The sequence below is a fragment of the Pelodiscus sinensis genome, chromosome 19 (genome assembly GCF_049634645.1).
Source record: "Pelodiscus sinensis isolate JC-2024 chromosome 19, ASM4963464v1, whole genome shotgun sequence".
Lineage (NCBI taxonomy): Eukaryota > Metazoa > Chordata > Testudines > Trionychidae > Pelodiscus > Pelodiscus sinensis.
Genome location: NC_134729.1, coordinates 17,972,802 through 18,097,377, shown reverse-complemented (window position 1 = coordinate 18,097,377; position 124,576 = coordinate 17,972,802). Strand labels below are relative to the sequence as shown.

The window sequence follows — 124,576 nt, the reverse complement described above, 5'->3', positions numbered from 1 at the left end:
AGCGAGTTAAACATTAACTGTGCCCGCCGGCGGGCAGAGCCCTTGTGCCGCTAAGCTCCACCCTGCGGGGGGGGGGGTGCTCTCATGCCCCCCCCGACAGGCGCCCCCTGCTTTCTTGCCCGCCGGCCGGGACGGAGTGACTGCCAGCCAATAGACCGTCTGCCGCAGCTCTGTGCCTGCCAACACGGCCTGGGGGGCGCCAGCAGGATCCGAGCCCCTGATCTTCCGCAGCCCAGCACAGAGCTCTCCCAAGGGAGCGACTCCACGGCTGCACGGCAGTAGTAGGCTAGGGCAGCGGGAGGCCAGGAGCAGGGTGATGGCTGCTCTCCACGGGCTGGACTCGCCCGAGTCCCCGCCCTGCCAGCAGCTCCTGGTTTGCCTTGAAATCAAAGGGCCGAGGCCTGGGCGGGGGAGGCAGAAGGGGCCATGTCCTCCACGATCTAACCACTAGGGCCTCCCCCCCCCCACAACAGCACAAAGGGCCTTGCTGCACCCCACAGCAGCCAGAGACCAAATTCAGAGCAATGTTCAGAGAAAAGGGGGGATTGAATTGTAAGAAGTCCAGGGCCAATGAAACAGCCCGGGAGCAACCCAGGACAAGTAACTCGGATGAGCAAGGGGGGAGCTGATCACACCGGTCACAGGGTGTCGCGTTGCAGCAGCAGGCAGCAGCTGCCTCCCCCTGCAGTTCACACCCGGCCCATCCTGTGCTCCGAGCCTCTCTCCTTGCAAGGGGGGGGCAGCTCCCTACCCCCACTGGGGCCGGAGCCCGGACCAGCTCTCAGCAGCCGGGTGCTCACCCCAGGAGCCAGGGCCCCAGAGTCTGTGCCTGGCCCTTGCCCCAGGGCGCCAGTTATTGCTGAAGCAGAATAAAGGTGCTTCCTTGTCCCGTAGGAGTCAGCACCCCGGTGCCCACCGGCAGCAGGTCGGTGCCAGGGGCTGGGTGCAGTCCATCGCCTGCCCCACGGCCCCACGGCGCTCCCAGCCTCGCTGGGCAGAGGCGCCCTGCACAAGCCATCCTTTGGGTCCCAATTAGGGGCTACATAAGAAGGACATGTACCCAGCGCCTGCTGTCCATTGCTACTAGCCCGGGTGCTTTGGTCTGGATGGTCCAGCGCCCCCCCATTTCCTGGGGGAGCTCTAGGTTAGATATTAGGGAAAACTATTTCCCTAGGGCTGTGTCTACACTGGCGCCATCTTGCACAGAAGCGGCCGCACTTGCGCGAAAACTTGCTGCCTGTCTACACTGGCCGCGTGTTCTTGCACAAGTCAACTGACGTTCCAATGTGTGACATCAGGGCTTCGTGCGCCGGAACTTCTTGCTCCCGCTCAGGAATAAGCCCTTTGGCGCAACTGTTCTTGCGCAAGAGGCCAGTGTAGACAGGCAACGTGAATTTCTTGCGCAAGAAAGTCCTGTGGTTAAAATGGCCATCGGAGCTTTCTTGCGCAAGAGAGCGTCTCCACTGGCACGGATGCTCTTGCGCAAACGCACATGCCAGGGTAGACGCTGTCTTCTGGAAGCGTTTTTGCAGAAGAACTCTTCCGCTACAGAGTTTGCTACGTCTAGACAGGCATGATTTTCCGGAAATGCTTTTAACGGAAAAGTTTTCCGTTAAAAGCATTTTCGGAACAGAGCGTCTAGATTGGCAGGGACGCTTTTCCGCAAAAGCACTTTTTGTGGAAAAGCATCCGTGGCCAATCTAGATGCACTTTTGCGCAAAAAAGCCCCGATCGCCATTTTCGTGATTGGGGCTTTTTTGCGTAAAACAAATCTGAGCTGTCTACACTGGCCCTTTTGCGCAAAAGTTTTGCGGAAAAGGGACTTTTGCCTGAACGGGAGCAGCATAGTATTTCCGCAAGAAGCACTGATTTCGTACAGTAGGAAGTCAGTGATTTTGTGGAAATTCAAGCGGCCAGTGTAGACAGCTGGCAAGTTTTTCCGGAAAAGCGGCTGATTTTCCGGAAAAACTGGCCAGTTTAGACACAGCCTTTTTGCGTAAGAACGCGCCAGTGTAGACGTAGCCTAGGAGGGTGGGGAAGCACTTGGATGGGTTCCCTGTGATTGCTTTGCACTGCGCTAGCCCCGGGGTGTCCCAGTGCGGGAGCGGCACCCAAGTGCTGAACAGAAAATTCCAAGAAACTGCCCCATCTCCATCGCCCGTCCAGTCTACACCGGATTAGCTCAGCAGTGCCCACCCCCATGGGCAGGTTCCTCCGGCCCCTCCTGCCGAGCTACTGGGGAGAATCCAGCCCTGACAGGGAGCAGGGACAAGAGGAAGAGGGGGTCCCCCGAGAGTGCTGGCCCGGTGGGTTACCCAGAGCTGTCTGGATCCGGATCGCGCTGGGGTCGGGTGGGTTTCTTTGCTCGGGATCAAGCCCCGGGCCACGGGAGAGGACGAGGGAGGGGCCGAGGGTCTGTCAAGAGCAGCTGGGAGCTTGGTAGACACCCCGCTAAAGCCCTGCAGAGTTTGGACCCTGCACCATCTTGCAGGACTGGCCCGGCCAGGCCGGCTGAGCGAGCCCAGACGACATAGGAGCAGGTAGGGGGTTGTGTGCGGGGCCCCAGCTGGGTTTTCCCTGAGTCCACAGCCTCCCGTGTGTGGGCGCTGTGACGGCGCAGGGGGGCTGTCTGCTCTGTGACCCGGGGTTCCTCTGTGCTGGGATGTGCAATTCCCACCGACTCCCCCACATGTGGATTGGCCCAGAAACCTAGTCCCAGCCTGAGCAGATAACAAGGCTCTTCCCAGGGGGAGAGACAAAGGAAGGGAGCTGGAGACAGACACCTGGCTGGGGGGCAGGGCCTGGGAGCTGGGCAGTTTTGGGGCTGGGAAAACGTGAAGAGAGGAGACTCAGCTGAGTACTGAGGGACCCCTCCTCCAAGGGGTCTGAGGGTGCCCGGCCCTGACTCCTGTAACCACATCACGGCTGTGCTGTGCTGTATCCTGGAGAAGCAATAAACCCCCCTCTATTCTACTGGCTGGCGGAGTCTCAGCTTGCTGTGGATGGGGGTGCAGGATTGGTGGGTACCCGCCACAGGTGCCTACGCCCCCAAAGTCTCAAAGCAGAAACCATCATTGGGGGGCCGTGTGCCGCCTCCCGGTGGGCAGCTGAGGAGCGAGCGAGCGAAATGCCAGAAATCACAGCACCGCCCCCGCACTGCGTCGGCAATTGAGACCCCGGGCCGGGAGGGGCTGTCCTCGCTGCTTTTCAAAAGGGGGAAACTGAGGCACGGGGCAGGGAAGGGAGTTTTTGAAGGTCCCACGGACACCCAGCTCCGCCGGTGCCCCTCAGCCCCCTCTGCCTCTGTCGCGTGGGTCCTAGTTCATTTAGCCAGGGGGAGGCGGGGACGTGCCCAGCCCCCTGCCCTCAGAAGCAGCGGGGCACGTCCGGCTTGGCGCTGTCTCCCAGCAGAGCCGAGGTGGCAGGTTGATGGATGAGGCCGGGAGCTCGCAGGCTGGAGCCATAATGGGCCGGGGAAGTGCCGGGGCTCCGGGGCAGGCGGCAGAGGGTGATGGACGGGCCAGGCTGGGTGTGTGGGGGGGGGGCGGATTGCGACAGAACAGCTGCTGCCTCAGCCCTCGCTTAGCAGCCGAAGTTCATTTCACGCCTCACGGGGCGCGTGGCAGGAGCATTTGTCAGAGGCCACGGAAATAAAACAAACCCGGCCACGCTGAACGCCCCTCCCCCGCGGCCTCCGGGGGGGGCTTGGGCCTGGCTTAGAGGGGGAGGATCGGCCCCAGAACATCTCCTGGGGCCTCCAGCCTCCGGCACCTGCTCTAGCGTTAACCCCCCCCCCCCGGCTCAGGGGTTAATTTGGGGGGGTCGGTAGCTGAGCTGCCTGGGGGATTTTAGGTAGCGCTGGCAAGCGATTAAAAACATGAATCCCGACGAATCGCGCAATTAAACGAGAACAAGGATACAGTCCTGCCGACGGAAATATGTGGGGGGGTTTTCTACATTTACATCCCCCCCACCCTGCCCTAACCCAGTGCCCATGCCCTTCCCCAGAGCAAGGCCCCCCCGCAGTCCCCCGCTGTAACCCAGTGCACCCACCCCTCCCCCAAAGCCAGGCCCCCCTGGATCCCTCCTAACCCAGCGCACCCACCCCTCCCCCAGAGCCAGGCCCCCCCGGAGCCCCCCTAACCCAGCGCACCCACCCCTCCCCCAGAGCAAGGCCCCCCCGGCCCCCCGCTGTAACCCAGTGCACCCACCCCTCCCCCAGAGCCAGGCCCCCCCGGATCCCTCCTAACCCAGCACACCCACCCCTCCCCCAGAGCCAGGCCCCCCCGGACCCCCCCTAACCCAGCGCACCCACCCCTCCCCCAGAGCCAGGCCCCCCCGGCCCCCCGCTGTAACCCAGTGCACCCACCCCTCCCCCAGAGCAAGGCCCCCCCCGGCCCCCTGCTCTAACCCAGTGCACCCACCCCTCCCCCAGAGCAAGGCCCCCCCCGGCCCCCCGCTGTAACCCAGTGCACCCACCCCTCCCCCAGAGCCAGGCCCCCCCGACCCCCCGCTGTAACCCAGTGCACCCACCCCTCCCCCAGAGCAAGGCCCCCCCCGGCACCCCGCTCTAACCCAGTGCACCCACCCCTCCCACAGAGCCAGGCCCCCCCGCCCCCCCCCCCCCCGTGCTAACCCAGCGCGCCCACCCCTGTGCAATAGACACTCACTGGTGAGTTAGGTTATGTCTACACTACCGGGTTATTTCTAAATAAGTTATTCCAAAATAATAACTCCCCAAATAACTATTTATTCCTCTTGGGGGCATCTACATAGCACCCGAAACTCAAAATAACGTCGTAATTGGAGCAAATTGTGTATCTTATTTGGATTGTATTTCAAAATAGCTTCTTTTGAAATTTGGCACGTCTACACAGCGCTAAATTTTGAACTCACATGCTATTTTGAGAAGAAGAGTTACAGGGAGAGTCCCACGAGAAGAGGGCAGCAAAAGCCATTTGCGCCTGGGCAGAATCCAGCCCCGAGGTCTCCACGTGTCTTGTCCCTTTAGGTAACAAGAGGAGCAATTTCTAAAGCGAGGCCCTAGGTGGGCAGATACACTGTGGAATAGCACGCCTGTTATTCTGAAGAATATTTTGAAATAACGCACGCGGTTCAAAGAGGCGGGGTAGCTATTTCGGGATCCCCACCGTTTAGCCGTACTTCACAAGCAGGAGTTACTATTTCAAAATAACAGGCCTGGCAGTGTGGACACTTACCTTGTGATTTCGAAATAAGGGGAGTGACTTCGAAATAACTCCCCCGTGTAGACGCGATGAGCCAGCCTTTTGGCTTTCCTTCAGCTCTGTTGCTGCCTTCCTCTGCAGGGGCCAGTCGCAATGGGGGTGTCTTCTAATCCCCGAACCTAGGTACCCCCAAGACTGGACGCTTCGGAGATCACCAATCTCTCAGGACCAGGCTAAGACACTGACTCAGTAGCCAGAGAAAGAAGAAACCCGTGCATCTCAGAAACATTACAGCATTTGCCGCACCGCAGACCGAGGACGTGCAGACACAACTCCGGGCCAGACACTGGTCTCTTTATTTATTTATTTTCCCCTTTAAAAAATGGGATATTCCTAAGGAAAAGTCACAAAGGACCAGACCCCGTTGCCCACCCGCCACTCCTGCCGGGGTCTGACGTTTGGCTTCAGAGGAAAAGGGTTTCTTTGAAAGTTCCCTGGATTCTGCCATCAGAACCCACATACTGGAGTAAAGCCGGAGGCCAGGGCCTTGTGCTGCTGCGCAGCCCTTTGCACCAGTGCAAAGCGGGCGTGAAACGCCGCTACTCGTGACTGCGCCCTGGTGCAAACAATGGTGTCGAAGCCTCTCCTTTGCCAGACCTTTAACATTTCCTTGACAATGGGGACCAAGCATGCCCCCCCCCCTTGGTAAATCACAATGGAACGGTCTGTTGCGCCAGGCATCCTCCTCAAAGAACGTTCATCCAGAGGAGGCCTGTGATTGGCTGAGCATCCCCTGAGTGTCTTATTATTCAAATCAGAGCTGGGTTGAGACCATTCACAAAACCCAGAGAAGGGGGGTGAGCAGCAGGACAGAGAGAACAGCCTCTCAGGGCTACCCCCGTGATGTTGCCTTGTGTCAACGACCTCACCGGTGCTAGGATTCGGAATAAAAACGAGCCAGAGGGCGCCGGATCGCTGGGCGGTGTGGCCTGGAGGGGGAACTCGTCCACTGGGGCAGAACCAGCCCCCTTAGCCCTCAACCTCACCCCAGCCCCTCGGCCTTTGGGAGGGTCCACATGCAATCACGACCCGGAGTTTCCAATGCTACGAGGGGCCATGCGGACACCCCCGGGCCCTGCTGGAGAAGCCGCCCCCCAGCTTGGGCTGGCTGGAGTCCAGCATTATGGCTGGGGAGGTGGGGGGGGGGCAGGGAGGTTTTGACCCCTGTGATGGCTTTGTTCCCCCAGCATCTCCCCTAGAGCAGACGACAGGGGGGCACCCCTGGTCTGGTCCCTCTTGGGCCCCAGCCATCCTGGGCTTTGTGGATGGTGCTGAGATGCAGCTGACAGCCAGCCACTCACTGGGGGGGTGTCTCACACTTACCCCCATTTCCTGCATCCACCCCCTTTCCCCTTCCCATCGCCCCGCCAGGCACCCACCTCCCCTGCCCCCCAATCTCCCTGCCCAGCAGCCATTCCCGCCTGATCCTGCGGCTTCACGGGAAGACTGCGTAGTTCATTTAAGGTTTCCAGGGGAGAAGCCAGCCCCCTGCACCTACCACCCCTCTCCCAGCAGTGCTCTAGTGGGTCTGTTGGGGCAGGCAGCTCCGAGTTAAATCCCCCCCCCCCCGCAAAGTCAGGAGATTGCGCTGCATCCACCTGCTCCCGGCATTCACCCACCCTGTTCCTTCCACGATTCGCTGCTGGATTCAGACCCATCCTCGCACACGCCGGCTGCGTGGCACAGTGGCCCTGAGGCATTTGTCTTCGGGCCAGGCGGGACCAGCTGCGCCTGGCCTGTTCACAGTCTGTATCGGCTTCATGTGGCAGCCCAGGAACCTCCCAGCGGTTTAGCGTTATTCTCCCCACCATTTTACAGATGGGGAAACTGAGGCACGGAGTGGTGAAGTGACTAAGCTGAGGTCACCGAGTGGAAGAACCAGGGAGAGATTCCCCCGGAAGTCCTGACTCCTAGTCCCTGCCCTGCTCTCACTGGGAGACAACACCTCCTTCCAGCCCCTCTAGCTCTAACCATTATGCCTTCGTGCCTTTCCCAGAGCCAGAACTAGACCCCTTCCAACAGAACCCAGAATTCTGGTTCCCATATCCCCTTCCTCTTGCCGCTCCACCCCCCACGTCCTTGCCAAAGATCCCAGGAGTCCTGCTCTAACCATTAAACCACGCTGCTGCTGTACGGCCCATTGTCACGACCTAGGGTCCATGCAAGCTATGCCCATGCTGCGTGCAGCTGGGCTCCCTCGTCCTGAGGATCGGGGGCCGCTTTGGATCCCCCGCCCCTCGCCTCTCTCCACCCTGCGACGAAGGCAGTCATCCCTACTGGTCAGGCCCCGCCGGCAGCTCTCGCTTCACTCCAGCATGACGAACTCCAGGAGTCAAACTGTACAGGGCTTTCCAGAACAAAGCTACCAGGATCAGCCACACAATGGCCAGAGAATCACGGGCCCGGCACCCAGCGTCACCCGCTGTCCGATGAGCTGTGGGGCGCGGTGGAAGGAGACGTCCGCCGGCGGGCAGACGTGCAGGAGGAGCGCTCCGAGCCGCGGGAGACGGGCCAGGCCCGGGGGGTGCAGCTCTTGGCCAGCTCCTGATGCTGGCGGATGGCTTGGCGGAGGAGCCCCGGGAGGGTGTGCAGGCTGAGGCTCAGGGAGTCGATCTTGCTCTCCAGGGCGCTGAGGTGTTTCTCCAGGTCCTCGCTGCGCTCCTGCAGCTCGGAGATCATGTCGTACATGATGGTCTGGGTCTGGCGGAGAGATGGGGCAAGGCCGGACGCTGAGCACAGGGGCTCAGGCCCGACGCCGTCTCGACGGGGCCCCCGAGATCCCTCCCCCGGGTTCGGACACCGACCCAGGGGACAGGCCCTGACCCAGTGGAGAGCTGGAAATAGAACCTCACTGCCAGCGCCTCACTCTAACCACTAGACTCCGCTGCCCTCCCATCACCTGGGATAGAACCCAGAGATCCTGACACCTCCCCATCTGCGCTAAGACACCAGACCCTGTTTCCCTCCTATCACCGGTGGTAGAACCCAGGAGTCCTGAGTGGCGAGCTTGTGCTCTAACCACTACACCCTTCTCCCCTCCTGCAGCCGGGGGGGGGGAACCCAGACCTCGCGCCCCTCCCAGAGCTGGGAATAAAACCCAGGATGCCTGCCTAGCAGCCTCAGCCATGAGCCTCCGCTCCCCTCCCAGAACAAGGCAGAGACGCCATGAGTCCTGGCCCTCGGCCAGTGCTCTCACCACTAGGCCTCAGCCCCGCTGCACACACTGCGCTCCAGCCGGGCGTCCCCCAGCATCTCACCTTGGCCAAATCCACCAGGGTGTTGGCCTGGTCGTTCAGTTTCCGCTGCTCCATTTTCACACTCCTCAATCTAGAGCGAAAGAAGAGCCAAGGGTCAGTGGGCCCCGTCCCGCCGGGGGAGAACGGAGCCTGGGGCGGCCTCCCCAGCGCCATGCACAGCGTCCCGGAGCCCGGCGGGCGGGACCCAAGACACAGACATGCAGCAGTCAGATCGCAGGGTGGGCGGCCGATCCCCTCTCTCCTGGAGAACTAACCCCCTGGAACGGCCACGCCGCAGGAGCCGGCGAGCACTCCGGCGTTGTGGGCGCTTGGGAGCAAGGGGACCCCTGGGTGCCGGGCACCCAAATGGGGCACAGGAGGGCACCCACACGGCTGCCATAGAGAACCCCGACCATGCAGACAGTCCTGGGAACGGGCCCGGCAGTGATTTGGGGCGCAGAGATGGGGTTCTGGGGTCCCTTCAAAGCGGGGGCTGGAGGCAGGGGAATGAGTCTCACCCGCGATGTCACAGCTTAGAAGGGCTTTCACTGTGGGCGCGCCCCCCCTCCAATCCCCAGACTCCCCTGTTCTGCAGTGAGCTCCCGGGGTGGCCTTCTCTCCCCTGCCCTGATCCTGGGATGCCGGGCATTGCCCCAATTTACAGCTGGGGAAACTGAGGCATGGAGGGACACACCTGAGGCTGCACAGAGAAGCCAAAAAGATGGGGGCATCTCGCCCCCACCCCGGACCTTGCTCTTCTGCCCCTTGCTGTCCTGGGCCATTCTCATCTCCCCGTGTGCCGTAGTGGGGGGACCTTGCTGGTGGCTGGGCTTGGGCTGTGGGTGACCCCCACTGGCTGCTGCCTGTACCACGGCCCAGCCGAGTAGCTGATGGGACAGGGAGGTGCCTGTTCGACCAGCTACCCCCCAGGGAGAGGAACAAAGGAAGGTGGAATGTCGCCCCTGGCTGGGGGAAGGGACGGTCCTTAGTTTCTGTCTGGGATCATGGAGGAAGCAGCCTAGGCAACAGGCTGGGATTTAGGGGCCCAGGCTCCCCCATCTCAAGGGGGCTGAGGCATCCTAGGCCTGCCCTGTGACCAGTTACATCTGTGCTGTGCTGCATCCTGGAGAAGCAATAAACTCCCTCTGTTCTACTGGCTGGTGGAGTCTGTTCGTGCCATTCCGGGGGTGCAGGAGACGGGAAAACCCCAACGCGCCGTCACACCCTGCCCCTTACCCCTCCTCCGCCGCGCCCCGAGGGGTTCTAAGCAGCTCTAGATTCACAGAATTACAGGGCGGGAAGAGCCCTCCGGGGGCTGATCCAGCCCTGCCCCTGGGCTGGAGGACCCAGCCCTGCCTTTTCTAGAGTCCAGGAGCGCAGCGCGGCATGGAGCAACGGGGAGAGGTTTCCTGGCTCCAAGGGGCTCCGTTCCCAGCTCGCCCCTGGCTGGGAGGCTGCGGCTCCCGCTGGCGGAACCGCCCTGCCCACGTCCCCGAGCGCGGGAATCGGGCTCCCGCGCGGCGATCAGAGGGGGCCCGCGGCTCGGCCGGGCCGCTCTGCGCTAACGCAGGGCGCCTGGCTACGCGCCGCTGGGCCGACGAGGCCGCTGAGCCCAGGGCTGGCCCGTGCGGCAGTGATGTCCCGGCAGTTTTCGCCGCGGTAGCAAGATCGAAGCTGGTGCAGGAACCCCCACGCTGCCGCTCCCTCCGGCCACGCGCCCGCCAGCAGGAGAGACGCCCTAGGAAGCTGCTGAATGGAGCCACAAGGTGGGAGGTCGGCCCTGCGGATCCCCCTACCCCCGGGCAATGGATTCCCAGGCTAGACCGAGGTGGCTGCATTGCCCGAGTGCCCAGCAAAACCATGCACCACACCAGGCCGCATTCGAGAGACTGGCCGCTCGCGGAGGCAACTTACTTCTGGGCTCTGGAGGGGGCGGGGCGAGACAAAGACAAAACACAAGACGTTTTAATCACAGGACAGACAACACGCACTGGCCTGCCAGCCAGGGCCCGCCCCGCCCCCCCCCACGCCCCGCCAGCCCCTCACACACGGGCCCGGCCTGCTTGCACAGATCTGGAGAGTGATGCCATTTCACGCCTTGGTCCCCGGGTCTCCATCCAGGACAACCAGCGTTCCCTGTAAGCCGAGCGCTTGGGCAGCCGCCCAGGAGGGATTCAGGTGCGCCTCCCGCCAGCAGCATGTCTGCTGGTGGTGCACCTCTGCACCTGCCTCGGTGCACAGAGCAACATTTATTCCGCACATGGATGGAACCAATTAGAGGGAACACTAGTGTCAGGCCTTTCAAATTCCTCCTGTGCAGCAGGCTGAGGTCGGGGCTGCGCCGCGGGGCCCACGGGGACAGAGACTGCGAGAGAAGCAGAGGCTTCGAAAGGACAGAGCTGCACGTCCCGGGGTGGCGAGCGGAAACCAGAGCGTGTTGGTGAAATGAACCCGGCGGGGGAGGAGGGAGCAAAGGGAGCCCAGGAAAGGGACTGACGGGCGCATCGGAGCAGCCTGGGGGGCTGGAGATGAAAGGGTCCAGCCCTGGGAGGGAGGGAAGGGAGACGCTGCACCCCTTGTGAAACCGTCAGCGTCGCTGTTTCCAAGTCAATGCGGCTTAGCTGGGGGCCAGGTGACTCGAGGCCTCCCGGAGTTTGTCCAGCCACATGGGTGCTTTGGGGTTACCCTATGGGAAGGCCACAGGGTCACCCCCCTTTTCTAGTGCTCCAGGGCCTAGTGCAACATCCCCCTTGGTCTCTGGATTTCTCAGGCCAAACCGTGAGTCTGCCGACAGCTCAGAGGCTCAGTTACAATAACCACATGTGGCGGATGACGGCCCAGCTGGGGAAAGCAAGCCCCGCCCCTTCCGCAAGCCAAGCTCCGCCCAACCCCAGCCCAATTCTTCCTGTCCACCTGGGGGGGCCGTCCGGCTCCAGCCGTCCCAGCAGCCAGGGCACATAGGCAGTTTTGGGAAGGCAACGCCTCCCCTTGCCTGTATTACCCGCCGCCCGTGACGCGAAGGAGCTCACCGTGCACGCCATCGATGGTAATTGTTTAAAGGTGAGGCTTAGCCCCAATTTACAGCTGGGGAAACTGAGGCATGGAGGGACACACCTGAGGCTGCACAGACAATGGAACCCAGGAGTCCTGCCCCGGTACGAGGGTGCTCCCAGCATGTTTGAAGGGACACAGACCATCAAACGCTGGGGCTCCCTCCCCAGGCAGCTGCTGGCCCCGGTGCCTCGTCCGCGCCAGGCTCAGCCCCCACCTTCCAGCGGGCAGGGGGGGCGGCGAGCACCAGCACCGCAGCAGTGAGGTGCAGTGGTGGGAGGCCCCCCTCGATTCGGCCCCGCCGGCCCTGGCACGCCGAGGGGGCCCTGCGGTGGCGGGTGTGGGAGCTGCAGCGCGGCTCCGGTCTGGTCTCTAGCCCGCTCGCCCGGTTTGGCCCGACTGCCCCGCAGTCTGGCTCTGGCTCTGGCTGCTGCAGACTGGTACCAGCTGAAACGCCAGCTGGGCTTGGGCTTGGGGGGGCTGCTCCATCTACGTCAGGGCCGAGTGGCTGCGAAGTGCCCAAGAGTCCTACATTCTCGCACATGCATGCACACACAGACACACACGCACGCGCACACAGACACACACGCACACGCACACATATGCATGCACACACATGCACACTCATGCACATGTGCGCGCATACACGTGCAAACACATGCACACTCATGTACATGCGCGCACACACACACACGTGCACACACATGCACACTCATGCACACGCACGTGCACACACATGCACACACATGCACACTCATGCACACGCACGTGCACACACATGCACACACATGCACACTCATGCACATGCGTGCGCACACACACGTGCCCGCACACGAGTCTCCTTCACGTGCTGCTTAACAGTCCGTGTGGGGTGGATCAAACCCCAGGCCCCTCTTCCCTGAGCTAGCTCCTTGGTGCCAGGGCCTTGGTCCCTCCCTGCCAGACCCCCGGCCATCCCTCCCAGCCCCTCCCCTTTCCTTCAGCGCTGTGTTCCGAATAGGGAGGTAAAATCCCATGTAGCTGGTTAACCAGTTAAAGGGGGGGGCCTCCCTGTTCACAGCGGCCCCGCGGGGCTGAGGCAGCCCCCTGCCCATAGTGGGTTGAGGAGCTGCTCCTACACCAGCCCCTGCCAGTTATCCGGAGCCAGGAAGCCTCACCTGTTCTAGTTACTGGGTTAACCTCCCACTTCCCTGGTTCCAGGTACACCCAGAGCCCCTCCCCCATCGCTGGGAAGCATGGGGGGGGGGTTGTGGGTGGGTGCGGGGGAGGGCAAGTCCCGTGTCAGCCTGGGCCCAGTGTTTGGGCAGCCAGGCAGTGGGGGACCCTCTTCCGTGGGGCCCCTGGGCTCCCGGGGCCCGGCGTGGGATCCCTGCAGGCTGGTTTTCTACGTGCAGCTTCCTCTTCGCACGCACGGTCTGCTCCCCAGGCTCCGTGGGCGCCCCAGGAGGATGCCCCAGGTGGTGCCCCCAGAAGCTCCGTGGGTGCCCCAGGAGGATGGCCACCGGTGGGTGCCAAGAGAGCCGCTGGCAGCTCGGTTCTGCAATCGCCAGCCAAGGCAAAGAGGGCCCCTCCCGCTGGGCATCACGCTGGCATCTTTGCCCCGTGGAGCCCCTCCAGCAGGGGAAAACGCATCGGTGCCCGCTCTGTTCTGTGCGTGGCTGGCGGGATTTCAACGTCGGCCCACGGGGCCAGGCAGGGAGCGCACAGAACGGGAGCGCGTCAGGCCCCCGAGACAGCCCAGCGTGGAAGCACATGCTGCAGTGCGTTGATGAACAGGGGCTGGATGTGGGTGTGGCTGAAAGCTTGATTTGGCGCCGTGGCTGGGAGTCCACGGGCCCAGAGTGGACACATCTGGTCCCCCAAGGGGTAGTCTGCAGCGTGTCCATTCGGGTAATCATCTACGAGATTTCTAGGAAACCCAAAAGCTTGCAAATGAATCCTCAGCTTATTCTAAGTTGAATTCCCCTTGAGTCAAGAGAATTGGAGGGAGAGAGACACGTTTACAATCAAAAACCGAAATCCCACGGATGGCGCCTGGATTTGTTTTAAATGGAGCACATGGAAAACCAAGAAAGAAAATTGGTGGAAAACATTTCCAATTTGGTTTTCTCTCCCCTTTGCTTGGTCAGAAATCTCAACATTAGAAAAGCGTCAGTCCAGTCGGTTGGAAAAACAGGACGGGGAAAAGGGCCACGTGTAGAAATCCGTCGATGGTTGAAACGCTGGAAAACTGGAAATTTCAACCACCTTTGATCTCATTTTTGCCTCAAAGTTACGATGCCATTTTTAATCAAGCTGCAAGCGCAGGAGAAGTTTTTTTTGCTAGAATCTGAACCTTGCAACGACCTGCTAAGTTGGTTGAAAAAACGGAAATAAAGCAATTGGCGAAGGTTGTATGGTGTTGTTTTGGGTCCAAAACTTTCACTTTTGCTGGGAAAATTTTGGAATTTTGACCTGAAATTTGATGACATCAAACTCTGATATCGTGATTTTGGCCAAATATGAAATGTGGATGAACTTTGCTGGCCGTATTTGAAACGGTAAGAAAAAAGTCTCTCGTGCTCTCGCCACAATCTTTAAAAAACCCTCAACATGTCGACCTTTTCTGTCCAAATTTTGGAACGTTACAAAGGTCAGCTGGCTCGTTTTCACGCCTGCCCCGATTCATCTCCCCCCTTCCCTTTGCTCCCCCAGCCTCACCGCTGGAAACTCCGGAGGGGAACCAAATACGAAGCAGGTAAAGGTGTTAGACTTACTGATGGATGGCTTGGAGGAACTTACGCTGGTGTTTCCGAACTTTGGCATGGTCAATCTTCTTCACCAGCTTGGTGTATTTGTAGATGAGCCACGTTTCCCTGAGTACGTTGGCAGCAGCATTTTTCACCTGGGGAAACAGAAATAAATACGGTAATCACCGGTAGTGTCACGGAGCGAGGAACAATAAATACAGGCGTCACCGGTAGTGTCATGGAGCGGGGTACAATAAATACGGGAGTCACCGGTAGTGTCACGGAGCGGGGAACAATAAATACGGTAATCACCGGTAGTGTCACGGAGCGGGGGACAATAAATACGGTAGTCACCGGTAGTGTCACGGAGCGGGGGACAATAAATACGGGAGTCACCGGTAGTGTCACGGAGCGGGGGACAATAAATACGGGAGTCACCGGTAGTGTCACGGAGCGGGGGACAATAAATACGGGAGTCACCGGTAGTGTCACGGAGCGGGGAACAATAAATACGGTAATCACCGGTAGTGTCACGGAGCGGGGGACAATAAATACGGGAGTCACCGGTAGTGTCACGGAGCGGGGAACAATAAATACGGGAGTCACCGGTAGTGTCACGGAGCGGGGGACAATAAATACGGGAGTCACCGGTAGTGTCACGGAGCGGGGAACAATAAATACGGTAATCACCGGTAGTGTCACGGAGCGGGGGACAATAAATACGGGAGTCACCGGTAGTGTCACGGAGCGGGGGACAATAAATACGGGAGTCACCGGTAGTGTCACAGAGCGGGGGGGAGTCACCGGGCCCTGCACCCCGCATCCGCAACCGGCAAGTAGAACAGAAGGTTTATTCATCGACAGGGACACAGCATAGCTCAGACTTGTTACAGGAACCAGGAGCATTCAGTGCATTCCATCTTGGGGATAGCGGGGATCTATCTCTGACCGGCCCCCCAAGCCAACTAGACTCCCTTCTCCCTAAGCCAGCCAAAAATCTAACTCACACACCCAGCAACTGCCCCTTCCTTTGTTCAGATTCCCGGGCCCAAGGGGTTATCTGTGGTCACCTGGTCCTCAGGACTTGAGAGACTGAACATACTTGCACAGCGAGTTGTACCCAGCCTTCCCTTCCTCATCCGGATGGTGTTGCAGTGCCCAGGGAAACTGAGGCACGCCCCCCCCCCACACAAAGTTCCTGCAGAACTGCACAGGACAGTGGAATCACAAACAACACAACTCGGCTACCCCCTGCAGCTTCAGAGCATGAATATAGTCCCCGCTACATCACAGGCAGTCAAGTCAATTGGGCAAGGGTCATGTTTTGAGCCATCGGTAGGAAGAAGCCGCCCCGGGCAGAGAGAGCCTAGACACCACACCAGACCCACTTCAACCCCATCCCTGTTTCCCAGGGCTGAATTTCACCCCCTCCTCCCCCCCCCCCCAGAACAGGGCTGGAGTTGGTGGGGCGGAGGAGAGCCGGGCCAGTGGGGGAAGGAGCAGATGTAGGGGAGAAAGGGAGATTTCTTACCCGCTTTGATAACTGCGTGTCCATCATAAAATTGTGCACGTGTTTTTCAGCTTTGGTGAGCTCCAGCTTCCGGGCCACGACAGCCACAACCAGAGCTGTACAGCCAGCGCCCTGGGACGAAAACAAGAAGGGGTGAGGGTAAAGCAAAACTCCAGCTACCGGGAGAGGGGGGAGAGGACCAGTGGGGGCTAGAGCTAAGGAGAGGGGGTGCCAGCACCCCCACTGGACTTTCAGAAGGGCACAGCGTGGGGATCACCTGGGCACCTGGAACGTTTGCAGGGACCCCGGGAATGTGCTGGGGGAACCCACACTGTTCATGGCAGCCGGTAGTGAGAAACAGGGTCTTTCGCCTGTGCTCACATGTCTCATCTTGGTCTCTTTGTGGCTGGTCTTTCAGAGAGAGTAACAGCTTACTACAGCTGCCGGCTAAGGGAGTGGTGAGAAAAGCAGCCACACCGCCTGTCGGTGTTCCCTGCACGCTGGGCGCTCGTGTGGCCGCTCGAGAAATCCCAACACTGCCCCGCTGGTTAGCAGAGTGCCCACGGCTAGCTTTGTGTTTCTCCTGGTGGTGCACATCCACACATGCCTGGGTGCACATCACAACATTTATTCCGCACATTGGTGGGAAGCAGATCCGTCCATGGATGGACAAGATTCGAGGGACCACTGCCACCTGTCTGCAGAGCTGGTTTCCGCCTGGCGGACAGGGGGCTTACCATGATGCCCGTGAGTAGGCACACCCCCTTCCCGCAGTAGGTGTGCGGCACCATGTCGCCGTAGCCGATGGAGAGAAACGTGATTGAAATTAACCACATCGCCCCCAAGAAATTGCTGGTCACTTCCTGCTTGTCGTGATACCTGCCGAGGGGCAATGACATGGGTCAAGGGCTGTCCGGCCCCTTCTCTCCCTCCCGGCGCGGTCGCGGACGCACCCCCCGGCACGAGCATTTCAGAGTCACTCATCAGATCTTAATCCAACACGGGCCACCGCCGGGGGCTGTCACGGGGCTTGGCGGCAGGCCATGCGGGCGGGAGGCTGGCGGCGAAATCCCGGGCCTGAATCGCTGCACCGGGACAACAGGGCGACTCTTTATTTGGATTGGAGGTTTCCCAGGGCAGGGGCTGGGCACGGCTTTGGTCTGTGCGGTGCTAGCGCAACGGGGACTCCTTCTCCTAAATTGCAGCGAGGGAGGTTGAGGCTGGACATGAGGAAAAACTTCCTGCCTGTCAGGGGGGTGAAACCCTGGAATAAGTTGCCCAGGGGGGTTGTGGAGTCTCCATCGCTAGAGATAGTTAAGAGCAGGTTGGACAGACGCCTGGCAGGGATGGTCTAGACCAGGGGTCTCCAAACTACGGCCCGCGGGCCGAGGCCCTCTCATCCGGCCCGTGGAGACCTTTTTGTCTACGGAAAAAAAAATACGGAAATTTACGTGTATCCTGCCAAGATCAGCCGCCGCTTACGTGGACATTATGTTTTTACCGAATTAAAATAGAGGCACACAGTAGTGCGTTATGTTTTCCAACCGATCATTACATTGCAAAACCTTATTCGCTGCTTACTTTTTCTAAATCTAAAGCCAGAAATGTCTGCTATTTTGGCATCCAGGAAACAATTTCACCATTCACACTAATACAGGTGTTCATGTGTAGTGTATGAATGTGTTATTAAATAATAACTGAATAAAATAATATTAAATAAATAATTAAAAACAACATCCATGTTTTGATTGTTTTTTATTTGGACCTCAAGTGTGTACTCGGCCCCCGAACTGCTGTTTGATAGTTAATGCGGCCCTCGGGCTGAAAAGTTTGGAGACCCCTGGTCTAGACGGTGCTGGGTCCTGCCGGGAGGGCAGGGGACTGGACTCGATGACCCCTCGAGGTCTCTCCCTGCTCTCGTGTCCTACGATTCTACCCTGGCGGTAACAAACACGGCGAGTCAGAATAAAACCGGTGCAGAAGGGACCCATGATCTGCACTTGCTGAGACTTACAGCAGGGGTTTGCCCATTGCTCCGGCCGGAGAGCTGGCTCCAAGCTGCCCAGACTCCAGGCTGCCTGGGGTTTCCCGGGGGAGGCGGGTGTGGATCTAGGTTTCAAAACGGGCAACAATTCTCACAATTCTCCCCGTGGCTGCCGGGCCCCGGTCCCATGTCTCAGATTTCCCTGGTCTCTGCCGAGGGGGGATGGAATCTGCCTTAAAAACCGGAGATGATTCGAAAAGAGAAATGGCCCCAGCCCAGCCCTGCCCCTCAAGGCAGGCCAGGGGTTTTAGAGTGGCAGATGCGTTTGGCCAAGAAATTTCTGCTGGGATCTGAATGGGAGCTACGGGCCTTTCCTGCCTTCTGGAAGGTGAAGGTCCCTGCAGGCTGCGGTCCCGAGGCCACGGCACACTGGGCTGAAAGCAGCTGGTGAATTTGTCAGGCTCGCGGGGAGACATTCTCTCTGAGTGAGCATTTTCAGGGCAGTCGGTGTGAGTGTGACACACGACTGCCCTTGCACGCGTGCACACAGGCGCACACCCAGAGGCCCGCCTCTCCATCGCACCCACAGTCACGGCTAGGGATGGCTGCGCCCACATCCTTCCCGAAGGCTCTGTCTCCAGCACACGCACCCACGGCTCCACCCCCCGGGCCCGGCTCCACTGGAATTCCCTCTCCGGGCACGAGTCACTCCGATGCCTCAAGGCTCCCCCGGAGGCATGGGTCGGTGTGTGCGACAGCAAGCAGGCGCGCGTGCCACGTGCACACACGTGGGCGTGTTCATTCACATGCCCTCCCCTCCCCGTGTGACACACGTGGTCCACCCACGAAGGTCCCGCCTGGCCTTAGACTCTAGGAATTTAGAAGGTGGAGGCTTTGTGAAAATTTCCTGCCGGGCCTCTCCTGCCCGTGTGCTCTGGATGCTGATGGCAGGGGACAGGAGACCCCCTATGGAAATCAGTGGGGTTTTTGGCTGGCTAGCCCCAAGGCCAAAAGGCAGGGAAAGGGTCAATAGGAGAGCAAACCTCTGAGACAGGAGAGGCCAAACTCAAGGGCCGGAGTAAGGAAGCGGGTGTGTGTGTGGGGGGGGGGGGGTTGGTTCCCATCCTCCACGTGAACTGGACTTGCCTGGGTCAGATTGAATGGGGCCAAGCCCTGCCAGGCAGAGGGGGCCAGAGAAACAGCCCAGGGAGCCGGGCTGAAGTTACCAGAGCCTGGGGGGCCGGAGAAACAGCCCAGGGAGCCGGGCTGAAGTTACCAGAGCCCAGGGGGCCAGAGAAACAGCCTAGGGGGGCTGGAGGCTGAAGTTACCAGAGCCCAGGGGGCCGGAGAAACAGCCCAGGGAGCCGGGCTGAAGTTACCAGAGCCCAGGGGGCTGGAGAAACAGCCCAGGGAGCCAGGCTGAAGTTACCAGAGCCCAGGGAGCCGGAGAAACAGCCCAGGGAGCCAGGCTGAAGTTACCAGCGCCCGGGGGGCTGGAGAAACAGCCCAGGGAGCCGGGCTGAAGTTACCAGTGCCCGGGGGGCCGGAGAAACAGCCTAGGGGGGCTGGAGGTTGAGTTAGGCTGGGTCTGAGTGCAGCAAGCAACTGGGGAGAGCGAGGGGGGACCTTGGCGCAGGGAGACGCCACCAGCCAACGGGGTCGCCTCATCTCGAAAGAGATCTCTTGGCATTGGGCAAAGGTTCAGAAAAGGGCACCAAACACGAGGGCTACGTCTACATTGCACATTCTTGCGCAAGAAGATATGCAAATGAGACGTGCCTCATTTGCATACCTAATGAGCTGCCATTTTTGCGCAAGGGACCTTTGCGCAAGAGCCGTTCTGCCACTTATTTTCAGGGGGGGGTTGCGCAAGAAGGAGCCGTGTAGACAGCTCCTTCTTGCGCAAAAACCCCTTGCACAAAATGGCGGCTCATTAGGTATGCAAATGAGGCGCAGCGATATTCATTGCCATGCCGTATTTGCATATCTTCTTGCGCAAGACGCCTGTAGTGTAGATGTAGCCGATGAGGAGTTTGGAGCGGCTGCTCTATGAAGCGAGATGAAAAAGACGGGGACTTTTCAGCTTAGAAAAAAGGAGATTAAGGGGGGATAGAATCAAGGTCTATAAAATCATAGAGGTGCAGAGAAAGCGAATAAGGAAACATCCTTGACTTGTTCCTATCACACAAGAATGAGGGGTCACCCAATGAAATGACTCAGCAGCAGGGTTTAAAACAAACCAACGGATGTTTTTCTTCATGCAGCGCACAGTCAACCTGTGGAACTCCTCGCCGGAGGATGTGGTGAAGGCCAGGACTTGAACAGGGTTCAAAAAAGAGCTAGAGACATTCATGGAGGACAGGTCCATCAAAGACTGTCAGCCTCTGTTTGTCAGAAGGAAGGACATTAGGAAAAACTTCCTAACTGCCAGGGAATTAAACACTGGAATAAATTGCCTAGGGGGGTTGTGGAATCTCATTGGAGATAGTTAAGAGCAGGTTGGACAGACACCTGTCAGGGATAATCTAGATCACTGTTTCCCAATTTTATTTGGCCATGGAACCCCTAGAGTTGCCTTTAAAAAAAAAAGGCCCCTGCCGTGTTTCATTGACCAAAAAAAAAAAAAGCCCTCGCCATGGCTCTGTCTCTTTAACGAGGGTGGGGGGGTTCCGGCTCTTCATGGAACCCTTGCTTTCACTTCACGGATCCCCAGGGTGCCCCGGAGCACCAATCGGGAAACACTGATCTAGATCATGGGTTCCCAAACTGGGGGGGGCGTGAAGAAATTCCAGGGGGGGCACGAGGTGACCCAGCCTCCCCCCCCATCAAGTTTTGCTGCCTCGCTCAGTTCCTTTCTTTTTCCTCAACAAGTTTTGCTGCTTTATTTTTGGCAGAGGGGGGCGTGTGAAGGTTTTTTCAAAAATCAAGAAGGGGGGCGTGACGCCGAAAAGTTTGGGAACCACAGATCTAGATGGTGCTTGGTCCTGGTGTGCGGGCAGGAGACTGGACAGGACTGGATGACCTCTGGAGGACCCTCCTGTGCTAGGGTTCTAGGATTCTATTAATTAAACTTCGTTTGTGCCCCTTTATACCCCCAGCCAGGGATAAAGGAGCCTTGGTTCCAAGGAAACCCAATCTCCAAATTGCTCAGCTAAGATCAAGGCCAGAAGCCATGTGTGACGTAGTGGGGGGTAACTTGCTGGGGCTGTGGGCGACCTCTGCTGTCTGTAGCACGACCCAGCAGGGCAAGGGGTGAGTCATTATGCAAAGGGGGCTCCAAACCTGTCTGACCAGCTACCCCCCAGGGAGAGAAACAAAGGAAGGTGGGATGCCGCCCCTGGCTGGGGGGCAGGGCTGGAAGAGAGTTAGTTAGTTTCTGTCTGGGATCGTGGAGGAGACAGCCAAGGGAAGGGGGCTGGGATTTAGGGGCCCAGTCTCCCCCATCCCAAGGGGGGCTGAGGCATCCTAGGCCTACCTGGAACCAGATGACATCTGTGCTGGGCTGTATCCTGGAGAAGCAATAAACTCCCTCTGTTCCACTGGCTGGTGGAGTCTGTCTCTGCCACTACGGGGGTGCAGGAGACGGGAAAACCCCAACGCGCCGTCACATCATGTGGGGTTGAATTTCCCCGTAAAGCGTAGCAGATGGGAAAAGGCCTTTTCCTCCTCTCAGTAGACAGGATAATGCGGCTCTGCAGTTGAACCCCCCTCGGCCAAAATCACACTTGGCACCTGCCCCTTTCCCGTGCCGGTGAGTTGGACGGAGACTCTTGCTCACCACTGAGGAGTGACCCGTTGCCTTTGCTCTGCCAGCCCGCACTGCTGCCCCCGGGGGGGCTGACTTGTTGGATGAAGATAAATGGTGACAGCACATTCATGTACAGACCCTTCACAACCCCGGGGGGGACCACCCTGGGAACAGGGGAGCCCCCCCCCCCCGTGAGTGCAGAGTGAAACGAGCCATCCGGGTGTGAGGGGAAGCCCAGGCGTTACAAATCAACCCGACACGGAGGTGGCGTGTAAGTGAGATGCACACGCAGGACACAGCCACATGCCTTTCGTCAGGGACCTTTTCTTCCAGCATTTGCAGAGAGGAGAGAAAGCCACGCACGGTACAACCTCCTAGGGGCTTCGCCGTGACAGTTTACGGAGGGCTCTGAACCGGGGACAACAGAAATCGGCGGGGGCGGGGGAGCAAAACATCTGAAAGGTGGCATGAAGGCGAAGGAAAGAGCTTTGCCTGTTACCCGTGCCCTCTGCGAAGCTCAGCAGAGATTTCAAGTCTCCCACGGACCTGGAGGGATCAATGAAGAATAGCTCGGCCTGTCTGCATCTTTCCCCGAGGATCTCAAAGCACGTGAAAATTAATAGTCTTACAACCGCCCCAACAGATCGGCAATAGCCCGGTTTACAGCTAGGGAAACTGAGGCACACGGGGGGCAGCCTGGATCAAGGAAGGAGTTGATGGCCAAGCCGGGGACAGAACCCAAGAGCCCTCAAACGCTACTGAATCCAGACACACCAGCTGACGCCACACACCTGGGGGGCTCTGCCTCGCTAAGTTTGCAGTCAGGTACATCCCCGTGATATGAAAATCTCTGAGATCTCGAGAGATCAAAACTCTGAGATTCTTCCGGAGGGAAACGCCCCAAGACGGGGCCATTCCTGGTGGGACCCCCCCTTCTCCGCCCAGCCGGGAGCATCCCAGCAGCGCAAAAGGAAACATTTCAGAGCCCCCTTCAGGTCTGGAGAAAGGTCCCGAATTTTGGCCTCCCCTCACGCCAAGCCGGCCGGCAGAGGAGACCTCGCCGCAAGCCCTGGCGGATTTGCTTGAGTTTGGGCCAGCCGAGTGTTTCGTGAGTCACCTGGTCACAGCTCTGCCGGGGAGGTGCGAGAACACCCCCGCCCTGGGCCCACGTCTCAGCTGATTTCCTTCCGCCCGTCACCTGTGCTGGGGTGGAGGCCTTTGGGCCACGTCCATTCGGCCCAGGCTGGGCATGACATAGGAGATGGGGAGACTCGCTCCAGCACGAGACTTCTAGACGGGACTCAAGCCCTGTGCTTAGGGGCTTACGTGGGATGCAAGGGGTTTGTGGGCCTGGCCCAGGCTCCTGCGCTGGACTGAACGGCATCCTTAGGGAAATGAACGGCTTCTGAGAGCAACGGGAACTCCCAGGGTGGCTCTCTCCTGCCCAGTTGTGTCTGAACATCAAGGAGAGACCATTCCGGGGGCCGTGTTCTTATTAAACCAGCATCTAATGCGGGGAGGGGGAATAATTTTCACAGGGGCACCACTTACTGAATTTTGGTACTAGTCACGGCCTGGCTCCCCTCCTCCCAGAAAGGGCGTGGCCTATGTCAGAAGGGGCGTGGCCTATGGAACAAGGGGCGGGGCTGGGAACTAGTCTCCCTCCAGAGTTCTCTGGAGCCAGAGGCTTTGGAATAAAAACACAGCAAAGGGATCGTGGCTCCTGGCCGCCCTACTACCGCGTTGCCTGGCAGCTGCCCGAGGTTGCTGCTGCTATTTAAAGGGCTCAGAGCTCTGGCCCCTGACAGGGTGGCGCCCGTAGCCGGGAGCCATTTAAATAGGATCCTGCTGCCAGAGCTACCCTCTGGAAATTGGATGGCATGGGCAGCAGGATGTACATAGAAAGCAGCCAGATGCAATCCGGATCAGAGTGTCAGGTGGGCCGGAACTGGCCCCCGGGCCGCATCTGGCCCCTGATCTAATGAGTTAACACCAAATGCTTCTGTTTGAGTCGTCCGCCCGGCCATGAAACTCTGAGTGCAGAATTTCACAGAGAGAAAACCAAAAGAGTGAACCCCGGAAAAAAATGACCCAGGAGGTGGAAGAGGTGGACTGGGGTGGTAAAAACCCAGACCCAAATCACCGACACAGAGCAGTGTTGCAGATCTTGCCAGACTTGTCAGACACATGCAGGGGAGGAAACAAGGGGAGAAAGAGAGAGAGAGAGAGAGAGAGAGAGAGAGAGAGAGAGAGACCCAAACCCGTCAGAGATCAGATTCAAGCAATATGAGACTTGGAATTTAGGACTGCTGCGTTCCTCAGGCAGATCTTCCTACCCCACCCAGCTCCCTACCGTCAGACATGCCCCGGTCCTCCCCGGCCCCCCGGCTCATGCATTCGCTCTCCAAGGGGGGGTGCAGAAAGGGTCGAGGGAACCTTTGAAAGTTTGGCTTGGAACCGCGGTGGGGAGGGAAGCTGCGGGAATGAAGCGCTATGGGAAAAAGGCGGCTTGTCTCTTGGCGGAAAGGCGATGAGGTGGTGAAGCGTTATGGGTAAAAAAAACAGAATCTGGAGGTAGCAGGGGGATCCCCCTGAGGCGCCTGGATGGATGAGCGGATGCTGGAGAAGCTAGGATGGAGACACGGAGCTGTGAATCTCACCCCCCTCACCCCGCCCCTCTCTGGCTAACGTGGCGATGGGGGAGGGGAGCTAAGGGAAGACAGGGGGCTCTTGAAAAAGCAGCATCCCTGAGCCAAGCCCGGCCAGAGACAGCCGCGGGAGGAAGTCGACAGCAGAAGAGGGCCAGGTTTGCTAGGGGGGAAAAGTCAGGCCTGATCAAAACCTAGGTACCAATTCACTCCCACTTTACATCCCTGGGCACACCTGGGATTTAAGTGGTATCATCCCGTTGGATTTCTGTCTGCGTTAAGTGGGCCTGCTTTAGAACTCGGCTGGCACAGAAGGAAGACACCGGCTCATTCTCCCATTTTCTTTCTTGCTTGCTCCCTCCCTCTCTCCCTCTCTCCCTCTCTTTTTCTTTCTTTCTTTCTTTCTTTCTTTCTTTCTTTCTTTCTTTCTTTCTTTCTTTCTTTCTTTCTTTCTTTCTTTCTTTCTTTCTTTCTTTCTCAGGCTATGTCTAGACTGCAAGCCTCTTTCGAAAGAGAGCGTCTAGACTGCACGCGGAACTTTCGAAAGAGCAAGCCGCTTTTTTGAAAGAAAGCACCCAGTGAGTCTAGATGCTCTCTTTCGAAGAAGCCCTATTTACATTCAAGAACGCCTTCTTTCGAAAGAAGCACTTTCAAAAGAAGGCGTTCTTCCTCGTGAAATGAGGTTTACCGCCGTCGAAAGAAAAGCCGCGTTCTTTCGATTTAATTTCGAAAGAACGCGACTGCAGTCTAGACGCAGGTGAAGTTTTTTCGGAAAAAGGCTACTTTTCCCGAAAAAAACCCCGAGTCTGGACACAGCCTCAGAGTCTTCCTCCATCTCTGCCTTTCACTTGCTCGCTAGCACCATCTCCCCACTTGTGTGCAGGGACGGCTCCTGGGACTCTACGCGCATTTGACTTGCGCTGCTAATGGCGGAGACACGCCGAGCAGCAGACACACTGGGCGCCGAGCAAAAGGCCTTGGGTGACAATTGAGCCAAACCCTCACTGATTAAGAGCGAGGAGAAGCTGTTTCTTGCCCAGCCCCCGGAAGCGTCTTCATTCTCTTCCCGGTTTTATGGCTCCAGCCGTGGGTTGAGTCGTGCTTTATGGATCTATCCGCCTCAGCCCCATATCCAGATTGCTTGAGTGTTTGGTAATAAATCGGAGCCCCACGAACGGCTGCTTTATAGAAGCATTTTCACCTTTTTTTTTTTTTGGTTCCCTTTCAATGGCAGAGAGCGTGAGAACTCCCGGGTTCTATTCCTGGCATGGCCACTGGCTGCCTGTGCGGTCCCAGGCGAGTCTCCGCCTTGTTCCGTGCCTCAGTTTCCCCATCTGTCCAATGGGGGATTTGTTTCCCCGGGAAGGTTGTGAGGAGTCCCCCGTGAACAGCACTCGGAGATCCCCCAATGGAAGGCGCTAGAGGAAGGAACAGGAATGTTGTGTAGACATGGATTTTCCAGGCTGGGTGTCATCTGGGTTTATGCAGCCAGGGCTGGAGCCAAACTCAGCAACGATGTGTCCCAGGCACAGGACAGAGCTGATGCAAAGCCCAGAGGAGCTAGGGAAATACCAGCCTGGGAGGCCAAAAGGGCCAGGAGGTCCGGATCGGAGTTTGCTGTCCTGGCGAAGGCCTGTCGGGTCTGGAGTGAGGAGAGGGCAGGGTCCCTAACCCAGCAACTCCCGCACTGGAAAGCGGGGGCAGGGGGCCCTTTCTGGGTCAGGGGCCGCAGAAAAGTGAGAAGCAAAAAAAAAGTCACTGCCGTGGCCCTCGACTGAGAAGCAGAAAGACTTTTCCCCTCGCACACCAGAGCCTAAGGGGACCTGGGCTAGTCGATTTCATGGGACCCTCTAGGCTTTGCAGTGGGGCCAAAAGTGAGGGGTTCTGTGTGTGGGAGGGGGCTGCCTGGAAGCAGGTTTGAGGTGTGGGGTCCTGGAGGGAGGGTGCAGGAGAGGAAGGGGTGCAGGGGTGGGCTGGGGTGAGAGGTGGGGTGCAGGAGAGGAGGGGGTGCAGGGTCTCAGTGATGAAGGGGGATGCTTACCTGTTAGGGGCACAGGGCGCCAGTGCAGGCTCCCCAATGCTGGGGGGGGAGCCCTGAGCCTTAGGGGGCTGCATCCAGGCAAGCCGGGGGCCGGATCTGGCCCCGGGCCGTAGGTTCCCCACCTCTGTCCTGAGGGGTTAACAGACCCTCTCTTGGCCTGAGCGCTGCAGGGATGGGATGAGAGCTGAGAAAAGGCGGGTGAAGGTCGGGAAGGGGCAGGGCTGGATTCCTGGGGTGCAGCTGGAATGGGGGGGCAGAATGTCGGGGGGCCCCTGCCGCCCTCCACATGAAATGCAGCGGTTCCAAGTGACGTGACTCCAGCCTTCTTTCAAGGGTCACGGACCCCTGGCTGCACACTGGACACCCCCCCACCCCTCCCCGCCAGCGGCAGCGAATCTTAAATTCTTGGCAGGCACAAGGCTGGGATGCGGCAGGCGGCTGCCCGTGCAGGGGGGGTTTCTGCACGCGGAGACTCACAGTTTGTCCCTGTGAGCAGCAGAGCAATCAGAGAGGGAAAAGAAGAGCAGGTTAACGAGCCGTCCCGGGGCAGGGGACACAGGGCAGGCGGCAGAGGGAAGGAGAGAGGCGCACACACACACGCACCCCACACACCCCTCCAGCCTGCGCCCGGTGCGTCTGAAGGAGCACGCAGGGGTCCCGAGGCGGAGGCTCCCTTATAGGCCAGAGCCCAGGTCGTGCTCCTTGCCCGAGGGGATCAGCCCCAGTTAAAGACGAGGCAAAGGGCCAGATTCCTAGCAGGCATAAATCGGCCCCGCTCTGCTGGAGGCCGGGGGTCAGATCCCCGGCGGGTGTAAAGCCACCTTGCCTTGGAATCCTCGCTCCCAGCTTCGCTGATTTCACTCACCCCCTGGACCAAGGCTGGGGGGGCACTTGAGAGGACAAGACCCCCCCAAAGTGGGCTATTGGGGTAACCCCCCCCGAGGGCTCTCAGCCGGGGATGGATCCTCTGTTTGAGGGTGCTGCGGATCCCCCCAGTATCCAGCAGGGGCACCACCAGGCAGGGGCAAAGAGGCCTGTAGGAGAAGGGAGGTGAACGGGAACAGAGGGGGGAAGAGAAGAAAAGAAGCGGGGGAGGGTACAGGGGGGCAGGGAGGTGGCCCCAACCAGCTTTGGTGCTCTGGGGTTCCTCCCAGCGGAAAGCAATGCATGATGGGACGGCTGGGGGCCCCAGAAAGGGCCCCCGGGGAGGGCAAAGTAGCTCTCTGCCTGTCTCCCTAGCCGGTCGCCGCCTGTGGCCCCTGGCACGGAAGCACGGTCAAGCCAAAGCGTCCACAAGGCCACGGAAAATCATGAGCTGGACACCAAATGTGGGGTCTCGTTTGCCTTCGGACGCCCTGCGGAGCGCTGGGCCACGGGGGAACAGCTCAGCCTAAGGGGCAGCCCGGAGTCCCAGCGGCACACGCCTGCCATTAAAAATAGCTCCTTAGCGGCACCAGCTCCTTCTGGAGCCCTGAGCGTGGGAGAAAGAGCCCCGGAGACATGGGGCCTATATCCAGGGGAGGCCAGGCTAGAAGTCAGCTCCAAACACAGGGTCTTGCTGCACACGCTGTGCGCTCTCCCGGAGACATTACATTAGTTCTTTCTTTCACCGTGCTTGCCACGTGCCCGTGGCTGCCGCCAGGTCCCACGCGGCTCTGCCCCTAAACCCGGGGCACCCTCCGTGGCGTTCTATTCCGAAATGGCACAGAAAGGAAGAGCTAATCTCCGGGGTGACTCACGCCCTGCCCCCTCCCTGGCACGCATGCCCAAAGGCCCCTGCCCTTCCCGGCAGCTGTCCAGAGCCAATGAGCCATGTTCTCCCAGCAACCACAGTGACCCCCTAGGATTCTTAAAAGCACCCCGGCTCTTTTTCCAGTTCTGGTGTCAGGGGCTGTGGGCCTCAGAGATGCAGCCCCATTAAGATGCAGCGTCGGCTGCTTTAATTTTCCTACAGCTCAGTGGGCATCTGGGAGGAGAAGCCCAGACATAGGGGCTGAGCAGGATAAGGAAGGGCTGGTGTCATCTACACTTAGATTGGAAGATCTTAGCGGGAGGGACAATCTGTTCTGTGTCTGTACAGCGCCTGGCACGGGGGCCCTTGTAAGCTGGACACTCAGACAGCCACTCAGGAATGGTTTCAGTGCTGCCCGGCTGATTAGCAGAGTGCCCACCGTTAGGTTTTGTGTTTCTCTTGGTGGTGCACATTCAGACATGCCTGGGTGCATGTGAAAAAAATGATTCCGCACATGGATGGGGAAAAATCTGCACGGGGATGGAAAAGATTAGAGGGCGCCAGGGGCGTGATGGGGGCTGCTCGGGTGCTGCCTTTGTTCAAATAATAGATCCCGGAATGCCAGATCCGACGTAGTCACGCTCCCCCCCCCGCCCCCCACAATGGCTGGGCTTAGCAGAAGTACAGACGGGAAGGCGAAAGCGGTGGAAGCCACAGTAACTTAGGGGCTGCCAGCCTGTAATGACAAGACCATGCCCAGTGAATCGTCTGCAGGCCTTACGCTGGTCCAGCGGGCGCTTTGGCTCAGAAGGGGGTGGCTTTCCAAGCCAGGGAGCGGGGCGGGGGGCTTGCTCCTTGCTGGGGTTCCCAGCGGGGTGTTGTTCTCTACGGCAAAAGGCCCTTTCCCTCGGCTCGTGGGGCGACCTCCCATGCGCCAGTCCCTCGCTCCAGCCTAGAGAGCCCGGCCGGTCTCCCGCTGCACCGGCAGGCAGGCAATGCCCCGCCCCTCCAGGGGGCGGCGCCCGCCCCGCCCACCGCCGCCGCCCTCACCTCTCGCACACGCGGACCGTCCAGGCGGCGATGATCCAGGAGGAGATGCTGAAGACCAGCAGCACCGTGCCGGGGCAGATGGTCATGAGGGTCTTCATGATGAAGCGGGTGTTGAAGTTGATCTTGTTGAGGGCGCCGATGCTGCGGGAGGAGGCGTCGGTGAAGAGCTTGCTGTGCAGCAGCATGACCCGCCCGATCAGGTAGAGGCGCAGGAACATGGGGATGGAGAGGATGATGTCCACGTCGGCCTCGGCCACCGAGGGCGTGTAGGTGAAGGCCAGCCGGGCCGTCCAGGTGAAGAGGTACTGGCCCGGGATGGGGTGGACCGCACACACGAGCAGCTCCAGGGTGATGAAGAAGATCCGCTCGTAGGTCATGGCTATTCTCCAGTCGTCCGCCCCGTTGTCCACCATGAAGAGCTGGGCGGGGAGAGGGGTTAGCGGCGGGGAGGGAAAGGGGTCGAAAGGCCCAGCAGCACCTAACAAGGAGGTGGCCTGGGAGCCAGATCTGGCCCACGGACTGCATCTGGACCAGGAGTGGCAAACCCTTGGCCCTGCCACGGACCCAAGCACCAACTCCGCGCTCCCAGAGGCTGGGAACTGGCTGCCGGCTGCTTCTGGGGCGCAGCTTGGTCTGCGGGGCCAGGAGAGGCAGGAAGCGGCCTTAGCCCCCCCACTGCTCACTGGATCTCCCCGCAGCACCGAAGCCCAGTGTCCCCCCGTGGTTTAAAACCGCTGCGCTGGAGGAAGAGGGTTTGGTGTGAGCTCACGCAACGGGACTCCGAGCTGGTCCCTGTGTGATGTCACAAGGGGGTCCCTGTGTGATGTCACAAGGGGGTCCCTGTGTGATGTCACAAGGGGGGTCCCTGTGAGCCGGGGGGGCATGGGGAGGGCTGCTCACCTGGATTTCTCGGGCGTGATACATGATGACGAGGCCCATCAGGATCATGGTGGAAAGGCTGATAAGGCATTTCAGTGCAAATGAATACGACGACTCCTAAAAGGGAGACAGAGGAGCAGCGTGGGGCGGGCATTCCCATCAGCCCTGACCCAAGCCACACTGAGACCACCCCAGCAAGGAGCAACCCCCCTGCCCTGCCCCCTGGCTTGGAAAGACACCTCCTTCTGAGCCAAAGCACCCGCTGGACCAGCTTGTCATTACAGGCTGGCAGCCCATTCGACAGGCTCCCGCAAACCTTTACGGACAGGCAGGTGCAGATCAGCTAGGATCAACTTTGGGGCTGGGGAGGCCGGAACTGCACTTCCCATGGTGCAGGGGGCGGGGCCTGGCTGAAGGGGCGGAGTTGGGGGCGGGGCTGGGGGCTTGTCTCCCCCCGGCCCTGCCTTCACCCGCTGCCCCTGGCTAGGACTTGCTGTCTCCCGCGGCCTTGCGACCGGCTGGGATGCTACAGGACCCCCCCACTCTCAGGGGAGGCCGAGACTCGCTTTCACTTTCGAAAGAAGCTCTGTAAATTTGGCGAGCATTTGCATAGCTTCTTCCGATCGCTTTTTCGAAAGAGGTTTTTTCAAAACAGCAAGCCGTCTAGACCCTAAAAAAGCAAGCCGTCTAGACGCGGTTCTTTAAAAAAAAAAAAACACCTCTTTTTCGAAAACCACATCAACCTCCTTTTTTTGGGAAGAGCCCAGACTGAAAAAAACGCGTCCAGACTACTTTCACTTTCGAAAGACCCACTTCCGAAAAAGCAATCAGAAGATATGCAGATTCCCATGGAATTTGCATATCCTCTTTCCAAAAAACCCTGTAGTTAAGACATACCCTTTGAGGAAGAGGGGTTCTTTTGAAAAGGGTTTTTTTTTTTTTCAGAAGAACCGCGTCTAGACTGCCTTCTTTTTCGAAAGAACCTCTTTTGGGGGGACTGAGGGCAGAGCAGGCAGGACTCAGCTGGCTGCAGGGGAGGCTGACGTGGGGGCTGAGGGCCCAGGCGACTGGCCTGAGGGATCCTTTGCTGGGTTCAAAGCTCAATAAACCCTCCTGTTTGGTGCTGGCTCATAGTTGCTCTGGGCTGGAGAACAGGGGGGCGCTATTCCTCTGGGAGGGGAGACCCGGGGGGTCCAGAGGGAGGGGACCCCCGAAGGGGCTCACAGTGGAGGCAGGCGGCTGGAGGCCTGAGAGGTGCCGTCCCGGAGGCGGAGACCCCCCGGGTGAGAGCGGGCCCCCCCACAAGAGGGTCGCCGCACTGGCGTAGACCCCTGAGAAGAGGCTGTCTCTGCCGCTGGCGTGGAGGGGGCTCCCCGAGAAGGGGCTGCCACCCTGCAGAGGGGGGTCCCGCCCAGGAGCCGAGGGGCCAAGAGTGGGCACGACTGTCAGCGCAAAACGCCCATCAGCCTGAAACCTCACAGGGCAGGGCCCATTAATCCTCAGTGCCGCTCGGGGGCAGACCGCCATCCGTGGGGCCGGGGGGGCACCTCCATGGGATGCCCAGGGAAGAGGCGTGCATGCAAGAGATGGGTCCGTGCATGTATCCCCGCATCAGGGCACGCTCGCGTGCACAAGCGCACAGACTCTGGGACACGTGCACGCACGTTTACACGCCCCTAGAGGCACCCACCCTGCACTGTGACGCACCAGCGTGTGCACACACACACGCCGGCAGGGGGGCTCACACACGGTCCTTATCCCTTACGTGGAGTACATGTATGACACCTGCCTTAGGGATGTTAAAACGTGTGTAATTGGCTAACGGTGTAACTGCTGAACATTTCAGCCGTTATGGGGGTGCGGAACCTTTTCTGGATCGGGGGCTGCACAGCCACAAAAAAATCAGCCGGGGGTGCACACAGTGGAGCTATGTCTACGTTACGAGTTTTCCTGGCAAAAAATGTGCTAACGAGGGACTCATTTGCATGAGTCGCGATTGTGACGTAGTGGGGGTACCTGGCTGGTTTCTATGCTGCTGGCTCTGGGGTAACCCCCACTGGCTGCCGTGGGTACCACGACCCAGCAAAACAGGATGAGTCACTATGCAAACCAGTGGCCAGACACCCCCCATGGAGAGGAACAAAGGAAGGGGGAATGCTGCCTTGGCTGGGGGGCAGGGCTGGAAGAGAGTGAGATGTTGCGGGCTGGGAGCATGGAGGAGACAGCCTAGGGAAAGGGGCTGGAGTTTAGGGGCCCAGTCTCCCCCATCTCAAGGGGGCCTGAGGCATCCCAGCCCAGCTCTGTGACCAGATTCCATCTGTGCTGTGCTGTATCCTGGAGAGGCAATAAACGTCCTCTATTCCACCGGCTGGTGCAGTCTGTTTGTGCCATTTCGGGGTGCAGGAGACGGGGGACCCCCAACGCGCCGTCACAGCGATCTCCTTTGCATATTTTCTGCCACTCCGTTTTTGCACTAGGGGTTTTTGCGCAAAAACAAGCCGTGGGAACGTTTTCTTTTCTCGCACAAACCCCTTTTCCCGCAAGATTGGTATGGGGTATACCGATCTTGTGGGAAAAGGGGGTTTTGAGCAAAAAGAAATCGCCCACACAGCTTGTTTGGCTACGCCTAGACAACATCCCTCTGCCGGCAGAGGGATGTAAACGGGGCACTTTGAAAGTGCAAATGAAACGGGGATTTAAATATCCCGCGCTTCATTTGCATAATCACGTCACGGCGCTCTGAGGAGTACAGGATCTTTCGAAAAAGCCTGCCGTTTTTGAAAGAACCGTGTCTAGACCGGGGTTTTACTTTCGAAATGGCGCTTGTTCGAAAGAGCGCCATGATGCGATGGGATATTTAAATCCCTGCTTCACTTGCACTTTCAAAGTGCCTCATTTACATCCCTCGGCTGGCAGAGGGATGTCGTCTAGATGTTTGCACAAAACCCCTAGCACAAAAACGGATTGGCAGAAAATATGCAAATGAGATCACGACTCATGCAAATGAGTCCTTCATTAGCGTATTTTTTACAGAGAAAACTCGTAACGTTTTGGGAGCTGGCCTGGGAGCTGTGTGGGTCACCCATAAGCTCATGCTCATCAATCCCCCGTTTAAACAGCAACTCTCTTCGGGTGTGTCTACCCTTGCACCCTCTTTCGAGAGAGGGATGCAAATGAAGACATCCGAAATTGCAAAGGAAGCCGGGATTTAAATATTCATTTGCATATTCGTGTTATGGCTCTATTTCAAGATAGCGCTATTTCAAAATAACAGAGGCTGTTAAGATGCAGTTATTTCGAGAGAAAAACCCTTCTCTCGAAATAACCCTTATTCTTCATACAGGGTGTGTCTAGACTACAGGGTTTTTTCGAAAAAACTTCCCCTGCGTCTAGACTGCTGCCGCATTCTTTCGAAAGTCAATCGAAAGAACACGGCAGTTTTTTCGACCGTGGAAAACTTCGTTTTACGAGGAAGAACGCCTTTTTTCGAAAGTGCTCTTTCGAAATAAGGCGCTACGTCATGCACACTGTGCTTTTTCGAAAGAGAACGTCCAGATTGCCTGGGTGCTCTCTTTCGAAAAAGCGGTTTGCTCTTTCGAAAGTACCGGTTGTAGTCTAGACGCTCTTTTTCAAAAGAGGCTTTATCGAAACGTATCTTTTGAAAAAGCCTCTTTCGAAAGAGGCTTGCAGTCTAGACGTAGCCACAATGAGGTTTACCAGTTATTTCGAGAGAAGGGGTTTCTCTCGAAATAACCGCGTCTTAACAGCGTCTGGTATTTCGAAATAGCACCATAACACGAATATGCAAATGAAGCGCGGGATATTTAAATCCCGGCTTCCTTTGCTATTTCGGATGTCTTCATTTGCATCCCTCTCTGGAAAGAGGATGCAAGTGTGGACACACCCTTCCATCCCTACCCTGCAATCGGTCCTGGCCCTGGTGTGTCAGGTGCGGTACAGCCACTAACACTCCCCCAGCCTCTGGCCTGCCCTGCCCCCGGGACGAAATTCCCCCTTGCGTGAGACCCCTTTTGCTCCAAGGTGGGCTCCTTTGCTTCTCCGGGGCGACTGACAGGGCTTACGGGGTCCCGCCTCTTCCGCCCCCCAAGTGCCCGGCCTTCCGGCGCCACGCCAGGCCCCTACCTTGGTGTAGACGCCCCAGGACAGCTCCGTCTCGGTCACCATGACGACGATGCCGAACATCCCGAAGATCAGGGCGTAGTCACTCAGGCGCTTACGCTTCTCGAAGAGGGCCCGCCGGTGCCCTAGCCGGTACCCGACGTTCTGGTTCTTCCGCGGGCTGTAGGAGCGCGTCCCCCCCTTCTCTTCCGGCCCCAGCCTGCCCGCCGTGCCCTTGGACGGCTCCGTGTGGGAGACCACCACCTCCAAGGGCTGGGTCTCGGCCCCGGGTGCGAGGGGGTGGTGCTGGGAGGCGACCCGGCCGCTCAGGGGCCGGACCACGCCGCCATTGTACTTGCAGCTGCTCATGGCTATCTCGGCGAAGGGGCGGGGCTCGCGGAACGACGGCGTGGAGCCCGCATGGTTCAGAGCCCGGGAGTCCGCATCTACCTGGCGGGAGACGGAGACGGGATTCGAGGGGGGGTGGGGAAGCAAAGGCCTGGCCCCTGGCTTGCCTGGATCCGGCCCCCGAGGCTCAGGGCCCCCACGCCAGTGCTGGGGAGTCTGCAGGAACGGGGTGCACAAAATCTACTGGCCCAAGCCCCCCCCAGGCTCTGGCATGTGAGGGGAACGAGGAGAGGGTCTTTCTGCCCCTCGGCCGGGGGGCACGTCAGTGAGGGGTTTGGTTTGTTGGTTTTTTGCTTCTCACTCGTGTGTGGCCCCTGACTGATTTTTCTGTGGGTCAGCGACCTCCTCCCGCCCCTGGGTGAGAGAGACGCAGACCTGGGGGGCAGAGACTGCTGGGGGAAAGGGAGATCTCACCCCTATCTCTGGCCACGACCCTGACACCTGTGGCCCCGGCCGAACGCAAGCAACGGGAGGCGGCCCAGCGTGTGGCTCTAAACTGCGCTCCCCCCCCCCCCCCCGCCACCCGGGCCGCTCTGGAACCCCGGAGCCCTGGCAGCTCTGCGGAGGCAGCATGTGGCCCCCACCCCGAAGGAGATAAAGGCTCCTTTGGGAAATGGAGGGGGAGACCCAGAAGTGGGGACCGGGCCAGGGGCCTGACGCAGAAGCAAAGGGCTTGTCTGCCCAGCCCTTGGAATTATTACAGGGTGAAACTCGCACCTGGGCAGTGGGCCAGGAGGACAGGACAATGCCAGGATGGGGAGGGATGGTCATGCAGCCCAGATACTCCGGTGAGGGGCACCAGACTGGGAGCCCATCTAACTAGAATTCTTCCCCTCCTTGGGATACCTAGGGGGCATTGCTCCTTCCTCTCCTCCCTGGATGACCCTTCCTTCCCCCAGCTAGGAAGAAAAGCCAGGAGTCCCCCTTACCAGTGCCTGTCCTCAGCTCTGAACACGCCCCCCCCAACACGGAAGCAAACTGCGCCGCTGATTCCAACCCTGCGGGCCCCACGGCTCCCTGACGAATTTTACGAACTTCAGCTCCGCACAGGGATGCCTCCCACCACTGGAAATGCGGCCACCTCTGCGGCCAAGTGCCCTAACCACCTAACAACTGGCAGCCACCGGGTAATGGGGCAGTGACGAATTTCACAGACAGCTGCAGCGACCCCAGGGTGGGGGTCAGACAGAGGCGGGTCGTAACTACCGCATTCCCTGTCCGTACCCGGCCTGGGCCTGGGGAGCGAACGATCCGACCGGCAGGCCAAATTTGGTGCTCAATACTGATTCCGTGCCTCCTCGGGCATATTGGGCATAAGGATGGAGCATTCAGGAGCAGTTTCAAATCTCGTCTCAAAGGCAGCGCCCACTAGCAGAACCCCGTGCAGACACATTTATAGAGCAACAAGAATGATGAAAGGTCTAGAGAACATGACCTATGAGGGAAGGCTGAAGGAATTGGGTTTGTTTAGTTTGGAAAAGAGAAGACTGAGAGGGGACATGAGAGCAGTTTTCAGGAATCTAAAAGGGTGTCAGATGGAGGAGGGAGAAAACTTGTTCATCTTGGCCTCTGGGGATAGAACAAGAAGCAATGGGCTTAAACTGCAGCAAGGGAGGTTTAGGTTGGACATTAGGAAAAAGTTCCTACCTGTCAGGGTGGTGAAACACTGGAATAAATTGCCCAGGGAGGTTGTGGAATCTCCATCTCTGGAGAGATTTAAGAGTAGGTTAGATAAATGTCTATCGGGGATGGTCACAGTATGAGGGCAGGGGACTGGACTCGATGACCTTCCAGTCCTAGTATTCTTTGATTCTATCCACGTCCGATCTGCAAACACAGCCAATAGATATAAAGCAGATACCCACAGATTTGCTGGGATCTATCCAGAAGCGCCGGGGCACACCGTGGGCAGCGGCAGTCAAAAAAGCAAACAAACTTGGGAATCATTAAAAAAGGGAAAGAGAATAAGACAGAGAATAGCGTATTGCCTCTGTATCAAGCCAGGGTACCCCCACATCTTGAATCCTGCAGACAGATGTGGTCACCTCATCTCAAAAAAAGATACATTGGCCTTGGAAAAAGTTCAGAAAAGGGCAACAAAAAAGATGAGGGGTTTGGAACGGCTGCCGTAAGAGGAGAGATTAAACAGACGGGGGCTTTTCAGCTCAGAAAAGAGGAGACTAAGGTGGGGAGGATATGATAGAGGTGTATAAGGCTATGTGAACACAGCAGAGCTGTTTCAGGATACCTCCGGTCTCCCGAAATAGCTATCTTCCCAGCAAGCCCGTTATTTCGAAATATCATGGGCTCGCTATTCTGACGTCCCTGTAAATCTCATTCCACGAGGAGTAAGGGATGTTTGGGAACAGTGGGTTATTTCGAAATTTGGCACTGTGTAGACTGCACCAAATTACAAAATAAGCTCTTTTGAAATAAGATGCGTAATTTGCATAGGGCACATTGTGTAGCTTATTTCGAGGTAAGGCTGCTGTGTAGACACACCCTAAAATAATGACAGGTATGGAGAAAGTGAATAAGGAAAAGTTATTGACTTGTTCCCATAACATAAGAATGAGGGGTCATTACATGAAATGAATAGGGAGCAGGTTTAAAACAAACCTGTGGCGGCGCCTTGGGGTTTTCCCGTCTCCTGCACCCCCATAGTGGCACGGACAGACTCCACCAGCCAGTAGAATAGAGGGAGTTTATCGCTTCTCCAGGATACAGCCCAGCACAGATGTAACTGGTTACAGGGCAGGCCTAGTATGCCTCAGCCCCCCTTCAGATGGGGGAGCCTGGGCCCCTAAATCCCAGCCTGTTGCCTAGGCTGCTTCCTCCATGATACCACACAGAAACTACCCCACTCACTTCCAGCCCTACCCCCAGCCAGGGCTCCACACCCCTACTTCCCATTATCCCGCTCCCTGGGAGATACCTGTCTGACGAGTTTCGAAGCCCCCTTGCATAATGACTCATCCCCTGCCCTGCTGGGCCGTGCTGCAGCCAGCAGCCAGTGGAGGTCACTCACAACCTACTGCCCAGCATAGCAACCAGCAAGGTACCCCCACTACATCACAAAACCAAAGGAAGTTTTTCTTCATTCAAGGCGCAATCAACCTGTGGAACTCCTTGCCAGAGGATGGTGTGAAGACCAGGGTTCAAAAAAGAACTAGATAGATTCCTGGAGGTTAGGTCCATCAATACTTATTAGAAATGGATGATTCCCTGTTGGGTTTCCTCCCTCCAGGGCACCTGGCATTGGCGTCTATCGGCAGACAGGACGCTGGGCTAGATGGGCCTTTGGTCTGACCCAGCCTGGCGGTTCTGATGTTCACTCTCTCAGTACAAAGCACGTCCCCTAGTGACTCGCCTAGGCGGCAGGATCACAAACAGCTCTCGGGGGTGTGATTCAAAATTGCGGACCCACACAGCACCCCAAACCTGGGTAGCCCTGGCCGGTCCCCCATCCGCCTCCCGCCTCGCCCTGAGCACCGGCAGAATCAGCACCTGAGTAACAGTGGCTGCACACCTGCCGGGCTGCCCTCCCGCCCGCCCCTTCCTTGGCTCGCTGCTGCTCTGGAGACCTGGGATCCAGCATTTCCAAGCCTGATGCCAGGCAGGAAGGGACCGGCTGCAGCAGGAAGTGGGGAGAGGACTCGTCCCTCTGGGCCTCTCTAATAAGGCTTTGATTTTTCCTGCGCTGTGCAAAGCCATGTCGCTGGCTGGCACCCAAGCCCTTCCCGGGCGCTGATTAATAGCCTGCATCTGGCGCCGGGCACAGGTTGGGGAATGAATCTCCCGGGTGCCAGCTGAGCGCGAACCAGAGCGTCCACCGCAGAGCTGGAATCACACCTCACCTCCCGCTCTGGAGCAACAGACGCAGTCCTTTAGCTCCGGTCCTGAGGCAGGGTCACTAGTGACATGAATTTGTTCAGGCTTAGCAGAGTTGGCAGGGGGGTGTTACAAAAGCACCCTCCCTGGTCACATGATTTGTGGGCTCCTTGCTGGATATGGAGCAAGGGAGGGAGGGGAAAAGGGGTGTGTATGTGTGTGTGTGTGTGTGCGTGTGCACACACACACACGTGTGCATGTGTGTACAGACGCACGGCTATAGCGTCATCGGACCATAACTGCTGCCATACTGGGCACCTGTCTAGCTAGTGTTGAGGAAGACATGCGTTTCCCACCTCAGGAGAACTGAGATGTTGAAAAAAAAATTCCAACCCTGCATTAGGACAAAGTCAAACTCTCGCACATTTTCACAAACGGATTGCACACCCACACACACACAAAATCCGAGCGGGCCAATGAAAAGACTTGGTTGTGAGAGTCTCGACACATTTCGATTGTGACTAAAAAAATTCATGTATGTAGAAATCGAGGAAAAGTTTGAAACCAACGGCTCTTAGGAATCAAAACCCACCCCCGTGCATGTAGAAAAAAGCCAAACATCCCATTTCAACTCTTTCGAAACTTTGTTTTTTCCATTTCCCATCTCAATCAGTCGTCCAAACTGCTCCTTTCCCATGAACCATTTTGGTTTTGACAAATCAGCTTTTTCGGATGGAAAAGCATTCCCGGTCAGCTCCGCAGCTAGCCTGTTCCCGGTATAAGCCGGTGGCAACTGGCGTGAGAGAAAAATCCGGTTGGGAAAACCTCAGGGGAAAATTTTCCTCCTGACCCCTATTAGGGATTGGAACTCATGCCCTGAAGCATGAAGGTTTCTAATCCTTCCAAAGTTTGAAGCTATTTCTTTTTCACAATTGCCAGCTGTAACGCAGGCTAGTCTCGCGACATTTTTCTGGGCTTTGCTTTTCGGCGTGCTGTGACGCTCCGGGCCTCAGCCGCCACTTCCTTCGCCGACCATCCAGCTTTGTGGATTGGCCCCTCTCATGCTTGCAGTGGCAGGAAAAGCCTTTGGACAGAGCTTTGGCTAAAGCCGACACCGTCCTCTGCCTGACGCACTGAGGATGAGTTTGAAAATCCAAACCCCCTTTGTTAAAAGTGGTCGGCCCGTTCGATGCAGATGGAGAGAGGGGAGGGACGAGGACCCTACGCCAGCCGCTGCTTGGCCGGCGTGCAGCGGGGAAAAGTCGCACGGGGCTTCTCGTCACGGTTCCAAGCCTGTGGGTAAGCGGGAACCCCCCCTCACCCCAAAACAGCTGCTGCGACCTCTGTGGGCAGTGCTGGGGCTGAGCTGGGCTGCTCTCGGGGGCTCCTGAGACAGGCCAGGAGATGCCCATCCATGGAGCCCGGCTCTCTCCGGCCTGGGTGCAAAGCCAAAGTCAAGGGGAGCCCAGGTGCAACTCACGGATGAGGGAGGAGGTTCCCCCTCTCTCCCCAGGAGCAGGGGGGGTTCTGTGGGCTGGGGGTGCCTGGGCTCCAGCTGCTTCACTCAGAGAACCCCTGTGGAAGAACCATGCGAGCGAGTGACAGAGAGGAACCCAACAGGCCGGCTTGCCCACGACTCCCAGAGATTTCAGCCTAAAAATAGGTGCGGGGGAGGGACGGGGGTTATGATCCACCCTGGTCGTGGCAGGGAACTAGCCCCCACCCAACTACAATGGCCAGGCCAGCTCCATGGGGTGCCCGGATACCATGGTGATGGGCATGGGCAACAGGCAGCCTTGCGGATGAGGGGCTGGACCGGGGCCTTGAAGGGGCGGGGTTAATAGCTAGCACTGACTCGCCAACCTTGGCTCCCTGCTGGTCAAGTTTCCCATCTCGGGGGGGGGGGGGGGCACGGGAAATCCACGGGAGGATCCCGGGTGCCAGTCCGAGGAGGTGGGAATTGCTTCCCATGCCTCATTTCCCGCACTACTCCGAAGAGAGGCGCCCCCTCCTCGCTCTGTTCGAGACCCACGCGGGCATATGCAGAGGGGAAGCGGATCCAAAATATACGGTGGGGCGGGTCAGACTGGCATTGCCTGGACAGCCAGCCAATTCGGTGTAGCGCGCCACGGCAGGGCCCGTTGGACACAGACACCGGAGGGGCAGCGCCGTCCAGCTTCCGTGTGGACAGGGGCTCTGGCGCCGGGCGGGCGCCGCAGCGACGTGCGACACGAAGCTCGTAGGAGAGGAACCGTCCCCCGCTCTGTCTGTATGAGCCCAGGCCGCGGGTGCCCTGACGGGACAGACCGGGGGGGGGTTGCCCCCACATGGTCATGCCCTCTCAGAAGGCCGCACTGCAGAGCAGAGTTACAAAGATCTGCAGAAACAGCCTGCGAGCCAGTCGTCTGCCCTGTTCCTTCCTGCGCGGAACAGCTGCAGGCTGGTTTAAAAAAACAAGGTGGGCGGGGGGAGGCTGCAGGTTTTCCCAAGTCTCCAGCGGGCGTGAACTCGCCCGCCGACATCCAGCGCTGCTTACAGCAGCTTGTCAAATCTACCCGAGGGGCTGGGAGCAGGGAGGGCTAAGAGGGCAGCCTCCGGAGTGGGGCAGAGAGGATCCGGTCACCCATGGATCGGGGGAGCCGGTTGGGATGTCAGAGGCAGCCCCAGCTCCTGGAGGGCGAGGGTGATGGAGGCGAGAGAACGAGTCTGAATAAGGAATCATATTTAGCCCTTACGCAGCATTTCTGGCCTCTTCCAGGCGCTGCACCAAGCAGCGGGTGGGGGAACTCGGCCATCGCCAGAGCAGCCCTGACCTCCTGCTGCCCCCCAAAGCAGACCTCCAGGACCCTGCCATGGAGCATTGAAAATGCAGCCACCTCTGGGGTGCAGCTGCCGACAGAGAGCTATAGGCACAGCCCTTCCCGACGACGGCGAACGGCTCAGCTGCACAGCAAACAAGCCGGGAGTCATTCATCCACCCCAAGGCTCTGACACCACTTGGCATTTCCATTCGGGTCTCCCTTCCGGCTGCGGGCCAGACCTGTCTCAGCAGTGTGAGGAGGCGGCTATTTCCAAAGAGCGCTCCTCTGCCTCCACCTCCCCGGCTGGCATGGAATTACCCCAGCCAAGAAACGTCTCCGCAGGGCTGCCGGGGGAGTCTGTATCTGCAAAAACAGCCAGGAGTTGTGAGACACCCGGGTATGTCTAGACTACAGGGTTTTGTCGACAGAAGTTTCGACAGATAGGGTGTGTCTAAACTACATGGCTCCATTGATGGAGCCATGTAGATTAGACTGATCGACAAAGGGAAATGAAGCCGCGATTTAAATAATCGCGGCTTCATTTAAATTTAAATGGCTGCCCCGCTGAGCCAACAAACAGCTGATCAGCTGTGTGTCGGCTCAGCGCGCTAGTCTGGATGCTCCCGCACCGACCTGAAAGCCCTTTATCGACCTCCCCGTTATGCCTCGTAGGATGAGGTTTACCGGGGAGGTCGATAAAGGGCTTTCATGTCGGCGGGAGAGCATTCAGACTACCGCGCTGATCAGCTGTTTGTCGGCTCAGCGCAGCAGCCATTTCAATTTAAATGAAGCCGCGATTATTTAAATCGCGGCTTCGTTTCCCTTTGCCAAACAAACAAATCTACATGGCTCCGTCGATGGAGCCATGGAGTTTAGACGTACCCTTACTGTCGACAAAGCTTCTGTCGACAAAGAGCATCCAGACGACAACCAGTTCTGTCGACACAGCAAGCCGCTTTGTCGACATGAGAGTGTGGACGCAAAGGACAGTGTAGATGCAATAACGCCTTCTGCCCACAGAACTCTGTCGACAAAAGGCGTCATTCCTCGAAGAATGAGGTTTACCGCCGTCGACAAAACTGCTGAGTTCTGTCGATGTTATGTTGACAGAACTCAGCGGCAGTGTAGACGCAGGTATAGTTTTGTCGACAAAACCCTGTAGTCTAGACACACCCTTAGGGTGTGTCTAAACTAAATGGCTCCGTCCATGGAGCCATGTAGATGAGGCTGATTGGTAGAGGGAAATGAAGCCGCGATTTAAATAATCATGGCTTTATTTAAATTTAAATGGTTGCTGCGCTCTGCCAATCAGCTGATGATCAGCTGTTTGTCGGCAGATCGGAGCAGTCTGGATGTGCCACGGTCGACAAGAAAGCCTTTGTCGACCGGTGCAGGTATGCCTTGTGAAACCAGGTTTACCTGCGCTGGTCGACAAAGGCTTCCTTGTCGACCACGGCGCATCCAGACTGCCCCAATCTGCTGACAAACAGCTGATCAGCTGGTCGGCAGAGCGCGGCAGCCATTTAAATTTAAATGAAGCCACGATTATTTAAATCACGGCTTCATTTCCCTCTGCCGATCAGCCTCATCTACATGGCTCCATCGACGGAGCCATGTAGTTTAGACACACCCTTCGACGCTGATCAGGGCATGAGCTTTCTTGGGTGAACCCCACTTCCTCAGATGTATTGGGGTGGAAGCTGCAGGAGCAGGGATTTCTATAAGGGAGCGGTTGCTTGTGTGAATGAAGCTGATCAAGTCAGGGCGGGAGCGGCCCGTTCACAGGACTGGCTGTGGAGATGTGAATATCCAGAGCAGGGAAATTGCCTTTGTAGTGCGCTAACCAGCGGAGATCCTTATTCAATCCTAAATTAATGGGATTGAATTTGCAAATGAATTTCCAAGCTCTCTTGGCTCCCTTTGTAACCGGTTCTTGTCGGCTTTCCCTGGTTTCTTGCCACCAGGTGGCAGACGGAACAAAATCTCTCTGCAATACCTGGAGACCCATTTCTCCAGGGCCCTTGGGAGCTATGCTGCTAATCTGAACCGAAACTAATGAACGAGGGTCACGGGGACAAAGTCAGGGAACCAGCAGGTGGGGAAACATTCTGTTCCACCTAGGGCTTGGGGGCTGAGAGGGCTGGACGCAAGACACGTCTCTGAACGGCCAAACGGGAAGCGACTGTCTAGGAAGGAGTCCTGCAGAAAGGGATCTAGGGGGCAGAGTGCACCACAAGCTGAATAGGAGTCAAGCGTGTGACACAGTTGCAACAAAAGCCAACAGGATTCTGAGCTGCATGAACAGGAGTGTGGGAGCAAGACACGAGAAGTCCTTCTGCCGCTCTGCTCTGTGCTGAGTAGGCCTCCGTTGGAGTCTGGTGTCCAGTTCTGGGCACCACATTTCAAGAAAGACGTGGAGAAATGGGAGAGGGGCCAGAGAAGAGCAACAAGAATGATGGAAGGTCTAGAGGACATGAGCTAGGGGGAAGGCTGAAAGAACGGGGCTTGTTTAGTTTGGAAAGGAGAAGACTGAGAGGGGACAGGAGAGCAGCTTTCAAGTACCTAAAGGGGTCTTACAAGGAGAAGGGAGAAAAACGATTTCCCTTAACACTTGGCCCTGAGCTTTAATTTCAGCTGTAGAGGCGCAAACACACACCTGTCCACATGCCACCGTGTCACACACACACACACAGAATCGTACACGCACATTCTCTCTTGCACGCACAGATCGCTTGTGACCACGTACCTTTGCACACAGAAGCTCTGCCGTGGATGCACCCAGTAACACACACAGAGATAGATGCCCCCCCCACACACAGAGATAGATGCCCCCCCCACACACAGAGATAGGTCCCCCCCAGAAATAGGTGCCCCCCCACAGAGATAGATGCCTCCCCCCACACACAGAGATAGGTCCCCCCCAGAAATAGGTGCCCCCCCACAGAGATAGGTCCCCCCCACAGAGATAGATGCCTCCCCACACACACAGAGATAGGTCCCCCCAGAAATAGGTGCCCCCCACAGAGATAGGTGCCCCCCCAGAGATAGGTGCCTCCCCCCACACACAGAGATAGGTGCCCCCCCGAGATAGGTGCCCCCCCAGAGATAGATGCCTCCCCCCACACACAGAGATAGGCCCCCCCAGAGACAGGTGCCTCCCCCCACACACAGAGATAGGTCCCCCCCAGAGATAGGTGCCTCCCCCCACACACAGAGATAGGCCCCCCCAGAGACAGGTGCCTCCCCCCACACACAGAGATAGGTCCCCCCCAGAGATAGGTGCCTCCCCCCACACACAGAGATAGGCCCCCCCAGAAATAGGTGCCCCCCCCAGAGATAGGTGCCCCCCCCAGAGATAGGTGCCTCCCCACACACACAGAGATAGGTCCCCCCAGAGATAGGTGCCCCCCCACAGAGATAGGTGCCCCCCCCCACACACACTCTCTCTCTCTCATTCCCACAGGCACCTGAACTAGCCCTTGCCCGAATGGGCAGGGAGCCAGCGGTCAAGGTCCCCGCCCGCTACGCCAGGTCCGCCCGCGCCCGTACCCGCTGTGCGGGGCTGCTGGAGTCCTGCCCCCTCCCGAGCTGCTGGCGGGGATAATTACAGCCCGGCCCGCCGCTCCCCGCCCGCCGCGCTGTCGGGTAATTGCCGGGTTGGGTGGCAGAGTCGCTTTCCGGAGGGGGGAGGAGGAACCGAGCCCGAATTAGCCTGTCCTGCTGCCTCGGGATCTGACGCGGGGCGACACTGCGGGGGATCGATGCTCCGGCGCCCCAGCCCCGAGACGCGCTGAATTACAGAGCACGGGCGAGGCGGGACTTTGGGGGGGCGCCTGCCGGGGACAAGGCGCAGGCTGCCTGCGAGCCGGAGGCCGGGGCCCGAAATAACAGCGGGAGGGGCTGAAAAACCAACCCGCCCCTCACCGCGCGTTGCGCCTCCGCCTCCCCCCCCGACTCGGGACCTCTGCACGTGCCTGGTTTGCCAGGAGAGCAGGGCCAGCCCGGGGGGGCGGGGCGCCTGAAAATGCGGGGCCCCAAATTCCTGAGCAGCCGGGGGCATGTGTACCCCTCGCAGCCGTCTGGGCTCCGCTCTGCCTCGCTTTCCCCGGGAGCAGCCGGGCTGCCTTCTCCCTGCCCCCCCCGGCTCTTCTCCCCCACTAGGGAGAGCAGCCCCCCGCCACTCGGCCCCAGGCAAGCGCCCGAGCGAGGGGAGAATCCACATGGGGGGTGCAGAAGCCCCGCGCGGGCAGGGCAGGGGGAGCCCCGAGCCTTAGGCCCTGGCAAAAGCTGCAAGGGCGGAGGGAGGAGAAGCCCCAGGTGCCCGGCACAAGCCGCACGGGGGGTGCTGGGGTCGGAAGGGAAGCCCCGCCCCCCTGACAGGAGCCTTGGGGGGGGGGGGGGGGGGCTCATTCGCGCAGAGCCCGGAACGTGGAAGGACGGTCCCGCCAGAGACTCAGGGGTGGTCTCAGCCCCCCGGCCTGCCGCTGATCCCACGTGCGGGTCACCCACGTGCACATCCGAATCGGTGGCCAATCTCACACACGCGTGTGCACACCCAAGCACACGGCCAATCTCACACACACGCGTGTGCACACCAGAGCCCACGGCCAATCTCACACACGCGTGTGCACACCCAAGCCCACGGCCAATCTCACACACGCGTGTGCACACCTGAACCCACGGCCAATTTCACACACAAGCGTGTGCACACCCAAGCCCACGGCCAATCTCACACACACGCGTGTGCACACCCAAGCCCATGGCCAATCTCACACACACGCGTGTGCACACCCAAGCCCATGGCCAATCTCACACACACGCGTGTGCACACCCAAGCCCACGGCCAATCTCACACACACACGTGTGCACACCAGAGCCCACGGCCAATCTCACACACACGTGTGTGCACACCTGAACCCACGGCCAATTTCACACACAAGCGTGTGCACACCCAAGCCCACGGCCAATCTCACACACACGCGTGTGCACACCCAAGCCCACGCCAGTCTCCCATAAACATGTGTGCACACCCGAACCCACAGCCAATCTCACATGCACGCGTGTGCACACCCGAACCCACAGCCAATCTCACACGCACACGTGTGCGCACTGGAGCCCACGGCCAATCTCACACACACGCGTGTGCACACCCTAGCCCACGGCCGATCTCACACACATGCGTGTGCACACCCGAGCAACCCGAATCTTTGTCTTTCACTGGAAAAAAAAGTTGGTGTCAAAAATTCTCAGCTGGCTTTCCTTCCCCCCATTACAGACGGCAAAGTGGGGACCAGAGACGCAGGCCTGGGTGACACTCGAAAACAGTACTGCGGTGCAGAGGCCCTGGTGTAGCAGCACACCTAGCCCCATAAGCTACATGGCCAGACTGGGTCAGACCAAAGGTCCATTCCGCCCAGTGTCCTGTCTGCCCACCGTGGCCAATGCCAGGTGCCCCAGAGGGAGGGAGCAGAACAGGGAATCATCAAGTGATCCCTCCTCTGTCGCCCGTTCCCAGCCTCTGACACCCTCCCTGCCCATCCTGGCCAGCACCCATTGACGGACCTATCCTCCAGGAATGTATCTAGTTCTTTTTTGAACCCTGTTAAGGTCCTGGCCTTCACACCATCCTCTGGCGAGGAGTTCCACAGGTTGACTGTGCGCTGCATGAAGAAAACCTTCCCAATATAGCTGTCCAAGTATACTTTCCAAGATTTTATTTTCTATGGCTGCAGCTGGGGTCTAAACCCTTTGCCAGAAGCGACCTTCTCAAGGTCACATGGTGTTGGTGCCAGGATATTGGAGAGATGCGGTAGGGGAGCAAAAATCTTGTATCGGACCCACTCCCACTGGGAAGAGAGGTTCAGATATTTAATAGTCTCTCCTCCTATCCTGAAGAAGCAGGTGGATAAGCTTGAACAGGGGCAGAAATGAGGTCGGATCACCCTCTTCCACCCACAGAAGCTGGGTACATCCAAGACTTTCCCTAGGCGGCCTTGTTTCTCAGTGCCACCCTAGCTGCCCTGCCTGCTCTAACACATTAGTCTCCTCTCCTCTTGCCCCATGCCAGGAAGAGAACCCAGGGGTCCTAACGGCCAAGCCCCTGCTCTAACCACTAGGCCCTTCTCCCCTGGCGGTGGCCGGTGCATAATGCGGGTGCTCCGATTTCCTATAACGTGGCCTCTGTCCTCTACCAATAAAACCCAGCCCCGACCTTGTCCGCTGGGGATGCCGTTTTGCAAAGCGCATGGCTTCGCCCCCAGGGGTGTGGCCTCACACGCATGGAGCCCCCCCATCCATCAAGCCAGGATCTGGCTGGGATCCAGTTTGGAGAGGGCGGGGGAGATCTCCGCTGAAAACTGGGACATCTCCCTCGGTCTCTCTTCTTCCCCCCTTCCCCGTGGATTCAGCTCCCAGGAATCACTAGACATCGACGTCAGGGTACCGGAGGGCAAAGATCGGCCGCTGCCTCTCGGCTCAGCCCAGGCCTTGTCGCAGGCTCAGGATGTTGCTCTGTTCTCCCCCCGGGGCATGATGTGACCCGCCCCGCACGGTGGATACTGGGGGGGCTGGCAGATCCCCTGCCGAGTAACCTGGAGCCGTGGTGACCCGCCCGCTAGCCGGCTGAGCGTGGCTAGTTCGCTACAGTCTCCACTAGAGCGTCGACTGCGTCAGAACCGGTGGGACGCTCCGGCTCTCGATGGGGCTTGGTACGGGTCCCGATGAGGTCCCTTCCCGTTCGTGTGCTCTAGGACTCCGGGAGTCTACGACCGACAGCCCCAACCCTCCCGAGGCACCAGGGTCCGGGCCATTCCTGCGCTTGCCTTCTCAGCCGCAATCACGAGGCAAAGCGGGGATCCTTCCTAGGCCACCCCCGTGACACCGCGGTTAAGCCTCCCGTGTAACCACACACGCTCAGATCCCCAGCCCCTGCTGCCGGCGCTAATGAGCCAGATTGTAACGGCCTCAGACTGCTCTGTGTGGCCCGGTTGCTAGCCGGGGACAAGCTTCCAGGTCACCCATAGGTCACCCCTGGCCTGGCGTTGGCACTGAGCCTCAAGATGGGCTTTTATGAAATGCTGGGAGAGCTGATTCCCTGTTCGGCTACAGGCCTCGGGTCCAAGGGCCAAGGAATGACTTGCTCAAAGCAGCCACCCTGGAGCGGTTCCTAGTTGACAGTCTGATATCACACCATATCCGGAGTGATATGGTGCCGGTGGACGCAGGCCTAGGCAGAACGCACTCTCTGCCTTTGACCGTTGGGGAAACTGAGGCATGAAGGGGGACCTGACTTGCCCCAGTGTTGCACTGGCGCTAGGAGCCAAGAGGCCTGCCTGACATCCCCGTGCCTTCCTCTCTAGCCACACGCCCTCCTTAAGCCATGAAAAGACCCCAGGCGTCCTGGCTGCCCCCAGCACACAGCAGTCCCGCCTTAATGCTTTGCATTACAGTAGCACCTAGACCCACCTGGGATCAGACACCTCGTGCCAGACAATCCCCGCCCTGGAGGTTTTCCCCACAGATAACAGGTGGGAAGAGAAACTGAGGCCCGGAGACGGGAAGTGACTTGCTCAAGGTCACACAGTTGGCCAGTGGCAGAGATGGGAGCAGGACCCAGGTAACCCCATTGTACAGCCTTCCACAAGGGACATGCATGTCAAACGGCGATGGGTTTGGTGCATTTATGGTGGCTCCTGCAAACGCTGGGTCAGGTCATATAATAAACTTTGCCTTAGCCCCTCTGAAATCAAGTTAATCCGCAGCGCCCCCACCGGGCAAAGGGGCTGCCCCTGGTTCCTGCTTGTGTGAACGCAGCCCAGCTGGGCATGGCAGTTGCTGTCGCAGGCCACTCTATTGATTACCAAGCGCTTAGAGCAATAGGAGATCGGCACTGTGGGCTGCGCCCCCAACCAGGCGGGAGGAGCCCCGAGAGCTGCTGATGCAGGCCCATCTGCCGGGCCACGGTGCCTGGTGTCCTTGGTCCCCGCTGAAACCAGCGGAGGCTCTGGCTCAGCATCTCGGTACAGATCCTTTCAAGAGGGACAGGCCCTGTGGCTGCTCTGTGCTGCCTGCTGGTTTTAGCGGGTGACCTTCCCACCAAGAAGTGCCTTTTGGGCATGACTAGGCAGGGGGTATCTTGCATTGTCCAGCTGGGGAAACTGAGGCCCAAAGAGGGGGGCAAGGGGAAGTGTCTTGGCCAAGGTCACACAGCTGGTAAGGGCAGATCAGCCCTGACCAATGTTCCCTCTAATCTTTTTCATCCATGGATGGATTTTTTTCCCCACCCATGTGTGGAATAATTTTATGTGCAGCAAGGCAGGTGGGAATGCGCACCACCCATAGACACACAAAACCACGCTGTGGGCGCTCTGCTCATCAGAAACAATGGGGGGAAGGGCATTTGAATCTCTCCTGAGCGGCCATGCAAGTGCCCAGCTTCCTGGAAATACTGGCCCTGACCTTGAAAGCGAAAGACGCCCCCCTCCCTCTGTTCCTTGTATTGGCTGAAGGACACAGCACATGGTGTTTTTAGACTCGGTAGCGCTCCAAACCCAGCATTAATGGGGGGGGGGGGCTAGTGGCCGGAGCAGGGGAGGCGGAGTCAGGACTCCTGCGTTCTTCCCCCAGCTGTAAGCTGAACGGGGGTCGTGGGGATATCAGAGGGAATCAGACACTCAGCTCCGTGGGCAGCTCTGCGCCGGACACACTGCGTGACCTTCAGCCACACAGCACTGCTCACCCCCTGCCAAGCCTGGGCCTGTTTTTGTTATATCGGGGGAGGGTTGTGACCCCATCTTTGGGAAGTGCTTTGCCGCCCCCCAGAACTGCAAAGCACCTGTCTGTGAAGCTAGGAAATCCCCTCCCTGCTTCCATGGAGGTCAGAAGATCCCGGGAAGCAGGCCTGCTCCTGAAAAGCCTTTTTCCTTCCTGCCAGGAGCCTTTTCTCACATATGGCCCCGGCCAGAGCCAGGCAGCTGAGCTGGGAAAGGCTTGCAGGGTGGGGCCCATATGCTAGCGCCCCTCCATTGTAGAGCTAGGTACCCCTCGCTGGGGATCAGGGGTCGATGGAAGACAGAGAGAGGCACAAGCATGCCCCACTCCCACCTCTTCTGTGGGGCACATGTCTTAATGCAGCACACAGTCAACCTGTGGAACTCCTCGCCAGAGGATGTTGTGAAGGCCAGGACTTTCACAGGGTTCAAGAAAGAATTAGATAAATCCATGGAGGATAGAATCATAGAATCATAGAGCACCGGGACTGGAAGGGACCTCGAGAGTCATCGAGTCCAGTCCCCTGCCCTCATGGCAGCACCCAGCACTGTCAGACCGTCCCTGACAGATGTCTATCTAACATGCTCTTAAGGGTCCATCATCCCTGTTCTGTTCATTCCCTCTGGGGCCGCTGGCATCGGCCACTGTCAGCAGACAGGACACTGGGCTAGATGGGCCTTTGGTCTGGCCTGGTCTGGCCGTTCTGCTGTTCTTACGCACATTGCAAAGCCTTTTCCTACTTTCCCTGCGGCGGTGAGTTCCGTGGGTGGGGAGGGGAAGGACTCAGGCATGCTTATGGGGAAGGCAAAAGAGTCTTTTTATAGACCCTGCTGCTTTCAGCTCCATCTGCTCCAGTTCAACGTTTTTTGGACTTTACAGCGGGAACTAGGCCAGTGACATCAATCTAGACTGGCACATGCGTCCCTGCCTCCCTCGGGGGGCACCCCACAGCTATCCCTGGATGGGCAGGCCCCATCCCGGGGATCCCACCTTTCCTGTCCACGGCTCCCCGTCTCCTGCAGGGCTGGTGCCTCACGCACCGGGGGACAGACTAGTCCCCCGACGGTAACAGAGCGGCAGGCCTTCCTCAGTATACCAGGGCTGCTGAGAAGCCATGAAGCCTGCATCTGCAGCTGTGCCTATGAGTGTGTGTGTGTGTGTGTGGGGGGGGGGTTCAACCTCCTCTGGCCCCGCAGGAGGGGCAGCTCCCAAATCTTCTCAGGCCAGGAGCGGTCCCTGCAGAGCAGGATCCACTGGGGTCGATTTTAAACTCCGCACTGAGCCAACCTCCCTGCATGAGAGAGGGCCAGATCCCCCCATCCCTGGTCTGTAAGGGAGGGGGTGGATCCGCAGGGCCAATTTACACCAGCTGGAGATCTGACTTCAGTTCTGGGGCTGCTTCCCTCCAGATGTTCTGGCCCATCCAGGGAAAGGCGCCATCACTTTGGGGCGGAGCGGGGGGGGGGGGGGACACCACTGGACTGGCACCGAAAGTAACAGGCGTCCTGCAAACCTTGCTCTGCAAAGACAATTGCCTGCATCGGGCGCAACTGACCGCTACGGAGAAAAGACCGGACCCGAACCAAGCGCGTTCCAAAATGTGGTGCGCTCCCTTCCTGGACCTGGTTCCGAACCGCTTCGGGGGTCCGCCTCCCCTGCGCCGCCTCCCGCCAGTGCTGGAGGCAGGGAAGACCCGCGTGTGACATTTCGATTTTCTTTTTCCTTTCTCCTCCCCGCCGCTTCCGAGACCTGCAGCTGCCGGCGGAGCGGGGGGGGGGGGGGGGGGGTCCTTTTGTAGCCGTATCCACTGACTTTGCAAGCGCGATTCAATCGCTCTTGCGCGCCGCGTCCTGCCAAAATAACACGGCCGAGCGCCTGCAGTGGACTCCGCTGCAGAAACAGCCAAGTACGGAGCGAGCCAAGTCAATACCGACACGGAGATGCAGCGAGCTGCAGACACAGACCTTGCACAGCCCTTTCTACGTGGCTCCTGCCACCAAACCACATTTCCAGCCCCCCTGGGAAGTGACATGATTTTAACCCCCCCCCCCACTCCCTCCCTCCCCCCACCCCCCTCCCTTCTCGTACAAAACACTCCCCGTCGCTCAGGACTTTTCTAAATCCGAGTCTTGGCTCCCCTTTGAGAAGTTCAAAAAAAGCAAAAAGCGCCCCGAAAAGGTTCCGGCTTTTCACGCCCTGCGAGCGCTTGTATCCTCCGCAGCAAACCTTCCTCTCCATTGCTCGGCTCGTTCCCAAAGAGTCCAGCTGAGAGGAAGCCACCGGGGCTGGGTTTAAAGGCCCGATTTCAATTCCCCGAACCCAGCGGGCGCCGGCTCGCGCCCAGATAGACGGAGCGAGGTTTCCAAAAGCGCCCAAGCGAATTGGGTGCCCCCCGCCCATCGGAATTCCATGGAGTGGGGGTGTCTAATTCACTTAAGCGTCTGCTGAAAACTCCAGCCTGTCTCTGAGCTCCGGGTTCGCCCAACACCAAAGGGAGGAGGACGGAGAAATGTTTCCCCCTCGCCTGTTTATCTCCATTTCCCCGTCCCCAGAACCGGGGTTGCAGGGCCGGCTCTGCGGATGGGCTCCCCCAGGGACTTTCGAAGCCCTGGACAGGAAAACGACCAACCAGGGATTTCCCTACACCCCCCATTGGGGTGTATGCCCCCCTGAATTTCCCCAACACCCCCCCAGTTTTGTGAACTATGGTGCCATACAGCCCACCTTCACCCTCACGGCCTCACCCCTCATTGGCCCTGACACCCCCCCCCGTAAATTCGAACACCCCCATAATTTCAATTCATGGGGAGGCTACTGCGACCAACCCACCGGCCCAGGGAAGGGGGTGACCCGCAAGGGGAAGGGAAGAGAGGGAGGAGGAGAGGGATTCTTACGCAGCTCCAATGCCACCCTCCTCCTGTCCAGCCAGGGGCCTACCCTGCTCCCCCCCATTTCGCCATGCAGGAAGGGCCCAGAGGGCGTGGCCCCCGCACCTGTGGGGTTGTGACCTTCCCCCCAGGTGGAGAGCAGCTGGGTAAGGACACGGGCACATTGGGATAGCAAAGCAGCGAGCGCTCCCCACCCTTCCAAGCAACATTTTCCCTGAATCATTCCCGGGGCCCTGTCTCACAGCCCCCCCCCCCCCCCCCAAGGACTGGCCAGTTACAGAGAAGGGCAAACGCCAGCACGGAATGTTTAGCCACTTCCAGGAATCCCCTCCCCCCACCCCTCCCCACACAAAATTCAGCCTCAGACAGGAGCAGCAGCTGGGCCCCCAGATCTGACAGCCCAGCCCACCCCTAACCCCCAAACCTCCCTGCAAGGCCCGGACCAGAGGGGGCTGGGCACTGCCTTGGGGGCGACTTGATCACCTGCCAGGCCCCTTCCAGTCCTATGAGGCTGGGACTTCACTTCCACGGGGGGGGGGGGGGCAAAGTTGGACCAGATCAGATGTTCTGCACCCCGGCAGCTCTGGGATGCTTGGCAGCTTGGCAGCTTGGCAGGGGCTGCACAGAAACGCAGCCGGGTTCCCTCGGAAGGTGAAGATCCCCCCCCCCCCCAGCCACACAGCAAGGAGTCAGGGACGTAGCTCCCTTTTCCTGGCTGAGCAGCAGCAAGTCCCTGGCTCTTCATACAAAGAGGTGCTGGGGACAAGCCTCACTCAATGCCCCCCCTCCTACCCCCCGTCCCGGCTTGCTGGGGTCTCTCGGGTTTTCTCTCCCCCCACTGCACTGATCTCTCAGCTGCGATTAGCTGGACTCAGCTCCCCCCCCCCCCCCCCCCGACAGTGGTGCATTGGGTGCGCTCTGCCATCCACACACGCACGCACGGGGGGGCCCAAACTCCCCCCCCCCCCCGGGGCAGGAACTGGAAGGGGCGCAAGGGGGAGCGAAGGGCGCCCCCCCCCCATCACACACATACGCAGAGGTGGCCCCAAACACTCCCCGAGGCAGGAGCTGGAAGGGGCGCAGGGGGGAGCGAAGGGCGGCCCCCTGGATCACATACATACGCAGGCGGCCCCCCAAACTGCCCCTGAGTCAGGAGCTGGGAGGGGAGCAGAGGGGAGCGAAGGGCGCCCCCCGAATCACACACACACGCACGGGAGGGCCCCAAACTCCCCCCGAGGCAAGAGCTGGAAGGGGCGCAGGGGGGAGCGAAGGGCGCCACCCCCCGGATCTCACACATACGCAGGCGGGCCCCCCAAACTCCCCCCGGGGCGGGAGCGAGGAGGGGCGCAGGGGGGAGCAAAGGGCGCCCTCCGGATCACACACACACGCGCGTACCTGCTGCTGGGGGGCTCCGCTGCTCGCCCCGCGGGGGGGGGGGGACGCCCCGGCCGGGCTGCCGGGCGCCGGGGAGGCTGCGGGGGCTAGGGAAGTTTCTCCGCTCGCCGCCCAGCCTGGCCCCCGGCTGGCTGCGGGCAGGGGCCGCGCTGCGGTAAGCGCTCCAGACTGCGCGGGGCCGGGCTCCCTGCCGGCGGTTCGCAGGCTGCGCCGGCTCGGCGGCGGGGCTGGCGCGGGGAGCGGGCTGCGGGCAGGCGCGGGGCCGGGGAGCCGGGCGGAGGCGGCTGCCGGCCGGGGCAGGGGGCGGCTCCGCGGGGCAGGGGCCGGGCGGCGGGCGCGGCGCGCTGCGGGCGGTGCTGAAGGACAGCTCCCTGCGGGCGCCGCGGCATGGCCCGGCCGGCCCTCCCCGGGGGTCTGGGGGGGGGGGCCGGGCCGCCTGATTGGTGGGTTCGGGCAGCGCTCCCCTCGTGACGCGCCCCCCTCCCTGCGCTGAGCCACGCCCACCTCGAGCGAGGGAAATGTCTCGGGCCCACCTGGCCGGGGGGCGGGGGGCTGAGCTGCCCGGCCCCACCCCCCCTGCAGCAGCAGCTCAGAGGGGGCCAACGGGGTCTCCCCAGTCGCAGAGAGCAGGCCTGGGGGGGCCCTTTCCTGAAGCAGCATGGGGGACCCCTTCCGCAGGCAGACTGGGGGACCCCTTCCGTAGGCAGCATGGGGGGACCCCTTCCGCAGGCAGACTGGGGGACCCCTTCCGTAGGCAGCATGGGGGGACCCCTTCCGCAGGCAGACTGGGGGACCCCTTCCGCAGGCAGACTGGGGGACCCCTTCCGTAGGCAGCATGGGGGGACCCCTTCCACAGGCAGACTGGGGGACCCCTTCCTGAGGCAGCATGAGGGGACCCCTTCCACAGGCAGACTGGGGGACCCCTTCCGCAGGCAGACTGGGGGACCCCTTCCGTAGGCAGCATGGGGGGACCCCTTCCACAGGCAGACTGGGGGACCCCTTCCACAGGCAGACTGTGGGACCCCTTCCTGAGGTAGCCGGGGGGGGGGTCCCCTTCCTGCCCCCCCCCCATCATTTCACTGCGCCTGGCTTCTGGGGCAGGGGCAGCAAGCAGGGAACTGATCTGCCCTGTGGTCAGGGAAGGGCAGCCCCTTTATGGCCCCCGAAATGCTCCCCTGGGGAGATCCCTGATCTGAATGAGCCCCAAGCCCGGGCCCCCTTACCTGCCGGTGCCAGGCACGCCCACCTGGAATCACCTCTGGCTTTCAGAACACCTGGCCCAGGTCTGCCCGAGGGCTGCCAGCCGCTCTTCTAGCCAGGAGCAGGGGCCACTGGGGTCCCTACATGCCTGAGGGGAGAGCACAGAAAGCCTCAGCTGGGAAGAGCTACCCGACTGGTGCAAACAGCCAGCCCAGAGCTACCCACAACCTCACACTCAAGGGAGGCTTTGATCCCACCAATGGAGGTAAATTGGTGCAACTTCAGGGCCTCGTCTACACTAGACAGTTGAAACAAGGCAACCTCCCCATGTACGGATGCAGTTACATCCGGGGTGGGTGATAATGTTTGGGGGGGGGGGGCACTCCGAGGTTTTGGTAAGTGGTCAGGGGCTGCACTTTTCTATGTTGGGGGTGCAGGGTCTGGCATGGAGATTGGGTGCAGAAGGAAGCTCGGGGTAGAGAACTAGGGTGCAGGAGGGGGGTGGGGTCTGAGAGGGAGTTTGGGGGAAGGAGGGGACTGTGATCTGGGGCAGAGGTTTAGGGTGCAGGGCCTGGGTTCAGGAGAGGATTCTGGCCTAAGGGAGGGGTGCAGGGTCTGGGGGTATGTCTACACTACAAAGTTAATTCGAACTAGTTTTTTAGTCTGGATGCGTTGGTTCGAATCAGCTTAGTTCGAATTAACTAATTCAAACGAAGTTAGTTTGAATTAGCACTATAGTGTAGACATACACTGGGAGGGTGTAGTGACCTGGAGGTGGGGGTGCAGAGTGTTTGGGTGGTGTCCCGAGGCAGGTGGGGCTGTGACCTTTGGCAGGGAGTTGGGGTGTGGGAGGGGGTGGGGTGCCAGGGGCAGGATCTGGCCGGGAGGCGCTTACCTGCAGGTTTCCAAAACTGGCCAATAGGAGCTGTCAAATTGTGCTGGGGCAGGATCTGCACGTGACTCCTCCCTCCTACCCCCAGTACCCAGAGCAGAGAGCCACTGGAGGCAGCTGGCCAGTGGGGCTGCTCTGTGCCTAAGCGTCCCAGCGGGATGGCTCATAGGCTGGATCCAGCGGCTTGATGGGCCAGATCCAACCTAGGGGCCACATCTTGCCCCCCCCCCCCCGAGTGACATTCTCATAAGCTAACTAGGGAGCTGTGGTCTAGACGAAATCGTAAAACGGGTGCGCACCTGGGGGAAGGACGGTCGTGAAAGAGTAGTCACCAATAGCTCACTTCTCATGGGGTTCGGCTGGGGTCTGTCCTGCGTCCCGCAGCTGCCAATATTTTCATGAACGCGTTGGCTGGTTGAGAGGAGAGTGTGCCTGTTGCGTGTGCAGACGACACCACGCGGGGAGGGGTTGCAAGCACTTTAGAGGACCAGGTGAGAATTTAAAGCGACGGCGGCCATTCGGAGAGCGGGTCTGAAACCAACGAGATGAAAATTAGTCCAAGAGCATGGAGAGTACTACTAGCTGGAGTCACCTGGCGTTGCTCGGGAAACCGGAGGAACAAAATGTAGAAAAACAGTCGTCCATTATCTTTCTTTGAATGGTAGAAAAGTTGCACTGATTTCTATAGGGATTAAAATATAGGTCTGCGTCATTCCTGGGGGAGGGGTGTGACCCCGAGTGGAGGGGAGGTAACATGCGGGAGGGGAGCCCCAGCTTGTGCCCAGGGCTGCAGGTGCCGCAGGGGGCAGGGTGGGTGCCCGAGCCTTTGTGCATGTGGGGGTCAGGGCACTGCATGCCAGCGCGGGGGGCGGGAAGGGGGTCGCGTATGTAACCTCACAGGCAGGAGGGGGCGAGTCCCGGATGACGCTGTGGGCCACAGGCGGCGGGCACGGGACCTACGGTGGGTGGGGCAGCCCCTGCAGTGCAGCGCAACAGGTTACTTTTTTATTTTTACAGCTTGAGCTTGGGCCCGATCGGGTCCAAAAGGACCTTAAAACCTTCTCCTGGATGAACGGTTACCCCATGCCAAGTTTGGTTGCGGTAGCTCTTATAGTGTCCAAGTTATTGGGGCACAAACTTACAAACATTCCCCTTTATATATTAGCTACATGAGAAGGGTGGGGGGAAAACCACATGGGGAATCGCTGGCTGCCAGATACTAGTCCAGCTGCAAAGGATCTGGGCTTTCTAGTGGATCATCAACTGAATGAGAGCCGACAATGGGATGCACTTATGAAGAAGGCATGTCCTCAGCTGGAGGACTGTATTCTCCCCATCACCCGGCCCTGAGCCCCCGCAAACACACCCATCCCCACCCTCATTCCTGCCCCATCCCTTGATCTGAGCCCCCCCACCACCCAACCCTCTGCTCTGACTCCTGCACCCCCCCATACCTACAACCCCCTTGCCCCTTCCACTTAAATTTCTTACAGGTCCTGTCTTATTGTAACCCCCCGACTCCCTGCCCTGAGCCCCTTCCCCAAGGAGGGTTGCGATAGGACATCGCCCATAAGAAATTTTCAGTTACTTCCACCCCTGGAGGTGGACAAATTAAAGAGGGTCCCAAGGAGAAGCCACAGAAACAATCCAAGGGCTGGACAGCCTGGCCTCGGAGGAAACGCGGATCAGCCTGGAGAACAAAAGATGGAGGCAGACGGGGCCCTGACAACGGCTTCAAGCGCATCCAAGGCTGTTCCAAAGAGGATGCTGAACAGCGGCTCTGCCTGGCCGCAGAAGACAGGACAAGGAGCAACGGATTTACTCTGCAGCGAGGGAGATGGAGGTTGGATTTGAGGACAAACTTCCCAACGCTAAGGGCAGCCCAGCTCTGGGGCAGGTTTTGGAGGGAGACTTTGGAAACCCGTCCCTGGAGGTTTTTAAGAACAGGTAGGAGGAAAGCCTGCCATGGCTGGGCTAGGTCAGGGGTGGGCAATAAGTTTTGCAGAATGTGGATACATGGTCACGGCTGGCTCCACCCTGGAAGGGGCAGGGCCTACGGCAGGAGGGGCGGGCCCTGTGGCAGAAGGGGCGGGGCCTGTGGTGGAAGGGGCGGGGCCTGTGGGATGAGCCCCCCCCCCCCCCGTCCCTCCCCCCGGAGTTGTGTGGGCCACAGGCTATGAATTAAAAACACAGCAAAGCGCTCCCGGCTCTGTCGCTACCACGGTGCCTGGCAGCCAGCCTGGTTGCTGCGGCTATTTAAAAGACTTGTGGTTCTGGCCCCTGCCTGGGTAGCATCACAACTGGGAGCCATGAGCCATTGAAATAGGATCCTGCCGCCTGAGTCACCACCTGGAAATTCAGTGGCAGGGGCAGCAGGATAGAACTAGAAAGTGGCTAGATGCTGTCAGTGGGCCGGATCGGCCCCCGAACCGCCTCTGGCCCAGCTCTGGTCCAAGTTTACTTGGTCTTGCTTCACTGCAGGGGGCTGGACGAGTTGATCTCTCCTGGTCCCTTCCAACCCTCATTTGTGTGAAGAAACCAGCCCTCCACTGTTTAATTCCCCTCCTTGTCAAAAATCAGGGTCTTCTTTCAACCCCTCTATCCTTGCCCTCGCTGGTGGAGCTCAGGAATAACTCCACAGGAGCCTACAAGGGGACCCCATTATGAAACTGGTCTAAGCAAAAGAATCAGGCCGGTTGGGTTTGGTCTGGACCCATGTGCCTTGCATCAGGAAAGGCTCTTCGTCAAATCCACACGAGGCTGCTTAGCTTTACCTGGACTCACTTCTTCTTGTTTTTTTAAAGTGCAAATTTCAGAATCATTTGGAAACAAAATTACAATTTGGCCTCACGTCTGAAAGCGTCCCCCCGGCTCACAAACATGTCGCCTGTTTGTAAGAGACCCCAAACCAGAGCCCCCTAACCTGGCTGGGAGCGGGGTGCTAGGATTCCTTGGGGGCGTTGGGCCTAACGGGGTGCGAGGAATATTTGACGTGGCTCTGCCCATCTTGCGGAAGCGAGCGGGAGATAACCGTGCTAGTGCCTGGATCGCTTGGGCCAATCAGAGGTGCAGCTGCCTTCTCCAACAGTGGCCTGGTTGCCTTACCTGGTGCCTAGCCAAAGCAGCTGGGGGTGGGGGCGCGTCTTTCCCTAGTCAGCCCTGGCCCAAGGGGCTCCGTGAAAGCAGGATATTTTGCTACCCGTGGAGGGCAAACACCCGGCTGGGGAGTGTCCTATATGGAGAAGCTGGCAAGATCCTCAGAGCCGGATCATTTTCTCTCCATTGTGCCAAATTTATTGCATGAAATCAGGCTCTGGTTTCTTTTTAATACTTTGATGAGGAGGAGAAATGAAGCGACGTATTTAGAGAGGGACGGACCCAGCATCCTCCTCGTGTTTTTTAAAAGCTGGGTCCTTTCCCTTTAAGAAGGGAGGGGGGAGTCTCGGTACCCCAGCGGCTTTCAAACTACGGGTCGTGACCAATGTTCCCTCTCATTTTTTTCCATCTGCGTGCGGAATAAATGTTTCTGTGTGCACAGAGGCATGTGCAGGTGTGCACCACCAGTAGAAACCAGGTGTGCATGCTGGGAGCACACTGCTGATGAGCTGGGTGGCATTTAAATCTGTCCTGGGCAGACACCCAAGCACTCAGCGTACAGGGAACGCTGGTCGTGCCCCAGGACTGGGCGGTGGAATGTCGGGCCCTGGGACTCCTTGCTGCAGGGGGATTAGGTGAGCAGTGGGGGGGCTAAGGCAGCAACCTGCCTGTCTTCAGGGGCGGCCTGTGACTATAGGCAGACTCAGCTGCTGCCTAGGGCACCGCCTTCAACAGGGCACCCAGGGCGCCCGATGATGACATCACAGAGTGTCCGGGGCGCCCGATGATGACGTCAGGGTGGCCGAGGCACCCGATGATGACGTCACAGAGTGTCCGGGGCGCCCGATGATGACGTCACAGGGTGGCCGAGGCGCCCGATGATGACATCACAGAGTGTCTGGCGTGTCCGATGATGACGTCACAGGGTGTCCGAGGCACCCGATGATGACGTCACAGAGTGTCCGGGGCGCCCGATGATGATGTCACAGAGTGTCTGGGGCGCCCGATGATGATGTCACAGGGTGGCCGAGGCGCCCGATGATGACGTCACAGAGTGTCTGGCGTGTCCGATGATGACGTCACAGGGTGCCGGGTGCCCGATGATGACATCACAGCCTCCTGCTGAAGTAACACCGGGGTAGCCAGAGCGGCTGTGTCAGCCACTTGAGCTGGGGCCTGGAGCCCCTGCCTGCTTGGCGAACTGCTGGTAAAAGCACCACCGCCCTGGAGGGAAAGGTTTGGGGGGGGACAGGACCTGACCGGGAGCTGTAATAGGGGTTCACTCCAGAGTGAAGACAGCCCTGGGTGAATCATGGCACAACGGCGGGATGCACCCCCGAGACGGGCAGGGTGACAAAACAGTGAGAGCGTTTACACTACAATACAAACTACTTTCGCTGGGGGAAAACACCCAGTTTTGGGGATAAAAAACATCCAGCCCGGCAAGCGACTTTTGTCTTTTCCCTTCCCTTTATTGGTGACAGAGAGCCAGGGTGAACTCTGCTCTTTGTTTTGTCGAGAGAATGGGCTTCCACCAGTATCCCCCAAGGCCTGCCCTGAGGGCTGTGCTCAGTGTCCTGTGATCTCTGCTGCCCTGCAGGCCTGCGCCCCTCCCCTTTCAAAGCTCCTGGAAGTGTCTGACAACTGAGGGAGCTGCTCCGTTTGGGGAACAAACAAAGAACAAACCATTGAACTGCTCCTGTTCCACCGGACTAGGAACCCAGCAGCAGGCTGGGGGAAGGGACGGAGAGACAGCTGTGCTGCTTTGACATTCTTTAGCACGGAGAGCGCACAAAGCTACGAGGGAGTCCCAAGAAGCGCAGGGATCGGCTCTGCCTTCCCACAACACTGCCCTGCGGCATGCTCACCCACACTGCATCACTCTGTCCACAGGGTGTTAGCCATGTGGCCACCAAACGCCGACAAAGGGAGGCAGAGAAACCGGTCTGAGCCGTTTTCACTTTGGGTGACTTTTGCACGGTGCCAGCACTATGGTCACCAAACCGTCCCCGCGCAGGTGGAGCCTCGCTCACAGTGCTCAGGACGCCGGCTTGGCCAGCCGCTGGGAACCCCCCAAACCACGTCTCTCCACAAACCCATTTTGTATGTTGCCAGTGGCCACCCTCGCCCCAGCAACGGAGCCGTGCCGAGATACCGGGCCAAGAGGCATTCCGGACACAGCTTCTGGAGCAGCTTTTGGGGTGGGGACCACACTGCCTGCGGGCTCCCACATTCGGTCGGGGAAAGCCCAGAGCGGCGCTCTGAGGCGGACCCAAGTAAATATTTTATTAGCCATCACTTAGCGGATGTTTCGCTAACGGTTCTATCGCTGTCATCATAATGGGCTTTATTAAATGCTTCTGTCAGGACGCCAATACCAATCTCTCGGCCAGGGACAGGGCACTGCCCGGCCTGGGGCCTCAAGGGTCTTTCAGGCTTCGGAGTCCAGAAGGAAAGAATTGCTGCTCCAGAAAGCCCCATTCCCATCACTGCCACGACAACCCCTCTGAAAGCCGGGTCCCCCCCTTTGCTACCATGGGAACCCCACTCAGCTCCGGCCCACTGCTGCCACGACAACCCCTCTGAAAGCCGAGTCCCCCCCTTTGCTACCATGGGAACCCCACCCAGCTCCGGCCCACTGCTGCCACGACAACGCCTCCAAAACCCAGCCCCGCCTTAACACTCCACCCCATCCGGCAGGCACCTCCCGCCCAGGTGCACTCTGGGTACCGGCTCCACCCAGCTGCTTTCATCATGCGAATCCCTGTCGAAAACCCACCTCTAGCCTCATCGCCTGCCACCCAGATCTACCCATCATCATGGACACTCTCCTAGCCCTCCACAGCCGAGGGTGCTTTCTCTGGGTAGCACCCTCCACCCCAGACTTTCCGTAGGCCTGTGTGGGGCCCCAGGGGTTCCACTTGGGCACCTGCAGCTCAGACTGGCATGGTGCAATGCAATGCCATGTGCTGGGGAGGACCCATCCCTCCAGGCCGCCCCCAGAAGGGACCCTTACTCCCCTACCTGAGTCCTTGCTGAAGGCCAGCTGCAGGGCCGTGCCCTGGCCGGGCTCTGGAAGAGGCTGGGGAGGACGGAGGTTTCCAGCCCTGGATGGGCCCTGAAAGGTCATGGGCTTGACATAGGAGTGTGCAGGGGGAGGAATCCTCGTTAGCGCCTGACTGATGAGTGACGAACGGCAAGAGCATGCTCCATGGGGTCCCCGCCCCAGCTCCCAGCGGGTGAAGGATCAGTCTCCTAGCCCAGGGCCATGGCCTGCGCCTGGCAGGTTTGGATCCTTGTGTGACGGTGCGTTGGGGTCCCCCGTCTCCTGCACCCTGAAATGGCACAAACAGACTGCACCAGCCAGTGGAATAGAGGAAGTTTATTGCCTCTCCAGGTTACAGCACAGCACAGATGTAGTCTGGTCACAGAGCTGGGCTAGGATGCCTCAGGCCCCCTTGAGATGGGGGAGACTGGGCCCCTAAACTCCAGCCCCTTTCCCTAGGCTGTCTCCTCCATGCTCTCAGACAGCAACTAACCAACACTCTTCCAGCCCTGCCCCCCATCCAGGGCAGCATCCACCTTCCTTTGTTCCTCTCCATGGGGGGTGTCTGGCCATTCTGGTTTGCATAGTGACTCATCCTGTTTTGCTGGGTCCTGGTACCCACGGCAGCAGTGGGGGTTACCCCAGAGCCAGCAGCATAGAAACCAGCCAGGTACCCCCACTACGTCACACCTTGCCAAAAGATCAGGACCCTGGCCCATTGCACGGAGGGCCAAAGAAGGAGACACCCAGCCAGAAACCCCAGGGCTCGCCTCGCCTCCGTTGCCCATGGAGTGTGGTCACCCCGGATTTCCAGCAGCCTCCGCCCGGGCAGGAGAGGGGCCAGGGGCTTGTCCTTTGGCATGGAAGCCGTTTGTTGTTTGTACGAACGACCCCCCTGAACATGGGCGGCGAATGACACAGGCAAGGGAAGGCGTTGTCTTCCCAAGCTGCCCATGCACCCTGGACGCCAGGGAGGGCTGGGGCCAGACTGCCCGGCTCTCCAGCCACCCAGGAAGCGTCAGGCTGGGGCATGGATGTCCAGGTCTCCAGCCAGCCGAGGGGCCTGGGGATGTTCAGGGGCTGGGAGCAGTAACCTGGGGTGGGGGCTTGTTTTCCCCACCTGGGCGCTCGCCCACCACCCATGCCCCCCAGCCCTGGATTCAATTTCCCGGTGAGATGGTTCACCCTTCCCCCGAAGGAAAGGAAGAAGACGCGGGCGGACAGACGGACACAGAGGCTGCGGGGACAGACAGACTCCAGGCACCCAGGGAATTGGACAGACAGACGGAGGGAGGCAGTGAAAGCGACAGGAGGCCTCGGCTGTCTGGAGGTTTCCCCGCGCAGGGAGCCAGAGGTTACTCACAAGGACGCAGTGACGGCCGCACGGGAAGCCTGGGGAAAGGCAGTCGCACGGGAGCCGGCTGCCGAGGGAACCCCCTGGTCCCCCCCCACTCTAGCCGCCCACGCACACGCCACATCTATTATTTGCCAGGGAGCCCTCGTGAATTATGCATTCGCGCCGCTTGGGTTTCCCAGGGATGGGATTCAGAGGCAGCTACTGGAGGGAGGGAGAGGGGGAGGGGGACCCTGCTTCCTGGCGTCACCCCTAGGAGGTTCAGCGCAGTGTTGGGCCAGGCCAATGCGGGGGGAAGGGGCTATGAGCACTGCCCCCCCCCCCCGAGCTGCTGTGCCCCCAAACGTGGGCCGCATGGAAAATTGGGCCTGTGCTGCCAGGGGCATATCAGGTTCCTGCCCCGTGCCACAGACAATGGGCACCAAGCCGCAGGTGGCACCAGGGCCAGGCGTTCATTTCAGTAAAGACGCCGTCTCGCCTGCCAGGCCAGGCCACAAGCCAGCAGGGGCAGGGACAGGCTAGGCGGGGAGCTCCCAGCTTCTCCGCCTGGTGGTTTCTAGGACTTCCAGGGCAGGAGTCAGGCCCCTAAAAGCCTCGGCGGGAGCTGGGCCAGGCTCCCAGGCGGCACCACCAAAGGTCTGGGCAGCGACTCAGACAGCGGGCGTGTTCCTCCCCAGAGGCGGCCGCACTTCGTGGGCCCAGTGGGCACCACGCATGGGGCAAAATGCGACTCAGTCTGCTAAGCCCCGGGGGCCCCTAGAAATGGCAGATAGGGCCACGATCACCCCCCCAAGCTGGCCACGCAAGCCTGAACTTTGGGGTGCTCCTGCACCAAGCTCTGCCATTCCTCCCGCCGCCAAAGTATTAACCCCCTTCCCACGGTGAGAGGAGATTTCGCTTTCCCGCGTGCCTGTTACTCCCACCCACACCAGCCAGTTAAACAGGGGCAGGGGACTGGCCGCCTCCCTCTGCAGCTGGTACCTTCTGGCCGTCCTAAGGCGCTGTGCTCTAAAGTCCCCGCTAGCGCCTGTTGCTATTATTTCCATTACAGTAAATCTGGAGGCCGCATCGGAGCTCAGGGCCTCCTGGTGACCGGGGCTGCACAGATGCTGCCCCAGGGGGAGATACCATCTGAATAAAGCAAAGGAAGCTAAGTTCCCCGCTGTTTTACCGGTGGGGAAACTGAGGCCCAGAGAGAGTCAGTGACTTGGCCAAGGTCATGCAAGGACTGGACCGAGCACAGGTCTCCGGAAGCCCAGCCCAGCTGGGTCACTGCAAGGCCAGCTTGCTGGTTCGTACCTTGGCTGCACGTGGGGTAACAGCTGGATCCCAGAGGGCACCCCGCTGCTGGGCAGAGAATCCAGAGGCAAGGATCACCCTGTGTCACCCGCAGCAGGGGGACCCCCCGACCCACCCACCCGCCTCTCCAGCTCCACCCGGATCCCAGCAGGGCTTGGCGGAAGGCGGAGCTGGCTTATCTTAGGAACGTCGAGCTGGATGGGGCTCTGAGGCCAGACCCAGGACAAAACCGAGGCCGGCCCCCCAGCCTCCCTGGCCCTTGGTTTTCCTTATGTCTAACCTAAATCTCCCTTGCTGGATATTAAGCCCCTTACAGGGTATCACAGGCAGGGGGAGGCGTTGCCTTGCCAAACCGCCAGCCTGGCCCCACCCACATGCCACCCCTAGAATGCCCACTGTAGGCTACTGGGGGCAGAGCGTGGCTGCCCCCCAGCGCCCACCCTCCCCGCGCTCTGGGGCCAGGGAGACTGGGGGGGCGGCTTGGCTTCCAGGGCCAGGGCTTGGAGACTTAACATACACATAAGAACATCAGAACGGCCAGGCGGGGTCAGACCAAAGGTCTATCCAGCCCAGTGTCCTGTCGGCCGACGGTGGCCGATGCCAGATGCCCCAGAGGGAGGGAACACAACAGGGAATCCTCACGTGATCCCTTCTCTGTCACCCACCTAAAGAGAAACTGAGGCTAGAGACACCATTCCTCCCCATCCTGGCTCATGGCCATTGATGGACCTAAGCTCCATGAATCTATCTCGCTCTTGTTTGAACCCTGTTAAAGTCCTGGCCTTCACAGCATCCTTTGTCAAGGAGTTCCACAGGTTAACTGTGCTTGCCTTTTCAGATCCATCCTACCTTTACCCACGCTCCAAGCCTGCCTCCCCTCACACACTCTTACCTTCTCATTTTTGGTCCCACCCCAGAGCCTGGGGAGCCCCAAAAATCTACTAGCTCAGGCCCCCCTAAGCTTGGATGTGGGGCATGTCTTCCGCCTTCTTAGTTGAGAGCCACTTTTTTTCCCCTTCTCACTTACTCATGACCCCACTGATTTTTCTGTGGGTCGGCAGCCCCTGACCCGAAAAAGTTTCCCCGCCCCGGAGTTAAACGATCCCACAAGTGCGTCTGTCAAATGCTGGCTGAGGTGCAAATCCATTCAAAACATTCCTGGACCTTGGGTAGGTGGAAAACAGCCCTCGCCCCTCGGGGAACTCTGGGGTCCGACAGAGCAGCTGCTGCAGAGGCTGCTGCTAAAAATAGATTTGGACGGTCAAAAGGTTCCGTGCCGGCGATTTATTTATGATCCTTTGGTTGTTTCCTGCCTAGGAGACGAGGGCAGGATCCCGGGGGGGGTGGGAGAGGATAAAAACCAAGCAGGCAGCATGGGAACGCAGGGTCAGGACGGCTGCCTTGGAGAATTCTACAGCAGAAAACCTCCACGGGGAGAAAATCGGGGGTGTAAAGCACTATGTAGCCTGAACAAGATCTAACGACGCCACGGCAAAGCCTGATTAGAAATAATGCCCTGATTTTTAATGGAGCGGGTGACTAACGGCTGAGACAAATTCTTAGGGAAGGGAAGGGTCCAGTCCCCATGCCATGTGGACTTCAGATCCACCCTGGAGCTGGTCTGAAAGATGCTTTCGCCAAACACAAGTCGTTTGGCTCACGATGGGGGTAGGGCCGCATTATGACTTCCACCATAATAATATCAATATTAAAAATAATTTTTGCTATAACTTTAAATACTTCAACATTTTTTTTTCTGTTTTAGGCAAAACGTAATAGATGTTCGTGGGCCCTAAAAGTTTCATTTTTTTCTGATGTGAGAAAAAAATGAAAACATTTTCTTCAGCCCTAAAAGTTCATTTTTTTCTCCTGAATTTAAAAGAAATTAAAACATTTTCGTGGGCCCCTAAAAGTATCGTGGGCCCTAGGCACTGTGCCTACTGTGCCTAATGGATAAGTCGGCCCTGGATGGGGGCAGCAAGAGGGAACTTTCGGGCCTGTAACACACAGGAGGTCAGACGAGAGGATCCATTGGCCCCTGCCGGCCTGAAATACTAGAAATCCAAGAACAAACCTCTGAGATGGACTTTAAGCGGCCCCAAATCAGCGTGTGTTGGGTTCTTTTAATTTGCCACCTGTTTTCAGGCTTTTTCCCATAACCAGCAGAGTCCGAACCTTGCTGGTCTGTCTTTAATAGAAGCCGCGAGTCTTGGGTAACCACAGGATTCCAGCAGCTGGTGATTGCAGTGCCAAATATGGTGAAGGCAGCAGCAGAGAGGCAGGCCAAGAATCAAAACTCCTTGCTTCCAGTCCAGCTGTTAGGATACGGCTTTTTTCTGTCACCGTCTCACGTGGCCTTCTTATCAATAAACTAGGGCAATGAAACCTAAATGGAGCTACTATAAGGCGGGTGCATAACTGGCTGCAGAACCGTTCTGAGAGTCGTTATTAACGGTTCACAATCCTGCTGGAAGGGCAGAACAAGGGGGGTTCCGCAGAGGTCTGTTCAATCTTCAGCAACAATTTAGATATCGGCATAGAGAGGACGCTTATTAAGTTTGCAGATGATACCAAGCTGGGAGGGGTTGCAACTGCTTTGGAGGACAGGGTCATAATTCAAAATGATCTGGACAAATTGGAGAAATGGGCTGAGGTCAATAGGATGAAGTTTAATAAGGACAAATGGAAAGGACTCCACTTAGGAAGGAACAAGCCGTGTCACACATGCAGAGTGGGAAGCGACTGTCTAGGAAGGAGTCCTGCAGAAAGGGATCTAGGGGTCAGAGTGGCCCTCGAGCTAAATAGGAGTCAACAGTGCGATGCTGTTGCAAAAAAAGCAAACGTGATTCTGGGCTGCATGGACAGGAGTGTTGTGAGCAAGATACGAGAAGTCCTTCTTCCGCTCTGCTCTGCGCTGAGTAGGCCTCTGTTGGAGTCTTGTGTCCAGTTCTGGGCCCCACATTTCAGGAAAGATGTGGGGAAATTGGAGACGGTCCAGAGAAGAGCAACAAAAAGGATGAAAGGTCTAGAGCCCATGAGCTAGGAGGGAAGAATGAAAGAGTTGGGTTTGTTTTGTTTAGAAAAGAGAAGACTGAGAGGGGACATGAGAGCCGTTTTTAAGTATCTATCGAATAGGGTGTTAAAAGGAAGAGGGAGAAAAATTGTTCTTCTTGGCCTCTGAGGATGGGACAAGAAGCAATGGGCAGCAAGGGAGGTTTAGGTTGGACATTAGGAAAAAGTTCCTGTCAGGGTGGTGAAACACAGGAATAAATTGCCTAGGGAGGTTGTGGAATCTCCATCTCTGGAGAGATTGAAGAGCAGGTTGGACAGACACCTGTCAGGGATGGGCTAGACAGGGCTGGGTCCTGCCGTGTGCGCAGGGGATGGGACTCAATGACCCGAGGTCCCTCCTAGTTCTAGCGTTCTATGATTCTCTGATTCTATTTTGCGGCTCCACAGGTACAGAGCCGGTACCCAAGGGGCTGCTGTTTTCAGCTGGCTCCCCAGCACCTTCGGTTCAGTCCATCCGGCAGCCAGCCCTGGACTGGCTACACGAGCAGGCTGCTCAGTCCAGGATCGGGGTCTCTGTCGTGGCCAGGTGTGCTGTGACCACGTGTCTCCCGCCGTTCTCCACTGGGAAGGGGGAATCCGCCATTGTTCTCTGCAGCACCTGCCGCGTACTGTGTCCTGCAGATCGGGCCAGGCCTACCTCGAGAACCAGATCAGCGTAAAACCCTTGAGATGCTCCCCTCCCCCAATTAATCCGAGGCTCCGTTTATTCGCCGGCTGGATTCTGAGTCTCTTAGGGGCACGTTTCCAAGCTTTCACCCCCAGCCAGGAAAATCCACCCCTCCCCTCTGCCTGTGCAAGGAAAGTTGAGATTCAACCTGAGCCCCAGGACACGGGGAGGGAGCCACAAACACCTACCAGCGAACAGGCCCTTGGTTTCCACCACACTGACCAGCCCCAGAATGCAAAGCCAAGCGTGGGGGGAGAAAAGTCGCTGACGATCCCCCCTCCCTCCGCACCGATCCCCAGAACACACGGCCGGCGCCGATTACCTGCCTCCTTACCCCTTACCTGCCAGCTGTGGAGCTCGGTTCTGGGTCTTCGTCTAGAGCGGGGGGCCAGACCACTTCCTGCCAGACACCCGGCCCGGGCTGGGGCATGGGGCCCGCTGCCAGTTGGCCGTGGGACTCACCCGGGACCGGCTCAGGGGAGCCGACGGGGAAGACGCTTGAAAAGGAGATGGGCCGTAGCTGTCTGCCAGCCTGGGGGAGGCTCACAATCCCCGCTGCCGGCTGAGCTTTAGGGTCCCGCTCGGAGCTGGATGGGCGTGGGATCCGTGGGGTGAAGGGTGGGCGCCCGCCCCCACACGCAGGGCTTTCTCTGCTCCGGCTGGCGACCTTGACGCCTCCCCCTGCATCCACCTGCTCTTGCCAAGCGGGGAGGGTTATTTTTAGACAGGAGTCACTCTCCTCGCATCCTTATTGTTATTGGCTGGGGCCGACCGTCTCTGTCCCCGGCTGCCAAATTCTGGCCTCTCCCTCCCTCCCCAGCCCTGCGGCTCGGAGAGCGAGCGGGTTCCAGAGGCAGACGGGGGCTGCACGCAGCACAGGGCCGTCGGCAAGTCCTTCTGCGCTGCCTCCACATCCCCCCCCCCCCCGTGTGACTCCGGCACAGAGGAGCCCGCTGCCCCTTGGCGCTGTCCCTCGTCTGACTGTTCCCAGCTCCTCTCCCATCAAGGTCCACTCAGACCAGCCTCACCTGGCAGGTGTTTTAAACCCGGCTCCCCCCAGCCCTCCAGCCTCCTCGTCGTTCTTCTTGCCCTGCTCAGAACTCCCTCCAGTTTGTCAATAACCGTCTGGTTTGCAGGGAGCGGGGTGCCTCCCAGGGCAGAGTCAGAGGGTGTCGGTCTCTCTCACTACCCTCCCCAAGAGACAGCTGCAGGACTGGGTGGGGTGTCCGACCCCAGCCACCCATGGGCACCCCCATGACCACAACACCCACACGCCGGGATCTCCTGTCCTACAGAATCGCAGCCTTTCCTAAGCAGGAGATTACACAAACCTACAGACACCAAGACACGTCTACACTAAAGCCATCGGCCTGCTCTAGCTCTTGGTCAGGGTGTGTCTTGGACAGATGGGGCCATGTCAGCAGAAGCCCCAATACAAACCCAAGTTCCCCCCTCAAAAATGTACATTTGTCACTACAGCATACTTCACTCCTGGGGCTCCAATAAGCTATCCCCTAGCATAGCATGCCGGTAGGGCTGTGCCAGCAACACTATCCAAGCATAGCCCTGGCCGAGACTATTGGCTTCTGCACAACTCGTGTTCCAGCCTCAACCACCTTTGTTTACCATGGCTTGCCTAGAACTTGGTACCGCACACAGACACGCCTAGTGGTTCAATATCGAACTGCAAGCACCTACCTTTACACATCCCCTTCCCCCATTCTGGTGCACTCTGCCCTCATCAATTTTCCAACTGTTAGTGGTAGCGGCTAGTGTTCTGAAAATCAGTGACCAGACAATCAGATTCCCGTATCTAGCCATTGACTGGCTGTGTGATCTTGCGCAAGCCACGCCCCTCTCCCTCAGTTTCCCCGTATCTAAAATGAGGGCTATAACTTTGCCCACAATAGAAGAGCTCTCCCAGGCCCTCATAGATTGCAGTAACACACCTGTTATTGTGATTCTGCTCACACACACACACACACAATCGCACACACGCTCGGAATTTGTACCTGTCTCTGCAGCCGGGGGGAAATCTGTTGTCGGGATCTACGTTTACACGGTGGCTGCTGACTCCCCAGCGTTTGTTCTGCTTAATGCTGGGTAAATTCCACATCCGCAGCAAGACAAGGCTCCTCCTAACTGGTTTCTGCCTTTGAAGTCCCACCAGCCTGACCTCCCCTCTCCCGACACTTTTCCCCCTCGGCTTAGCGGCTTAGCACGGAGCCACTTTCTCGTTTCCCCACGGCAGAGACTTTGAATGTGCTTTCTGTGATCTCGGCACGGAGCAGATTCCAGAGTTAGCAGAATGCCTGAAATTTAACTCTTTCGTGACCAAGGCCCGGCGAGCACGCTATTCCCCAAAAAACTATGGAGACACTCCCCGGAGAAGGAACACCGGCCTGGTTTATTCCTGGCTGCAGGAGCAACACAGCCGGCCCTCCCAGCATCGCCGGAATGGCTGCAGAAGTCCGCCTGTCACAAAGAAGCCAGGCCACCAAACTCCGGCTTGTCTGCTCATATTCTAACCTGCGGGCTCCACCCTGAGCAGGAGAGCAGCCCCACGCTTACACTAGGGAAGTTAAAAGGCCTGGCCATGCAGCATTCCTTCCGGCCTAGGAATCTCTATGCCCCATTCACAGCGCCTCTGGCCTGTCTTTATTCAGCAGGATGAGAAAACAGGAGCCCTTATCCTACGTAGGCAGAAAAAAGCCACCCACCGTGGTCGGGGGGGGGGGGGGGGCATGCTTATCCGCCCCCTGCCCTGCCTTTGTAAATTCCCAGGCACCTCTGCCTGTCTCCCCTCCCGCCCCTCGGCACGAGCTAGCCGCAATCGATGGCGCAGAACGGGCGCAGCTGCTGCTCTCCGGAGCTGGGGGCAGGGCCGGGGAAGCCGCTGCGAATCGTGACTTTGCCAAGTGCCCGCAGCTGCACAAGAGTCGCGCTCTGCCGCTCGCCCGCCCCTGCGTCGATCAAGGCTCGAGGAGGGAGACAAAGGACGAGCGCCAGGCCAGCCGGCTCTAATTTGGTTTTCATGCCAGTGCAATTGGTCTTTGAGGGGCCTGGCACTGTCCTCCCCGCCCCTGGCACCTACCCAGCTCAGAAGGGGGCTGATGCCTTCTTTGCAATTCACTCGGAGGCCACGCTGGGGTCCCCGTGGTGCGGCACAGCCCCAACGAGAAACCGGCCCTGCCCCGAACCGCTTTCAGGCAAAACGCTCCAAGGGTGAGCAGGGAAACTGAGGCACGGAGCAGACAAAGCTGGGAATGACCGCAGGGACTCCATGCGGCAGGGACCATCTCCCAGGCAATTCCCAGGGGGGTGATCAGGGCCAGGAGGGTACCCCAACACATCCAGACCAGGGACTCAATGGCCCTGCCCCCCCCCCAAGTGCAGGGACAGGGAACCAAGCCCCCAGCCCCTTGTTTCTGAATATTCAATGGGAGCCCCCCCCCTCCAAGAGACAAACCCACCCCCCCAGTCCTACCCCCGAACTTCCCCCCACCCTTGCGCCTGAGGGATGGAACAAGCCTCCCACCCCGACTCCGCTGGGAAAGAAAGCCCCCCCCCTTCCCCGCTGCCTTCCAGTTCTGCCCTGCATCCCCCCCCCAGGAGGCCCGCACCCTGCCCCCTGCTGCCTAGGGGGCAATGGGGGGGGGGGGTATTTTCTCCCTCCTCCTCCTTCCAAGCAGGGCTCCTGCATTCCAGGAATCCCCCCCCCCCCCCCATGAGATCAGCATCCGCCTCCGTGCCGCATGGGGAAGCCCGGTGGAGGATTCCTGGCGCGTGACTGCCTCCCCCCCCCGCCTCCGCCTCCGCCCCCGCGCTGGCTCCTGGCGCCCCCCCTTTCCTCTGCAGCGGAGATGCCCCGTTGCCATGGCAGCAGGCAGACCCTGCCTCCCCCCCTCCCCGCCACGAGGAAAGGCAGCTGGACCATCCATCAACCAGCCTCCCCCGAGCCTGGCTCCGACTCACGGGGGTGGCAGCTCTGAGCTGGCAGGATTCCCCCTCCGAAAATAAACCAGGCGGGGGGGGAGGGCATCCCCCACACGGAGGGATTCCCCAGCCGCTGACAGGAGAGGGGGTTGGAATTTACCAGGGGGAGACCAGCTGGGCGATGGGGGGGTCAGGGAAATCCGGGGGGGGGGATATTCCAAGCTGCTCCTGCAAGCAGCTGGGAGCGAGACTCGTATCTGCAGAGACAGTGGTGGGAGATGGGGGGAGGGGACACGGGGCTCCCACTGCAGGAGAGGAAATCCCCCCCCCCCCAACACACATCCCTACGGGCCAGGTCTGCTCTGGGAGGGGGGTTGCCGGGGTACATAGGCCTGCCAGGGCATGCCCCCCCCATCACAGCCACCTTGCCATGGGGGGTATGGGGAGAGCCAGAGGGAGACACGGGAGGAGCCAAAGAAATCCCTCCTGCCCCCCCACCTTCCCCATTCCTGGGGGGGAGGGGCTGCTTTGCTCATCCCACAAACCCCACCAGGGACGTGACCCCAGCAGGCGGGATCCCCTGGATAGCAGCCTACTCCTGCTACCCGCCAAGGGAGCCGCTCCCGCTGCTCAGATGGTAAAGTGCCACCCGTCACGGCGTCGCCCCCCAGCGCGGACACAGGCCCGGCACAGCGGGGAAGTGAAGCTGGGAGCAGCCGCCAGCCGCACCCCTGCTCTCAAAAGGCGGGGGGGGGGGGATCGGGGAGATGGCTCCCGTTGGCAGGAGCCTGGGGCCAATGGACACAGAGAGGGGGAGACCCATCAACCCCGGGTAGCACCCCACGGCCAGCAACTAAACCAAGACTCCTTCCAAGCGTCCCCATCTCGCCCCCAACACACACACACGCACCCCCAGTCCCAGGACAGCAGGCACGACCCAGGAGGGCCAAGCACAGACCCCATCAGGATGTGGCCGGCACCCTTGGAAATTGCATTGTGGAAGCCTGTGGCCAAGAGCAGTGAGGCCTAGTGGTCGGGCACTGGACGGGGAATGGAGGGAGGAGGAAGAAGAGATTTGGGCCCTAATCCTGGCTCCACCGTTGCCTGCTGAGGGACCTGGGGCAAGTCCCGTCACTGCTGCGTGCCTCAGTTTCCCCTCCCACCCTTCCTCTATTCAGCCTGTGAGCTCTTTGGGCTTGTCTCTGGCTGTCGCCCGGCATGGATGGGACACGCCCGTTGCTGCTGTGATCCCAGTAATAACGATGGGCCCCACTGGGGCTAAATACCTGGGGACTTGCCCCACGTACAGCCAGGAAGGCCAGGCCGGCTGCTCTCTGCTTCCAGGGGGCCCATCCATCACCATGTGGTCCAGCTTCCCTGGGGGAGAGCGAGGCAGCTAAACGAGATGCCGAGCAGATTCCACGGCTCTTACCCACAGCCGCGGCCCCCACGCCCAGCCACAAGCACGGGGCTCGCGGGCCCAATCCAGGGGTGGGGGGCAGAGCTCTGGGGTGCCTGGTCCCTTGCGGCTCTCCGTGTAATTTACAAGCCTGAAGGGAGGGGGGGATGTTGCAGAGTTTAACCCCTTCTGTTCCAAGTGCCAGGGCAAGAAGATCCACCCCCCCCCCAGTCTCTTCTGCCCACCCTGCACCCCCCCAGCCCATGCCATGGCTTCTAGCAAGGGGCCTGAAAATGTGTCTCTTGCACAGACGCCAGCTGTTTCAGGTCACAGCCCCCGGGGTGCTGGGCTGGGGCCTGACCCCAAGACAGGCCTCCTAGAAGCAGAGTCACCAGGCAAAGCTGGGTGGGGCGGGGTTGTGAGAGCACAGGGCTGCCAGCTCTTAGAACAGGCGAGTGGCCAGGGGGAGGCAGGGAGGCAAAGGAAGCCCCCTCCGGCAGCACCCACTGCTCCGCCCACCCCCTACCTCTCCATCCCCACCAATGCCCCTCAGCCCTGAACCCCACCTGTTCCACCCCCAGCTCCCCACACATGCTGCTTGGCCGCTACCCCCTGGCCCAAGCGGCAGCTACCCCCCCATCTGAGTCCTGGTGCTTCATCAGAAACCCTCCCCCGCCGGCTCTGTGCCCCGCGCTGGAGTCCAACCAGCCTTGTCTCACTTACACCCCAAGTCCCGCGGCTTCGAAACTCTCCTGGTGGATCGGCAGGATCGGCGCGTGTCCTTGGGCTGCCTTTGGGACGGCGCGTCGCTATCGCATCTGCCATCGGATTCCTCTTGCTTCTCTCCCGCACGCACCCCGCCGGCTGCTGAGACCCGCCGCAGAGCAAGGGCCCCGCGACCTCTAAAAGACCCCCAGGGATTGGCTGACCTTATCCCGTCCCGCCCGGCACCTGCCAGCTGACACGCTCAGACACCAGCTTCAGCTGGAGGGGAAAGATTTTGGAGATGGGAGAGAGAGGACGTGACTTGCCCAAGGTTGCACGCTAGGTCGGTAGCAGAGCCTGGGATAGACCCAGAAACCCTGATTCCCCGTCTCCCACCCCGTTCGGAGCATGAGGCCAAATTCAACAGCCCCCCACATCATCTCCAGCACTGTGGGGAGAACCCAGGAGTCTAGACTCCCAGTCCCCAGTTTTACCCAGTAGAGCAGGGCTACTCAACACGCAGCCCGTGGGGCGGTTTGGGTTTACATGAGGCTCAACAGGTGGGATCCTTTGAACGTGGCCCCCCTGGGACCACGCTCCCCAATGGTGACACGGCTCCCTGGCGGGGTGAGCACTGAAAGACACAAGCGGACGGGCTGGCTGGCACAAACGGGTGCAGGGTGTCGGCGTTTCTAGGCCCTAGGGAGGAGGTGCCGGGAGCACCGGGGCACTGTGGGACGTGTCGGCTGCTTAGCCTTGTGCGCAGAGCCGGAGAGGTGCCGACTGGCCACGTTTGGGTCGGGCGCCGCGGCTTAATCTTTGTATTCATGCCCGGCAATGTGAAAGAAGCTATTTGCATATATTTGCATATATATTTGCATGGATATGCAACCTCACTTAAGTTGCGGCCCTCGGCAGGTGCTGTGAATATCATTGTGGCCCCCGGGGCTTCCAAAGTTGAGTAGCCCTGGTCTAGACAATACTTCCTATAGAAGCCGGGTGCTACAAGCAAAGCAGAAAAGCAGAGGCCCACGGCTCACACCGGATCAGAGCCCCAGGAGTGAAGAGCATGGGGGGAGGAGGAGAGCCCCCCCCCTGAAAGCCTGGTTTCTGGGGCCCTGGTTGGTTCAGGGGACTCGTCCTAACTCGCTTTTAACCCTTTCATGAGAGGCAGCCTCCCCCTCCCTTCCCCCGTGGCTACACAGGCCCCGTGCATGAACCGAACTCAAACGCTGGCATCGTGGCAGGATCAGGGCCTGTCCTGGCAAGATCTCGGGGGCAGGGCCAGTCTGAGTGGGGCACAAGGGGGCCTCAGTCGAGATGATCCCCAGGAAGCTCCACCTCGCACCCCTCCCAGCCCCGCCACCGGGTCCTGCCTCGTGCCCCAGCTGCACCGGAGCGCTGCTCCCATTCCGAGAATTGCAGGCCTCCCTTCCCGAGCCGAGGGCGCTGCCCAGATACAGCGGAGGACAGACCCTGCCTCTAAGTGCTCAGCGTCAGAGCGGGCCCAGGGGGGACCCGGACGGTGGAGAACCAGAGATGCGGGGATTTGCACGAGCTTGCAACGGGGGGAGACTGCGGAGAGCTGGGGACTGAACATGGATCTCCTGAGCCCCAGTCCAGGGCTCCAGCCATGAGGCTCGACTAAGAGTCCAGGGGGGAGAAACCAGGCTCTCTGGGGAGGGGGCTCTGCCCTTCCCCCTATGCTCTTCTCACTCCTGGGGCCCTTCGGAGCAATCGGCCCCAGTGGGGAACGGCCAGTGGCCCCGTGCAGCGGCTGGCAGCTGGGGCCATGGGATCAAGGGGCTATTGCTCTAGCTCAGCAGTTTGCAAAGGACGGGTCGCGGGAATGTCGGGCAGGTGGTCCTGTTGCCACAGGGGGATCAGGAGAGCAATTGGGAGGGGGGGGGGGGTCTGAGGCAGCTCTCTGCCCGTCCCAGCACCGCAGACTGCGCTGCGCCCCAGAAGTGGCCGCAGCAGGCCCGGCTCCTCGGCGGTGGTGGGGCACACACACTGCCCCTGCCCCCAGCACTAGCCCCACACTCCTACTGGCTGGGAACCTGCTGCTGGCGGCTTCTGGAGCGCAGCAGGGTCTGCAGGGCCAGGAGACCCCCCCACCCCTGTGGCACTGCTGCCCGGGCACCACTTGAAGTCAGTCCCTCCTGCCCCTGCCCCACCCCCCCCCAACACTGGAGTCCCTACTACACCCCAAAGCCCATCCTCCGCCCCACCCCAGAGCCCAGGCTCCACTCACATTCTGTCAGGTCGCGGCCTCAACAATTTTTGTCAACTGGGACACGAGAAAAAAAACGTTGGAACGCCCCTGTTCTAGCTCGCAGCCTTCCCGCCCTCCCCCACTGCAGAAGGGGGCTGGATCCCAGCAGGGGAAAGGCGAAGAACAGCCAAGTCAGTCCCCAGGTGACCCACACGGCCTCCCCTCCAAGCAGCTCCTTTAGACCCCTGGGGTCAACTCCATCCCAGGCCCCCGCAGAGTCCCACAGACCGGCCATGCAACCCCTCCGGGCACTCGCCCGCCTCACCACCAGGGCGGCCCTGTGAAAGGCACTGGGAGAGGACGGGTGAAACCATTCTGCAACTCGGGGGCTCTCCGGGGAGCCAGAGCCCTTCGCGTAAAGCCGTGCAACCCGACACCGGTCAGCTCACAAAGAGCTGGGGCCAGGCACAAGGAGCCATTGAGCAGCCCAGCCCCAGGGTGGCGCAGCGCCAGAGAGAAGCGACAAAGCCGGCGACAACAGCAACACAAACACACTCGCTACTCACAGGCAGCCGGCTGCAACCTGTCTGCACCAGGGAGACCAACTCAGCACCTCAGGGCACCAGCTGCTCCTGCCAACCCCCCTTTAAAGGGCCAGCAAGCATACTGGGAAAGGGAAGTACAGACTTGGGGCTATCGGCTCTCCCAGCTTCTAGGGAAGCAGGATGAACAGTGCAGGGTGATGCTCAGGGATTTCTCCTCTGGGCTCCAGGGAGTCACGCCAGCCTCGCGGCTTGACCCGGCCTCCTGTTGCAGCAGAGATATTGGCTGAGTGTGACTCCAGCAGCCCGCTCGGCTCTAGCCTGGCCACAAAGCGTGGGAAGGAAGCTGGTGCCTTCTGCCCATTTTACAGATTCCAGCATTCAACCATTTGGGCTCCAAAATAAAGGCAAAGCAGGGAGGCGGGGGCCAACTGTCACGTTACTGGATTTTAAGGGGAGCAGCCAGATCACTGCTGCACCCATGGAGGGGGGGTTGCCCCAAAGTCTGTACAAAGGGGGCCATGTGAGGTGTCGAATGAAAGCTTCTTTTCTACTGATTCTATATATGCTACTCATGTACTTGTGTGATGTCTGGGTGTAGCGTTATGAATACGGACTCTGTGCTTATACTGGGAATGTTCTCCGTCTGAGACACAGCAATGGCCCTAGACTGCCTGTTGTAAAGAGCAATTGTTCAGTCAATGACTATGCTAATTAGCGAGACTCCAGGAACAATGGCTCTCAAGGTGCCCAACGCACACCTGAGAGATGGATCTGGAAACCTGCAAACCAGCCAATATCGCGGCTGATTACAGACTCATAGAATCCTAGAATACTAGGACTGGAAGGGACCTCGAGAGTCATCGAGTCCAGTCCCCTGCCCCCATGGCAGGACCAAATACTGTCTAGACCATCCCTGATAGACATTTATCTAACCTACTCTGAAATATCTCCAGAGATGGGGATTCCACAACCTCCCTGGGCAATTTATTCCAGTGTTTGACCACCCTGACAGGAACTTTTTCCTAATGTCCAACCTAAACCTCCCTTGCTGCAGTTTAAGCCCATTGCTTCTTGTCCTATCCCCAGAGGCCAAGATGAACAAATTTTCTCCCTCCGCCTTATGACACCCTTTTAGATACCTGAAAACAGCTCTCATGTCCCCCCTCAAGTCTTCTCTTTTCTAAACTAAACAAACCCAGTTCTTTCAGCCTTCCTTCATAGCTCATGTTCTCTAGACCTTTCGTCATTCTTGTTGCTCTTCTCTGGCCCCTCTCCAATTTCTCCACATCTTTCTTGAAATGCGGTGCCCAGAACTGGACACAAGACTCCAACTGAGGCCTAACCAGCGCAGAGTAGAGCGGAAGAATGACTTCTCATGTCTTGCTCACAACACCTGTTCATGCAGCCCAGAATCACGTTTTGCTTTTTTTCCCCCCACACTGCTGACTCATATTCAGCTTGTGGTCCACTCTAACCCCTAGATCCCTTTCTGCCGTGCTCCTTCCTAGACAGTCGCTTCCCATTCTGTATGTGTGAAACTGATTGTGCCTTCCTAAGTGGAGCATTTTACATTTGTCTTTATTAAACTTCACCCTGTTTACTTCAGACCATTTCTCCAATTTGTCCAGATCATTTTGAATTATGACCCTATGCTACAGAACAGTCGCAGCCTCTCTCAGCTTGGTATCATCTGCAAACTTAATGGCTACGTCTAGACTGGCATGATTTTCCGGAAATGCTTTTAACGGAAAAGTTTTCCATTAAAAGCATTTTTGGAAAAGAGCATCTAGATTGGCACGGACGCTTTTCCGCAAAAGCACTTTTTGCAGAAAAGCATCCTGGCCAATCTAGATGCACTTTTGCGCAAAAGAGCCCTGATCACCATTTTCGCGATCGGGGCTTTTTTGCGCAAAACAAATCTCAGCTGTCTACACTGGCCCTTTTGCGCAAAAGGGACTTTTGCCTGAATAGGAGCAGCATAGTATTTCCGCAAAAAGCACTGATTTCTTACAGTAGGAAGTCAGTGCTTTTGTGGAAATTCAAGTGGCCAGTGCAGACAGCTGGCAAGTTTTTCCGGAAAAGCGGCTGATTATCCAGAAAAACTGGCCAGTCTAGACACAGCCAATAAGCGTACTTTCTATGCTAATATCTAAATCGTTGATGAAGATATCGAACAGAGCCGGTCCCAAAACAGACCCCTGCGGAACCCCACTAGTTATACCTTTCCAGCAGGATTGTGAACCATTAATAACTACGCTCTGAGTACAGTGATCCAGCCAGTTATGCACCCACCTTATAGTAGCCCTTCTAAGCTGCATTTGCCTAGTTTATTGATAAGAATATCATGCGAGGGATAGGTCACTGGGCCATGTGACCTGCTCCACTTGGGAGACACCAGGAATGGATATAAAAGACCATGTGGCGGTCTCCATCTTGTCTTCAATTCTGCTCCTGATCCCAGATGCAGCCTTGTGAGGGACAGCGAGCCGGGAAGAACCGTGGACCCATCCTGACATAGGATGTGCACCAGAGACTTTTAAACTAGGACTGTGTCTAGACTGGCCACTTTTTCCAGAAAAGCAGCTGCTTTTCTGGAAAAACTTGCCAGCTATCTACACTGGCTGCTTGAATTTCCGCAAAAGCACTGACGATCTCATGTAAGATTGTCAGTGTTTTTGCGGAAATACTATGCTGCTCCCGTTCGGGCAAAAGTCTTTTGCGCAAAAGTTTTTCAGAAAAAGGGCCAGTGTAGACAGCAGAGATTGGTTTTCTGCAAAAAAGCCCCAATCATGAAAATGGCCATCGGGGCTTTTTTTGCAGAAAAGCGCATCTAGATTGGCCACAGACGCTTTTCTACAAAAAGTGCTTTTGCGGAAAAGTGTCCTGCCAATCTAGACGCTCTTTTCCGCAAATGCTTTTAATGGAAAACTTTTCCGTTAAAAGCATTTTCGGAAAATCATGCCAGTGTAGACATAGCCTAGCTGTTTGTAATATCTCTGCTAAGAGCCTGCACCAAGAACGTGGTGATCGTGTATCTTTTTAACAACCTCATTCTCCACCTTTTCTTTCTTTTATTCATAAACTTTTAGATTTTAGAGTCTAGAGTCTAAAGGGTTGGCCCTTTGGGATCTCGTGGGTAAGATCCAAAGCGTAAATTGACTGGGACCCGTGGCTGGTCTTCTGGGACCGGGGTAGGTGAGATTGGGTTCTATAACCCCTCACCTGTGTGCAGGCCCGGGACTGATTGGGGCACAGGAAGAGCTGGGGTGTCGGAGGGGTTTTGCTCACGAGGCTTCCTGCTGGCCAGACTGGCAGCAGAAGTGCTCGGTGTGAGCGGTGTGTGGCCTATTGGGGAAGGGTCTCGAGTCAGGGGCTGTAAAGAGCCCTGAGTTGGAGCAATTCGCCCTGAGCAGACCCCCTCAGCAGTGCCCAGACCCAGCCTGGCCTGTCACAAACCTGAACAATTCTGGCCGTGGGGCCCTTGGGCGGAGGGACGAGAACTGGAGCCCCGTTCGGATCAGAGCAGGTCGGCAGCCCTTCCGTCACAGGGCCCTGGCCTCCTCCCATTGGCTCTGTGCAGATGCCAGGGCTGTGGAGGGCCAAGGGCAGTGCCTGCATGCCCATCACTGGCAGGGCAGGGCCGGGGACGCCCTGGAGATAGGAGGCCCATCACACCAGCACTGGACTCCACCCTGCCCTTCAAAGTGCCTACGGCTTAGAAAGCACCCGGCCCGTTAAGGGACAGTTCAAACCAGCTCTCAGGCCCGTCGGTGTCGAGCTGGCCCATCCTGGGCTTAGAACCGTTCTGCTTCCTCCACCAGACACGCCCAAAGCAGAAGAGGAGGCAGGGGCCAGCTTAACTCAAAGGCTTTATTTCCGCAGCAGCCGACGGCCTGGGGTTTCCATTTTGAATATTCGATTAAAACCAAGAGAGGCACCGCTCCCACCCCGAGGGACACGGCCCCTCAGACCTTGCCCTGTCCTGGCGCTGGCTGGATGCCTAGCGCCTGCTGGGGAGAGTGGAAGGGGCAGAACTGGGAGCAGGGAGAGGCCAAAGTGGCCACGGACAAGGCAGCGAGGAAGGGGCCTGTCCGGAGAGGAGGCCAAAGCAGCAGCTGAGCTGCAGGGGAAAGGGGGCCTGTTTCACTGTAAACTCGACAGCCCCCCCGCGTCTCTTCCCTGCTGCCCAAGCGCCCGCCTGGCCACTGCAGACGGCTTCGGCCATCGCTACTCCGCTTAGCCTCTGCGCCGTGCGCCCTCAAAGAACCCCCCCACCCCTGCTCCAGTTGGGCACCTCCCCGAAGCCTTCCCCCAGCAACGGAGACCAGCCCTAAACTTGCGCCGGGGCGCCTGATTTCCCCAGTGAAGGCAGTACAGGAGGCTGCCTCTCTGGTGCTTGTGGGGGGGGGGGGGGGGGGGGAGTCACAGCCATGAGCTGCTTTGGGGAGGGGGGACACCTTAGAATGTTAGCACCAGCTGAGAGCGGGCTCCCTGCTCACCCAGGGAGCAGATGAGGCTCGAGGACCAGGCTCCAGCGCCCCAGGCCTCCCAGAGACACGGTCATTGGAGCAGCCTCGGGAGGTTTCCAGCGCCCGGAAGTGGGTAGGGCACAGTCTGGCAGGAAGGGGCGGGGGGAGGAATAGCCATTATACACTAATGCTAGGGCTGCGATTCCACCGTAGCTGCCTGGGGCTAAGCCGCCTTAGCGCTGCGCTTGGTGTTGCTAGCAGCACCGTGGGGAAGGGAGAGGGTCCAGGCTTAACGACACACCATGGCCCGGCTGAGTGGGCTGGAGGGGGGGGGGGGGGGGGAGGGGCTCCCCGTGAAGCAGCGTGTCTGGGGCAACGCAGAGCAGAGCGGAAAACCGGCACCTTCCTTCAGCAGGCGGGAGAAAGTCATTTTGCATTTGATGCCCCGCGGCCAGATCCACAGGGAAGGCTGGGCTGCCGCCCTCTGCGAGTCCCCTCGCCCCTACCGTAACAGCAACGCGCGACGGCCCCCGCGGCTGCCAGGAACGCCGCCGCGAGATGCCCTAGCGCCTCGTCGGCCCCACTGGGCTTGGCCTCGAAGGAGCTGGCAGGGAAGGAGGGAACCGCAAGACGCGGGAAGAGCTTCCTGCTAGTTCCACCTTCACCCCACTCGGCCAGCGGAAGCGAGGGAGCAGCAGCAGGCCGGAGAGCGGCTTAGCAAATGCCCGTTCCCTCCTCCCAGAGCCACCGAGGGCTGCGCACCAGGCCTCCAACCTATGCTCCAGAGCAGCTGCCGCCTTCGCGCCAGGCTCCTGCCCCGTGCAACCAGCTCAGCGTCACCAGGGGAATCTCGCAGAGGCGGCGTTTCGGCAGCGACACCCGCAGTGGAGAGAAGACACTTCAGCGCGCACAGGAGGGGGGGTTAACCAGGGTGGGAGGCAGCTGGGGGCGGGTCTAGACAGTCACACATGCCCCGGGAGGGCAGCCGTGGGGCAGTGGCAGATTTGGGACAATACTCGGCTCTCCACGGCAGGCAGGAGTGACTCTTCTAGAAGCGACAGCTTGAATATTCCAGCCCGGCTGCTCTGGCCCAGCTGCCGAAGGGTAGAAACAGGGCTGCCGCGTGCAGGGGACAGTTGCAGAACACGCCTGGCTCCCCGGGGGAGGCCGAGAAGAGCTGCACACATCCGCTTGGCTCAGGAAGCCTCACGTTTAATCAGCAGTCCAACAACAGGGAGCCAGAGAGCTGGAGGGGGCAGGGGAATAGACGAGGCACGGCTCCAAGGAGGGGGTTGGGGGGGTCATTTTCTTACGTGTTTGAAGGAGGCCCGAGGGCTCAGCCCTGTCCTGGGAGGGCAGGCTGCTTCCAGTCCTATTTTTGGCTGTTGTAGGTCATGTGCCTCTGGTTCATTGGGTTGTCCGGGGACCTCATCCACTCCTTCTTGAGGAGCTGCTTGAGCTGGGAGAGACGCATGTTGGGGTTCTCCTGCTTCAGGCGGGGCAGGCTGACCTCCTCGAACGCGGCGAAGGCAGCTTTCATCCGGCGCTCCGGGTGGCGGTCCAGGTCGTCGGCAACACTGTCGGGAGAAGTCAGACAGGGACGTAAGAACCGCGGTTGCTTCTGGCTGGCACCAGCCCAGGCCCTGAGGGAGAATCCGGCCCTGGTCTCATCCCTCGCGAACAAGACCTGCCTTGTGCGTGATGGGTGAGAGGTGGCCGGCTCCATTTTTAACACCCTGGCTGCTGCCTCCAAGGCAGGGCTGCTTCCGGGGAATGTCTAGGGAAGCCCCCGACGCCACGGCCCCGTACCTGAGCACTGCAATCGCGTCTTCAATGGTTCTGGCTTCCACCGTGCCTTCCTCCAGCACTCGCCGGTTGATGTTTTCCTCCAGAGGAACATCGAGGTGACTCTTCTGCTTCTCCACTGGAACGAGAAGAGAAACGATAAACCCACCCTGAGCCAGGGGACGCCTTTGGGAGGTGCAGGCAGGTCCCGGCAGGTGTATTTCTTTGGCCAGGTCCTGTAGGGCCACCCCACAGACCATCTGGATCCCGGCAAGTGAACTGCAAGTTTAACTCCTGCTAGCGTAACCCCTCCGCTCTCCTCGTCACAGACACAGAAGCTGGGGGACCCCGCAGGGATGCCACTAGGGTGCCTCACCGGGACACGGGGGCGAGGGGCTCTCTGGCCCTGGGACCCCCCCACCCACACACACACACACTTTGCCAAAGAGACCCACACGGCTTGCTCTGGAGCCACAGCGCCCCACCTGCAAGGCCCCCCAAACTCTCGTGTGAGCCAGGCCCCACCCGCAAGGTCCCCCCAAACCCTTGGGTGACCCACAAGGCCCCCCAAACTCTTGTGAGCCAGGCCCCACCCGCAATGCCCCCCAAACCCTCAGGTGACCTGCAAGGCCCCCCAAACCCTCATGCGAGCCAGGCCCCACCCACAAGGGCCCCCAAACCCTTGGGCGACCCGCAAGGCCCCCCCACACCCTCGTGCGAGCCAGGCCCCACCCACAAGGGCCCCCAAACCCTCAGGCGACCCACAAGGCCCGCCAAACCCTCGTGCGAGCCAGGCCCCACCCACAAGGCCCCCCAAACCCTCGTGCGAGGGCCCGTTCAGCAGCACGAGGACGGGGAAGCAGCAAACCTTCGTCGCCGTTCTCCTTCTGTTGCTGGTCTTTCCTGAGGGTCTCCTCGATCTGCGCCCGGGTGATCTTGCCGGGGGGGAGCGGTTTGGGTGACTTTCCTTTCAGCTTGGAATCTTCCTCCTCCAGCAGACGCTGCATCTCCTTCTTGCGCTCCAGCTGCTCCAGCCGGCGCTTCTCCCTCTCTTCCTGCGAGGGAGAGAGCAGGGGAGGTCACCTCTGCCCCCAATCCTCGTCCCGCCTTGCCCCCTTCCACTCTCAAGTCAGCAGCTCAGGGGCCCAGCAGACAGCGCTGGAAGAGACCCCTTTTCATTCCGTCAAGTCCGCTCTCCTGCTAGGGCTGGAGAGAAAGCGACTGGGATGGAATTGGGCAGCTAGTGACTTCCTACCTGCCCTCCCTGCGCCTCCCCTCCCCATCGCACACCAGAGCAGGGACAGCTTAGTCCGCTGACCGCGCCTCTCCTGCTCAGAGCACATCACCCCCGAGCTCCTTCAGAGCGTAGCCAGAACAGGAGGCGGCCCTTGAGCGCTCTGCCCACGCGGGACCACGGGACAGCCACTGGTTCTGTCCAGACCCGCGAGTTGCTAGGTCAGCTCGCTGCACTAGCATGAGTAGATCGCTAGAGCTCTGCAAACCCGCGGGTGTGGCGATCCGCGGCTCATTTTTGCACATACACGTTTCCTATCTCGAGCTGGGTTCCCTCTAAGGTACGCATCTGTGTGGGCGCGCACTAAATATTTCAGTCCTGCCTGCTGCCTCAGCAGAGCCACGCAGCCGCGGCCCCAGCTGTCCCTGGGGATGGAGCCATGTGGCCACCCCACCTCAGGAACAGCTGGGCAGCCACCACACAGCAGCTGGGAGCTGGAGCCTGAGCCGTGGTACTAAAAATAGCACCATGGCCCCAACTGTGGTCCTGGCACTAGCAGCGGCAGCCCCAGCTGCTCCCAGGAGCACGGTCCCAAATATAACACCACGGTCCCAGTCCCAGCAGCTGCCACTCAGCCACAGCCCCAGCTGCTCCCGTGGGTGGGGCTTTCCAGGACTGCTGCTGGGGCCACGGTGCAGCTGCTCCTGGGCCAGGGCACTGGTGCTAAAAATAGCACCACGGCCCCGCCCGGGTGCAGCCATCATACAGCCCAGGTGGCGCTGCAGCGGGTCTGCTGGGGACAGTCCCAGGTGGCAGTGGGGGTCAGCATAGCGGGGGGGGGGAGGGAGGAAGACTGCCCCATAGGCCACAGCTGGAGCTGGGCTGCGGTGAGGCTGTGCACCAGGCATCAATATTGGTGCACAAGACAAAACTCGCTCCACTCACAGATGGAAAACCTTAGAGGGAACCCTGATCTAGAGCCCAGCAAATCTGCAGATATCTGTGGAGCTGTGGAGGGGTATAGCCGTGGATGATTTTTGCAGATGAAGACGTGGCTGCAGATATCGATTTTGTATTCACGCAGGGCTCAAGAGATTGGCACCCGTCTGCATTTCAGATAAGTCATAAAACATGGAAATACCAAGGTTTAACGCTCCAGAGGTCATGCCTTACCTGTGGGGAACGAGGGGGTTTTAAGCCAGGTCTTTGCACACTGATGTTTTACACTCCTGCTGGAAGCACTACATCAGCGTGTGTGTGTGTGTGCGTGCGTGTGTCCGTCCCTCTCTACTGGCTGCTTAGCAGTAACAATTCTGAAAGGCACCTCGCTCCTGCCCACATGACATGGCACCAGCGTTTAACAAAAACTTCTCCTCCGGGTCCCCTGCCCCGGTGACCTCGTGAAAAGCAGGCCAAGAATTTTGCCCGTCAGCCTGGGATTTTCAAGACCAGGAATTAGACAAGGGAGTTTCCCCCTTCTCCCCTGCGCAGCCTTCATCTGTAACCGTGTCCTGGTACGCCGCGGTGTCAGCGGGGTGAAATATAACCCGTCAAGGGAGGAGAGAGATGCCGCCCGAGGCCGTTAATCGGGATACGTTTTCCACTGTTAATTTTAATAAGAGCGAAAGGGTCAAAGTTTGAAAGTTCAGAAGCGCTGACATTCTGGTCATGAGGCTGAGCAGTTCTGCAGGTTCCTCCTTTGTGAAAAGGACAGAAAAGTGGCCCAGCGGAATCGCCCCGCGGAAGCAATTCCCCCACCTGCCGCCTGCCTGTGACCGCTGACATTTTCAGCAGCTACACTGTCACTTACATGCATGTAACACCCCTGCTTCTGGGATTCACTCCACTGCTGATTTTTGATTTTTTTTTTTAAAGCCTTGACAAGATTTTCAACAAAGAAATCTCTGACTTGTCTAGCAGAAGGGTTTCCTCCGGCTCCGAAGCGGATCCCTAGCCACGCCCCACTGGAGGACCTGAAAGCTTTGCTTACAAGCTCCGATTAAGCCAGGAAGAGCCTACGACCTCTTGGTGCTCCCCGCCACAGGAGAGGTTACTGGCAATTGGATTGAACACCCCTCACCTCTGATCACAAGCGGAAGTCTCCCTCCTGCCGGCAGTTTGAGGGGAACCACTGCGCAGCCAAAGCCCAGCTCCCAGGCGCCGGCGGAGAGAACCGAGAGGGGTGGTTTGCATCCGGCAGCCCTCCTCCTGCTTGGCTCCAGCACCCATTCCTTTGCTGGGGGGAGCTCACAGGGCAGCAGAGCCTGCAGCTAGGGGGGCTGCTGGGACTCTGGCTGGGGGGCAGGGCTAGGAGCTGCAGCTCACGGGGCCAAGAGTCTGGAGAGAGGAGCCCAAGAGTAGCCCAGCAGGGAAGCTGGCATCTCCCCCCGCCCCCAGATCTCCCTTGGGACCGGTCAGATCCCATGGGCGCCAGCCCAGGGACATCCAACCTGTAGTGGGACCCACCTTGTTAGTTACGCCAGAAGCAACCACTGAACACGCTACCTGAGAGCGCCCGAGTAATTAAAGGAGACAGACCTTTCGTGACCACCGCCGAACCAGCCACGTGCTGGCGACACGGGTGTGGTGTGTCTAGAACACAGACTCTTGTAAAGCACAACGACTTGCATCCCGCGGGTGCCCGTGTACGACCAAACACCGTAACCCAGGGGAATCCCTGGCACAGGGATTCCTCAGTCAGGCAGCAGCTCCACCAGTGACAACGATCGGGAGGGAGGGACCCAGGACGTTTCAGGACAGAACTATGATTCACAGTTAGAGAAATTGGCCTTTCACTCCCTTTGCTAGCAGGGCGACTGGTTTTAGAAGACGTCCGCTGAGCCACGGAGCCTGCGGTGCTCTTCTCTCGGCACAGAAATCCAGGAAATGGTGCCGTGCATTCCACTAGCCCCTATGCTGCCCAGCTCTTTACACAGATGGGGAAACTGAGGCACGGGAGAGCAGCAACTTGTGCTCTCCCTCCCCCGGCCCAGCTCGTGCCACAAGTTAGTAGCCAAGCAGACAGACCCCACAAATCCTGACGAAGAGTCCCTTGCTGTGACCACTCGACAACGCTACTCCCTGCCCTCTCGTGTTTACCACTGAGAGGCTTCTAGTTGTACAACAGGGGTAGGGAACCTTTTTTGAGGTTGGGGGCCACTGACCCACAGAAAAAAAAAAATCAGTCGGGGAAAACATACAAGTGAGAAGCAAAAAAAACCCGCCCCAAAATATCTGGCCCCCAACTGAGGAGAAAGCTGCCCCCCACATTCCGCTCGCACACTGGAGCCTAGGGGGGCCCAGTCCAGTAGACTGTGTGTGCTCCAGCCCATGGTGGGACAGCAGAGAGGCTGGAATGCCAGCGTGGGCTCCCCAATGCTGGGACCAGGGTGGGGGGGGGGGCGCTGAGCTTCAGGGACCAGATCCAGGCAAGCCAGGGGCTGCCAGGCCTGAGGTCCCCCACCCCGGCTGTAGAACATAATCAAGCCCAATTCATGACTAGCTGGTCACCAGGCTCGCAAACCATCCACCCGCAGATTTCGCCACCTGCCCTTTGCTTTCCTGGGCCGGCCCTGGGTTCAAAGTGGGAAGACGACGGTGCTGCGGCGCCGGCAGGGACACCAGGAATCAATAACGAGGCTTGGGGGCACAGGAGGCCAATGTTTAAAAACCTAAATTCCCAAGTCTACGCAGGTCCCGGGCCAAAGCAGCGCTGAGTTCAGTCATTTAGGGGACGACCCTTCAGGGAAGAGGTCTCCGTAGGCGGAGAACAGCTTGAAATTCCAGGCCAAGAATGAGGGTTTCGACAATTAGGGGGCGGTCTCATTTCTACCGAGGGGGCTTTTCGTACGAGTGACAACACCCAACGTTTACACTGCGGTTGTCTGCACAAGTGCTCTAGCGTAAGGGACACTCCCATTCTTCTAAAGGAAGCACACAAGCAAAGCAAGCGGCCAGCCGGAAGAGAAACCCCCAACAACGAGAGTCAACAGGTTCCAGGAAAGAGAGATTTCCTTGGCTGGGCACTCTGCTGCCATGCCTCTCTCACAATTCAGAAGACAATTTCCAGCCTTGCCGAGAATCGGCCAAGCGAGAACCGACTCATTCAACTTTCCCAATGAGTTCCCCCCTCCTACCCTGGCGGGAGAAAGGTCAGAGGCGCATGGCTCTGAGCAGGCGGGCTGACGAAGCAGCCATGCTCCCAAGCGACCTCTTGGCATGAGCCTCCGAGGTGCCCCACAAAGATCTCGGCTAGAAGAGCTGGCGCTTTTCGCTGGCAGAAGAGCCAGGCAACACCAAGCCGGGCACAGCCAGAAGAAGAAGGGCATATAAGCCAGCTGGAATAAGACCACGGAGCGCTTGGAGGAATTCCACGTCCGTTCGATTGGTCGGCCCTCAAAACCCCCCTGCTGAGCCATGTTGCGGGTGGGGGAAACCAGAGGGAAAGTCAGCAGCCATGCCGGAATTAGTATTTTGGCCTAACCCCAGATCTCCTCTTCTTGTGCTCTGGCCACTAGACTCCACTCTCCCCCTTCATTTCTCACTCATCCCCAAGCTCAGCACCACTCAACTCAGGATCCGGACGCGAGGCCTAGTTACCCGATCCACTGCCTCCTTTAAGGAAGGCGCGGTGCTGCACACAAGAGCCATCCCGCCCTCAGTCCGGGATATTTGCCACTTGCCTGCCTGTGAGAACACGGCAGAACAAGCACGTGAGCAGACAGAGGTGTGGGCCTGCACCCCACGGGCCAGGCTGCCCAGAACGTCACAGCATTCAGAAGCTAGCAGAGCAGCCAAATTGTGGGAGACATCTGCCCCTTTCTAGCACATGACTACGTAGCTCCGGAAAGAGGCCTAGTAAATGCACAGCCCTTTAACTCGCTGGCTGAGACAACAAGCCTGCTCTTGAAAAGGAGGTGGCCTCGGATTTCCGGCGTCCCAACTGGAGCGCAGAAGCTAAGAGCCACGACTTCCTGTAGGCTGACATTTGAGGAAGCCTGTGAAGCAGAGGGAGAAGTGGTGGGAAACAGCACGGTGCTTCCACCTGCGCACAGGCGAGAGTGTCAAAGGGATTCCAGGCAGCTGGCTGAGCGGTCATCCCTGGCAGGGAACGGCTTTCCCGGCCCTTCAAAGCTGCCTGTCACTGAACTGCAGCCTGCAACAGCCAGGAAAACCGGGCAAAACACGATTTGAATCCCTTGCAAGAGTCCGTTCTCCGGCCGAGAGGACAGCTAGCATCCCGGGCGGGGAGAATCCGCACCAAAACCGAGAAGTCCCGCGCGCCAACATTTTAAAATTCCGCCGATTGTAGGTGTCCAAACGCCACGACGTCAGCAGAGCAGCTTCACTTAGTTCGGTCGTTGATTATTTCCAAATCCCCATCGGCGCGTGTCTAACAGCGCAGACAAGAGCCGTTCTCCCAGGAGTCGAGAGGTCAAGGCACCCCAGGGACAACCCTGTTCTTGTGGCTCTGGGACGCGTTTGTGGGGCATCTCAGTCTGAGCGTGTCACACTGGCCCGCTGGGCACATCGAGGGGGGGGGAATGTTGCCCCTCCAGTCTTGCAGTTGATTCCGGGTTTTGCCCTGCCCCCGTGAGGTTACTGCAACTCAAGTTTGCAAAGAGAGGAGGCTGCTGGGGAAGGGGAAGGAGGGGGGATGGGTGCGCGTGTGCAGAGGGCATTTCAGGAGAGCTGGCGGCCTACTCCAGCCCGGTCATCTGCACCCCAAAATCCTACTGTCCGGATGGGAGGTCAGTCGCCCTACCCTGGCGCAGCTGGGTCTCCCAGCCTGCAGAGAATTGGACCTGGCAGTCGGTATGCACAGAACCAACGGGCCTCCCTCCCCACCGAGCGAGACTCCACTCAGTGCACGGCTGCAACCAACATGTCAGGGCGCCGGTTAGGGAGGGCAGAGGGGCTAACGCCCTCCCCTTCCCCCTCACGATCAGGGAGCGAGAGGAAAGTATGCAGCTTGCATGAATTCCCCCCCCCCCCCCCCCAGCTGGGAGTAAGCGGCCCAAAGCGTGCGCTTTCCTCTCGCTCCCTAACAACCAGGGAAGGGGGAAGAGAGCAAACGGCCTCCCAGTACGAGGGGCTTCAGCCCTCCCTTTGCCTCCGTAAACGCCCACAGGCCACCTCCTTTGTTCAAGGCCTGCCAGGCCTCCCTCTCAGGCACCCCGCGAGCTGGGAGCCAGGCTCTGCTGGGTCCAGTGGCCCCCAGCAGCAGCCCCTGCAGGGAATCAGTGAAATCCTACGCAGAACAGAAATGCTGCGCCGCTCAGTGGTGCCAAACTCCCCCGGGAGCAAGCTACAGGAGGCAGCTCTCCAGCAACCGGTGCAGGCGCGACCGGCCTAACATGGCCAGTCTCCGCAGGATGCTCCCACCCAGCCGAGAGGACCCGGATCTCCAAGCCCCTCTCCCCCGTTAGAACAGTGCACAATTCTCCCAAGACAGCTCAGGACCTCAGCTGAGCCTCCTGCACGCAGCCGGGTTTCACCAGTTCTGAAAGCCAAGGCTGGGGCAGCCCAACTTCGGGCTGAACCCGGAGCTTTAAAAGCTCCCCAATGTCGGAGCAGCCTCCTTCTTTGCAGGCCGGAGGGCAAGCTTCCTTGCTACCATTTCTACCCCCGCTCCCAGCGGTGCTACGGCACTGCCACATGCTCTCCTCCGCCTCCCAATTAGGGACGTTAATTATCACTTAAGTGAAAAGGATTCATGATGTTAATCGACTATTCGGTTCGTCGACTATTCTAGAGTCCTGGGGATGGGGCTGGCAGCCAGCGCGCTCCGGCCTCACTCCCGAGGAGCCCTTGCTGCCCTGCGCTGCTGCCTCTGCATCAGAGGCAGCAGCACTGGGTGGCAGCAGCCCCTGTCCGGGGCTCCTGGACCCAGCACAAGCTGGAAGTGAGCCGGGCTGCCTGCCCACCCGGCTCCTAGTGCACTTTAAATGCAGAGCTGCAGCAGAGGGAGGTTCCCAACTTGTCGCAAGCTGGGACTGTACCAGGCTGCTGGCCAGCCTGCTAAAAAATTTACTGGCATGTGTGCGTGGGGGGGGGGGGGGGGGGAGGATGCATGTAGTCTGTAGCATTAACCTAAAGGTTTTGCTTATTGGTTAATCAACTACCCCAATGTTTCCCAATTTTATTTGGCCACAGAACCTTTTTAAAAAAAAAAAAAAAAAAACCACCCCACGCTGGGGGAAACTGGTCAACCAGAAAACAACAACGGCCCACTCCTCAGACCACAGTGGCCAGCAGCCCCTTGAAAGAGGCAGCCCCGGGCAACTGCCCAGCTTGCCTGTCCCTGAGACCGGCTCTGGGGCAGCCGGGGCGGGGTGTGTGATCAGGCTCTCGCGGAATCCCAGGGTTCAGCGGAGCACTATTTGGGAAACACTGGACTGCACTATTACATCCCTACTCAGAATCAGCCGCATTTTAGCAGCGCTGGATGTATAAAGCTGTAAATAAATGGAGTGCTCAGTGTTATTCTTGCATTGGTTTTCCCTTTCGCCGGGCCTCCCCCCCCCCGCAGAGTTTTCTTTGAAGGACATCTGCTCTCCAGAGAGGTATCATCAAAAGCCTCTGAAGCCGGAGAGCGTTTCCAATGTTAGCTTTGTGCTTTCGGGACAGGCAGCAGCGCGGGTGTCACGGGAGCCCTAGACAGTTAGTCAATTTGACGACTCTTCCCCTAATACTTGGTAGATTTGTTTTGATAATCCGTCATCCTTCAGCGCTACCTGCAAACTCACTTGGCGCATGGCTTCAGCATTCCCCAGCCAGCCTGCGCTTTCGATAATTGCAAGAGGAAAAATAAACACACGGCGCTTTAGCAGGGCAGGGCGAAGGGAATGCCTTGAGTCAACAGGCTGGCCTGGCGTGCAAGGTGGGATGTGCTCAGCGAGGGAGGAGGAGGGGGGGAAGACGAGCGTGGCTGAGGACAGACATATTGTCTGCATTTGCACTGCAGCCTGGTACAAGGGGCCTTTTCCTTCGGCCCTCTGAGCAGAAACGGCAGGATCTGGAGCCTGAGCAAGGCAACAGAGCTACATTTAGAGGGGTACGGGCACTTTACAGCCCCGACAGTGGAATCTCCATCTCTGGAGGTATTTAAGAGCACTTAGATAGACATCTGTCAGGGATGGTCTAGACAGTGCTGGGTCCGGCCATGAGGGCAGGGGACCGGACTCGATGACCTCTCGAGGTCCCTTCCAGCCCTAGTGTTCTAGGATTCTATCTGTATTCAGACAGTAGCACATACAGGCTCCCTCCTGCTGGCCAGTTTTAGTGCAAAGCAAGACAAACTGCACCCCGAGGGGCGTGGATCCGAAACGGACCCGGCAAAGGACAGGAGAGGATGCAGAGACACAGAGAGGGGATGGGCCAAAGGCCATGCTGCATGGCCGCTGCAGATTGGAACAGAAACCAGGTCCACGTTCCAGTTCAGTGCCCTAACCACTGGGCCACGCTGCCCGCGTCTCGTTTGTGTAATTTGCCTCCCGTGTACAAGCACAACCTCGAATCCCCTAGGAAAAGGGGCAAGAAGTGCTTTGTTGCTAGAAATAGTGGAGCATAGAAACCCACGTCCGTTAGCTCAGGCGTGCCCTTACGCAGCCAAGCCGAGACAGACATCCTGCCGTCCATTAGCAGGGAGCGTCACAAAACGCTGTACGCTTAAAGATCCAGCAAGCGCAAGTGCCCCAGCTGAGTCACCCAATGACAGGCACAAGCACGTCAGCCTGGCCTTGATGTCGCCTTTCAGATATTCCTGCTGACCAGATATTAACCTGCCACCATATGGGCAGCCTCGTTAGTGCTTAAACAGTCCACAACGCAAGAGCTCGGGTGGTCAGCAACTGCCGGGAGCAGGACGGAGGAGGAGAAACGTTTTATCAACAGAAAAAGCCACCACGCCTCCTGTGGCGTTCTATCCCCAGGGCTTGCGTCCTCCTTTCTCTACCAAGCCGCGTTTGTCATTGGCAGGCAATTAGAAGATCCGGCGCGGGGCTCACATGCAGACCAATCCATACGTTACTGCCACCACCTGGACAGATTCAGGAAGAGCCGTTCTGGTCCAAGCTCAGTCATAGAATCCTAGAATACTAGGACTGGAAGGGACCTCGAGAGTCATCGAGTCCAGTCCCCCGCCCCATGGCAGGACCAAATACTGTCTAGACCATCCCTGATAGACATTTATCTAACCTACTCTTCAATATCTCCAGAGATGGGGATTCCACAACCTCCCTGGGCAATTTATTCCAGTGTTTGACCACCCTGCCAGGTACTTTTTCCTAATGTCCAACCTAAACCTCCCTTGCTGCAGTTTAAGCCCATTGCTTCTTGTTCTATCCTCAGAGGCCAAGATGAACAAGTTTTCTCCTTCCTCCTTGTGACACCCTTTTAGATACCTGAAAACTGCCATCATGTTCCCCCTCAGTCTTCTCTTTTCTAAACTAAACAAACCCAATTCCTTCAGCCTTCCCTCATAGGTCATGTTCTCTAGACCTTGAATCATTCTGGTTGCTTTTCTCTGGACCCTCTCCAATTTCTCCACATCTTTCTCGAAATGTGGTGCCCAGAACTGGACACAAGACTCCAACTGAGGCCTAACCAGCGCAGAGTAGAGCAGAATGACTTATCGGGTCTTGCTCATAACACACCTGTCATCTACCACAGCTTTAAGCTAGGGATGTGAAGGTGCAGCGTAGTGGGGGGGCTGTCTGCTCTGTAACCCGGGGTCCCCCTGCGCTGTGATGTGAGATTCCCACGGACTCACACGCAGGTGTATTAACCCAGACACCTAGGCTCAGCCTGAGGAGATAACAGGGGATTCCCAGGGGGAGAGACAACGGGAGAGAGGCAGAGACCAACACTGGGTTTTGGGGGGGAAGGGGCAGTTGCTGGCTGGGGAACATGAAGGAAGCAGCCTTAGCTGAGGGTCTAGTGATGACAATGGACCCCCTAATCCAAGAGGCCTGAGGCACCCTGGCCCTGACTCCTGAAACCACATCACGTCCATGCTGTATCCTGGAGGAGCAATAAACCTTTTCTCTACTACCGGTTGGCAGAGTCTCATCTTGCTGTAGCCGGGGTGCAGGATCGGGGGGTACCCGACGTGCCACCACAGAAGGACGAGTCGACTAGTTGCTTTCCTTGCTGCCTCTATCAGAAAGGGGGGGAGAGGGGAGGTACTTCAAAGCAGCCAGGGTGTCCCTGCACCTCGTGGAGCCCAGGACCAGCTGGGGATCCCCCGCTGCTCCCGGGCGGTACGTGGCACTTCCGCTTTGAAACGCTGCGGGGAGCCCTAAGGCTGTTGCTACACTTCAAAGGTGGACTCGCCCTGTCGACTAATCGATACAAAATCAATCGACTATTCGATTAGTCAATCAGTCGCTATCTACCATTTGGAAAGGGTCCAGAGAAGAGCGACAAGAATGATTAAAGGTCTAGAGAACATGACCTATGAAGCCAGGCTTCATGAACTGGGCTTGTTTAGTTTGGAAAAAAGAAGATTAAGGGGGGACATGATAGTGGTTTTCAAATATCTAAAAGGGTGTCACAAGGAGGAAGGAGAAAATTTGTTCCTCTTGGTTTCTGGGGACAGGACAAGGAGTAATGGGCTTAAAGTGCAGCAGGGGAGGTTTAGATTGGACATTAGGAAAAAATTCCTAACTGTCAGGGTGGTCAAATATTGGAATAAATTGCCAAGGGAGGTGGTGGAATCTCCCTCTCTGGAGATATTTAAGAACAGGTTAGATAGACATCTGTCAGGGATGGTGTAGACGGAGCTTGGTCCTGCCTTGAGGGTGGGGGGCTGGACTCGATGACCTCTCGAGGTCCCTTCCAGTCCTATGATTCTACCATCCTCACTTCGAGCTGCACATCTGTTACCTTCTGCTTCCTTTCGCTCCCAGGGTAGCCACGAGTTCTAGCTATCGGGCCTCAAAAGCTACAGGACGGGGCTTCCACCCCCACCGGAGCCGGGACACAGGAGAACAGGAGCAACTCCCGGAAGGGGAGTTTCGGCCCCAAGCTTCCTGGGCACCCACGTTCCCCTCCCAGCACCTCACCCATTTACCTTCCTATGTTCCTTCCTCAGGACGTGTTTGTCCTCATCCTTCCACAGGGCATCCTCCAGCTCCTGCTGCCGCTTGGCATCGGCCGCTGCCTTCGCCTCGGCCTTCCTGGCGCGGGCAGCAGCCGCCTTGGTGTTCTCGCCCTGGAACTTCTTGGGCATCCCTCAGGGTGCTCTGCAGGGGGGGGGGGGGGGGGAAGAGGGAGAAGGCATTGCCCAAGCGCTCGCCAGTCAGGATCAGCTCTCATCGCACAGAGGGACGGTCATTCCCACCGGGGCGACAGCTGAGCCTCGCCTTGCGGCCAGCGAAGGGCCCCAGCGCCGCAGGGACGTTAGCTGCTTTGGCAGAAGCCTGTTCCCGTAGCGGTGGCCGCGCTGGGGCTCTGCCAGCTCGGGATGCAACATGGGGGGAGGTTAGAAAGTGGTTGTGCTAATAACTGTGGACCCTCTGTGTTTCTTAGCCGTTACCCTGGGGTGGGCGAAAGAGCCTCCACGGGCTGCCCCCGCCCCCCAAGCAAGTTGATCTGGCCCACGGAGGCCCTGCCACTCCTCTCAACCCCAGGCCAGTCAGGGCTTGGGAACCGGGGGAAGCGCGCAGTCTCCTCCTGCCCTGAGAGGGGTGTAGCGCTTCTAAGCACCGCACGCTCCTTGCGGGACAGGGGCGGAGGGGAGGAGACTTGGCGCACTCCCCTCACCCCCGGGCCAATCAGGGCTTGGGGGCGGGGAGAGCGCGTGAAGTCTCCTCCCACCCTGCAAGGGGCTTGGCACTTAGTCAACCATCAGCTGAGTAACAGCTGGCAGTTGACTCTAAGCAGGGCGGAGGCAGGGAGCAAGAGACTTCCCGTGCTCCCCCGCCCCGGGACCTGATTAATCTGGGGGCAGGGGAGGAGCACAGGAAGCCTCCTCCCACCGCCAGGGGCATGGGCACATAGAGGGAACAGCTGGTGGTTTGGAACAGCTGGCGGTTCTTGGGGGGGGGCCAAAGACTTTGCACACACCCCATCCCCAGACCAATTAGGGTCTGTGGGTGGGGAAGCACAGAAGAGTCCTGGCCCCGCCCCTTCTGCCTGAGGCCCCGCCCCTTCCAGGGCAGCCTGGGGCCACTTCAAAAATTATTGCCCACCCCTGGGTTTCACGGTGACTCCCCCCTCCTTCCCCCCAGGGGCAGGGCCAGCAGCCAGTGCGCTCCCAGCTCCACTCCAGGAAGGCAGCAGTGCAGGGTGACAGACGGCTAAGAGCCGGCAGGCTGGGTCTGAGTTTGAAATGCAGTGCACGCGGCGGGGGGTGGGGGAGAGAGGGATTGTTGCAGTTAACCGGGACAGTTAACTGGTCTGCAGTTCCTTATCGGTTCAACGGTTAGCCGGCAGCACCCCTAGTAACATCCCGTTTAATCAGTTAAACTTTAGATTTAACCAGTTAACCGCTCAAACAGGGGGGCAGCTCTGGTATGGCAAGTCGGGGGGCTGGAGAGGGCCCCCCCGCCATGGCACAGCATCCTGCTTCGGGCAAGCCAGGCCTGCCACAGGCAGGGTTACTCCAGCCGGGTTGGAGCACCCCCCACCCCACCCCACCCGCAGTGTGACATGCTGGGCCATGGGTTAACGGTTCACATTCCTACTGTCAGCACAGCGGGGTCAGTCCAAGGTGTGGTTTTTTCACACATGGCTACACTGACATACCACCGGCAGGTAGCCCAAGCCTGGATCCAACGGCTTTGAGCTCACAGAGAGAACGAAGAGCCATTGACTCAAGTTCGAAACCCAGCATCTCTAAGATGGGGACATGCCCCAGGCTGACTTGCTCAGGGGCAGGCAGCCGATTAGTTAAGATTTGCAGAGTGCTTTGAAAATGAAAAGTGCCGCAGACAGGTTGAGCATTGGTGTTTCTTGCAACGTGGAGCAACCTCCGTACACAATATTTCCTTTCCACGACGATTTAGATTCAGGGCTGACAAGCTGGCCTGAGACGCCACCCAACTTACACGAACACACAAAATCTGCTATGGCTGCAGAATGAAATTCTAGGTTTCCTTTGAGACTTTGACCCTTAAAAAGAAAAACTCCATTATCCAAGCAAGCCAAAGGTCTGGAAAAACAAAGATTTTCCTTCATGATAAGCTGCTGTTACTCCACTAGAGGTCCCTGACTGTGCATTCTGAAGAAAACCAGTTATTTCCTCTCTCCAAGCAAACTAACCGCCGCCAAAACACAACAAAAGGATTGAGCTGAGCCAGTCACTCAGATACTACCGACAGATGCCATGCATCCATGCCTGTTCTACATGCACAGAGCTGCTGGTGACTATTAAGCGTCTGCGGTAAGGATTCTCCCAACTAGTCATTCACAGAGGAAAACGCATGACCGCTTTCCTGCTCTACAAAAACACTTCAGGTCATTAATGGGAGCAAAAATAAGAGCCCTTCTGATGCAGTAACAGCACAGCTGGTGCCCATGGTCTGCATGCTCACTCAAGCCTCTTTCATATCTTTGGGATGTAAAGAAGACAGAAAGAGCATTTATCTTCCGCCTCCTACCCCACTGCACTATGGTTATTCTCAGCGCGTCAAAGAACTTAGGTCTGCCAACGGTCATTGTATCTTCATGCCTTCCACATCATAACTCAAAAATAGCCTGGATGCTTCTATTCATGGCCTCAAGTGATTTTAAGAGCTAACCCTCCTGCGGCTCCGCAGAGGCGCCTATCAACTAATCATATAGTCGATACAAATTGCATTGGCTACAGGCAGTCCCTGGGTTACGTTCAAGATAGGGACTGTAGGTTTGTTCTTAAGTTGAATCTGTATGTAAGTCGGAACTGGCGTCAGCCGCTGCTGAAACTGATCAGTTTCAACCACGGCTGAATCTGGACGCCAGTTCTGACTTACATACAGATTCAACTTAAGAAACCCAGGCGTCCCCAAGTCAGCTGCTGAAACTGATCAGCGGCTGATTCCAGGAAGCCTGGGGCAGAGCAACTCTGCCTCAGGCTTCCTATAGTCAGCCGCTGGTCAGTTTCAGCAGCGGCTGACTTGGGGACGCCTGGGGCAGAGCAGCTGGGGTGCTGCTGGGTTGCTCCAGTAGCGCGGCTCCTCGGCGCTACTGGAGCAACCCAGCAGCACCCCAGCTGCTCTGCCCCAGGCGTCCTGATTCAGCCGCTGTTGAAACTGACCAGCAGCGGCTGAATCAGGACGCCTGGGGCAGAGCAGCTGGGATGCTGCCCGGTTGGTCCGGAGCGGCGCTGCGGGACCAACCCGGCAGCCCCCAGCTGCTCTACCCCAGGGGTAGGCAAGAAAAGCCTGGTCTGCTGGAGGGGGAGGGGGCACTAGCTGCACCCCCCCCCAGCAGACCAGGGAGACGGGGGTGGCGGGACCGCCCAAGTCCTCCACGGCTTTGCTCCGTCTCCCTGGTCTGCTGATCTGGGAGACGCAGAGCAAAGCCGCAGAGCACGCGGGCAGCGGGACAGTCCAGGCGCTACCCCTCTGATAGAAGTGAGTCTTCTCGCAAAGATGCTCTAAAGGTTAATGAATTCACTTTGCTCCTTCCTGAAGATGAGCCCCCCCAGCAGGGAAAACAGACTGTGCCCCACCCCCAGAGCAGGCCTGACAGACACAGAACAGAAGGGGAAGAGAAAGGGAGACAGAAGTCTAATGAATCCCATAGCTCTTGATGACGGGAACCCCTCCCAAAGAACAGACGCTTTGGGATAATGGTTACATGGAATCCCACCTAGGCCTGCCCCCCCCCTCATTGTACCCCACCAGATTCAGTAAGATGCATCCCAAAACACAGCCAGGTGAACCTTCCCCCTCCTCCCCCCAGCCTGATACTCAGCTCCCCCCCCAGACTGTCCTCCCCCCCCCCGCAGCTTGACACCCATCCCCCACAGGCTCCCCATCCCCCACAGCCTGACACACAGCCCCCCCCCACGGCCTGACCCCCACAGCCCCCCCCCAGAATCCACTCCCCTCCCCCCACACGCTCCCCCCCCACGGCCTGACCCCCATAGGCTCCCCCCCCCCACACGCTCCCCCCCACGGCCTGACCCCCCAGCTCCCCCAGAATCCACTCCCCTCCCCCCACACGCTCCCCCCCCCCCCCCCCCGGCCTGATCCCCACAGACTCTCCCCCCCCGGCACACGAGCCCCGCCCCCCCCCCCCCGGCTCTTACCTGCCGCCTGCGGCTCCGCCCGTCGCTCGCTTTGCCCGTCACGAGGCGCCTTATCCCCGCCTGAGCGGAGGGGGGAGCGGCCGGGCCCGGCCGCCGTGACGGGTGGGGGCGGGGGAGGGAGCCGGACGCCGGGGAGGCCCGTGGGCGGGGCCCGGCAGGGTCCTTCCACCGCTGGGGTCCTCCCACGCCTGCGACGCGCTTCCGCCCGGGCGCCATCTTTGTGCGGGGCAGGCTGGGCTCGCCCCGCCCGCTTACCCCTTGGCGGGGGCGCCGTGCGGAGAACGCGCCCCGCAGCCCGGTCGTGGGCGCTAGGCGGCGGCAGGGGGGTGGGGGGGGGGGTGCGCGACTAGGGCACGTCCCGTTTCCGCTCCCCGCCCAGCCTCACACCGCGCCCCGCACAAAGATGGCGGCCACCGGCGCTACGTCATCACTGTGCTGCCGCGCCCCACGCTGGCGCGGCCGCTGCGCCCGCCGGGTTGTGGGTGATGAGCGTTCGTGGGCCAGACCCACGTCCTCAGATCAAATAGTGGAAGAAAATAGTCACAGCCATAGATACCAAAGGATACAATTACAAAAAATGAACACACATGAAAAGGACAAATCACATTGCAGAACAGGAGGGGGATGCAGGGGGGGGGGAAAGGAAGGTGAGTGTCTGTGAATTGATGATATTAGAGGTGGGGAGAGTGGGATGTTTGTGAGTTAATGGTATTAGCTCACAGACACCTCTCCCCACCTCTAATATCATCAATTCACAGACACTTACCTTCCCCCCCCCCCCCCCCCCGCATCACCCTCCTGTTCTGCACTGTGATTTGTCCTTTTCATATGTGTTCATTTTTTTTAATTGTATCCTTTGGTATCTATGGCTGTGACTATTTTCTTCCACTATTTGATCTGAGGAAGTGGGTCTGGCCCACGAAAGCGCATCACCTAATAAACCATCTTGTTAGTCTTTAAAGTGCTACATTGTCCTGCATTTTGCATCTGCAGTGTAGATGCACCCTTAGCCAGTTTCCCGCCTCTGAACATCCTTAAACCAGAGCAAGACGAGCCAGGAATACCATAGCAGCGGGGGTGACAGTAACTGCCATTGCTTGCAGCTAATGAGGAAGAATGGCCCTTGCGCAAGAAGGGGGTTTTGCGCAAAAAGGAGCCATCTACACAGCTCATTTTTGCGCAAAAGCCTCTTGCGCAAAACCGGGCGCTCATTACTTATGCAAATGAGGCCTGGCGATATTCCACGCTTAGCCTCATTTGCATATGTTTTTGCGGGAAAAGGCTACCGTGTAGACGTAGCCTTAGGGGGTAGAAAATGGTCCAGAAAACCGTGCGGAACGAATTCCTTTTTAAAGAAATGAAGCCAAAACATTCCGTCAATAAAAAGGTGTTTAACATGCTTAAACAAGGAAGTCGATTCCTGTCGAACATTGTGGCACAAACCAACTTGGACTTTCCCTTTTTATTAAAAAAAAAAAAAAAAAAAAAAAAAAGTCTGCTTCCCAGACCGTTCTGATATTGATTTCCTCGGAGCAGTCCCCATGCCGGGCTATTCCCTCCTGCAGCTGCCCTGCATCTGACGGCCCAAAGGCCTGGCATATCTCTTGGCCCTGTAGAGCTTTTCCCTAGTACCGGTTGCACCTCTATAAACCGGGACTCTGGTCTGGCAACATCCGTGGTCCAGCCTGACCGGATATTCCAGGATCAGAGAGTCCTGGGTGGGGGGGCCAGGAAGCCCGACATGCAGCTAAGCTGGGATGCCAAGTAGGGCATCCAGGTATGGGGAGATGATGGCAGGGGGGCCCAGAAATGACCTCTGGTCCTTCGTCCGGGAGGAGTCAGGTCCCGAGGATGCTGGACCAGGGAAGTCCGACCTGTTGCTCAACCCAGTCAGAGATTCCTGAGACCACTGGCACGCATTCCCTGTGACTCCGCTTCCCCTGCCCTGCCAGCTGCAAAACCCACCGTCCCTGACACATTTCAGTTCCCAGCCAGCGCTCAGCAGATGGCATCGGGGGCGTTGCAAGGGGCCACAGAGCCAGCAGAACCCCCATATTTAAACCGAGCTGCCGTTGCTCCCAGAGGGACAGACCCCGCCCCGCTTGTCTGCCAGCGCTGCTGGGCAGTGCCCGTGTCCCAATCGGCTCTCTGAGCGCCCGCTTATCTGGCAGGTGGAATGAAATCATGGGTCAGCGCCCCCGGCCACGGGATGCAAAGCCGTCTCCAGGCTCAGCAGGGCTGGACTCCCCGCCCTTGCATCGCGGCGGCGTTCCCCTGCTGTGAGAAGGGCAAATCAAGGCATGGCCCCCGGTGGGGCGCGGGGTTTCCCACCTTAAGTAATGCAGAGCGCGGAGCCAGGGGGCGAGGCGAAGGAGGAAGCGGCCGTGCGGACATTAGGCAACAAAGGAGCTGGTGGATTACTCAGCTTCAGCAACCGTCGCCTGACACTTGCTGGCAGTGACAGATCACTGGTGTGATTGAGGGAAGTTCTGGCTGGAGAGAAGGCTGTTTGAATCCAGGCTGCCCGGGGCCTATGTGGCCTCCCAGCTGTCAGCTCGGAGCCAACCCCATGGCCCAGGGTGGAGAGCGGGGTCCTAGCGCTGCTTGGAAGCCACAGAGGGTCTTGGCCAATGTCAGTTCAATTAAAAAAATCTGGGTCAGCCAGCAAAGCCCTCGCTGACTCCCTTGGAGGAATCATAAAATCCTAGAACACTAGAACCGGAAGGGACCTCGAGGGGTCATCGAGTCCAGTCCCCTGCCCTCCCGGCAGGACCTAGCGCCGTTTAGAGCATCCCTGAAAGATGTCCAGCCAACCTGCTCTTCAGTCTCTCCAGTGGAGATTCCACAACCTCCCTGGGCAATTTATCCCAGCCCTTAACCACCCTGACAGGGAGTTTTTCCTAATGTCCAACCTAAACCTCCCTGGCTGCAGTTTAAGCCCATTCCTGCTTGTCCTGTCCTCAGACGCCAAGGAGAAGAGTTTTTCTCCCTCCTCCCCGTAACACCCAGAATGTCGTTCTGGGGTTAAGACGAGACCCATCTAGCTTCTCCCCCTTTGTGCCACTGTTGCTCTCGTGACAGCGCACGGCTGGGTTTCCCTTCGCACGAGGGATCAGGGAAACACCCATCCAAGCCGCTTTTACCCACAAGCCAGCTCGTTAGCTGCGACTGTGCGGCACCCTCCCAGCTCCCCCTGTTCCAGTGGTGGTTTCGGTTCCCTGACGGCAGGGACAGCTGGAATCTACAGGCTGGAAAGTTTCTCCCAACTCTCGGGGGGCAGGTGACGAAAGGAAAGGCAGGTGGGGCTGGGAAGGACCATGTAACCCCGTGTGCGTCACGGCCACAGCGCCTCCTGCTGGCCTCCTGGGAATTATTGCTTCAGCCCCAGAGCTCCCCCTTTTTGTCCAGCGTCTCACCTGCCGAAACCTGTTATCCTCCACCACTTGGCTATGTCTACACTGGCGGGTTGTTGCGCCAGAAGTATGCAAATGAGGCTAAGCATGGAATATCGCCGAGCCTCATTTGCATACCTAATGAGCCACCCTTGTTGCAGAAGAGGCTCTTGCGCTAGAAGGAGCTGTCTACCCGGCCCCTCCTTGCGCAAGAAAAACCCAGGTAGACAATTCCTTCTAGCGCAAGAGCCTCTTCTGCAAAAATGGCGGCTCGTTAGATATGCAAATGGGGCTCGGCGATATTCCATGCTTAGCCTCATTTGCATACTTCTGGCGCAACAACCCGCCAGTGTAGACATAGCCCTTGTGTACCCACATCCCTCCCAGACCACGGCGTCCTCCCCTGGGGATACTGCCCTGCCACAGGGCCCCACACTCTGCCCCCCCCCCCGGGAACCCCGCATCCACTCATACCCACCTTGCCTCAGTGATCCAGTCGCCATCTAACCGCTTCCTGCAGGGCAAGCTGCCGCTGAAATGGCGCCGCAGCGTTGGCAAGGGGTGTGGATCTGCTGCCTTCTCCTGCCCTGGCAGCCTCCCTAGGGCGCTCAGGCCTGGCCCTGCGGACTGGGAGTGAGCTCTGCCTGCCTTTCCCCTGCCCTGCCCTCAGCTTCCCTGGCAGCCAGGTCCCGCCGGCTCCCCAGCTGGAGCAAGAGAGTCTGCGTCCACCCCGCCTGGAGCCTATATTGATACTGCCCTGGGCCGGGCCCTCATTGGCTCATTCCTGCCCCAGCTGCTGGCTCCAGCCCTGTCCCTGGGCTGGGTTTTACCCTTCAAGGGCCAGGGCGGGGCAGATGCCCCCTCACAGGCCCCATGAGTCCCAGCGAATGCCCCCCCAGGACACATCACGGCCTAGGCTTGAGGCCTGAAGCGCATGGACAAGGCTCGGGGCGAGAAGGGCCAGCTGCCACACCCCAGCTGGGGCTGGATGGTACTGCCCCCCGTGTCGCCGAGGGGGGGCGTGGAGAAGCGAGATGGGTCCCACGTGTGCCCCAGGGCAGCAGCCCTCCAAGGGAGCGCGCGGCCAGCCCTCTTGGGCCAGATCCCCAGCACAAGTCCCGTTACGCCACTGGTGAGCAGAGCCTTGGCCTTGTCCCTTAGCCCAGCTCAGCTGCTTACATCAATGCCACCGGTGTAAGCGCTTTCCCAGCTAATCCTGGGCTAGGGGGTGGGGTTTATGAGGGCGGGACTTATTAGGGGAGGGGGCTCTGAGGGTGGGACTTAGTGGGGCAGGGCCAATCCGGGCAGGACTTAGGAAGGGTGGGGCCTATGAGGGCGGGACTTACCAGGGGTGGGGCCTATGAAGGCAGGACTTATTAGGGGAGGGGGCTATGAGGGCGGGACTTATTAGGGGCGGGGCCAATGAGGGCAGGACTTACCAGGGGTGGGGCCTATGAGGGCGGGGCGTATTGGGGGAGGAGCCATAACACGTGGCCCTCTGGCCATTCTGTTTCTGTGCAGCTCCAAGCTGCCGAAGACTGCACCGTGGGGTTCCGCTGCCCCGGCGAGCTGGCTTCCACTCCTTGCTGGGCTTAGGAGTCTGTGGACAATTTGCATCATCTTTGGGCCTCAGTTTCCCCCTCTGAACACCGGCCTGCCTCCCAGGGGCCCTGCCAGGACGAACCCGCCGAGGAGGGCAAAGTGCTGGGATGGTCTGTTGGTGCGGGGGTCATTGTCTAGAAGGGCAGCTCCACACCTCTTGCCTAGGTACCTCACCAGGACGTCTCTCCCGTGGTCGGAGCCACACGCCTAGCAAGCCCTCTGCTTCGGCCCTGGCCGGGAAACACAAGCCGTGGGGGTGCAGGGGGCTGGGCCCTAGCTAAAAGCCAGGGCAGCAGAGGGTTCACAGAACCAGAGGGGAGGAATTACCCTTTATTGAGCATTAGCACTGAGCCATCAGCGTGGCCCAGGAGAGACCCAGAGAGGGCTCCGGGGGGACCAGCCTGGTTTATTCTCTAACGGGGCTCAGGAAAATCCCACCCACCCCCAAAGATAGACACTTCCACGGGGGCGAGAGCAGGCGAGGCCTTGGCCTAAACAGACCCATCAGGACAAACCTGGAGCGAGAAGGGCGGAAGATCTCCATTCACTTCCTCGCTCGGGCGGTTGGGTGCCAGGCCTGCCTCAGTTTCCCCAGCTTTGAAATAGGGGTAATGATGTTTCTTTGGTCTCGCTTGTGGCAAGGGCTGGCTCTTGCCCCTTGAATGGGAAGAGCCGGAGGGCACAGAGGCGTTGATCCAGGCTGGTCAGCCACAAGCTTTCCCCCAGGAGGATATCTGGGCCCACCCGGGAGGGCACGGGACTGTTCAAACTGAGCTCTCCTTTGGTTTTTTAATCCCCCTCCCCTCCCTTCCCGGAAAATCACACACGCTGGTTTCCTCACAATCTTTATTGGAGGAAGGTGTTTGCCGTCTGCGGGCGTTGTGTGCCCCCGATAAGATAGGTGGCAGGCGGATAAGATACGCGGGGAGCAGGGACGCTCTGTGTGGGGCGAGAAAGCATTTCGGGCACCGGGGAGTTCTGCAAGAGGCAGCTTTCCTCGGGCGCAGGGCGAAGCCAGGCCGCCAGCCCGACACGCTGCCCCAGGGTGCCCGGAGACTCGCTGGTAACCCCAGACGCTCCCTCAAAACGCCAGGCCGGGCCTGGCTGCAGAGAGCACTCAACTCGCAGCCCACGCTGGAAATTGGGCTGGCGGAGGGCTGGCGGCTGTTTGCTGGCCTAATTACTGGCCTCGGAGGCCAGGGGAAGGCAGACCCGACTCCACCTGTGCACCCCACCGCAGACTCACCCCCCCCCCCCCCATTCTCGGCTCCAGTGAAACTGAGGTGATGCCCGTGCCCGGTGGCTTCCGTGGCTGGTTGCTGCCGCGGTGGGGCCCAGGGGCAGAGCAGCAGGTCCTGGCTCGGGCCGGAGGCAGAGTTAGTGGGGGCTGGCCTAGCTGGAGTTTATCAGATCTCCTGCCCCGGCAGCTCTAGGAGGAATTCAGAACGGAGCAGGGGGCACATCTCGTGTGCCCTTTACAATCCCTTTCGGAGCAGAGGCAGCGCGCGCGGCCCGTCTGATGGGCACAGGGCCTGGGGTGCTTCCACAGCCCCTTCTCCAACCTGCCTCGGCCATGCCCCCTTGCCCGCTCCCTGCCTCAGTTTCCCCATCCGTCACCATAGGAGTAAATCAGCGAGCAGCTGGGGCTATGCTAGCGCGGAGGGGCTGGCCAGCTCTAGACAAGGCCCTGCTCCGTCCGAGCCCTAGGCCTCTCTGCAGGACGCCTGCCGTGCAAACCTCCTCGGCCCAGCCTGGCGCCTGCAGCTTGCCACTGACTTGGTGCAGCCTTTGCAGCACCAGCCGGAGCCCCGGGCTCCCACGAAAGGGGGCCAGGGCAGGGTGGGGGGCGCTGTGCCTGCCCATCTGCTCCTGCTGCGAAAACTCCCCACTGGGGTGCTTGGAAGGGCTTGGCCAGCCCAGGGCTTCTCTGTCCTTTGCTCCCTCGCTGGATTCATCTCCCGCACCCCCGGCCGGCTCTGCGGCGATCGTGGTCGGTCGAACCCAGCGACCTCCCCTCTGGGTCGGAGCTCAGCAGTACCAGCCTGCTGGAGGCTCGGCCCCATGGCGCTGCCCAGCCCTAGACCTTGGTCTCTAGCAGCGGGTGGCAGCAGCTGGTGTCGGTGGGGGGGCAGAGCCAGAGGAACTCCTCGGAGTTCCACCGCGAGCCGGGGGCGGCCGCTTCCGCCTGCTTCGCCAGCAGCGCCCGGTCGGCCTCCTCGCTGCCCGCGAGCCCCGCCAGCAGGAACGTGGACGAGCTACAGGGCTTCTTCTGCAGCTCCGGGGAGTCCTCCGAGTCCTGGGGGGAGACCGGAGATGGGGCTGGCGCAGGGGCTGACACCGGACCCTCCCCGCCTCGTGTGAGCCTCCTGCCTGGCCGTGCCACGTGCCACGAGCAACGTGCGCAGCCCAGCCCCCGGCGGCTCCCCAGACGGGAGGCACCTCTCAGCTCCCCGAGACCCTGCAAAAGCCCCAGGAAGTGACCCTGGTGACGCCCCAGGGCAGAGGCAGGCCAGGGGAGGGTCCCTGCCTTGCGCCGAAGCACCGTTTTGCCCAGAGATGCCCCGCCAGCTGCCATGCTGTGAACTGGGCCGTCAGAAATCCAGGGAGCAGCGTCAAGGAAACTTCCTGCCCGCCCTGACCCGGTTACCTTGGTCAGACTGTCTTCATAGGGGCTCTTCCCGCCCTCTGGGGACGACGTGGGTGGCTGCTTCATAATGTCCCACCAGAGCACCCCCCGGGGCATCTGGCTCCTCTTGGTAGGACCTACCGAAAAACAAGGAAAAGCAGATGGGCAAAGTCCCCCCTCTTGACAGGGGCAGGGCCTGCGCCAGCCCTTCGCCCACCTCCGGCGCCCTCCAGCCCTGGCACCCACTGATCAGGCCCCGGAGCGTGTCACGGATGGGGAAACTGAGGCACACAGTTTCATCTCAGGAGCGTGCTCCCCTCCCGTACCCCAGGGGCCTCCACACGCCGCTAGCCTCCAGGAGAAGTTCCTTTAGCTCTCTCCATGCCTGGGGGCAGCCCCCTTCTTGCCTGCCCTCTCCCCAGTCTCAAGCTCCCTGGGATGCCAGGGGCCCGCCCGAGGTCTGGCACCCCTGCCCACTGGCTGGGTGGTCACAGGACTTCCCTGCCTTGCCCCTCGCCACTGGCCTTACCTGTCAGGCAACTGATTAGCACCCCCACCACCACGGTGGACAGCGTTCCCAGAGCCCCGTAGTAGAGGTAGGACATGGCATAGAAGTCGTCAGCAATAGCCGGCCTGCAAAGGGAGGGACAGCAGGGTGAGTAGAGGAAAGTATGCCTGGTCGGCTGCCGGGATCCATGACCGGCTAAATCCAGGCTGGCCAAGGGAGGGCCCGGCCCTGGGGTTAGCCGAGGCGAAGTGTGGAAAAAGTGAATAAGGAAAAGCTGTTGACTTATTCCCACCATACAAGAACGAGGGGTCACCCAATGACATGAACAGGCCGCAGGTTGAAAACAAACCAAAGGACGTTTTTCTTCACTCAGCGCACAGTTAACCTGTGGAACTCCTCGCTGGAGGATGAGGTGAAGGCCAGGACTTGAACAGAGTTCAAAAAAGAGCTAGATAGATTCACGGAGGTTGGGTCCATCGATGGCTATTAGCCAGGATGGGTAGGGATGGTGTCCCCGGCCTCTGTTTGTCTGGAAATGGGTGACAGGGGAGGGATCATGTGAGGATTCCCTGTTGTGTTCACTCCTTCTGGGGCATTGGTCGCTGTGGGCAGACAGGCCACTGGGCTGGATGGACCTTTGGTCTGACCCCGTCTGGCTGTTCTGATGTTCTTATGAAGAATTCCTGAGTATGGTGGTTACCCCGCCTTCCCCAGCCTGAGCCCCGGCTCAGCCCTCGGCGACCTCCAGGCTGGAAGACGGGAATGTTTTTGGGACGGGGCTGACGGCTGAGCCTTGCGCCAGGAGCCCAACCCGCCTGGGCTCGGTGGGTCCTCCCACGACAGCCTCGGGGCGGCCCATTGGAGGGAGTTTGCGAGAGGAGAAATCCGCGTCCCGTATGTGGTCGGGTGTTTGCCCCTGCCTCCTCCGGCGCTGGAGCAGAGCCCTCCAAGGCGGCAGAAGCCCCCCATCGCAGCTGCCTGCCCACACCCCATGGCACCTCTCGGAATACGGCAGGGGGGTGCCCCCATGCTCAGGACAAAACCTGGGGGAGCGAATGGCCCACCCACCGGCCACCTTAAAGGGGTCAGGTCCCCAGCTGGCTGGCCCAGGGACAACCAGGCGCGGACCCAGAAATTCCCTCTGCACCAGGGAGACGCAGCCCTTTGTCCATCCCCTGCCGGCTCCGCTGACTCCGTCCGAGCCTGACCTTTCCAGGGGGGCAGAGATGTTCCGCGGCGGCAGGGGCCCCAGGACGATGGTGCCGTTGGTCCCCTCGCTCGCGTTGTAGAGCGGGCACAGGACTCCGTAGGAGGGTAGCACCCCCATGGTGGCCTCGCTGGGGGGGTAGATCGTGCCCCCCACGGCCACCCAGAAGGAGAGGACGAAACCAGCCCCTAAGCCTGCAAAAACCCCCTGGGAGCAGAAACGAAAGGAGGAGTCAGCCAGAGCCTGGGTAAGTGACGTGGCCCGGCCCCCCGCCGCCTCCTGGGTCTTGGGCACCTCCATGCGCACGGTCGGGTGCCTGATACCTAGGTGCCTTCCACGTCTCTTGGGCGCAACCCGTCTAGCGGCTGGCAGCCAACGCGCCCCATACAGCACCCGGCCACCTGCTCGCTCTGCCCCAGAGACAGGCCGATCCGAGCGCCAGCCCCCCACTTCCAAGGCACCCAGGCAGCCCCCCGTCCCCGCAGCAGGGACTTACGGCCGTGTTGCAGGCGGGTACGAACATCCCAAGGATGAAGGCTCCGAGCAGAGGCCCACTGATCACGCCCATGACGGTGAAGGAACCCTGCAGAGATTGAGACGGGGGGAGATGGGACCAAGCAAGCCAAATCCAGAGTTTCCCGGCTACACGTTTGTTCTTACATGAAAGCCAGCGTTTCTGACCAAGCAGGGCTTTCGGGGGAGAAGGGCCATGTTCATGCAAGACCAAAAGGGGGTCCTCAGCTGCCCACAGCCAGCAGCATGTTTCTACTGGTGGTGCACATCTGCACATGCGTTGGTGCACGGAACAAAAATTATTCCGCACACTCATGAAAAAAAAATTAGAGGGAACATTGCCCACAGCTGGTAGTATGTGTTTATATGGGTAGTGCACATCCACAGTTGCCTTGTAGCACAGAACAAAAATTATTCCACACATGCATGGAAAAACAAATTCAAATCAACATTGCCCACAGCCGGTAGCATGTGTTTCTATGGTAGTGCACATCCACACATGTCTCAGTGCACATAACAAAATTTATTCCGCACATGCATGGAAACAATTAGAGGGAACATTGCTCCCACGCCCACAGGCCAGGCCAGAAAGTCGGGCCAGAACCTTGAGCGTGTCTCCGTCTGGCTGGGGTGGGGGGAAGCTTACCTGCAGCACACCACCCCCCAGCAGAGACGACAGGGCCGCCACGGTGATGCACGAGGTGCCGTAGATCAACGCTGAGGAATGGAGAAAAAGCAGCCTCAGCCTGGGGGAGCAGCCACATGGGCCAGGCAGCCAAACATAAGGATCCCACCTCCCCCACCAGCCCCGGACTTACAGAGCCCCTTGGAGATGAGGGTGAGTTTCCGCACTGACAGGGAGGGCAGGTGGGGCTTGACCAGGTCTTCCACGGTGACGGCTGCCATGGCGTTGATGCTGGTGGATGCCGTGCTGGGGAGAGAGGGGGCACCGTCAACCTGTGGAACTCCTTGCCTGAGGAGGTTGCGAGGCTAGGACCATAACAGGGTTTAAAAGAGAACTAGATAGATTCATGGAGGTTAAGTCCATTAATGGCTATTAGCCAGGATGGGTAAGGAAGGGTGTCTCTGGCCTCTGTGTGTCGGAGGGTGGAGATGGATGGCAGGAGAGAGATGGCTTGATTAGCACCTGTTCTGTTCACTCCCTCCAGGGCTCCTGGCATTGGCCACTGTGGGCAGACAGGACACTGGGCTGGATGGGCCTTTGGTCTGACCCAGGCTGGCCGTTCTCATGTTCTTATGAGCCCAGGGGAGTCATGCGCGCCTGGGCACCGTCACCGTCACCCTCCAGTGGCAAAGGGGGTGGGGCCGGGTGATAATTGCACGACCACCAGGGGGAGCTGCAGGCGGAGCACGCTGCACCGCACGGAGTCGGGGGTGGCTCGGTAGAAGACGCTGCCCCCCTTGGAGTCAGTGCCCACCCCCACGCCCGCCGTACCCGGCGCAGCCTGCACCCAGAACTGCCCTTTCGACAGCAGCCGGGCCCACCGACCCTCCTCCTCACTTCCTGTCCCACACAAGGAGCTGGCGAGCCCCACCCCAGAGCCAGCACAGAGCCACAGAGCAACAAAGGGGAGTGGGGTGCGTTTAGCTGGGCCCCCAAACGGAGCCCAGAGCCGCTGTGGCGTGAGCGGATTCTAATATGACCCTAAACGCCGGGGCGGCTACCGCTGTTATAGAACGGCAAGTAAATCACATGCCAGGTCAGACCCGTGAGCAGAAAGGGCGAAGCGTCTGCAGGCCACATGAAAACCGAGAGCAACGTCCTGTCCTCAGAGACTAACAAAAATAGACGGGAGCATCGATGATTCTATGAGCTTTTGTGGATAAAACCCACTTCCTCAGATGAGCTGGACAGGAAATAACAGAAACCAAGAGATATATCCCAGCAGAAGCAGATACCTGCCAATGGTAGGACCCGTAGTGGGGGGCTGCCGGGGCAGAAAGGGAACTAAGGAAGTGAGTGTTCGGGGGAAGAGTTAGTCTGGGGCTGGAAACATGATGGAGACACCTAGGGAGGGGGCTTGGAGACTAGGGCCTCAGGCACCCTGCCTTAAGGGGTCTGGGGCATCCTAGACCCCCTCCTATTGCCACCTCACATCTGTATTCTGGGCTGTATTCTGGAAAATCAATAAACCCCTCTCTATTCTGCTGGCTGGTGAAGACTGTTCTGGCTGCTACAGGGGTGCAGGATCGGGGGAACCCCGGCTACCCCGCAACAATGGGAAGCTGCAATCACACAGAGAGACTCCTGAACTGCAATTCATTTTCAAATTTGACACTGGCTTGAATAAAGATAGGATGTGACTGACGCACTACAAAGCCAATTTCCCCTGCTTTTACCCTTCGCATTTTCACATCCAACGCTGTAGATGGGACACACCCAGCCCAGTTAATTAGCTCCATTAACACGGATCCTACCATTGACAGGTAACTGCTTTTGCTGGGGTATATCTCTTGGATTTGGTCATTTCTACTCCAACTCATCTGAGGAAGTGGAAATTTACTCACAAAAGCTCATAAGCCTTTTTTTTTTTTTGCTCATCTCTCATGTCTACACTGGGAAATCATTTCCCAATAACTTATTTTGAAATAAAAACTCCCCAAATAACTCTTTTGAAATAAGCTTATTCCCCAAGGAAAGCAGGAGTTATTATTTCAAAATAACCAGCCTCTTATTTCGAAATCACGGGCTGGTCGCGTAGACAAGCTCTAAGGGGCCACAGGATTATTCGTTGTTTTTAAAGTTAGACTAACCTGGCTGCCTTTCTGAGATGTTTAGCGGATTAACTACTTCGTGTTAATTACAATGATGTTTGGAAAACAGAAGGTTACACCAAAAGCCTTTGGTTTGAACTATAGGGTCAAGAGGCTGCCAGATGTATCAGAAATCCATTGGGTGCGGAGGGTCCTGCCGACTCAGATCTGCTTATGGTTTGGTGCAGGGGACCCTACTGAATATTCGTCTGTTCCCAGGGTCGAAATTCTGCAAGCCCTCTGCAAGTCACGGCTCACCCTCTCAGCCAGGAATCTAATCTCAGGCCCCTTCTCGGCCCGGTGTGTATGTAAGCAAGATCCTCTCCCGCTTCTTTTTGTAAGACATTTTAGTTTGCTAATAAGAAGCGGCTGTAAGCATGTTTTCGGGGTAAGATCGGAAGCCTGCAATGGCCGGGGAGGCTGGTTGGGGCTGACTGGGTAAATCGAAGTGTAGGAATAACCCCCCGCTGCCCCCTTCTTTGAGTTCTTCCTCACTGAGTGACCTCCGCTGGCTCCCCTGGTCACGGCTGCCCCCCAGCTGGGGGGGCCATGCTCAGCCCCTTACCTGAGGGTTCCGCTGTAGGCACAGGCCAGGAAGAGGCCGGGTACGCCCGGGTACTTCTCAAAGATGTCCAGGACCAGGTAGGGCATGTACTGCAGGGGGAGATGGCCACGTTACGGAGGTGTCAGAGGCAGGGGAGAGAGGGCAGCTAACCCCCGCTCTTCTAACAAGGGCTGGGGGGCAGAGGCAAGGAAAGCCCCCTCCCCAAAAAACAACCCCCCAGAGAAGCGGGTTCACAGCCTAATCTTGAACCTTGGGTGAGGCAGCTTCCTTCCCAGGGCCTGGGAGCGCTTTGCAAAGCATCGGCACTGCTGGAGAGATGGGGAAACTGAGGCACGGAAAGGGGGACGGGTCCCATCCTGGCTCGAGCAACCAGATCCAGGCGTAGAACCCAGGGAGGCCTGTTCCCCTACGCTCCAACCCCGAGGGAAGGGCCCCCTCCCAGAACCGGGGAAGGAACCCAGGCATCCAGCCGGCCGGCCCTGTGCTCGGCTCACAGCCTCTCAAGACTTAATGAGCCACGAGGCCACGTCAGACGCCCTCCGTCTGGCCTCTTGCCCGGAGCTCCTGGACTCAGGCGGTTCCCCCTGGCTGCTCAGACAGCTCCGGGTTTACCAGAGCAGGGTCCCTGGACGGAGGCCAGGCGGGCCGGGGGTACCTGGTCGGGGGCGGAGATGTATCCGGCCAGGAGCGGGTCGCAGTCCTTGTAGAGCGCAAACATGACGATGCCGCAGCCCACTGCGCTGGAGACGATGAAGAAGAGGCCCACTTGGTTGACCAGCAGCGCCCTGCGAACACGCAGAGATCATGCCTCGGCACAGAGCCAACACTGCGCAGAGCCGGCCGGCCGGGAGCCAGCTCTGCCCTCCCCTCCCCTGGCCCGGGGCAGGGCCTGTGTTTCTCCCCCTGCAGCAGAGACGGGGCAAACGCCCCACAAGCGGGGCCAGAGCTGCCTCCTTGCAATGGGACTTGGGTGCCTAACTCTCAGCGGTTCCTATGTACAAGCTGCCAGCACCGTCAGACCGAGCCTCCTGCTTTGGGGGCTAGTCCCTTGGAGACCTCCCAGGCCTGATCTGCTGTGGGGCACAGCGCCCCTCCACCAGCCAAAGCCATGAGCACGCCAGGGACTTAGCCCCTCTGGGAGCCAGGCTCCAGGCCTGTATCCTCCCTGGCCCTCAGTGCTGGGCCCTGCTTACTCTCTCCAAACCCAGCCCCACCTCGAGGGCAGGGGTCCGACCCCTGAGCAGAGCCCGGCCCCTCCCCTCTCCACACTGGGCAGAGCCCCCAGGCTGCTCCCACGCAGAGCAGGGGACAATCCCAGAGGATATGGCCCACTGGGCAACTCCACACCCCTTCCCCCAACCCTCCGGCACAGGGCAGGGCAAGTTGCGGCCCTGGGGCCGGATCCGGCCCATCGACAGCAGCTGGCCGCTTTCTAGTTCTATCCTGCTGCCTTGCCCCCAATTTCCAGGCGGTGGCTCAGGCAGCAGGATCCTGTTTCAGCGGCTCCCAGGGGCCGGAGCCAAGAGCCTTTGAAATAGCTGCAGCAACCCCGGGGGGTAGCAGTGGGGTCGGGAGCCATGAACCCTCTGCTGCGTTTTTCCTTCCACGCCTCTGGCCCCAGACAACTCTGGAGGGAGGCTCGTCCCCAGCCCCGCCCCCTTATGCCCCAGGCCCCGCCCCTTCCAGGGTGGAGCCGGCCTGTGACTACCTCCCAAAAGGCATGAAGTGCCCCCCCCCCTGCAAAAACTATTGACCCCCCTGCTCCAGGGGGGCAAATCCCCTCTTGGTTTGAACCCTTTCCCGTCCCATGGTTAGCTTGGACACTTTCCCCTTCGTGACCCCCCCCCCCCAGCTCCCCTCTTGGACCCCCGACAACCTCGCCCCTTTCCCCCGATCCCACCCCGTGCCGTGCAAATCTGAGCCCTGGGCAGATGGGGACCCATCACCCACATGGCTCCAGAGCAGAGATCCCTGGAAGCCGGGCGAGCTTCTAGAGAGAGTCTAGTGCCACCCAGCCGATTAGCAGAGCGCCCACCATTGGGCTGGTGTTATTTCCTTGTGGTGCACATTCAACCGCGCCTCCGTGCACATCACAAAATGTATTCCGCACATGGAGGGGGAAAAATCCACACATGGATGGAAAAAATGAGAGGGGACATCGTTCCGATGCCCCACCCCATGCCAGCTAGGACCCCTGGTCACATTTCATCCTTCACTACAATGGCCTTTGGAACTCCCTGCTGCGAGATATCAGCGAGGCCAAGTGCTTTAAGCGCGGGGATCTTTCTGCCCTTGCACAACACTGGCACCACCTCAGCCACTGATAAGCCCCTGCCGTACGTGTGGGCAGCTCCCAACTTTGGCACGGCCAGCCAGGTGGGGCAGCTACAGTCTCCCCCGGCCATTATCGGAGTCAGGGGAGGGTTATCGGCATCTGATGGCACATGGCTTGCGTCTATAGACTCAGACAGGAGGAGGGGGGAAGGTGCGTGACAGCCGGCGGGTTGGCATTAGAGATACCCAGCATAGGAAGGACGAAGGCCTCTCTTTGCCGCCTGCACCCTCCCCTGCCAGCCCAGACCCACAGCAACCTCCCTCCGTCCGCATGCTGGATAATGACCCCTCAGTCTCTGGCACAGCCTGTCATCCCTGGGCCCCCCTTCCTCCATCCTGCTGTGCCGAGCTGCCCCCAGCCGCTGGGCGCTCCCTTCCCAAGGAAGGGGGACCCTGCCTCAGTTTCCCTTCCCCCAGCAGGCCGCGGGGAGGAGAGGGGGCACTCACAGCTTTGCCTCACGCTCCGTCTTGCAAGCCACGTAGCGCTGGACCTGGGCCTGGTTCACGCCGTACATGGAGAGCCACACCAAGGTGCCCCCAAAGGTGAAAGTCCAGAAGGTGTAACGACTCCGGGGGTCCGGGTCGAAGCTGCAGGCAGGAGAGGGCGAGACACAGATGAGCCAGCCCCACGGCGGGGGAACCTTCCAACACAGACTATTTACCCAGCCCCATAAGTGGGCAGGCTTGGGGGGCCCAGACCCCCGTTTTGGGAATGCCACCTTCCACCCCAGGAAGAGGGGGAGGCTTTTCAGAGCTGTCCTGGCACCAGGAATAGCCAGGAGGTCACTGGGGGTATCACAGGGCCCCAGGACACAGAGTGCTGGCCTGGAGAATCACCCCATTAGAAATCGAGACTGGCTGGGGAACACCCTGGGGCAGCCGGCAGCCCGGCTTAGCAAAGACATCAGGACTCGTGGGTTTGACAGGGGAGTCTAGTGGTTAGCGCATGGGGCCAGAATGGCCGTCGAGCCCAGTGTCCTGTCTGCCGCCAGCAGCCTATGCCAGGTGCCCCAGAGGGAGTGAGCAGAACAGGGAACCATCAAGTGATCCCTCCTCTGTCGCCCATTCCCAGCCTCTGACAAAGAAGCTAAAAACACCTTCCCTACCCCTCCTGGCTAATAGCCATAGATGGACCCAACCTCCATGAATCTATCTAGCTCCTTTCCAACCCTGCTAAAGTCCTGGCCTTCCCCACATCCTCTGGCGAGGAGTTCCACAGGTTACCCATGCGCTGCGTGAAGAAAAACGTCCTTTGGTTTGATTGAAACCAGCTCCCTGTTCATGTCATCGGGTGACCCCTAGTTCTGATGGGATGGGAACAAGTCAAGAACTTTTCCTTATTCCCTTTCTCCACACCCATCCTGATTTTATAGCCCTCGATCCCACCCCCGCTTCGTCTCCTCTTGTCTAAGCTGAAAAGTCCCCGTCTAGTTCATCGCCCTTCTGTGATTCCTTCCCAGCTGTGGGAGAGGAGAGGGACCCAGTGGGTTCATTGGTGGGGGAGCTGGGAGTCAGGATTCCTGGGGTCTTTTCCCAGCTGTGGGACCTGGCCGCGCAGGGTTGGTGGATTTGTGGTGCGAAAGGCCCGTGCTGGGCAGGGCACCTACTCGGCCAGGTTGACCCTGGAGTGGTTGGCGGCGATCTCCAGGACGGTGCTGGGGCTGCCCAGCAGCAGCGTCCCCTGGATCAAGATGGCGATGAAGCCGGAGAGCATCACCAGCACCTGGAAGACGTCGGTCCAGATGACGGCCTTCATCCCGCCCTGCCGAGGGAGACGAGCCAAGTCAGCGCCCCGAGCAGCCACAGTGACCGCCCAGTGCCCGGGCTGGAGCAAAGCTGCACAGCTCTAGCGCCAGCAATGGAACGGCCTTGTTCCACCCGCCTGGGGGCCCGGCCCCACGCGCCAGCCGGTCCCCAGCTGAGCAGGGACACGGCCCACGAGCCCCCCATCAGTGCTGGGGTGGCCTGCCAGGGAAGAGACCCACAGGGCACCTGCCAGCAGCAGGGGGCGGGCGGGTACTCACTATGGTGGTGTAGAAGGTGCAGATGGCGCCGGTGGAGAGGAGAGATGCCCAGATATCCAGCCCGGTCACTAAAGCAAAGCAGGAGCCAGTCAGTGAGGGGAGATGTAAACTGGACCGGCTGGAGCGGGGAGACGGCCTGGCACAGAGCCCCGAATCCCCAACCCCGACTAGCAGGGCGTTAGGGCCAGAGCGCCCGGCCTCGCCCATCAGGCACCCGGGGGGACTGGAACCGCGCACCCGAGAGGCCCTGGGCGGATCCCAGCCGGTGTCAATCAGAGCCCCAGATGCTGCGCCGCGGCCATAGCAGTTGGGGGGCGGACAGAGCCCCTGGAAATGGCTGCAGCCGCAGAAGCAGCACGTGGCTTGTGAGCTGCAAGGAGCAGGAGCCGTGGGGCAGCGCCTGGGGGCCGGCCTTAGGGTAACAGGCACGGAACGCCGGCCAGTTCCCCTGCCAGCTTGGCCCCGGCCGCCCTAGGGAGAGGGAGGCGCGAGGGTGGGGCCAGGACGGACCTTGGTTGAGGATCAGCGCAGGGGCATAGATGACGATCCCCGTGTACAGCATCTGCAGAGGGACAACCGTCGGTGTGAGCGCAGGGCCCCCCCGTCAGACACCCCCGGACATGCCACCCTCAGACATCCCCCATCTCCACCCCTGGACACGTCCCCCCAGCCAGCCCCCAACCCCACCCCCAGACACGCCACCCGCCCCAGCCAGCCCCCATCCCCACCCCCAGACACACCACCCACCCCAGCCAGCCCACATCCCCACCCCTGGACACGCCACCCTCCCCAGCCAGCCCCCATCCCCATCCCTGGACACGCCACCCGCCCCAGCCAGCCCCCATCCCCATCCCTGGACACGCCACCCTCCCCAGCCAGCCCCCATCCCCATCCCTGGACACGCCACCCTCCCCAGCCAGCCCCCATCCCCATCCCTGGACACGCCACCCGCCCCAGCCAGCCCCCATCCCCACCCCCAGACACACCACCCACCCCAGCCAGCCCACATCCCCACCCCTGGACACGCCACCCGCCCCAGCCAGTCCTCATCCCCACCCCCAGATACGCCCCCCCAGCCAGCCCACATCCCCACCCCTGGACATGCCCCCCCCCAGCCAGCCAGCCCCCAGCCCTAGACACGTCCCCCCGGCCAGCCCCCACCCCCACCCCCGGACACGCCACCCACCCCAGCCAGCCCCCATCCCCACCCCCGGACACGCCACCCTCCCCAGCCAGCCCCCATCCCCACCCCTGGACACGTCCCCCCAGCCAGCCCCCAGCCCCACCACCAGACACACCACCTGCCCTGTCCAGCCTTATGCCCAATCCCCACCCTCCCCAGCCTCCCCCATCCCCAGTCCCCACCCTGCAGCCCCGCCCCCGCCCGGCCAGCCCCCGGCCCACGCACCGTGGCGATGATGTACTGGATGGTCCCGCACAGACGAACTTTCTTGCTGAATCTCATCTCCAGGTACTGCAAGAGAGATGGGGGAGGGGGGCGTGTGTGATGTACAGGAGCCTCCGACCCCTTTGCCCGTCTCCTCCATGGGAGGGGGCCCTGCTCCTCTGGGGCACTGGAATATTCAAGGGGCGGCTACGCACCCCGGGCAGCCCCAGCCTCATCTGCCCGCCCCCAGCAGAGCCCGGCCGGGACAGGAGCCCCCCGAGTTCAGTCCGCAGGGGGCTCAGTCTCGCCCCTTTCCTTGCTTTGTGGCGGTTTGTCCGGGCCCATCGGGGCACCCCCCATAGCCAGGGTGCAGAAGGGCAGCCCTCTCGGCTCCCCCACCCTGCCTGGGCCCCTCCCCTGGGCTGGGTTTGGAGGGGGACACAGTCAAAGGGGGCAGAGTTCAAACCACTCGACCCCTCCGATGAGATTAGCACTGGCGGCTCTGGGGCTCGGGTCCAGACCAGCCAGGGGACGGGGCTGGGGGCCCGGGCGCTGTGGGGAGCACGTGGGGTGTCTGAAGGAAACGTTGCTCTTGAGCGTCCCAAGCCGGGGAGAGAATCCCTCCAAGCTGGGCCGATCTGGCCCCTCGGCTAACGGCCAAGGGTGGGATTCAGCTCCTAACTCCCATTGGCTTTACTGGCCATCGGGCACCTCAATCCCTTGGCCGTTCGGGGAGGACGCCCCCGGGGCCGACAGCTTTCCAGTCCCGGCCCTGAGGTGCTCGCCTGCTCCTGACTAGGGAGCCGAGCGTCACGCGATCCAGCCGGGGATGCCTCATTGGACAGAGGGGAAACTGAGGCACGGTGCAGGGCCGCAGGTTCGCGGCAGAGCCAGGAGCTTCCCAGCTCTCTCCAGTCCCCAGCCAGCATCTGAACCACGAGGCCGCCCTTCCAGCTCCTGGAATAGCCTGGAAACCCGGATTCCACCCAGACCGGCCCCCCCTGCAGCGGCACTAGCTCCCCTCCTCGCACGTCATTGCACGGCTCACTAGTGCCTTCCGCACGGCTAACGCCACTTGGCGACGCAGCCACCGCAGGGCCCGGCCCACGCTCCAGCGAGCCAGCGAGAGCCGGGCTCCACCGTGGGGCCCTGGCCCGGGCGCTTGGCCAGCAGGGCCTGCGGTGCCGGGGGACCCGGCCTGGAAGGGCTGAGCACCCAGGCGCCGTCTGAGCAGGGAACCTGCTGCGGAATCAAGCTCCCGGAGCACTGAGCCGCCCGGGCTGCCTCCTCCGGAGGGCTCCGTCGCCCGGGCTGTTCTCCAAAGCCCGGGGGGCGTGGAGCAGCCAGGACCTGAGAGAGGCTCCGGCGTGGGCGAGCGTCGAGGCTTGGGGGGGTGGCGAATGGGGGCCGCCCTCGGAGAAGAGGCCTCAACGGGCCCCAGGCAGCAGTGCAGACCGGCCGTGACCCCGAGCGGGGCAGCGAAGGCCCAGCTCCGAGCCCCCCAGACGAGGGGGCAGGCAGAGGGGGTGTGGGCTGCTTCCCAGAATGCTTTGCAGCGCCCCAGCCCCTCCTGGGGGTTCCCACTTCACTCCCCCACACCCTGACCAAGAGCTGGAGTTTGGGGGCCCCGTGGGATGTGCGGTGACCGGGGCTCTTTCTGCCTTGGCACCAGGGGCTTCCTGGACGGGGAACCCCCTGCGGCTCCCCTCCCGCCGGCCTACGAGCGCCCTGAGTCCCCGGTGAAGGCCTCGGAGGTGGAGCAGGGCCCACGGGGGCCACCCGGGGAAAGACCCGGTTTTGGCTCTGGGGCTCTGATTGGGACCCCTCCCCCCCGGACCGATCAGTCCAAGAGGGGCAGCCCACGGCGCGCTGGCCCCTCTGCGGATCCGAGCGGGGAATCTCCCGGGAGCAGCGTCTCAGCGCCCCTGCTCCTGGCCCGGAGCAGAGTCTGCCCCCGCGGGTCTGGAAGCCGGGCGGGGAGCCCTGGCATGTGCCTGCGATCCCAGCAGGGCCAGGAATCCAGGCCGGGCGCTCGGCACCCCCAGTCTCCGAGTCCCCGGTTCTAAGCCCGTCCGCCCCCAGCCGGGAACGGAACCCAGGCCTCCTGAGTCGCGCCAGCGGAGCAGGGGGACGGCAGGATCCCAGGGGGCCCCTCGGACCATCCCTCCTCTGCCCCCCAGGTCTAGGGCCAGGGACTTGATCCGCTCCTCTTATCCCTGGTGTTTGTTAGTGATAAGACTCTGCCTGGCCAGCAGAGAGCTGGGCCGTTCCTGACCCTCCCCACTCAGCACCTCGAGGGTTGGGGGTCGGGGGTCAGGAGGGAGGGAGGGAGGGGCACTGGCAGGGCTGGGGGGAACCCAGAACCGGGGGGCTGCAGGTGGGGACTGAGGGGTACCAGCAGGGCTGGGGGGAGCCCAGAGCTGGCAGAGCCGGGGGGCTGGGGGTCAGGAGGGAGGAGCCCGGCTGGGCTGGGGGGAGCCCAGAGCTGGCAGAGCCGGAGGGCTACAGGCCAGGGCTGGGGGGCACCAGCCCAGAGCTGGGAAAGCCGGGGGGCTGTGGGTCAGGAGGGAGGGGCACCGGCAGGGCTAGGGGGAGCCCAGAGCTGGGGGGCTACAGGCCAGGGCTGGGGGGCACCAGCTCAGAGCTGGGAGAGCCGGGGGGCTGGGGGTCGGGAGGGAGGGGCTCGGCTGGGCTGGGGGGAGCCCAGAGCTGGCAGAGCCGGAGGGCTACAGGCCAGGGCTGGGGGGCACCAGCCCAGAGCTGGGAGAGCCGGGGGGCTGGAGGTCGGGAGGGAGGAGCCTGGCTGGGCTAGGGGGAGCCCAGAGCCGGGGGGCTACAGGCCAGGGCTGGGGGGCACCAGCTCAGAGCTGGGAGAGCCGGGGGGCTGGGGGTCGGGAGGGAGGAGCCCGGCTGGGCTGGGGGGAGCCCAGAGCTGGCAGAGCCGGGGGCTGGGGGTTCACCCGTGGGGAAGGCTGCCCCACTCCTGCTGCTCCCATAAGCGCCCCCGCCAACCCCAACACCCCCTCAAACTCACAGCCCCGAGCAGGAGCCTGAAGAAACCCCCCCAGGGTTTTTCCTAGGACCCCCCCTCCGCCCAGGCCCTGCGGGCGCCCTCACCTCGTAGGTGCTGGTCAGCCCCAGGCGGTAGAAGACGGGCAGGAAGAGGTAGGCCGTCAGCAGGGTGTTGAGCAGCTGGCCCAGGCACATCCACAGGAACTTGAGGCCGTAGCGATAGGCCTCGGCGGGCACGCCCAGCACCTGGATGGCCGACATGAAGCTGGCAGAGAGCGAGAGCCCTACGGGCACGGCCGACATCTGCCGCCCCCCGGTGAAGAAGTCCTCGCTGGTCTTCTGCCCGCCTTTGGCGAGGGCGTAGAAGAGCCCGATGCTCGTGGAGATCAGCAGCATGAGGCCGAACACGCCGTAGTCCCAGAGGCTGAAGGTGAGCATCTGCGGCACGAACACCTCCATGCTGCCCGCCTGGGACGTCACCGGACCCTGGGCTCCCCCCGTCTGGCCCACCAGAACCAGCTGCCAGCTCCGCTCGCAGAGCAGAGCTTTGGAAAGTGCCTCGCGCCCCGGTCGAAAGACAGGGCAGAAATAAACACCCGACGGGGGGACACAAGGCTGCCGAAAACCCCCTCCGACGAGCCACGTGGATTTCACCACGGGAGAGGGGAACAGATAATAGCGCTTGCAACCAACCAAAACAGCAAATCGCGCCTGGAATCAAAGGGTTTCAGAGACAGACACGCGCAGGTTGGACCCGGGGCGCACACGCTCTGTTTCTCGTGTCAAGCTGGAGAGGGGACAAATATTTTCGAAGCAAACAAACCCACCAACAAAATCTGGGCTGGGTGCTTTCCGGGAGGGGAAAAAATCAAAATAGGTTACACCCAGAAATGTCCGAGAACCTCCAGGTTTTCCAAGGGGTGGGTAGAAATTGAAAGACGGCAGGTGGATCAAAACCCAAAAAGGTGCCTGTCTGGTCTGTTCAGAACCTTGTCCCACCCTGCGCCCGGCAAGTCGAGAGGCGATGGCATCGAACAGCAGGTGGGTTTTAAGCCGGCACGATGCTTAAAAGGCAGCAGCAGGTTCAAATCCTGACCTGAGCTTTGTCAAAATGAGATTCCTAAAATCTCCTTTGATGGTGAATTTCAGAAGCAGCTCGATAACTCAATCAAACGCCGCTGATCAAACAGGAGAAAAGTTTGCTGCCAGTTGGAACTACAGTGCCCCGGGAGGCTGCCTGGTGATCCAGGACCACTCTGGGATGGAGTGACTGCTCTGTCCACCTGGGCAGCTCTGAGCTGTGGTTTTCTTCAGGAGCAGCTCTGCCAGCAGCTCGCCGATAAGGGAGGAGGTGACTTAGTGTTCCCCGAGGTCTGTTGATTTATTTGATGGGAGACCAAGGTCATCCAGGCTTGGCTGAAAGGAACCGGCGTCCGGTGCCAGGCACCCTTTCAGTGCTGGTCGCCGAGGGCCCGTACTTGGAAGTCATCAGGAGGAAGTTTTTAAAGAGGCTTTCCAGCCCGGGGCCCGGGGCGTGGTGGCAGGCTATGAGCAATGCATTGGCACATCCACCGGCGTGGAGAGAGTGTAATCAGCGAAGGGACCTGCCAAGGAAACTGTTCCGAGCAGTAAGTGTCAGGTGCTTCCTGGTAAGGGATCGCAGAATGGGGGAGAGGAGAGAAGAGCTGGATGCAGCAGGGAAAGGAATTTACAGCCCCGCTGAGGAAGGCCGCAGGGCGCTGTCACCGGGGAAGGGAGCAGAGAGCTTCCCTCTCCCTCTGCACAGCTGTCCGGGATGCTGTCGGGCGCCCCGCCGTGCGGATTCAGGCTCTGAGGGACACGCACGCAGAGCATCAGGAGGTGGTGGGTAGCCTAGGGAAACTCCTGTGCCCCCAACCTTGCCGGGCCGGGGTCAGTGTTCCCAGTAAGCTGGGCATTTGTGTAGCTGCTCAGGAGACATTCCAGTGCTGCCCAGCTGACTAGCAGGGGGCTCACTGCTAGGTTTGTGTTTCTCTGGGTGGTGCACATTCACACACGCCTTGGTGTACATAACAAAATTTATTCCACACTTCAAAGAAAAAATCCACCCATGGAAAAGTTTAGTGGGCCCATTGGCCGGGATCTGGGGCAGAAAGGCGCTGAGTGACCACTCCCTGTGGGAGCCCAGATATTAGAGGCGCCCTGCACATCTGAATCCCAAGGGGATAGGAGTCCCCATGTGCCCACCCTCGGTAAATCCCAGCTGGGGGGCGAGAGAGGCAGGCGCACACCCAGGAAAGTTTGCAGAGAGGAAACCCCAGGGCGGCTTCATGCAAAGCCAGAGAGTGACACGGATGATCCTTGAATTCAAGATCTTCATCCCAGCAGGTCCAAGGAACACCTCCATCCTGGACAGACCAGTTTCTTTGGGGGAC

At 59.4% G+C, this 124,576-nt stretch overlaps 3 protein-coding genes across 6 annotated transcripts; all 3 read right to left on the bottom strand.

The window, feature by feature from the left end:
* Window positions 1–5,525: 5,525 nt before the first annotated feature.
* On the bottom strand, window positions 5,526–71,178 carry KCNN1 (potassium calcium-activated channel subfamily N member 1). Of its 3 annotated transcripts, none has more exons than XM_075902761.1 (11): window positions 70,704–71,178; window positions 56,457–56,688; window positions 55,289–55,413; window positions 33,998–34,423; window positions 29,876–29,971; window positions 28,976–29,394; window positions 16,510–16,651; window positions 15,794–15,904; window positions 14,290–14,417; window positions 8,504–8,573; window positions 5,526–7,946 (listed from the first exon to the last, which is right to left on the bottom strand). In XM_075902761.1, exons 4-11 carry the CDS (start codon window positions 34,340–34,342, stop codon window positions 7,662–7,664), a joined length of 1,596 nt encoding a protein of 531 aa, XP_075758876.1. In that variant the 5' UTR covers window positions 34,343–34,423; window positions 55,289–55,413; window positions 56,457–56,688; window positions 70,704–71,178; the 3' UTR covers window positions 5,526–7,661. The 3 variants fall into 3 exon arrangements, with proteins under 3 accessions (XP_075758876.1, XP_075758875.1, XP_075758877.1); XM_075902760.1 differs by lacking the exon at window positions 70,704–71,178 and adding an exon at window positions 69,033–69,508; XM_075902762.1 differs by lacking the exon at window positions 70,704–71,178 and adding an exon at window positions 62,278–63,028.
* Window positions 71,179–81,342: 10,164 nt separating this feature from the next.
* On the bottom strand, window positions 81,343–100,448 carry CCDC124 (coiled-coil domain containing 124). 2 transcript variants are annotated; one of them, XM_075902759.1, is made up of 5 exons: window positions 100,218–100,358; window positions 96,054–96,225; window positions 84,614–84,800; window positions 83,770–83,884; window positions 81,343–83,537 (listed from the first exon to the last, which is right to left on the bottom strand). In XM_075902759.1, the coding sequence occupies exons 2-5, from the start codon at window positions 96,210–96,212 to the stop codon at window positions 83,333–83,335; spliced, it is 666 nt and encodes a 221-aa protein (XP_075758874.1). In that variant the 5' UTR covers window positions 96,213–96,225; window positions 100,218–100,358; the 3' UTR covers window positions 81,343–83,332. The 2 variants fall into 2 exon arrangements, with proteins under 2 accessions (XP_075758874.1, XP_075758873.1); XM_075902758.1 differs by lacking the exon at window positions 96,054–96,225 and having other exon boundaries at window positions 100,218–100,448.
* A 5,595-nt stretch (window positions 100,449–106,043) lies between these two features.
* Window positions 106,044–122,879, bottom strand: SLC5A5 (solute carrier family 5 member 5). The gene is made up of 15 exons (XM_075902755.1): window positions 122,268–122,879; window positions 119,172–119,237; window positions 118,274–118,325; window positions 117,764–117,831; window positions 117,347–117,501; window positions 116,187–116,327; window positions 114,061–114,190; window positions 113,406–113,494; window positions 110,884–110,996; window positions 110,712–110,782; window positions 110,049–110,135; window positions 109,554–109,759; window positions 108,367–108,470; window positions 107,859–107,974; window positions 106,044–107,507 (listed from the first exon to the last, which is right to left on the bottom strand). Exons 1-15 carry the CDS (start codon window positions 122,619–122,621, stop codon window positions 107,289–107,291), a joined length of 1,971 nt encoding a protein of 656 aa, XP_075758870.1. The 5' UTR covers window positions 122,622–122,879; the 3' UTR covers window positions 106,044–107,288.
* Between the last annotated feature and the right edge of the window lie 1,697 nt (window positions 122,880–124,576).

What these genes read in the sequence shown, in the direction of transcription:
- KCNN1 (XM_075902761.1), bottom strand. Translation starts at nt 34,342, where the DNA reads ATGAGCAGCTGCAAGTACAATGGCGGCGTGGTCCGGCCCCTGAGCGGC. An exon ending in ACGGTCCGCGTGTGCGAGAG is followed by an intron (nt 16,652 to 28,975) that starts GTGAGGGCGGCG and finishes GCCCCTCGGCAG; the next exon opens with GTATCACGACAAGCAGGAAG. An exon ending in TTCCTCCAAGCCATCCATCA is followed by an intron (nt 8,574 to 14,289) that starts GTAAGTCTAACA and finishes CTTTCGCTCTAG; the next exon opens with ATTGAGGAGTGTGAAAATGG.
- CCDC124 (XM_075902758.1), bottom strand. Translation starts at nt 100,433, where the DNA reads ATGGCGCCCGGGCGGAAGCGCGTCGCAGGCGTGGGAGGACCCCAGCGG. An exon ending in GGCGGAGCCGCAGGCGGCAG is followed by an intron (nt 84,801 to 100,217) that starts GTAAGAGCCGGG and finishes TCTCCCTCGCAG; the next exon opens with GAAGAGAGGGAGAAGCGCCG. An exon ending in GAAGGAGAACGGCGACGAAG is followed by an intron (nt 83,885 to 84,613) that starts GTTTGCTGCTTC and finishes TTCTCGTTCCAG; the next exon opens with TGGAGAAGCAGAAGAGTCAC.
- SLC5A5 (XM_075902755.1), bottom strand. Translation starts at nt 122,621, where the DNA reads ATGGAGGTGTTCGTGCCGCAGATGCTCACCTTCAGCCTCTGGGACTAC. An exon ending in ACGGAGCGTGAGGCAAAGCT is followed by an intron (nt 114,191 to 116,186) that starts GTGAGTGCCCCC and finishes GCGTGTTCGCAG; the next exon opens with GGCGCTGCTGGTCAACCAAG. An exon ending in GCTAATCAGTTGCCTGACAG is followed by an intron (nt 107,975 to 108,366) that starts GTAAGGCCAGTG and finishes GTTTTTCGGTAG; the next exon opens with GTCCTACCAAGAGGAGCCAG.